This window comes from Ciconia boyciana, chromosome 2, assembly GCF_034638445.1.
Source record: "Ciconia boyciana chromosome 2, ASM3463844v1, whole genome shotgun sequence".
Taxonomy (NCBI): Eukaryota; Metazoa; Chordata; class Aves; order Ciconiiformes; family Ciconiidae; genus Ciconia; species Ciconia boyciana.
Window position 1 is genome coordinate 16,129,675 of NC_132935.1, and position 144,179 is coordinate 16,273,853.

Consider the following 144,179-nt stretch of genomic DNA (forward strand, 5'->3'; position numbering starts at 1 on the left):
GAGAAAAGTTAAAAATCTGGTAAGAGATGACTGGGAACAGTTACAGCTCCCCTATGCCACAGCATGTGCTCTACTGCATACCCCTCTCAGTCACTTCTGCCTCCTAACGCCACCAAACATGCAAGGTACAGGAAACAGCTACTAAACAAAATCAGGTACTTGAAACCATTTTGGCAGCTCTCTCCTCCAACCCAGTTCCATTCTGTTCATAACCTTTCAGAACAGTGAAACAAGTGCAGCAGGGTCCGAGTCCATCACCATCAGCTGGCTGTATTTCAGGACTCCTCCACAGCTGTGCTATACTGTGATGGCATTAGGTGTTAGCCAGTGCTTTGATTCCGCATTTTCAAGTTGCATTCTTCCTATTTAAAAAGGAAGAACAAACTAAAGATAAACTAGACGCACTAGAGATGCCATTATAATGTCAGGAATATCAACACAATCACACGCCCTCCAGGACCCTCTTAATAAATAAAGATCATGAACAACAGACACACCAGTTCACATGGAGTTTACAGACTAATTTAGGCTGGAAGGGACTTCTTGAGGGCATCTGGTCACTTGGCAAAAGAGTTAACTTTTGTATTCAAACAATACAGAGAAATAAGTTACTATGCTCTTTTAGGTCAGTTCCACATTCTGTAACAGAACAACTGTCAAAACTAGTTTTAGTAAGAATAGCAACCCAGATTTAGAAAGAAGTCTACTATCCCACCAAAACCCATATGAAACCCAGGAAGCATTTCTAAAAAATTGCTACCGATCCTGTGAACTCTGACGGGAATCAAGATGCTGGAGAGAATAATGAAACATGAGGGTTCCTAAATATTTTGTCACAAACCCAATTACTGAACAGCAGAATAAATTATTAGGATGGTAACCTGCAAATGTTGAGATGCAGTAATAAGCAGTACCACCTCATAAAAATAAGTTTTAATATTAACAACTTGATTTCACATGACTGCATATTAATCTTTCTTTTTGCAAAGTTCAAACAATGTTCAAGTCCTGCACTGTTTACAAAGATGGGTTTATTCTTCTTCATTCTTCTGCACTGACTGCATGGCTTCTGCTTTAACTCTGTTTCGCTTTCTTTTTCTTCTTTTTTTCTTTTCAGCAGAAGGCTCCTGACCCTCCTGTGTTTTCTTCTTTTTCTTCTTCAGACAGCTGAGAGGATTGGGGCCGCCTGCCCTTTTACGTTTTCTTCTCTTTTCACCTTCTTGCTTTGCTAGTCCTTCTTTTTCTTTAAGCTGCACAATACTTTGTTTTTGGTGCTCTGGAACAAGCTGATTTGTCTGCAACTGTTGAACAAATGCCAAAGATTTAGGAGAAGGTTTGTCTAGCACCATAGTGTTCTGAATAATAAAGAGGAGAGGAACGCCAGCCTTCTTTTTCACTTTGTTTGCTAAATCCTGGTCCTGTAAAATTAAACACTTTAGTCAATATTTTGGGATTAAACGGTATTTGCAATTCAAATGCACCTACTTCTAATACAAAACTATGAAGATAAATTACACTATGAAAAAGATAAGAAACTTAATCTGGCAGATATACCTGGCAGTCCCTTTCAGAGCAATTTAAATTTTAATTTCTCTCCTTCTAATTAGCTGTACTTCTGATGGAAAATTTATTAACGTTTCCTTTTTTCATGCATGTATAAGCATACATGCATTTTTTGAGGAAAAAGTCCCAGTTCATTGGTATGTAGTACACCACAAGAAGTAAGATAATTTCTTCTATAACAAGTCATTTTAAACTCCTTGTATCTTACATAAGTATACAGAATGTTACTGTAAACCATTTTATATACAGTATATATAATTTACACATACAGTCCCAATAACACACCTAAGAAAAAAACCTGCCTTTCTTATTTGTACACAAGTTCTACCTTTATTCTTTAGTTAAAACCTCCAAAATTTCTTAAAATTGAAGTTATATGGTCATTTAACACTTAATTTAACTTTCCAGACTACTGTGCAACAGTTCAGGGCAGGGGATGCACACGCAAGCAATATGCAAATCAACATTCATCAGTTGTTTTCTTACATGTCAACAGGTAGTCGGTATGTTTTCTACATTTTCTGCTAAACTAAGCAATATCCCTCTAGGGTAAAAATACCTAGCTGTTCAAGTAAGACAAAAGATTCCCTACTTCATAATTGGCAAATACATTTAAGAGCAAGTAAGGTTTTACAAGATTAATTCCCACAAGCTATTTAAAAATCTCATAATCAAGGTTTCTGTAGGTTTCCTTATCCTTAGGTATCAAAGGATCGCTTCAAATGAGATGGAGTTACGTTTCCCATGACCGTTTACCTGTGTGGCGATAAAGAAGTGATGAGGGTTGCCTTCTTCAATCATGGAAAGTAAACAGGCCGAACCACTCACAGGATCCTTGTGGTGAGAACAGTTTCGAAGTTGAAATCTTTGGGCAATTAATTTTGCTCCATACAGTGCTTTCCCCAGTGATTCCAGTTCTTTTAGAACACATCTGAAAACCAAAACCAACAGTGATTTATAAAGGAGAAAATAACTACACACTTTTTACAACAACGAAAGGTTGACGTGAGTTAATTAGGAATGAGCAATGCCCAGTTGTTCAGGCTCTATGACTTGTAAATGGCACCCAGTAATCCGAAAGCAGTAGCCCCTCTGAAGACATCAGCAAGATTTCCTTGGTTCCAGTTACATTAAGTTATATTAAATACATATACATTAAGTTATATTAAATGATTTAAAAATATTTCGTATCAGTGACAATGCTAGAGCCCTTACATTTATGTTCGGATATCACCTAGCACATGAACTACTACTTAACAAATAAAATTACTTGAATTAGCACAAGCCAATTAATCACTGCATGCAAGTTAAACTCTGTATTGGCGTCCATCACCTTGCTTCAAACTTGCTATCAGAATCCAACCAACTCAAGCAAAAGAAGAAAAAAGATTGTCCATATGATTAAAAATCTGGAAGCTTATGGCTCCACAACGTTCCAGCGAGACAATAAAACACAAACCTAAAATCCTCCTCTTAGCAGCACTTAGAGCAGCTGTTCACACAGGACAGCGTAGCTGTCTATGAGGACGCTAGCTTGTATACTCAGAAACGAACAGGAGACGAAACTTAACTTACTTCGGCCACTGAGTCTTACTATTAAATGCGGAGAGCGGTAGGAACGTATGGGCTTGAAAATACAGGTTCAAGGATACGGTAGCATGGTGATTAATCAGAAGTGAGCATGCCAAAAACATCTTTGGAACTTTTATTTAGTTTACATTTCTTTCCAAAATAACTGCAAGATCTTAAATAAAACTATTTTTCTTTCCAGACACAAAAGTTCAGCCTTTGAGGGCAGTCTTTGTGGAGACTTGAGCCTGTTCTTTTTGTAAAGACTCTCACGGCAAGCCAGCTCATTTCCTCAGGGAAGCTCTGGTCATGCCATTGAGGTGCTGCCTCACCAACCAAGCATTCTGACAGCAGAGAAAGTGAGTCCATTCAGCTGTCCTAAGTGAAAACAGGTCAAAAAGACCCACAGATGTCGCTGACACAAGGAAGCAAGAAGTGCAATTTAGACATGACTGGAACTCAGTTTGGATCAAAGTGATTCCTGAACCTTTCACAGCTAAGGTCATGACTCGATACTTTCTACTGCTTAGAAGTACAGGCCAGTTCTGTATGCTTTGCAGGATGGCTCAGTGTTTAATTTTTGTAGCCTAGGGTATACATCTTCCTGCTATTTTCAGTACCTGCCTCCATGATGAGCAATTGGCTATTCTGTCATTGCAGAAATCCAAGTCAGGGAGATTTTACATTAAGCGATATACAAAGTCAAGTAAAAACAAAGGCAACTTCAAGGCAACTTAGTGTGCATGCTTTACTTCCACGCCTTTGTCTAGCACATCCTTGTTCTCCCTTGAGAAGAGCTACTTGGGGAAACAATCCCTTACTGGCAGGCTGAAACTCCAGACAAGCAGTAACTCCCTCCCTGCCCAAAGAGATCTGAGCTTGCCTCTGTTATTCTCACTTCGCTGAGAAGACGCAGGCAGTGGGAAGAGGCCCACGCAGACGGCCCTCACACACCGGGGCTACCCCCCACCCCACCTCATCCCTCAACAGTTTCTGCCATTTTCGGAAAGGCAGCTGGTACTGAAAGAAGCTCCTGTCCTTCTGCAAGTTAACTACAGCCCACAGCGCTACCTCCTCACCACAGCTGCCGCCCTCGGCCCCACAACCACGCCAGCCCAGAGCTCCACGGCTCCCACCCCACCGCCGGCGCTGGCCGAGGCCAGGCCGAGGGGCGGCGGGCACCCACCCCCAACTCGCGCGCGCATGCGCACTGCGGCCCGCGCCCTCCCCACTCCGGGCGCCCCAGGCATGCGCATGCGGCTCGCTCCCCCGTGGTCCCAGTCCGCCCACCCCTCCGCCGGGCACGCGCACTGGGGCTGCCCGGCGGCCGCTGCAGCGCCGGCGCCGCCCGCGCCCTACCGGGTGGTGCAGAGCTGCGCGGCGCCGTCCAGGTAACCGGGCAGCTGCTCGCGGATCTGGATCTTGTTGCGGAGCGCGGCCTGGCAGAAGGTGCCGTCCAGCAGCACCTGGAAGGGCTCGCGGAAGTGGAAGTTGTGCTTGTAGAAGCCCATGTTCTTCTTGGCGTGCTTCTGCCGCGTCAGCTTCATGGCGCCGCCGGTTCCCCCGGAAGCTGCGCCGGGCCCGGCCGCCGCGGCGGAGCGGGGCGGGGGCGGGGCCTGCCCCGGCCCCCCGCCCCCCGGAGGCTGAGGGAGCCGGGGCCTGGGGGAGCGCGCTGGCGGCCATGGCCGCCTTCCCCGTCTGGCCAGGCCCGCGGTTACGCTCTGCCCCCGGGCGCTGCCGGCCCGTGTCTGGCTCCCTTTGCCTCGCCGGCCAGGCTGGCGTGCGCCGCGGCTGGGCTTGCGGTGTGGCCGCGGCCCGGTGGCTGTGGTGCCTGCCCGGTGGCTGTGGTGCCTGCCCCGTGGCTGTGGTGTCTGCCCGCCGTGCGTGAGGCCTGCAAGGCGTCCCACTCACTCGCCTAGTAGTTCACACCGATTACCTGAAAACTAGTTTGTTACCCTGTGTTTGGAGGTGCTATGCTAGCCAAGATCAGAAATACACAAGATACTTTTTTTCCTAGCTGGGTACAATGATTAAATTACAATTCCTGTCCCAGAGACTTCATCGTCAGTGCCGTTCAATCAGTCATCAGCATACTTTCCTTAGGCTTAATTCAATGCCTGCTTTTCTTGTTTGCCTGTATTAGGTACTAATCAACTTCAGCTCTATATGCACAAAGTTCAAAATTAACTAAAGTTGGAAAGCATATATTCTACATTTTCATACTTTTTTTTTCCATGACAAATAGAAAATTTAATTTCACTGTAGTCTGGGGAAATAGCTGTCATTCAGAAAGGTAGATTGCACAAGCTCCTCCCTGTTCACCAGAAAACCTGAGCACACCAGACATCTGGCAGTTAAGAAACTCAACTTAGTGCCTGCATTTTAGGCAGGCAAAGGGATGTGATCTCTTAACACCACCAAAATTATAATTAGAGACATCTGCCTTGCTGTGCAGGTACAACACAGACATCTTTCTGCCAGGGACAACTGTATTGCAAGAAAAATTTGCAGCTACCTGCCAGTTAGCTCACTGTAATCAGTCAGACTGCTCTAAGGTCATTTAAGCAAATGCCCACCTGTCACATTGGTCTTTTTGCTACCAAATAGACATGGGAAACATCTGCTTCCAAGCAGGTTAGTTAGTGTTAAAAGAAACTGAATAATAATGCATTTAATTACTATTCTAGAAATGTAAATGTTTAAATGGGAAGATATTTTAAAGTGGCTACAGGATGAAAAGTGGGAAGAGCAGGTGACTGACGGTATTTTCCATGGGATATGACTCTGCTGTTGACAGTATTTTTCTGTCAGCAAATTGTTGCCATGAAAAGCCTAAATCAGGACTCAATAGTCAGGATGACTATTAAGCAGGTATTCTTTATTGCAGCACTGGGCAGTACTGGGGATCGCTCTGCCACAAGTGCTCCACCAGGTTAGCACAACATATCAGTTCATATACAGAAAAATCATACATATTCATCAGATTTCCTGAAAAGGGCAGTTTTATGGTGATGAGTTCCCGGAATTTATTTACATAGTCCAAGCATGCGCAGTAAAATTAGGGTTAGGGTCCTTTCACCCTGCCGGTGGTCTTCCATAGTCTTCCTCACGTTGTCCGTTAGTTGAACTTTGGGCTTCCTTTGTCCATATATAGTCATTGAATTAGCTCATCAATCTTTTGGCCTTGGAATGTTACAAGGGGGTCGATTTAAAGTAGTTCTTTGGTGCTTATCTTGGGCACAAACCTCCTGAGTTCCTGTTATCAGTGATATAATTAGGAAGCCTAACGAGCTTGCTCAAGGCCTGTTTAGTCTTATCAGGTAAGAAGTTACAGGAAATGTCCTATCATCAACTCTGCTCAGCAGGTAACCAAAACTATCTTTGCAGGGGAAGAGAACAAAAGAGAACAAGGATGCAAGTGAAACTAAAAAAATGCAAGTCAATGTATCACAGTAAGGTCTTAGTCAGGGATTGTCAGGGATTTAACCCTTTCAAAATCCTTCTTTCCAGCTGTCTTCAGGGCATAGTTGTGCATGCTCATGATTATCATGGACATACAAGGATACATGCCTTATTCTATGAGCTAAGTGGTAAGTTGAATTCACTGGTCTTTATTAAACTTCAGTCCTGTGGCCGATGTATTCCCATACTGGTGTGGTGTCTCAGTTCATCTATCTAACTTCATAGTTTCATTATTTAAAAAAATAGACAAAAACACTCAGCAAGACTCCAAAATAAAACCTTATTAGATTTTTTTTTTCTTTTTTAAATTAACTGCCCAAAGACAGGCAGTTATTCCTTATTAAGAACACCTTGCCAGCACATCTCAAAGTGGAACTCTCAGCTAGAATGTGGAATCTGCAATGGTAACAGCTGCTATTACAGAATGGAGAGAAAAAGGAGAAACAAGTAAATGAGAGCTTGAACTAGTCATCTTTTTGAACTAAATGCAAAGTAAGATATTATCCAGAGTAGGGTGTTAAATACCATTGTGGTGAGATACTCCTTCACTGTTCATTTGGTAAATGGTATCATCACAGACAAGTTGTAATGCGATTGGTATGGTGAAATATGTTCAGAAGGCTGGCTAGCAGGCAAAACAACAGCACAGATTTCTCCTTCTTCATTGTGCAGAAGATAGCATTAATTGTATGATAAACTACGTGCAGTACCATTCTGTAAATAGTATCACTTCTATGACATTCTTTTAAGGTTTATTTTTAATAAATTTTAAATGTTAAAAGTAATGTCTGTAAGAGTACTATAGCAGTGCAGAGAAGTATAATTTTTTCAGCATTTTCGTTGATGTTTTGACAGTATTTTACATATAATAAAATTGACCATTTTCCTTTTAAGTTCAATTATTTTACTATTCCCATGAGCAATTCGTAGAGCGGATTGTTTAAAAATAAGCCTAAGGATCTTATGGTCTAGGGTACAGTTCTGATCTAACAAAACAGTTCCTGTGACTTTATCAATAGTGTTAATACCTTGTGGGTAAATATACAGTATTCATGAAAACAAGGTGTCACGCTGAAGGAGACCTTCTATATATCCAAAGTAAGTTCACACTGAACTTACCAGATCTGAGCAATGATAGGCGTCATAGGAAACTCAGCTTTGCCTGTTGCACTGCACACAAAACTTGCTCCAGCAGAGTATTAGCTCTTTGCAGAGAAGACCATCTCTTGGCATATACGAGTTCAGCTTTGGTTTTGAGATGCTAGGTAATGCAGTAGTAGAATTAAAGAACATAAAATTGCTGTGACATGTGGATTACTTGAAGTGAAAGCTGTTCTCTATCAAAAGAGCTTTGATGTAGGCCTAGTATCAAAGATTTCCCTTAATAGCTGGCACTTGGCAAATGCTTGTAGCTCAGCAAGAAAAAGATTTCAGCTCCTGATTCTCCCAAATTTGTCCTGTGTCAGACCGTTTTAATCTGAACGTGTTGCTTTTGGGCAAATGTTGCGCTCTGCGGTTATCTCCAATAAGTCGTAGCACCAGACATGCTTAAATACAAAAAATTAACTGGTTTACAAAGAAGAAAAGGGTAGGGTTTCCAATTAGAACATTTGGAAAGAAAACTAAAATAAATACAGGACAGTAAAACATTGTTGCAGTGTGTCTGAAAATATTTTCCTAGGTGTATTTTTGAATTTTTCTGAGGTATGTATAGGCCACAGAATAAGATTCAGCAGCATTTAATATGCTAAATTATATTTGTCAGAACGTTTATTATTCATGGCTGGCTCCTCCTTTCATCACCTTGGGGCTGGTTTTGAGCTTTTGAATTTTAGCCTTCATCACGTACATTAATCTTTTACAGTACCCATTTTTCTATTATCTCATGGGAATGCAGCATCTGGATTTATAATAAACATGGCTGTGACAAGCCCTGGTTTTTCTTTATGGATTGGTACGAACTCAGCAGATGAGAATTTTGTATATGGTAAAGCTTTCTGCACCTTTCTGGCTCTACTGATACCATAATCCTTAGTTAGAATAATTACTTCTGGCTTAAATACCATAACTGCCCATCACAGTATGTCCCACATTAACTATCTTGTAAATTGTGCATCAATCATAAGAAATACACATTTAACGTAGTGGTTAGGATATTTAGTTTCACTCCATACTGGTGACTTCCATGGGTAAGAAAAAGAATATCTATACAGCAGATATCTATACAGGCTTTTAGGTGACTGCTTATAGTAGCAAATACTTTGAGAATGTTCTGGAGGACAAAGGTTTTGCAGGCAACTTTAGCTTTCTTACTAGAGCTGCAAGAAATTATAGGGCTGAAAATAATCAGTGGGATTCTTGACAGCTTCTCAAATATTATACCAGCTTTTTTCTCTTTTTTTGACCTTGAACCAAATTCACATGAATGATGAACAAAATCAGATCTTATCTAATTTAACTAAATCTTTTCTCTCTCTGGATAGATACACATCACTGATACACACCATATAGTTTATGCAGCATTTTTGGTTGATGCAGTTCTCTAAGATGTACACGTTAAACAACTGGTTTCATGCTGCTGTAAGGACACACAAGGGCGTCCTTTCGGAGCAGTCTTTCTTCCCTGCACTGTTCATTGAGATCTGCACTAGTTAGTTGCCATTCTGCTCCCTCTATACTTGCAGAGCTTGTAGAAGCACTTAAGAGTGATGTAAAAGTGTCATAATCTAGAAAAATAGGAAGTCTTCGTGGAGTACCCAGGACTTCCGTTGTAAGTTCAATTTGGGGAGTGGGAAGAATGCAGAAGAGAGGAAGATATCTTGGCAAACACTGATTATGTGATAGCTGATGTGCTAGGTAGATAGAGCGGAAGAATGGAGTGATGCTTCACATCTTGTCTCCTATTGTGCCTATGAAAGTATCCATTGCCTCATTTTCAGCAGAATATCCCTCTCGCCCTTTTAGTATTTCTGATAGAAAGTAAATATATCAGGTCCATTTTAGTTCTTTTAAACAGTTACATGGTTTTACTTTGGAGATTACAGGAAGGTGGAAGACATAAAACATTTTGGATTTTTTGTATGCTTACTTCCATTTGTTTCCTCATTTCTTGTTCTCCTTAGAGAAGGTTGTTATCTTCGGCATGTGATAGCTTGCGTGTCAAGCTATCAAGAATCATCAAGAATCAGAAGGCGCATTAGTTGATTATGAAGATAAGGCAGAACAAATTGGTATCAAAAGAGAAATTACGTGGGAAGCCTATCTCAGACAAGAAATTAAGTTTATGGCCAAAATTCTGATTTGTGCAAGAGAGTTCAGTTCAGTTGCCTGAGATACTATATGTGTCTTTTCACCCTTTCATTGATTTCAGGGAGAAATCAGTTAACTGGGAACAGAGAAGTGGAATCTTTACATTGTGGTGATAAATGATGGATAATCTGTATGCTTACATAATTTTCTAACTTGATACTATAGCAAGAGTCTGGCTCTGCTTAGAAACATATAATAACTTTGTGCAAATAACTTTTCTTTGTTTTACAGGCCAAAATTAGCACTTAAAATGTCTCAGTCTTTTTTCATCAACTACATTTTCAATTAGTTAATTTCATTGTTAATTCCTATGTCATTTTTTTTTCTTCCTGTTGTATGCTAAAAGTTTTGAGATGCTATACTAAATGATCCATTAATAATAAAAAATAGCTATAAACACCTGGAATGTAGAAAGAGTGGATAAGAATAGAAGGTAACCAAAAACATTTATTGGAATACAGTTATTGAAAAGAGCAGAGAAAAAGTTGAGCAGTGAAAAAAAAACTTCCCCAAGAGAAGACCTTATATTTTTAAACATTTCCTTCATGTGCAGAAATACCTTATTATGCTACTGTCCACAATAGCTGCTCCATTTGTTTTAATATAATGCTTTTACATTTAGTCAAGCAAATGCTAAAAGGTTGCCTGTCTAAGATCATGGCTGAACCCATGCATGGCCTCTGAAACCTCCATTCTTACAGAAAAGAAATTGAGTTTTCAAAGCTCAGATTCTGGTCCTGTAGTTCCTTTATTGCATTTGATGTTTGTCCCTGGGGGTTTCTATGCCGTTGCAGCTCCCACCTTTACCATTTTTCTATCACTCCTGCACCTTATTACTTTCCATTTCCTATTTCTAATAAAAAAATCCAATAAAACCAATTTCTTCACTTTGATTCTCTTGAAGAAAATTAGAAAAACTTGTGGAATGGACTTCAGTATTGGCACCAATAACTTCTAAAATCACAATTAGCCTCATGACAAATACTGGTATGTAAAAATTCTTGGGCACAAAATGCACATGCAGTTATGTAGCCTGATCTTAAATTTTCACATTGAGCTCATCTGTGTAAAGTAGTAAGCATTGGAATATCTGACACTAAAGATTATTATTTATCAGTGAAACAGAATCCTGTAGATGCTGTAGACATAAGTATACAAAGGGCCTGACTTCAGTGACTTGCATCTGGTGACCAGTGATGAGTGATATCTGAAAAAAGTGGGTGTAGAGTGCTACCTTGTTTATCAGGGAGAACCTTTTTAACATGGAGTTGATACACCAGGGGATATTTTGTTTCCTTTAGACTTAAAATGCTGCAGTCAGCAGGATGCAAATGGCTGAAAACCCTGAATTACACAGGATTTATACACAATGCTGCTTCCTGAAGCTGTAGTCAGTATTTAGAATTGCCTACACATGGCACGCAGTGCTACTGAATATAACTAGCTATACTGCTACTGAATATAGCTAGCTATACAGTTATATATAGTTATACAAGCATGCACTTGGCAAAACTGCGTCTACTGGAGAGACCTGAGGGTCCCTGTTACATCTTCTTCCAGCCCCCCCCCTCCCTTTTTTTTTTTGGAAACAAAGGAAAGAAAAGAATGAGCATTTAAGAGGTCTTGTCTGTCCCATGGCTTCTGAAACTTGATTCACAAGTCTTCTTGCCTTTCTTCTGTTTTCTCCCCATCCTGTGGGAGAGGGGATCGAGCGAGAGGCTGGGTGGGTGTTTGGCTGTTGGCCCGGTTCAACCCACCACAAATAGTACTGACACAGAGGAACCTTCTCATCATAAGGATTTTCACTGTCCCTATGGGATATGAAAGCGGTATGTAAGTGAGAGGCTACTATCAAAAGGCATGCTGTGAATAAGAACAGGATTTCAAAAGGAGCAAAGAGACCATGTGTTTTTGGTTTACCAGAATTTTAGTTTTTACCAGAATTTGGTTTTCCAGAATTACATGGAATAAGCTTTGTGCTTGAACGTAGGGATTAAGTACAGCCTTATATTCACTACTGTTCTCCCAATACAAGCCTTACTTTACAAAGAAAAGATGTTAGATACTTATTTCATTTTTAAGCAATGCACCTGCCTGCTAAGGCAGAGTAGGTGTGTTACATATAATGGCACACTGAAAAAGGTCAGCGATATCTTCGTATGGAGATGTGCCAAGTGCCTGTGTTTCCTGACGTTTGAAAGTTTAAGCCTGAATACCTCATCTCCTTGAGAACACCACGCTTTTCTGAACTTGAAACTTCTGTAAGGGTGCAAGATATTACAAGGTAATTTTAAGTCTGTGTTAGGTGAATCTACCAAGTTTTGGAGATTATTTTACTGGAAACAATTTCTTTTTGTAGGTAATTAATGCTGTTTTAGGCAATTGTAGTTATTAGTGCAACTTTGTATTTGGGGTGCTGTTGTGTCTCAGTACAAGTACAGACTGCTATATGTATATCCTAAGTGATCCTTCCCTATTCCTCTATACTTTGTGATAATGAAATTAAGGTGTTCATTATGCTTAGAAATATTTGGAATTGCTGAGAGGGTAGGGAGGAAAAACAGAATTCAGACACGGCCCATTTACCAAGTGGTAACAAGTCATTGCAGGTTAGCCGATCTCTGGTAACTACTCACGTGCATGGTCTTAGCCTGCAGCATACACAAACATAATTCAAGTTGGTTTAGCCCTTAAGGTAAAGTCAGTCTGACAATTTGGAAGGGATTACATCTTTGAACCCTTAATCAGATAATTTCCTTTTAGCAACACTAGTTCTGTTCATAGCATTGGTACGGTGCAGCCGTGCTGTAGAGATAAATGACACATCTGAATTCTACCAAGGCTTTTACTTAAGCAAGACTGGGGAATACAAGGGTTTTGCTTGGCTCCAGCTGTCTTTTGCTTTAGAGTATCATTTAAAAATGATTAACGGAGTTTTTGCACTGCTTGAATTTTCTAAAATACTTTGTGATGGAAGTCTTCTGTTTTGTGGTTTTCCTGAGTAGCTTGGGCAATATTACTAAAATTTTTCAGTCTGACATGCTTTTTATGGCCTCCTTTTCAAGAATTCAGTATTTTCAATGGTGAAATTTTTTATGGCCTCTTACCTCCAGTGATCTGCTGAGTTCTGCAAAGTAGAAAGTTGATATTTGTGCTTCATTTTTCATGTTAATCATAATTAACCAAATTGACTGAATTATTCTGGCAGTGCATTAGGTAATGTGAGCCCTATGCCAGTCCCTCGAATAGGGCTATTTTGGGTGCCCACAGCAACCTCTTTGAACATGCTGATGTTCTGTGCTGTAGCTACTTGTTGGTTTGGGGTTTGGGTTTTTTTTTTTCCTTTCCTTTTTAAATTACATTGAGTTTATGTTCAAAAACTGATAGGCAGGAATAATGTAGCGCATTCGTCTTATCCCAGGAGTTTTAATTCCTTTTCAGATCCCTAAGAATTTGCCAGTGGTAAAGCACTGCGCATTTACTAAGAGAAGGCATGTTTTTTCTATTTAAATACCTTTCAGCAGCATCTTTGAAGTAGCCCACAGATCTCCAGCAGTCCATGGACTGAAGTTGAAAACCACTATATTACCATAACACTGTTTCCTAATCTTAGTTTTCTTTAATTAAAGCTATTTGATCATATTTGTAAATTAAAACTGGGTATGCATGTGTATATAACAGCAAAGTGAAATATTAATATTGAATCAACCAACTTTGTTCTCTAGGAAAACTTCAAAAGGCAATGCCAGTGGGAGTGCAACATTCAGTCATGGAAACCTGTGAAGGGTAGGACTCAAATTTGCAACACCTACGTGATGGTTGAGCTCCTTGGCCACAGCACGCTGCCTTGAAACTCTGGGTCGCTATTGCATCAGCCTCCCTACAGACCTATTTTTTAGAACAACGCCCTAATCTCGCTGCACACGCACACTTCAGTCTCTTCGGGGCACAAGGCACATTTGACCTCAGTGATGCTGCGATTCTAAACTTCACCCTTAATCTCCATTTAACAGATTTTTCCCAGCAGGAAATCTACAGTGGGATTCATCACACCGAACTTCAGACATCTGTCGCGAGGTGTTCTTAGCTAAGCTGGGTATCTAGGTTTCCTGGTAGACTCAATGCAGATCTGGTCAGTGATATCAGTGGCATTTAGGTTTGCCTGGTGGGGATGATTGTTATACCAGATTCTTTGCTTGAATTTGTTCCAGCCCCGATGCAGGCAGCTGGTAGGGAATATTCTTGTGATGTAAGGCCATTTCATAGGAACAGGCAAATGCTGGGTCTGTGTCTGCTGGAAAATGCAGATGCATCTTTGTATTGGTGATGGTAAACACGTTCCCCTCCCCCAGTTAGAAATTAGCGTCAACTACATTGTTGAAAAGGTTCACGTGAACTTTTATGAGGTCACATATTTGGCATAGTGTCTGGATAGCTTTGGGGTGTTTGCTATGTCTACCTTTCACAGCCCATTTCATTTTTCAGAATAATGTGTAGGATTTGAAATACTTAAAAAAAACCCAAAACAAACAAAAAAAGAGCAGCAAACCAGAATCAAGTTAACGTTTCCTACAACACTTAAACCCTTTCCTGAGAACGAGTAGTTGACAGTTCAGGGTTTTGTTTGTATCTAATGTTAAGATTTTGCATCCCCTCTCAGTGCACGGATGACTTGCTATTCATGCTCAACACACATATTCACATAACTCCATAGCAGTCTGCTTTTTAAAAGCTAAAATCCAGAGCTTTCAAATCTATTGTCTCTTGGACATGCTTCTCCCTCAATGTCAAGCGGTTTATTAGGTGCAAACCCCCCGCACGAGCAGAGCCTCCCTCAGTCCTGCTGGGGAACCCTCACTGCAGCCCACTGGCTGCGGCAAGCCCGGCCCGGCGGCATAGCTGTCACTTTACGTGACCGTTAGCATCAGAATCGCCCAAGGAAGCCATGGAAATGCACGGCCTGAGGTTCCCAGGTTGTCAGAAACGGTTTGCCAGGCGCCATCCGGCACGTGGAGAGGAAGGTGGAGAGGAAGGCCCCCTCGGCCTCTCCCATCCCAGGTCAGGCGCGTTGGGATGGCCACAGGCGCCTTGCACAAGGCACAGGGTTTCTCCTGCTCCAGATGCGCTTGGGACCGCCGTGTCGGCTGGCGAGGCCGAGCGACGGCCGCTCCACCCCGCCCGGAGCGCGCCCGGGGCCGTGAGGGGGCTCCGCCACCGCCCCGCCACCACGGCACCCCGCGGCGGCACCGCGCATGCGCCTCCCTTCCGCGTAGTTTCCGCCCGGAGCCGTTTCCCTGCGCGCCGCCGCGGCCTCGCCATCGCTTCCGGTGTTTCGTTTTTCTCTTTCCGGCCGGTGCGAGGGGCAAGATGGCGTCGCGCAAGGAAGGCTCCGGGGCTGCCGGCAGCGGCTTCGGCGCCTCGAAAGGCAAAGGCAAGGCCGCCGCCACGGGCGACTCGGCCGTCAAGCAAGTGCAGATCGACGGGCTGGTGAGCGGAGGGGCCGGGGCCGCTCTGGCGGAGGGGCGGGTGGGGCGGCTGCGGCCGCGTGGAGCCGCCGGCGGGGCTGGTCCCGTCTGTGGGGCGGTGCCGCGGCCGGGGGACAGCGTCCGACCCGGGGCCGGGGTCGCCGTGGCGCCCCGAGGGGCAGGAGCGGTTTCATTCTCCTCCCAAGCTTCCTAACCTGCGGCCAGACTCCCCCTGTGCTCGTCCCCGGGGAGAGGAACGTCTCCCTCCCTTGTGTAAGCGAAGGCCGGGCTAGGGCAGGAATTAATTGCTTTTAAATATTGCCTTTCTTCCTTCAGCTCCGCTGCCCTGGTGCTTGGGTTTTCTGTGTCCACCTTTCATAGCTCAGACTGTTGAAACCTACACAGGTGTAAGAGATGGTAGGCACGGTGGGTTTTTCCCTCATCTGTTGTGCTTTTTGCCTTCTCTGTTAGGACTGCTAACACCTACTGTGTTTTATTAAAAAGAAATAAAAGAAAACGACGGACTGAAGGGGTTTAGTGGAGAATGAAGCCATCCTAATAGAGGTGATCCTAGCAGACCTTAAGCAGAAGAGTGTCTTCTGAAGTTGGTTCTTGGCTTTGCTGTTGGATGTTTTTGTGTCAGTTCATGTCTCGTACAATTGACATTACTCACAATGACATAAAATGGGGAAAAAATAGTTGTTTAAACTTCTTAAGAGTAGAGGCATTGCTTGTTACTTCTTCATTATCTTTTCCAAGTGTCAGCAGAACACTGCACAGCTGAAGTGTGAAGGAGAATCAGTATACCAGTAATGAGAATGAAGATCATAATTTTGGGGCAAGCTTTGAAGCCTACTTGGCATTTATTAGTCATAGTCTCCAGTCATTATCCTGGAGTTACACAGTATAGTAAATGTTTGGGAAGAGGAAGGATAACTTATTTGTGTATAGTGGCTATTATGAAAGAGAAAATTTGAATTAATGAGAGTATTTCTGCAGTATTCTGTTCAACCGTCTGCATATCTGTGGCTCTGGTGCACATAGCATTTTCAAGGAGTGGTGAAAACTGACCAGTTGTGAAACATAGCCCTAAAAATATAGCAGCTGACAGCAGACTGCTGCTGTTGCAAGCAGGCTAGAGCCAGATGGACGGTGGTGCGTGTGTGGCTTTTTATTAGCAAGTTTGAGGGAATAATGAAAAAGGGAATAGTTAAGAGCAGGACACAGGTTGACACCTTTAACTCCATTTCTGTGGCTGTAAAAGCTGTTTTATCAGTTTGGGACTTAATAACAACTGTTGAATTTGATTTCTTTTGTTCCTGCTTTAATGAAATAAAGAGAAAAGCTGTTTTAAAGCTGTTTTCGATCAGGTGTGTAACCTGCTTTGTGAACTATTGTTCATTCAAATTGACTGTGAGTGGCCCTGATGGTCTGCTTCTGACAGTCCAACAAATACCGATGAATACTTTTTCCTTTATGCTTTTTTTTTCCCCCTTGTCCTTGTGTATTCTTCTGGTACAGCACAGTGGTATCTCTTGCATGGAGTCTATACAGAGGAAGGTAACTTACTGTAAACAGTGGAAAGCTTTCACCTTTCCACCTGCTGAAGATGTCCCCCAATGGATCTTACACAGAGTGTTCTCAGGACACTAACATTGTGGTTCACAAACTTCTGAAGAAGTGGTGAAGAGAAGTGTTGGCATAAATTTGCTTGCTTTGTAAACAAAGTGGCTCCCATTGCAAGTCCTCAGAATGTCTTACTGAAATTCTGCTAAAACACTTCTAATATCTTACAGTTTAAATGTCTCATCTGTGCTGTCACAAAGTAACAAGACTTCATCAGTCAACTTGATGATGACCAGGGTGATTATGTGCCAAAACTGGAGATGAATTTTGGTGGGTGTCAGGGAAGTGAGCGATCTCTTTCTCTCCACTGGTTCCTCATCTCTTGGCAGTGGCAGAAGTAATCCTTTCAAATGGGACTGCTTTGAAAGCAAAGACATGCTATGTAGGTTGCTTTTGGGTTTGTGTATGCAAAATAGAAGATGCATCAGTCTTCTGTATATGTTTAGAAAGCTTGTTATTTTGGAGGAAGAGTAAAGTAAAAGAAAATAATATTAGTAATTAAGAGAAGAAGTTCTAAATGTCAGTACGTTACCGTAAAACATAATATATAATGATGCAGCAATACCTACTTTTCTGGCCTCCTTTTAAATTTGGTACGAGTAGAGCATCCTATAGTTAACTTCTTTCTTATTTTAATCTGATTAATTCCTTATTTTATTATGTAATGGTGTAATTTGGATTTAGATCAAGTGCAATTTTGTTTCAGGTAACACAATAATAAATTAAGAAGCACTGCCATGGCAGGTGTAAAAGCTAACAATGAAACCCTAACTAATAAGATAGGCTAAATTTGCATAAACTTTTAAAAATGTTAGTACTATTAGAGTATTCTGCAAAAATAATAGCACCAAAATTTAGGAACATTGAGGGAGAACTGTGTCACATTGTAGACACTTGATAACTTGATTGAAGTACCTGAATGCTTGTTTATAAAAGGCTTCTGAAATTAAATGTGTACATAGATTTCCAATCTTCAGTTTGACAGAAAGGAGGGGAAGAATACAAGTCTGTACCTTTTTCTGTTGGCTTTTCTGCTAGATAGTTAAGGTCTCAGTCATCAAATGATACATATGACTAGCTACTGTATCAGCATGATAATGAGATTCCAAGTATTTTATTCTGGTTTTGATATTTTGAAAGTGGTTTTGTTTTCTGATTAATTTTTGAGAAAGCTGTAGCAGACAGAAATTATCTGCGTATACAGTTATATTGGCACTTTTGAAATAGGAACATCTTTTAAAGGCGCGATAAGCAAAAGTGGGTGGTGTCCTTCATCCAGCTCGGGAATAGAAGGGACACCCGCAATATTGAAGAAAATTGACTCCAGTTGCTTTTACAACACAGAAAAAGACTGACTGCATGTGGATTCAGAGCCATTGATGTTGAGGTTTGTTAAATAAGGGACCTTTGCGGTGCTCTCTTCTTGGAACTGGTCATCTTCTGAATTATTGAATAGAATAGGTGTTTTAGTTTAGACTATGTGAGTAATAGAAGTACGAGATTTCTGTTATTCGTTTTAAGACAATATTGTGATCTGCTTTGGGTTTATTTAGTAGTAAAGATTAGTAGTGGCAGCCTATGCATGTTCTACAGATCACGGTGTGTAACTCATCCATAGTGAGCAGGGATGTGTAGTCTATGTAAGAGTTTGTACGACTGTAAGGGATATAACATGGTTTTAGTTGCATATTATGGGAAGTCCTAATATGTCACTGGTTTATGCCATCGTAAATTGCTTGTGCTGATTCAGCTTGTATTGGTTCAGCAAACAAAGTATCCCATGCATGTAAGTTTTTACACTGAGCTTTTGTTGATACAGCAGTGTGCCAGAAAAATTATATGCTTAATGAATAAACCTATAGGAAAAGCGGTTTCCGATGTAGGTGGTCTAGTCTTTCTAAGAAATTAGAAATCACAGGGTAAAAAATAACCCTCCAGAAACTCACATTTATAGTGTGCTTTATCTTTCAGATGAGATGTAGGATTTCCTGTATTTGTTTTTGACCATCCTGAGGAAAAGATCAGAAGATGAGTGCGATACATCACATTTTGTTGTCTTTGCTTCCTGTTGTAGAAATTTGAATGGAGATTCCATTGTGTTCTCCATTCAAGTAGCCCAAAGAAAACTTGTGTTCACAGTAGCGGTGATCACATGCATAGGATATTTGTCTTTTTTTTTTTTTTTTCTTTCTTTCTGGCTGTGGATAAGCAGCCTTTTCATGTTTCTGCTTTTTTTGAGAGATTAGCATTTACCTGATCACTCAAATTTGTGATGATTATGACTACAAGGAGCTTTATGAAGACTCTTAAATGCCTTCTGGAGCTCTTAGAAACAGTAATTGTAAATTTTATAGTGAGTGTCCATCTGCAATAATCACAGAAGAACAAATGATGCTTTTAATATAAGAACTGAAAAATAAAAAAGCATGACTGGGTTTTGCAGCTTGGTTTGCAGTAGGCTTTTAGACATAATTAGAGCTCACACCTTCTTGAAGTTATTTGTCCGTTTGGAGTACTGTAAGCTTTTTTTACCTTGTGCGGATTGCTTTCTAATGGCATCTTTAGAAGGTGAACGAGCTATTCTTCAAATAATCCCTTTACTCTTCTAAGCTATCTACTTGCATGGAGTCCATAGGAAAGAACTCTCTTGAAGAAATAAGTTTAGTTTCTTAAGTTTAGTAAAATCACCAGCAACTTTGGAAGTATAGGAAGAATAACATGTATGAGCAAGGAAATCGTGTAAGTTTTCTATAGGGAACTAGACTATTAATTCTACTGACACGGTGTCTTACATTATTGGAACATGTGTATCTGATTTGGTCACCTCAAACTGCTTCATAGTTGTGTTTTAGAAGAAGTACAGGGTTAAGATCACCTTATGATAATCTTTTGCCATTTGAGAATGTGAGCAGTGTTCAGACATATGAAGACTAAAAATTACTTTGGTTTTTATTAGTTCTTGGGCTTCTGCATGCTCTCACCTGCCTGGTGGCAGATCAGGGCAGCTAGTTCCAGATGTAACAGGTGCATTAAAAGTTGATTGCAACCCTTATTTAATTGCAGGCATGCCACTCAGAGATTGGAAAAGTTGTGGTTGTGACCAGACATCTAGGAGTCCCTTGTAGATAATCAAATTTTGTCTCTGCTCACTTTTTCATTGAAAGAAAGGATATATAACATACGCTTTTTCTAAGCTTTGCACGAGGAGGAGAAAGGGTAGCACAGCTCTGGTGTGTATGTACAAGGAATGCATGGAAGGAAAGAACATAGGCTTTCTTCCCAGTTGCTCATGTGCAGCAGATTGTCTGATCCCTTTTTCCTGCTGAATGGGGAAATAGCAACAAATACAACAAATGTTGTAATGTGTAGCTTTTACTACACTTGCTGGAGGCCCTTCTGATTTTCTGTGTAGCTAGTGGGGTCCAGGTGTATAAGAGAACCATATTATAGCTTGAACGCTTATATATTTCTGGCAAAATTCATGGGTGTAGTTTAGATTAGGTTGTGCATGACTTTGAGAGCCGTTTCTTCAGTGCTTATAAGCTTGCTAGATTTTTGGTTTCACAGTTGTATGACCCTTCATAGCAAGGAACTCAAAAGCCACTCTCAGGATCTTCCCCAAAGGGGTAATAATTATCACATGCTGTCTGAAATAAATGTAAAGCAGTGCCATAATTTCCTTACCTTTTTATTTTTTTTGCAAGAGGTGTTGATGGACTCTTGTTTGCTTTACTTCTAGAAATTCTTAGTGGGGGCTGAATTTTTTTGGAATTCAGCTTCTGAAATTAATCAGATCTGGTTCACTGATGTTGTATTCTTTTCCTTCAGTAAGGTGCAATAAATTTCAAACTGTAAGCTGATGGATTTTAGAACATAAGCAGTAGTTATTCCTTTGAATGGAAAGAAATTTTCAGGTTAGCTGAATAGATGTGGCAGTTTTCTTTTATGGGTACCTACTTGTGCAGTCAAGTAACCTTCTGTGTTAATCTACAAAAAGGAAAGATACTTGTGTGTTCTTGTTTCTTGCAAGAAAGCAAGGGAGAAGGTTAGGTTACTAAATGATTGCATTTAGTGATGTCAAAATGGAGAATAAAGTCCATAAATTTGCTGGAACTTCACAAGGCTCTTGTACCTACCCTTATTAGTCTGAGTGGTTTCAATTTGTAAAGTTGGGTATAAATATTAATTTTCCTTATTTCTACAAAACTGATCTTAAGTATGAGATTCAAACTTCAACTGCATACCTAAAACTTTTGTATCTGTCTCTAAAAATCACATATTTTCTGTGAGTGTGGTTAGTGGGGCTGTATTGTTGATTTATACAGATAGCTGTATTGAAAATAATCTTTTCATGGAATCACAGGAACAACTGCTTCAGGTTTTTTCATATCTTGGTGTTTTTTTCCTTAAAGCTAACGAACATCTTTCCTTTTTTTCATTCTTTGTCCTATACTTATTTGGGACCTGCACTACACTATGGAGATAATGTAACAAAAAATAATTCTGTTTCTGTTTGCTGTTATGTCTGTGTCATGAAACACTACTCTGTTGTACAGGGTTTCAGATATAAACCCACTTGTGGAATATTGCTGTTTTCTTCAGAACGCTGTTATTTTCTTGTTTTCCAGTGGAAAATTTGAAATGAGAGAGGGTGAAAAGGAAATACTGTGTGAATTTTGTGCTTATTGAATTAATGATAAAGGTACTTGGATTTCTTGCATCTGCAATTTTAAATAAGAACCATTATAACAGTAGAAGAGAGTGTAATGAACAATTCTGATCAGCTGCATTTCCTGATATTTATTATCTCTTAAATGGTAAGGTTTTCTATTTTTACTATTTACTATTTTTCTATTTACTATTTACCCAAAATTACTATTCTGCTGTTGCAGTTTTTATTTGACCTCTTTTACATATGCACTGGATTATAGCCTTGAACTGTATGAATGCCATTTGCTCTGTAGTACCTTTGCATCCTTTCTCTCACACAGCGAAGTGAGTAAATAAGGCAAAGAGGACAGAAACTCTGGTACTAAAGTAGCTGCACTTTGACCATGAGAGCAAATAAAACAAGTTAGGTTGTCATTAAAAAGTCTTGCCTTCCAGTTTGCTAGATTATTACAATGGAAGTTTGCAGGGTAATTTTGTTTCATGTTTGTAGTAACTCTTCAGCATTTGCTTTTGCAATATTAATGTTCTTGTCAACAAAATAATCATATGTATGAATATTATTTAGGTTCAGTGTAACAATGCTTTACTGGAAGTAGCAGGTTGATGGCTGTAGGGTGTTGTGAGACTTCGGTTATTTTTCATTTACAGGCTGGTTTCCCATTGCTGCATAGCCTAATCTTGCAATGTACTCTTGGGTAAGCTTATTCCTGGGATACCTGAAAGTTTAGTTTTGTATAAGGAAGCAGCATGCAGATTGCCCAGTTTTTAAATTTTCTACTGTTGAAAGTACCAGGAAAGGGTGTAGTCCTAATAAGAGATTGTGAATTTCCATGAGAGTTTGGAGACTTTTCTAGAATACTTTTTTAGTTAAACTTCTAACCCTACTCAGCTGTCTAAAATTGCACTTACTAAGGGCTTCCTCTGCATATTTCTGCAGTTCTTGCAGTTTTAGTAGTGATACCGGGCAAAATATAAAACTGTAAAAGCAGAGACAAACTGGTATATCACTCAGAGACATAAGAGCAGGTAGGATGAGTAACATTTTTACTAGATGAGCACAAAAGCTTATGTAATACAGAAATTGAACTAATATTCGAAAATGAGTTACTCCATGTGGTGGATTGTGGGTCATGTCTGACCACTAGTATGTAGATAATGGGTATATGGAAACTTTCTTCTGGGAAAATAATATAGCTGTGGGCTGGGAGATGGGGATCTTCTAGCAAGGCAGTTGTGCTGGCTGCCAGGCCAAATAAGTGTTTTTTATTATCAAGTTTGCCTTCAGAGTAGTCACAAGGAAGTATGTTGTTACTGGGAAGCTGTTTCATTCTTTGCAAATCCTCTGCATGAGGATATTCTAGGAAGGAGAGTAAAAGTAAAGGACAATCATTCCTCATCCAACTAAATCCTTAAGCACCAATATATGACTTTTTTTCTTTTTAAAATCCTAACCTGTTGAATTTAGGTGTACATTAAAATATTTAGTAATGCTTTTGGAGAACAGTGTTGACTGACTGGATAAAGTTTGCTTATACATCACTTTTGCATAAAAACATAATTGGAGCTTTAACAACATGCAAAAGCATTAATACGTGCATTGCTTTTCTTATTTCATTAATAGAATGATGTTTCCTTTTTTATTAAACCAGTGAGTATTAATTCTTTTTACACTTATGCCCATTGCACACATTTTACATATTGTAGAAAGTAACAAAAGCTACATAGGTTTCTCAGAATGATTATAGGTTTCTATTCCTTATCTTCATAGCTGCTAGTGTGGAAAGCCTTAATACTGGTAACAAATTGCCATTCTATAGTTAAAGGCTCTAGCAATATTCATTAACAGAAGCCTTTATGTATAGCAAATGGGTGAGGCATACCTGAATCGTTAGGCCATCAAACTCTGAGATGAGGGTTAGAGGCCATGCTAATACTCAAGATGATCTTCTAATGCCAGGTAATATTTGTTCGAGCTACTTAATTCTGTGAGTCTTTGTATATATATTTAGGTGTACTTCTTAAAGTTTGTATAGAACTTAAGCTAAACCTTAAGATATCCTTGTCAGTTTATTTATATTAAATACAAACATACATTGGCTAAAACATAAATATGTCAAGAAGATGGTTAGAAGTTGTAGGCCTTGTCTGCATTTGGATTTGCACCAGTGTGGCTATAGCGTAGATATTTCTCTTGTGTCAGATATGACTGATTTAATCAAAGATTGTTACTTTAAGCTTCATTACATCATCCTTGATTTGGTGATGTTGTAGTGTGCCTAATGGTTTGTATTCTCATCTATGGTATGTAGAGGGTTTATTTGTTTTTTTTTTAACATAGATAAAAATGTGTGAATCTACCTTTTTAAAAACACCCTAACATTATTGAACTATTGAATTTCGATAGTTACTCTGCTCATAGGTGTGTTATTTAAGTTGCTTATGCCTTGTTTTCTTATTACCAGCCTTTTTTGTCCTAAAGGCATATGAGAGATAGGATTGTATCCCCAGCTGTTAATAGGGAAAGCCTAGTTGGCTTCTTGGGTGAGGAGCTCTTTAGGATGATATGTTTGATCATAGTAAATTAAATAAGGTACCATGTTTACTGAAAATCAGTTTTTGAGACTCATCTTGCAAATGTTTGTTTAAGCACTTTTTCAAATTACAACTTTTGACATGCTTAGAAAGCAAGCAATCAATTTATGTAGTATTTGAGTAATTGGTAATAACAGTGAAGCCTGTATTGAACTGGGTAAAAATCTTTGACGTTTGTTAAGTTGTGAAGACTGTGCTTTTCCTAGCTTTTCTTGTGGTTTCTTACCTTCTCCTTTACCCTTTTTGAAGACTTTGCAAGAATGTCGAGCCTATGTGTTCTGCCTGCTGTTCTCTGTGCAGTTTCTTGATATTGCAGAGCTGTAGAACGAGATTTTAGGATATAACATCCTTCAGGCTGTATTGTGTTTTGTGTGTCCTCCAAATGAGTTCAAATGGAATTTTAAGTTGAAGTTTAATCTCTTTGACTTTTCCTTGACCTGTTTCCCTAAAAATTTAGATCAGATTATGCTGGCACTGAGAGTTAGTGTATGAATTGAATACTAGCTTGATGTGTTCATGGATACCTTGAACCATGGAGATGACAGAAGCATTTTGTATTAGTTGCGTGATAAGTATATATTTTCTATTAATCTTCAGGTACAATGAGTTGCATGAATCTAACCCAGAGGGGAACTTCTGACATATAATCCGTGCTTACATTCAGAAGAGAAATCATTGATATGTACTATCAAGTTGAAAGGGGAAGAACCTTCTTGGAGTATAAGACTTCCCATTTTTCAGGCTTAGTGAAGTGCCAGTGAAGTCCTGAGGCATCACACTGCGTTGGCTTTCTCACCCCTTCTTCCCCCAGCCGGCTACCTTGTTCATAACACTTCAGCAGGACAGTTAGTAGCACTCTATGGAGAATGTCCCACAGTGTCTGCTGCATTTTATGAGTGCTGCATTTTATGAGTTAGCTTCGTCTGTTCCCAGAGTAAGAGTGGCACAAATCAAAGTGGTAAAGAGTTGAATGAAGTGTGCCAAGAATATTATCTGTTTTCTATGTTCTTTATGCCTCTTTTTACATTGGTGCCTTTCTATTTAAAGCAGAATAAAAAAGATCCATTCATTGGTTTTTCTTTTTTGTTGTTTTGCTAACTTTGCTAACTTTCCTTCGGTTCTGGATCTGTGAGTGGTTTCTTCCAGCAAGGAAGAGACATTTGTGGTTTTTTTTTAAATTGTAAACTCTTATTCTTGCTATTGATTTCATTCTTAAATATAGACACTATCCCCTTTGAGATTTCTTAACCTGAAACAGGTAAAGTACCCACATCATGGTGGTCTGAGGATTAAAACTGCAGTGTGTCTTGTCAATGGATAGCAGGTATACTTGCTAACAGAGCACAAACTTTAAATTATTTGTAAGAGTGCATTGGTGCACTCAGCGTCTACTAAGTGTCATGGTAAGTATACTCTAGCGAGGCATTTAAAACTAGAACATCTGGTATCACTTCATACTGTGAAACTAGTGTGCTGACAAAAGGAGTTAATCTAAATGGAGGTGGTTTTAATGTGTTGAGCAGTGTTAGACTTCAAGACTTGAAGGGGAAAATATTATTTCAAAACACCCTTTTTTTTTTTGCTGTGTGCAAGGAGAAACAATGTGTTGCCCTCTATACTACTGTCATTAACAGTTAAAATTCTCATTTTTTGTTCCTGTTATGTGCATATCAAACTGGTCTCTTGCCTTGTAATTATGTATGCACAGCTATTGAAAACAGTAAATCGTGCTCTTGTGATACCTATTTCGCTGTGTTAATACCAAGGAAAAGAATATTTCCACCAAGTTTTTCAAATAATTTACCACATTTTAGTGTTTAAAATGTTACATCAGAAACAAATGAGACAATAAGCATTATCTTGTGTCTTATTTAAGTGTTAAATTTGACCCGGGTATCTACAAGTGGGGAGGTGACAATTGCTGGCTTTGTTGCTGAGACAATGCATTATGTCCTCTTGCACACTGAAACATTGTTAAATATTCTCCTTTAGTTTTCAGTTTATTGTAACAAAATTAGACCTTTGCAGCTGGCATGCAGTATGGTATAGTTGAGGGAAGTGTACAAGATACAGAATCTTGGCTGCGGGCAGAAAACTAGCAGGTTCAGATACTGAAAGGCGCTTTGTGGTGTGTATAAAATGAACATCTTTTATGCTCTATTATGTCTTAAGACTTTTTCTTCTACCTTTCAAATAAATCTTATAGACCTTATGAGAGGCCTTGTAAGAATAGGAACAAGTCTTTTGTTTTTTCTAGTCTTTGAAAGAAGATAACGTATTTTCAGCTTATTATTGCTATAGTATTTTTTATTAATCTTTCTTTGCCAGAAACATTTTTTGGATATGATTACTTTGTGTTTTATTTTTCCATATTTACACACATGCTCAAAATACATTCTCAATGATGGTACAGTTTTGAGCGTGCTGTTCTTTCATGTTTTTTTAATCTTCAGGCAGTGTTGAGATTGCAGAGATGTGATACCTGCTTTAACAACAATGCTTACCAGTTACACTATGTTACCGTGTGTTAAATGGTATCATCTTAATGGAAAGTAAGTACATTGTTAATGTAATAAATTGGAAAATTTCATGCCTGTATAGTAAGAATTCCTGTTAGTATTTTGTAAGATTATCCAATAGTCTAAAATCAAGAATGCAAAACAAAGACAAGGTAACTGATTTAACTTTGCTAATGTCTTTTATGACATGCATACACAAAGTTATTTTAGGAATAAGTGTGGAAATATTCTTGAATGACTTGTATGTGGGTGCTTATTTAAGATAAGCACTTTAACTTTTTTTTCCTTAATCTAATTTTAAAGTTAATAGAGAGGCTTATTTACTCACTGGAGTCTGAAGATGCACCTGAACTTTGCTGTGTGCATGCAATAACAGGCTAATGCTCTTCTATAAATATTTGGTCCTTTACTGGAAAAGGAGGGTTTGGATGTTGCTGTGAGCATATAAGGCTTGTCAGTCTCTGCCTTTGTTCTGCTTAAACATTGTATCCTGCTTTGCAGTCCATTTGCTGTGCATCCTTCCCCTTCCATGGAGCCCCGTATCTGTGCAATAGGCAATATACATACCTATTCGTGTTATGCAAGTGTTGTGCCCTTTTGGTGTTTAGGATCTTAGTTGGAGGTTTAAGTCACTTCTTGTCAATATTTGTGGTTTTTATGCATATTTGAGGAAAATAAGCAATCTCATTGAGAAAATTCTTCATTAACATAGGGCTGAGTTTTGAGCACTTAAGACTCAGTTATTTTTTACTATTACGTTATTATCAATATGAAAAAATAACTGTTTTAAAGCTTTTTAAACTTCAGATTATATATAGGGTATTTACTGCAGCTATCATATCACTTTTTGGGAACAATCTGAAAGCTATACTGCCTTATCCATTGGCGCTCTCAGTGATAAGATTAGAATGGTTGTTTTTAATTTCGCTGTCACAGTAGCTGTTATTAGAAATGGAGCTCTTCTGGAAGTGGTTTTCACAGGGCCATGTTCAGCTAGATGGTGATACAAAGGCAAGTCTTATCTTTATTTGAAAGATGGGGAAGCTGAAGCTTACCAGCAATAACTGACTGTCATGGGTTTTTTTCCTTAATTTTTATACTTTAAGTCAGCAGGAAAGCTGGGACTCAGTCCAGGCTCTGTGCTCTGGATTGCGCTACCTGTTACAAGGAGGATCTGTCTCTGTTGCAGTCCCTTAGCACGTAGCCAAGCATTTGCCAGAAAGGATATGTGCTTGAATGTGGAAAAAAATTGTTACACAAAAGGTTATAAATTATTAAAATGACATGGAAGTCATGTCCAGTAGGGATTTTACTGGTTACTTGGAAGCATCTGTTGAATGCATATGGAAGTCATGATCGTAAGACACGCCCTTAAATAGTATATGTATTGCAGTTCTGCTGTGCGGGGTGTGGTCTTTGAAAAAGATCAGTAGTCTCAGATCAGCCCGTACTCCCTCTTCCCCATCTAGCTCTGCCCTATTTTACTAATTTTTGAAGGTCAAATAAATAAAGGTAACTGTCTTGCAGTTTTTCTTCAGCTTCAAAATAATAAGTTTGGCACAATCTGATTAAAAAATAGGCTGGTAGACAAAATTTGCTGCTGCTGCTTTTGGCTGTCATCTTTAAATCTTTTTATAGGAAGCTGCTAGAAGTTGATGCTGAAGAGAAAACCTTTACTTGCAAATATTCGCAGTGCTTATTGAGCTAGTGTATTTGAACGACGGTGATTCACTAATACACAGAACATACGTATTGACTGTATGTTGAAGTATAAGTGTAAGGCTCTGGTGTATTGAGCGGAAAATGTTGAAACTGTGCCTGCCTTTACTGCTTCTATATAATTTCCATATGTTGTGCTCTAAAGGAGTATATTCATCAGCTTTCATTCTTGAAATGATGGTTAGGTATTGAATTCATTAAAAATAATAAATATAAATTGTATTGGCAATTTACAAAAAGTGCCTAAAGTACTGAATGTTTTCAAAAGATTTGAGTTCGGTGAGATTTGTGAAATAGGAGAAATAATACACTAAGTAGTCCTGGGGAAATGTTCCGTCCCACTTGTAACTAGCAGAATTTTGGACGTTCATCTTATTACAGCCCTATCGCTGCCTCCTAAGAGTGCACTAATAACATCTAATGCACTGCTGCTCGTACGATTGAAGTCCTGGGGCTGCCTTATAGAAATGTTTCTACAAGGAAGTGATACTGCAGTGCCTGTGGCCCTGATGGTTTCCATGGGAATGAGCATGAATCCATGTACTGTGAAATGTGTTATGAAACTTTGTATTGCAAGAAATACATTATACCAGTGTGTGAACAGGGCAATGGAGAATTTAAATACACAAATGTAATGGTGCATTTTTACTTATATTGAGGCAGTATTTAAAGTGTACTAATGGCTTGCGAACAACCATGGAGATGATTGTTAACCTGAACTGTTGTGCAGTCTAAAAAAAAAAAAAAAAACCCAAATGAAAATGTAGCGGGACAAAAATCAGGAAGAGATTGGTCTGTTTGGTAAAACACACCTTGATTAATATTTGATATGTTTCTATGTTTTAATAAACTTTGCTTTTTTCCACTGTTTAATGACTTTTTCCTTTGGTGGACTGCAGTTTGTGTTTAACATCTTCCCTTTGCAAGAACAAGCAGCTCGCTTGGACATGAGTAAATAAATGACTTAAACAGATGTTTCATGGTACCTACAAGACATTAGCTGATTATCCTAAGTTCCGAGCCACAGCCGTGGAAAACCACAGCCTATGAAAAAACAACAGGCCTCTAACCAAAACCCAGTAATCTCCCCTTCTAATGTTGTATTTGTACAGAAACAGGCTTAGTGTCTGTACTATTTCAGTTCTTCACACTGAATTCCACCTCTTTCTGTCAGTGGCAAAATATTTTTCATTTTGTATTTTAGATAAGATATTTACCGGTTTTAGTTCTAGCCATTAACTAATGGTTTGTTTCATGTTCTATGTCTGGTTTTATATAAAACCAGTGATTTTTATAATATGGAGTAGCTTTTTTTAATAGGCTTTTTTTGGGGGGTGGTGGTGGTTTTTTTTTTTAAATCCCTACAGCTTTTGAAGTGTCCCAGTAATAGAATGAGTGAGAAGCTAACCCATGTGTACAGCAGCTGGGTTTACTTCCAGTAAATACAGTGTATGTTTCAATCACTTGGCAGCATCCGTAGTGAGCCTGGACTTGCACCATGTGAACGACCACCTTCGCTGGAAGACTGGGACTGTTGGAAGGTGCAGGCAGGCTGTATCGCTGTAGAGGAAGGTCCTGTTCTTGTTAGACTGGGTTTCCCTCTTGCTTGAAGGGAAATTCTAGAGCTCTTGAATCGCAGCAGTTTGGTAGTAGTTCCTTGTAAAAAGCGAAATGACAAAACAACTGAAAGAGCGGATACTTATTAAGAATAAGGGACGTTACCTGGCGGTGGTTTAAGCTTTGCATTCAGTTTGCATTGAACGTATTGCTGATACACACATAATCTCTGTAACAGTTACAGAAAGTGACAAATGAACTGAATGTCTAATTTTTCTAGACTGAGCTTCAGGGTAAGCAAGGTACAGCTTTTCCAGCCGTGCCCAAAGAGTGCACATAACCAGTTAATGTTCAAGAAGGAGTGATAAAATGCTTCTTGGCCTGTCACTGACTTTGAGTTGTGCTTTGAGTCAGCCGCTTGCTGAGATAAAGTGGCAAGGTATAATCCGTCTAGCTTAATGCTATGTATGGATATTATCACCTTCTTTGTCCTGTTGGAAAAAAAAAAGAACCCACAACCACAGGAAAGTGAGTTAGATGGCTATAAGCACTTTATGAGGCAGGAGGTAATATGGAAAACCATCGAGATTCCTATAATTACAGGGTGATATGGTTCCTAAACCAAGTAGAAGTGACAGAAAAATATGGATGTTACATCAATAATCTGTTATGATTTGGGTAGTTTTCTTCAGCCTAACATACATACTGTGGAGTTGCACTCCTTTTTGAAGGTTACTGATGTTCCCTTTTGTAGTTAAATCATCTGAAATCTTGAGGTTTACGAACTAAGCAGGTGATATGGTACTAACTGATGTAGTAAGTCACCCAGGGAACAAAAAGCTTTGGATGCTTTTCATGCGCTTCCTAATACTCAAAAGTATTCAAATAGTACAGGAGCATGTTACATTCCTGCCCCCAAGATGGAATATTTTCCATTAAATTTAACACGGATTTCCAAAATTATTTGGTACTGAGGGCCTACATGAGACAAAACCCAACAGAATCCTATGACTTATAATTTCTGTGTGAAAAAAATATGTGGTAATCCCCTGCTTGAGGACCACCTCAGATCAATATGCGTTCATTGTTCGTAATAGTTGAATTCCGGCTCAGCTCCAGGAAACTTCAACTCTCATGTCAAAAAGAGATTTTGATATTTGCACCTGATTGAGATGGTATGAAATGGCATGCATCATTCTGTTATGCCTCCTATATAATTATTGTTTTTAAGCCCCAAATTTCTGTCAAGTTCAGAAATAAGGTTTTAATATCTGGTGTTTGTTAGCTGTTGAGTGACATAAAATGTAAGCTTACTATTCCAAGAACGGTATTTTCAAAGGCTGTGTAAATGTTGGTGTTAGGGCTCTAGCCAGTCAAGATAAAGGTAAAACATTGTGGGGCTTTTGAGGCCTTCTGTCCAGAGGATGACTGTTATATTTGCTAGACAGAAGAGTGAGGGCTAAGACTTGTTATTTCTGAACTTACTGTTCAGAAACAACATTTTTTAAAGTTACCTTGGTTTTCAGGTCTACTCAGTTTTGTCCTTTTGGCCTCAGATTTTGTACAGTATGTTCAGATTAAGTATCTTTCTGATTACTTGTCAGGGAATTAAAATACCTTTTTTTGGCCACCAATCATAGTTAGGATTGAAGATATCTGTCAAATCAATTACTGTAAGATGTTGAAGGTCTTAATGGAAACCAATTTTTTTTTTTTTTACTTCTCCTGAGGTAAAATTGGTCTAACAGTTGTAAGAGCTTTTATTCCGAAGTTAAGGGTGAGGAAGAAAAGAATAAATGTGTAGACATCGATCATGTCAGGAATGGTCAAAAAATCAGTACTGTTGAATAAGAGAATCTAGAAAAATTCAAAACTCTGCAGATGATCTAGAATATGCATTTAAGTGAATTCAGGGTTTGATTTTCAGTAGAGATTGTCATATTTCTCAAGATTAGTATAATGTGGAAAATTCAGTTTCACCTCTAATCTTCAGTTCACCTCATGGCACAACTTTGATGTAGTGGCAGTCTTATGCCATGAAGCTTCATATCCAACACCTAAAAGATTAAGGGTATCAACCTGTTGATTTTACACTTTTGACACGGTATCTGTCAGACAGTGCTTTCTAGAACATGTTTCTATGGACTGCACTGATTAAGTCAGAATTTTTTATGTGTGTATGTAAACATCTGTCTCCTCAGTCATCCGGAGGAGAGCGTTATATGTATTAGACATATGTTTTCTTACTCTTAACTGTTGCAGTGGTATCTTTAATTTACTTCGGAGTTCCTTTTCTCCTGGCAGGAAAGTTGAGAGACTTTGTTACCATCTTATCAAGTGGTGCTGTAGCCAGGAGACAAATCAGCTCAAGGCAAGTTTTTGCTTGGTCAGCTTCCAGAACTTGTCTTTTTTAAGTGTAGGATAAGCACTTATCTGTAGTGTGTGTGGGGGGAAAAAAAAAAAACAAACCACAAAAAAACCCAAAAACCAACAAAACCCACTCATCTGGAACTATTAAAAAATGTTAACATTGCCCATGTTTCACTATATCTTGCTCTAGTTTTCTCTTATTTTTTTTTTTTCAAGTCTTTGTTTAAAAACAAAGCCATTCCGTGCTTACCTGAGGATTTCAGAACTGTTTACTTAAATTCAATTTCTGTGTAGCTAATTAGTTAAGTTTCAGTACAACACAGGCTGTAGATTTGTTCTTTGGTGTAGTGTATGCTGGGGAATCAGGCAGGGCCACTAAATTAGTGTAAAATTTGGTATGTCTTCATTTAGATATTATTAAACAGGTGAAGTAACTGTCTTTTTCCAGAGGTGCCATATATGCAGTTTGTGTGTGTCAGGTAGATGTCTTAATTTTAGGCATCTCTGATTTTAGCACAATTCAAACTCGATTACATGAGTTGTTGTTAGTCATGATAGTTGAGATCTATCCATTTACAAAAATACATTAATGATTCTCTCTTGAACTTTGTCTGTGCTAGGATTTTAAGTAAAATTGCTTGTACCATAATGCTGAAATGTAAAAGTTCATGCTTTTAAGAATTCATATGGAGAAGGCTCCATATGTGATACGGATGTATTCAAAATATATCAGATGCTATTAGTGGTGATAGCTTTCAAGATGCTTTTGCCAAGCTGAATGTTGATCACAGTTTCACAAGCATTAAATATTGAGGGCATGTGGGCATTGTGGCATCTTCCACGTTTGATGCCCATGTTGGTTATGGCTGGTTTGAAAACAGCTACATAACACAGTGTTATTTACACTCTCTCCCCATCCTCTCCCCAGATGCGGGCAATTGGTGCTAGTGGTTGTGCTGACAAAGTTTTCTTGGGTGGTAAAAAATGTAAAGCATTCAAGAAGATTTAAATACTTGATTTAAGACCGTAAATCAGCTTGTTATATCATGTATCCAGTGGGATAACAGAAGCGCTCTCTTGTTTGATATTGCATCTGTAAGACACAGCACAGGTACTGGAAATTTGGTTTCAATGTGGTGACTTTCAGCTCTCTGGAACACAATCGTAAATGAACCTTCAGTGCTTTGACTTTCTGTTGTCTCTCTTTAGAGAAATACAGAAATGTGCATCTTGGCATATTCATGTCCTTACAGCGGAATCTTCCCAGGAACCCCACAAAGGCTTATGATACTTCCGCTCATGGTTCATGTTACAGGTATTTCTGCAACAAGGTACAAACTTTTGAAATTAACAACTGTGATGTCAGGATATAGCCAAAGTTAAAATTTGGCATTGTACTCCTACAGCTAAAATATGTACCTTTTGAAGTTTTTAATAGTTTCAGGATGGTTCTTTTTTTGTAGTATGACTTAATTCTTAATGTTTGAGCAGTGCTTTGAAGATCTGAAGATTAGAAGCACTGCTGAACTGCAAGGGTTTTTTTTGTTGTTGTTAATTGAGGATTAACGGCCATTAAAATCTGACAAGTGGCTACTCCAAGTGATTAAATTGCTTTGGTATTTTGAGCACTAAATTTACAAGGCTGGGGGACTCTTGAGTTTTATTTAGGAGTTATTTGTATGTCCTTTTCTGAAGAGTCTTTGTGCACCTGAATATTTTTTACATACTAATTGTATTTACTAAATCAGGCTGTATACGATTATTGACTTTTGTGTTCAGAGGTATCAGAATTTAGAAATCTGACTCTTTTTTTTTTTTTAAACAGTAAGTCAAATTAGTTGATATATTTTTCTCCTTGAGTACATAGCCTTTCCTGGTTGACCAGCTGCATTACTGAAATAACTAACAGTTGAAATGTGGTTTGGTTACTGTTAATTTCATGTAGCAATGGTGTAGCAGTGAAGGGTCTAAGGGTATTTAAAACCAGTTATAGTTTGTACAAAGAGGCAATATCTCAGTAGATGAATAGGTAGATGGGAATTGTAAATAGTGTTTGGGAAGTGAATCAGCATTGGATGAAAGATGGGTTATACTGGTGTTCATTTAGATTTCTTTGGGATATTATTTTCTGTGTTATTTGGAAAAATGGATTTGTCTTTCTCAGTGTGTTGTGTTACTTACATTATTTGTATTAACACTTCTTACATTAATTTTCAGACCAATAAAACTATTCTGATTCTGTTCTGATGCTTCATAAACATAATATCTTTTTTGGGAAATGTCTAGATACAAGTTAAGTGTTCATTTTTGTGTGTGTGTGTGGTTTCCTCAATACAAAGTATTGGTTTGTGCAGTCAAATCAGGCAATGTCATGGCATTGTCATTTCTATCGTGATCAGCTATTGCTGCTGTATCTAGACTAGCAAACAAATGGAAACGGCATTTTAAATGTTTGAAACTGGTCTTGTTATCACTAGAGAAATAGTTTTACTTTACACTTGAAGGTCTGTTTTTAGTACTGAAACATAAGTTCCAGTGCCTGCTTCCCTCTTGGTCATATGGTAGTATTTTGATGGCAGGTTTTTCAATCCAAGCTTAAGAGCCTGCTATACTAAAGACTTGTCTTATGCGCTAAATAAAACTCTCCAGAACAAAGAACAAAATGAAAACAAGAATCATGTCATTGGATGTATTTCTCAGGCATGTTCATTTATCTTTTTATAAATGATTTCAGTAGCTAATGTATTTTCCAGTGCAGTCATAAACCTGAACTTCTGCAGCTTGCTAACGGGTGTGAAATTTAGAGTAGTGAGTTCATGACCTTCTCTGCTACCTTTCTCAGACTCCGTTAGAAAACAAGCTTGCAGGTAGGCCTAAATTGAGGTCTGTATCTTCCTGGATAATATCTGCTGTGGTCTTCAGGCTGGAGATTGAAAACTGCAGACTTGTGTATGTTATTACTTTGCTGTGTATTGGAGTATTTGGTCAGCATTTAAGAGTTTTGAAATCCTAGTTTTATCTCCCTGAAAAATCATTGATATTCGATGACAGCCCATGCTCTTTTCATTTGCGGCTGCTTTCTGTGAACAATTATCAGAAATGCTGCAATAAAATTGGCATCATATCACAAATGCTCCTGGAACAGAATCAACAGGCAAACAGGATTCACAGTAACAGGGCCAGTCAGTGTGCATAGAAAACTCAAGAGCAAATGAGGAGAAACGTACTGGAAAAGGTGAAGCTTACAAGACTGTAAAGGTGTTGAGAATAGTTATGCAGTAGTCAGAGAGCATGCTGTGCTGTAATCTGTCCAGTTAGTTATGGATTCCTTGACTGTAGAAAACAGAGCTTATGGCAAATATATGATAAACCTTAACTTCACACTAAATGCAAGTTGCATATTATTTATGTGCTGGCGTTGTGGTAGAAGGCATCTAGCTTCTGCATCTAGGTGATCTTGAACTGGTGTTGGCTGTACTGCTTTCAGCATTGTTGAATTCTGCTTCACTGCCCACTGATCTTAATTTCCTTACTGTTTTCCGATGAGATGAGATTTATGTAGCCAAAGTATCTCTTTGTCTCTCTGCTCTGTAGACCTCTTTTAACAAATTGGGTAAAAGGGTATGGCTTCAAAGGACCTGAGGGACAGATGTGAATGTGTATTGCAGTGAAACAGTGTTATCTACCTGTGATTGCGGGGCTTCAGCGCAAGTGTATCTGGACGCAGGAGAAAGCAGAAGTGAGTGGTATTGTGAATAAACAAAGGATCAGTGGGTGTTAGTCCTGTTCAATACTTAATCCAACTTAGTTGGAAAAAGGTATTTATTTTCTGTTCTCCTTCCACCTCACAAGCAGTCTGTATATGAAGCTCTTTTCCCATTTTACCCCAAGAAGGCAATGTGTTTGTAAAGAATTTCTTTTCTAGTCACCTTTTTCTTCCATTTAACCTACATTGTGGTACTTTAATTCATTAATGGTGTTTTTAAAATTGTGACATGAAGTTCTGCTAAACAGCCAAGGAGAAAGCTAGGACAAATATATGTTCCTGATGTGTAAATATGGGCTTAACTTTTTGGTTTTTTCCGCTGTAGAATGTTCAGTAAATACCAGGATTTGTACAAAATCTGTTCTCAGGGTGGTTGAGCTGAAATCCATTACACTAGTCTGTTTGCCAACAAACATTAAAGTAGTATTGCTTTAACGACAACAGAGTCATCAGACATTTTCTGGTGCATTTTGCTTGGATGGATTAGGATTTAGTGAAATAAAACCCACTTGTGCTGGACAAAGTATAAGTTCTTTCAAGTCTGTGATTGTGGTTAGTTTCTTATCTTGTTCTGGTTCTTGTTAAGCATAAAATTTTACTTAAGTGTAAAGTGTTTCTGGCAAATGATTGACTATTTTTGAGTGTTTTTGTTCATACTGTTCCAATTTACAGTATCATCTCATGAGAATTATTCATTGTGGAGTTCAGATTTAGGGAAGGAAGTGAGAATTGTATTAAAAATATGATGAGTAATTTGTGCTCCTTTGTTTTATCATTCATTATTCTTAAATATTCTTTGACACAGTTTACAAAATATAAATTACATTATCATCTGAAGTAAAACTGCAATGGGATGTAACTTTGAAGGTTAATACAACTGAAATTTGATGCATTTTGTGCCTTTCAGAAATTTCCTACTAGTTTCTGCATAGTTACTTTCAAGGTGTTTTGGTAGTTTCTTGTGCAGTGTTTCCCTCAGGAGGGAGCTTATTGCCCCTACAAGATAGCTTTTAACAGTTACAGCAACAAGGTAAAGTAAAAAAGGTCAATTATTTCTTTTTAGAAGGGTGTTTCAGAGAATTGGTTTAGAACTGCATTTTGACCATTCATTTAATGATCTTTCTTATTCTCCTGTAATATTAGATGGTCTCCAGTTCTTCAACCTGTATTAAAATTGCTGGTGTTTAAGCCAGTAGCTGACTCAGTTTGCAGCTCTAATTTATGCAACACTTCAACAACTTAAAAATTCCAAATATATAGTTTGAGGACAAAAGCCCCATTGCATAATATGATTTTCTTGTCTTTGTGTTCTAGGTTGTGTTGAAGATCATTAAACATTACCAAGAAGAAGGACAGGGGAATGAAGTGGTCCAGGGAGTGCTGCTGGGTCTTGTGGTGGATGACAGACTTGAAATCACAAATTGCTTCCCTTTCCCTCAGCATACAGAAGATGATGCAGACTTTGATGAAGGTAATGGTTACAGTTTTGTAAAATAATAATAATAATAATAAAAATATCCATATGTGCAAAAAAAAGATTTTATTTTTTTTTCCACAGTGACCAGAAGCTTGTATGTGATCAGAGAGTGTTTTTATTTGTGTTGTGGTATCAGTGGGTTACTCACAATACCATCCTGCATATCCAACTGAAATCCTGTCTATGTAAGGAAAGTTATAGGGATAAATGCTGTATTATATGGACACAGTTATGTTAGAGTAAAGCTGTCCACACAGGAAGTTACCTAAGTTTCCAGTCTGTGATTCATATAGACTTTAAAGCTTTTTATGAAAAAGTCTGTGTGTGTATTATATGCATGTATATATACATGTACATATGTATGTAGTCAGGCATATAGGTTGCCTCTCTGTAGATTTATTTGTATATGTTATGTACTCATTGAAAGCCTGGAGAGCAGAGCTTTATAAGTTTAAGAGGCAGTGGTTAACTTGAAATCTGGGTGATATTTTTGCTTCTCCAAGTGAGCTAGAAGTAGCATCAGTGGTTTCTATCTGCCTTGGTGTTTCCTTGCTGGTCCTAGTAATGTTTTGTTATTGCCACTGTAAGTCAGTATAATTGGCTTGACACAGAATGGTATAAAATTTATAACATAAACTTGAAAGGTTTAGAATTCTAATCTTGGTTATATATGTGTGTGTGTGTTTAATGATACTAGTAGAAACGTTTCTTTGTTAGGGCTTAAAGAGAGACCGTTTAACGTCATGAGTATACTAAAGAGGCAATATAGTCAAAGTAGTTGTGGTTGGAAGCTTGATTCTATCTAATTTTGATAATTCAGTATGAGCGAGATTATTTAAAGTATAGATGGCTTTTTCTTGCTTATAATGAGGTGAGCTATTGTTAAATTAATATTTTTATCCTATTATAAAAGAATCTTAGACTCTGCCTTTAAAACAAAGATCATTTTAAGAATTCTGTGCAACTTGGTAAGGTTTCTTAGATGTTTATTGCTTCTGTTGTGGGATTATACAATTTGTGATATGAAAAAAAAGGCAAAACACAAAGGAATCTTAATTGTCCTACATTAATATGGTGCTTGAGTCAGAACTATATTTCATTAAAGCCTAAAAGATGTCTTAAAGATTCCTTCTCTTCTGGAGCTCTTCAAAGGATTGGAGTAATTTAAATTTTTAATTGGATCCCATGCTTCAGTTTTTCCTGTAGAAAATGGCTGAATTGTTTCCATGTAGCTGATAGGCAAGCAAGGAGTGAAATAAATGTCTTAGTTTCCGAGATGGGTTCATCTCACCATATGGTGGCTACCATGCTGAAGCTGTAAGCCTGTGATCTTGTATGCAAGGTTCAACTGTTTCTGCTTGGGAGAAACCTCATTCCAAGAAAGTGACTCTTGTTACCAGTCTTTCTTTTCCCCTTTTTAGCAAGTAGGCAATAATCCTGGCATTAAGTAAGGTGCAAAAAGCGGTGCTTGTGGAGCTTCCGTCACCTGGATGTCTGACCTTGTCAACCTTCTGTTCCCATGCTGCAGGCACAGAAAGAAGAGCAAACTCTAGCCAGAGTGGAAGTGAACCTATCACAGTGACGCTGATGCATGCCTCTAGCAGTGATAGGGAATTTGCAGCCAGGTCAAGGGAGCTTGCCTTTGCTGAATCATGGAGTCATTTAGGTTGGAAAAGACCCTTAAGACCATCGAGTCCAATGGTTAACCTAACACTGCCAAGTCCACCACTAAACCATGTCCCTAAGCACCACATCTACATGTCTTTTAAATACCTCCAGGGATGGTGACTCCACCACTCCACCTGCGTAGCCTTTTCCAATGATTGACAACCCTTTCAGTGAAGAAATTTTTCCTAATACCCAGTCGAAACCTCCTCTGGTGCAACTTGAGGCCATTTCCTCTTGTCCTATTGCTTGTTACCTGGGAGAAGACACTGACCCCCACCTCTCTACAACCTCCTTTCAGGTAGTTAAACCCTATAAGCCAACCTCAAGAGCCATTTTGTATTGGTTTTCATCTTCCCTAGCCTCTACCGTATGGGTCTCAGAGAGGTTCTCTCTATATTCTTTTCAGTGAAATACAGTTAAATAGACTGAACCATTCAGGAAGCACACAGCGCTCATGTTCATTCTGCATGCCCTTTACTTAGGGCCTGTTCAGTCCTTTGACCTATGTGGTAGAAGCTAGGGAAGATGAAAACCCAAACAAAATGGCTCTTGAGCTTGCCAGCTGAGTGTTAGGTACCTGTTTAGGCTCTATATAGAGTTGTCTTCTGTCTTGCCAATGTGAAAAACAATAATGTTTTATAAATACTCCTTGTTTGTTTTCCCTGGAGCTATGTTTCCTTATGCAAGCATCCTGCCAGATTTTCAAAAGATTCTTCTTTCTTCTATATACAGATACTCCAGCAGAGAAATCTCTTGTTAAATGCCAGAACCTTAAAATTCAGGATTCTAAAAACCAAACCAAACAAGGCACCTCCCTTCCCCTAAGACTTGTATGTTACATCAGTATCACAACTGGCTTTTATATATTTGCACAAATTCAGGCCCAGAGATACAGAAGAAAAGAATAAGGGTCTTGGCACTTCAGTGCCTCTATCACCCAGAATGATACTTAACGTTGTTCTCTTTGGTCAGAACAACGTTGTATTGTCTTTGCTTCTTGCTTAGTGTGTGTGTATGTAGCTTTTTTTTTTTAAATTTATTTCCCCACTTGTCTAAGATTCTGGAATAGGAACAATCCCATTGAGATTCCAAGTTTCTGGGCCTGCAGGAAGTATTTCTTAGCAGACTTTGGTCATGCTTGATCTTGTGTTAATGCAGGGACTGTTGCACTGGCTGAAGGGCCACACTACTCCAGCTGCCCTTCTCCTGAGGGGAGGAAACAGGGAGCAACCATGGTGCGGTTATCTGTTGGCAAACTCCTTATCTGCTATGCTGAGAGTGGGATGAATACACCCAAAAAATAATTTCTTCTGTATCATTTTGCAGGAGCTCAAGGAACAGGTCACCTGAAAAATACTCATTTGCCTTGTGGTCTCGAGGTGATCGTTGTTAAGAGAATTGAGCTTACATACAGGAGGGTGATATTTGAGCAAACAAACTGTTGGATAATTGGCAAGAGACATTTAAACTAATGTTTTCCTTTTTTAAACTGAGCAAATCTAATATAAAACACATTTTTGAGGGTGCTGAGAAAATATCCTTAATTTGAACTTGAAAGAGGTATGCATGACATTTAAGAATCAGTTTGATAAAGATGTATTTCTAACTTGATAGCAACAACCATTTCTTCAAATATGCTTAGATATGCTTTTGTTATGGTGCCATTTTGTCTCTTGCTGCTAATGCCGGAGATAATACTAAGTTTTGACTATTTGCTGCAACAGAATTCCTTCAAAGATGAATTTTTTGATTTAAAAAACCCCCCATACCTAAACTTGTTTTTTTAGTGCAAGAACATTTTTTAGTGCAGTTTGGAGTATTTCTAGAAACTACAGAAAACATGAGAGGTTTTTTTAGCTTTGAATAATAACTCTGGGAGGATTGTCTACCATTTATGAATCCACAGGTGTTTTTCATCTTAGCAAGTTTCTCCTGCAGTGTCATCTTCCTACGATTCTTTTAACAAAGTGTAATTTTTTTTGTAAGATTTTCCTGTCAGGGAAGTCTTAAACACTTTGGTTGGCCTGCTGCAGCATGAGATTTTTGGAGAGGGTGGGAGGGTTTGACCCAACTCTCTGTTAGAAATCTGTAGGTGAAGTTTAGTTGATGATGTGTGAGCTAATGGAGAAAGATTGCAGAACAGGGATATGTTGTTGAGTCTTCAGCAAAAGATGCTTCAACACAAATGTTTGATATTTTGGGGCTGCACTCTGGACTTTTGGTCAGGCGTTTACTTTTCAGATAACTGTGTTTTTCCTTATTACTAGTGCACTTAAATCCTCATAGGTATTGAATTTATTTCTCAAAACATAGATCTTTAATTTTAAGAAGATACATTCAGTTACACATACAACCCCTATTCCTGTGCACACACACCCCCCTACACCCCCCCCCCCCCCCAATGGATTCAACTCTTGTTTAGGGAAAACCAGAGTTCTGCTGTAAGGGTTTTTGGCTTAGGCACTTCTGTGAAATGATGCAGTACCCAGCTTGCCTTTGTGAGGGTAGTTTTCTGAGAATTACATTCACTTCAGGGAACTTCCAAGCTTTTGTCTGAGCATAGTTTTGTTTTCTTTCAGTTAAGGTTTACAAAAAAGGTGTAATGCATGAGGTGTATTTTCTTCCTAAGAAATAAATGTATTATCCTTGACTATAAGTGATGTCTCTAAGCGACATCTTAAGTTCAGTCCTTTGCACTTCATTGTTTTTATGTTCAGTGCTGTTCATTGAGTTGCTCTTCTCCCTGTTTAAAGGAAATTTATATTCCTTTCATGGAAAGCAACAGTTAAAAATGTAGTATACATCATGTAATTCATTATAGATCTTGTGAGACCTTATTTTGATAAGGTATTTTGAAAGAGATTTTAATTCAACCTGATATGTTTTAGGACCTTACTTACAAAGCTGAGATAATAAATTAAGTGCTGTGGTAATTGTGCCAATAGAAACTTCAAGACAGTTATGTAATTATACATAAAAATAAGTTCTAGAAGGTTGTAACTTTCCCTTCTTTTATAACTATGCAGGGTTTTCATTAGATTCGCTCTGAAATGCTACAGATGAAAAGGTGATGCCACCTTCTCCTCACAGCACACCTCCCCCCCCCCATGGTTTTTACTTTCTTACCTGAGAAGGTTAATTTTGTTTTTCAGTTTTCAGGTTAGAAGTATCTAGATGATTAAAGATTCTAATACCTGTATTTTTCTGTGCTGTAGGTTGTATTTAGTTGTATCATCATTGAGTAACAACTAGAAACAACATAGTGCAACATTTCCACAAAAACACTCACTACTTTCTTTCTTTGTGGCTTCTATTTAGCCTCAAATGAATGCAGTTGCATATGGAGAAACATGTCGTAGCTCCTATATAGTACTTTTTCAGGGTTTTAATTGGTCAGGGGTAACAGCAGGTCATATTGCTGAGCCTTACCTCCGGTGTTGCCAGTACAGTGACCTGCGATATGTGATCCTTGCAGAAGCAGGGGGCTTCAGGTAGCTAAAAGGAACATGCTTAGAAAAGTTAATTTGAGGTAAAGCAATGAACTGAATGTGTGCTTTTGAACTGTTGCCTACTGCAGTGGGCATGAAGTGAGTGTTGGCTGCGTTAAGGCCCTTCCTGTTCTATTGGAGCACTTGTTTTTGAGGTTGCATTTCTTGAAGCGCAGCCTGTGGTCTGCGACACCAGTCTGACATTATAGGGGCTTCAAGACCAGGGTCACATGAGTTCTTACGCTTTCCAGCATACTGTGTCTCAGTGCATAGGTGTGGTGGTGTTTGGTGGACTCTTTTGCCTTTTAAAAAAGCATCTTAATAAAAAAGGCTACTGTCTTCTAGAGTTATATATTTTTTAAAATTTTATTAAGTTAATAGTGTAGCTTCACAAACAGCCTTGTGAATACAACTGGAAAGGTAGTGTGAACCCCTAAGGTGCTTGAAACCCCTGTATGGTCAAACCGGAATCTCCCAGACAGTGTGTATATACCTGTAGGGACCAAACGGACTATATGAAGGTTGATTTCTTTTGCTAAGTCCCGATGTCGTTAAATCACAGCCCCCTAGCTGTGTTGGTTCATCTCCTTTCTGTAAAGACTTCTGTCAAGGCTAGATTTTGTCAGTTTTTCTTGTGAAAACAACTTCCAGTTATTCCCATTTTAAATCTGCTAGCGTTATAACTCAGAGGTTTATCATTGTAGGCATATCTTTTATTTATTTTGTATTGTTATAGGACAGATCTTGAGCATGCTGTAACTGTGTTCTGAATGGACAAATGCAATTTTAGCTGACAATTTTTTTTCTTTAATTGTTGTTGTTTAGGTTTATTCTCTTTAGGTATAACAGTTGGCAAAAATAGAGAAGGTCATGTGTATTGTCTTTTATTGTAAGAAAATGGAATGTTTATGAAATGCAGAAATCTAGTTGTATGAAATTTAAGTTTTATTTCACTAAGGACAAGAACAGATGACCTAAAAGCTCCTAAATCACAGCCTTGGTTCTGACTCCAGTTGTAGTCCATTTATCTGAATTCCTCAACTGTGTTTTTCATAAGTTCCTATAGTAATTTAGGAAGAAAGCTATACTATGTAAATGTTGACTTTTCAATTACTAAGTGCGGGCAAAAGCCCATCAGGTTTGTGTGTGCATTTATGAAGTTTCACTTCATGCTCTATGTAAAAAGAATATTGAATTGTAAGTTGGATTTTTTTTCCTTTATCATTTGGATTTAAAGAATTCATGAAATAGTCCATAGACTTGGTAGGGATTAATTTATATAAGGAATTCAGGTGATTATGATAGAGGGTGGATGGTCACTTGTTAAACATGCAAGATAGTCTTGTCTAGTCTTCCCTGTTTTGTTTTTTTTTTGTGGGTTGCCAGAACTGATACTGGAATATACTGATTGACAGAGAGGTTGGTTATTAGGTGTGCTTAATTGTCATGTAATAAGATGTGTCACTTAATCAAGGTTCTTTAATAAAGCTGCTAATCACACCTGAGTTATTTTGTACTTTACCTGTCCCTGGTGCAAGTTCTTGATTTGTTTCCTAAAAGGAAACTAATATTGACGCTGTTCGCAAAATGGTGATGGTTCAGTGAAGTAGCAGGCCTGCAACAAGTTAAATGTTTTGCATAAGTTTTCATACTCTGCAGAGTTATCTCTACTGGCGGTTTTTGTCTTGATTGGGCAAAGAAGAAGAAATTCAGATAAAAGGCTACTTTTCATGGCACGGTCTAAAGTGCCCTGTATCTGCCGATACGTGGACTTGTCTGTATTGGATACAGCAACGTACCCCAAAGTATGTTTTTGTAATACGAAGTCCTAAGAAAAAGTGCTTTTAATTATCTTAAATACAACAGAGGGATGTGAAGAGTACGTGTATGTATCCTCGTCTCAATTTTAAAGCTCCTTTAAAACCAGGCTTACGGACTGGAAGCAGCGTGAGAGCAGGCGGCCTCGGCGGAGCCCCCGTTAGAGGGCACTCCTGCCCAGCACACAAGCCTGCAGGCTGGGCTGCTTTCTGAGCCAGGAAACCTGGGGCTTGCAGACAGAAGAGGGATGAAAATTATTTTCATCTGATAAGGTTCATATAATCTTTTATACAAATGAATTCCGAAAAGATGTTACAAAGTGCATTGAATTAAATACAGCTCTACTGACTCAATGTTTTTTCATTTCTTAAATCAGCCTAAATGTGCTGCGTCTTCTAAGGAGCTATATGGGTTGGTAGAATTTGATTCGGAGACTTTTGTGTGTGTATATGTACCCTAAAAGCAGAACAGGAGCTTTCTTGTTTTGCAGGTTCTCTTCACTTCCCAATTCTACCATGTGTAACTAAGAAAGAGGAGATAGCACTTGCGGTGGATCTTCTTAGACAGCTTATTTAAGTAGATTTATACTGCTAGACTTAAAAACTGCATATAAACTATTCCTTTTCTGATAGTATTGCATGAAATGCCTGAAATGCCTTTTTTTAATTGCATTTCTGGATTTTCAAGTTGATTTTAAAGCATTGCCTCTACAGTAAAAGTGGTAGGTAAATCTTTTTGTTCAACATCTAATTTTAAACCAAAAAAGAGAAATCATTTTGCTCTTTAAAGCACCAGACATATTAAAGTTTTATTTAAATCCAGTTCCATTCAGATTTTGCTGCAAAAGAAGTTAGTGTAATTTGCTTTTAAACACAGAAATGCTGTACTATCTTTTATCTTTTTTTTTTAAGAAAACATATTTCATGGCATTTTTCCTTGAGTAATTTTAAACATAAAAACCTTGTGGTTGCCTACATTCTGAAAAATTCAGTCATAGTTTGTTTGATTTTTTTTTTCTGTAATCCCTGATTGCAATGGATAATAACATCTCTAATAAACTTTCATGCTGAACTTTACTGAAAATCATGCTTAAGAATAATCATTTAGTAATCCTAAAAATGAAGTTAGAGAAGCATCTATTTAATTGATAGGGAATTTGCTGTATGTAGCTGTCTTTTTAGCAGCATTAGAACGAGCTGGAGGACTGTATCCAGCTCAGTTTTGCATTCAACCATTTCACTATATGCAAGTTTTGAACTTGAAGCCAGGAGATTTTTACTTCATAGTTTGTGTTCTATCTTGAATGTATTCTTTACTTATAATCATGATATACGATCATTTAGTTTGCTATGTGTATATTTCATATAGTTTTGTAACACTTGCAGAAACTATTAATTTCCAATTTCTTTTTTTATTTTCTGCAATTTAGGTAAAATATTACAAATTAGCTATTCTGAATTTGATTTTTCTTGCTAATATAATCAGCTCAACTCTGACTAAAGACATTGAAGTGCACAGAAGAGGGTAACTAATTAAATAATAAAAGTATATTCAGATGTTTAATATCTGTTCTTTGATTTCAGGTATCAGTCTCTGAATTTTATGCCTATATTATAGTTTGTGATAGTGATTTGAAAACATTAAGCCTTATGCTTACTGTTTATTCAGGGAGAGAAAATGTACAGATTATTTACCCTGAGTACTCAAAAGTTTTTAAAATAATTTTTGATGAGTTACAAAGAACCTAAAGGTTGTTTGATTTTTACAAATTCATTTAATGTATTATTTGTTCAGTTTTGGGAATATGCAAGAACTCAGAAATATGAAAATACTTTATATTCCTCCACACTTTAAATCACACAGATGCAAACAACCTCATGTTTATATTTTATCATTAACTTGGGGAAATATTATGGTAAACAATACCTAATGTGTTAGTTCCTATTAAAAGCAGAGACTCCCAAGTAATTCTTTTAGCTGTTCTACTGTGGATTAGTTTATGAAACGATATTGCTGTGAACATATGGCAAAGGTGAAACTTGCTGGCTTTTTTTTTTTCCCCTGATGTACTCTATCATTTACTGAGCATTTGAATTTTGCTGTACTGCAATTCATGAAAAAAGTCTAGATGTAACCATTTACATTTTAAGGAAACAGAGTTTTTTCAGGCAATTGCTAGAACACATAGTAGACATCCTGGTAGATCCTGTATTCATCTTACCCTACTGAGGTAGGTACCTTCTTGGGTGCCTAAAAGTTAGGAAAGTAGTAGCTTTAGGCTACCTCTGTGTTTGGAAGAAGTAAAGCTTCATCCAGAAGGAAACCCAGACCATGTAAAGATGGTGTTGTCAATTCTGGTAAAAACTTTCTACTTCTTCATCCTTGGTTATGACGACTCAGTCTTAGACAACGTGCTACAGGAGTGGACGTTTCCATTGGACTGCCTGGATCACACTCTCTGTGCTTTTTGCGTGTTTTGTTGTGGTCTGTAGCATGTTCGTCCTTAAGAGACCGATTGCTTGTGGTCCCTGTGCTCCCCCATAGCTTTGGCCAGATATTTTGACTCTACACTCGTTTGTTCTTTTGGTAACACTTCTCCCAGTATGACTGGACCAAGAGGAAGAGAGTGTTCTTTTAACACCTTCTTATTACCTCTTTCCATTCCCCCTCCTTTCCTTTTTTCCTAATGCAAGTATTTAGCCATTTCCTTCCCTGAAGAATGCTGCAATAAACTTGAGGGAGCTAAAGAAAAGCATGGCAAAATGAATAAATCCCACGTGCTATTATTTTATTCTGAGAGCCAAAATGAAGGAAATGCCTATAGTTCTGTTGAACAATTCAAATCAATACATCTGGGTAAAAATAATAGAAACTGATTGAAATAAGTAGTAGTAGTAAATCAAGAAAAATCTTTTTGGTTCTTGTTTCTTGCTCCATAATGTTTTATGGATTTCTCAACTGCATAATCTGGAAAAATTACGTAGCATTATTCTCTTCTAGAAGAAAATTATACATACTTAAGGTATAGAACACATTAAACCCAAGTTGCACCTTTTTTGTTTATAGCGTTTATTTTATTGATAGAAAGACAGAGATGTGTTACTGGCCCAAGGTTCAGTACTGAATATTGAATTGAATACTTGAAGAACAGACTTGAAATCCATTTTGCTAACAGGAAACCTACTGCAGCAGTGGAGTTGAAGGGATAAGAAATTGATTCACAAAGATTACTAAACTTAAAAGATTTTCTAGAGAAATACAAGTCTTAGAAAAGAGAAAAATCCTTAGTAGAGTTTAAGTTTAGTTCTATCTTTTAGCATTATTTATTTATAATTAATATGTTGTTAAATCCATTGATGCAGTCAAAAATATATGGAGAAACTGAAAAAGCTAAAACTGAGCAAATCTTGCATTTTGCTATAGTGTGGTGAGCCAGTGTATAGAATCTTAATAACAGCAAAATTTAAGGAAATAAAAACTTCTTTAAAGCTCTACTGAAAATAAGCTGGGTGTGCATAGCTGCACATGTAACAGTGTATAGTAGCTTAAATTTATATAATTCCTTATTGACTGTATCTACAAAATGTATTTATTGCAGATAAGGTTGTTCTCACCCATCTAATTTCAAGACATTTACTATATTTTGGTTTGTGGTGTGTTGGTCGAGAAGTTGTATTATGCAGTTTGTCTTTTGTTTCGCTGTTTGCTGAATGCACAGTTTGATTTCTTTTATTGGATTACATGCTTCAGTTCAGTGTAAATTCATGCAGTAGAAAAATACACATTAAAATAGATTGTTTACTCTTCAGTAAAATACTTATACGTTTTTGTAGGTTTAGTGTGATAAGTCCTCGATGTACATGTTTGTAGCCAGCATGCAGCATTGTGGAATTTTAGTCAATAATAGAAATGGAAAGATTTCTTAAAACTTTTTTAGAAAACAAGACAGGCATGTTCTTTGTGCTATATATTTAGGTCATAAGGGACATCTGCTAAGGATAATTTTTTAACACTTGCTAACAATTCTAATATAATATGGCCTATTCATCAGTCATATTGTTCCTGACTTGGCTAGTTTGGATTTTAGTGATTCCCGATGTGCATTCAGACTCTCTTAATTGCTAGTTTCTTGCTGTTCTATCTTATTGTTTTGTAGGACAATGCATAAGCGGGCACAGAATAATCAAAATGGTTTCCCTGGCCATATTAGGCACCTAACAGAGATATATTTGCTGCGCAATGTGTGCATGTTTTTGCAAGTGGAAGTCTTGTTGAAACAAAATAAATCTTAACGGGGAAATAATTCAACAAGATTTGAACATGCTATTCAATATGTGTGTGTGAATATATGTATTAAAAATACATATTTATATTTATACATGTGTACATATATATTTTTATATCTATAAAACCCTAATCCGTGCGATACATCTCGGAGCATTTATAGCGTGCGTTTATGCTGCAGAGAAATTAGAGGGGTACGTTAGGGAGGCACTACAGACACTGAGCGTCAGGATTTTAGAGTTCTCGATAAACTGTTATATAGTGCCAGTTTTGTGCCTTTGGTTTAGAAGGAAAAGCTGGTTCAGAGGTATTTGCAGTATAACTGCGATCTAATCTTTTATGTTCTCATGAACTCAGAATTTCACTTAGCTGTAAGGCGTTTGACTCCTGAAGCGGTGCATGTAATGTTCCTCGAACTAGCACATGCGAGGCAGGTAGTAAGATGGGCAGCTCTAGGCTTCATTGTTTGAGGGGAGAGAGGTTATGGTGGGTTTTAGGTTTTGATATTGGTGAAACAGGAGAACTGACCAGCTGAAGTCTGGCAAAATTACTGAAAGGGGTATTTGCAATTTGACTTCCACATGTAAATGGAAATAGATTCTTTTTTTTTTCCTCCTTTTCCCCCTAGCATTTTTGGGTTTTTTGGTGGGTGTTTTTTGTTGTTGTTGTTTTGTTTTTTTGTTGTTTGTTTTTTTTTAGCAGTTTGTATTGCTCCATACTGTGTTTTTACCTACTGATAGAGTAATAGCTGTTTAATGTTTTCAGATAATTGTTCTAATTATTAAATGTTTTATCTTAATCCAGTTTGTGCAACTCTGAACTGTTTGTGATAGTGAAAGAAAAAAAAGTAGAAACTGTAGCTTTTGCAGCAGGTTGGGGGAAGTTTCTTTATAGCTTACTCCAGGTGTTGAATCTTGTTTAAACTGAAGTCTTATCCCTCTGGTCAATTTTGGGAGGAAGCAAGAGGACTTTATTTGCTAGATTTGTTACTCTCAATTTTTACTCAGTTGTCTTAGCCAAGCACAATAGATGATCTTTAAAATGCTGCGTAGCTGCAAAACATGAAAATAGGGTGATTTTTTTTTTTCTAATTATTTAAGTGATTTTTAGTTTCGCTCTAACAAAGTGCGTTTAGGGAAAATTGGTTTGGGCTATTAAAGCAATACCAGTGATCGGGAATAAATCAGCTTGTGGCTGTTAAGTCAGTTGTTGAGTACAGTTGAAAGACCATAGTCTGCGCAAATGTTGATTTCATTCAGAGTTTAAATCTGTAGCTGTATGGCTTAATTGAAGAATTTTATTGGACTTCATAGTTGTTCTCCACATTAAATAGTTGAAAATCTGATTCATCTATGCGCTGTTGATTAAAACAGTGGCAAAAGCTTTACGTAAACTGCTTTACGTAAAGTATACTTTATGAAATGTACAGTTTAAGCATAGAGCTGCTGATTTTCTGTGGCTGCAGCCTGGGAGAAAGGAATGAGGGAAGACCGTTTGAGAAGGGAACTGAAGACGCTGTTGTAAGGATGCAGTTTGGACACTGGGTGCCACTCCTGGTACACACTGAGGCTCGAAAGCCTTTCTCACGTAGTGGAACAACAAGCACTCTTAAAAATGGAGGTCTTTGTTACTCAGGAAATTCTGAAGGTCTTCGTCTCCTTAGCCAAGTGGTTCTTCTAGTTGAAAAACATATTCCTGAGTCCTACAAGGAGTAACTAAAGCTACAAGGGCAGGGTTTTTTTTTTTTATTTTTTTAATTCTACTGATGATGATTTTCTAGACTTGATGTGTTGCTGTCTAGTTGTGTAGCTGTCATCATGCACAACAAAGACAAGCTCGCAGCACCAAGTATTCAGGAACTAGACTAAACATGGCAATTCTCCTCAGGAATAGGAAGAATAATTTCAAAACAAAACAAAAAAAAGGAATTAAATGTCTCCTTGGAAGTTTTGTTGGGTTTTTTGTTGTTGTTGGTTTTTTTTGTCTTTTGGTCATGTGCTTGTTAGAATAGTACAGCGTCAAAAAATATTGAGTGGTGTGTTACTGATAGAAGACTAGATGAAAAGATAGTTGAGGATTGGTTTGGGATTTATCAACTTACAGAAACTAGAGCTGGAGGCATATAGCGATGGTTTCCAATAGGCACCGAGCGCTGAAGATAAGAGAAGTGCCGAGGAGACAGAGTGAGGAGTGGCAGTAAGAAGTATTTAGATGTAAATTGGAACAAGGTTAGTGCTCCCATCCTGAGAGCTGCCTAGCTCTCAAACTAGGAAGCGCAACGTGATTTATGCTTTACTGTGCTCATGCCCGGAGGCGTCAGCTGGCTCTGGGTGTCCTAAACATTGTACAAACACATACTTGCTCAAACATTTTAGAAACGGCACAGGAGCTTAGGTGTCCAGGTCTTAATGGCTTTCAGTGGAATATTGGCATCTCTACCTGGCTAATTTGGAAACTGAAATTTCAGTTATAACTGAAAGGTAAATGGGGGTTTGGAAGGCTTAATGCCATAGCATTTTAAAAATGTTAGACTTCTAAACCTGATTTCCATGCAAAAATTTTACCCACTCTTTTGTTTGAAAAAGAATTGAAATAGTGGGTCAGAAATTAAACTGTGCTTGGAGTGGGTGTGGGGGAAGCAAGACACTACTTGAAATAATGAATGGCAGGGTGAGGGATGACAGAGTTCCTTGTGAAATTCTACTTTGATGCAGTGGTGTAGAATTAAAAACAAAAAGTCTCTCCGTCCTCAAATGTAGAAATTTGAGCTCTTGATTTTACTTTTAAAAATGACATTTGAAAAGGGGTTCCTGTTATTCACAGTGCTCCATTTTGTGACGTTTGAATGAATCTTCCAAGCCACTTTTCTTATAATGATGTTTCAAGTGAAAAATTAATTGATGTATTTGGATGCATAAAGCACAAAGTTAAAATGAAGAATAAATGTCAAATCATCTTTTTTTTTTGTCTGCTTGCTGTCAGAGCTTAGACTCCTTTTAAAGGTAAAGACTTTCAAAAGTAGTTAAAAATATTGACTGTGTTTTTAATTGAAACTTGCCGCTTAAGTCTCTTAAAGTTGCCATTAAATGTTTTGGGCTTTCCAGGACAAACACATTGGGCCATAGAAAACTGTGGCAAACATGAGTCATTTGGTATCTCCTTTGTAATTAGCTAAGCTTTGTGTAGATAGTGAATAATACAAAGCCACATTGGTTTCTGTGGTTTTGCCAACTGTGGCAAAAAGCCTGGCTCTTAAAATAAGTATTTTTTAACTTTTTTTTTTTTAAATTAGACCTTCTTATCAAAAGGCACCAGATACATAAGCAGAGCCAGAAATGAAAGAACTGTCAACAAACCTTCTTTTGTTGTCACCTGGAAATCTATTAAATGGGCCACTTGAAATAATGAGTATGGCATATGATAAGCTAAAGCCACCTGAGTTTTATTAGGCTACTTGATGCTTTGATCATAACTTTATTTAAAGAGTTGCCTGATTATAGTGTCTATGTTCCTTGTCATTGCTGTGATTTAGATTTTAATCTGACACAATACAAAGAGGGATTGCAAAAACCAAGACAGTACTCAAATCAGAAATTGTTATGGGAGAGATGCTAGTTCAGCTTGTCAACCTTGGAACAAAAGCACCTGTTAGACAAGACCTGTAATCTGAAAGTAGAGCAGTAGGTGATTTTCATCGGATGTGGGACACATCTGCATCATGCCATGGAGAGCAGTGGTAATAACTCACGCTTGCTGGGAGCAGATGGAGGAGTTCACATGGAGCGATGCACTGCTGTCTCGGGTGGAGGGATCAGGGTGGGCATCGATAAGGACGTGTGTATGTTGGCATGTTGCAGCTGTGTCCTTTAGGAGCTAGTGTCACGAGTAAGCACGGCTGCAGTGCTATGTGCACAGCTCTGCATTGCACTGCAATGAAACAGATGGGTTCTGGTCCAGCTTCAGGTTCCCAGCACTGCCCTCTGTACAGTACAGACATGCTCCTTATGATTTTCCTTTGTTTTCCCTTCACGCATTTAAGTGGCACTTTAACATGAAAGAAGGAACGCTTAGGTCCGTCCTCTGATACTGCTCATTCTTGCTAATAAACTAATAAAATCTGATCCATCTTAATAACTTGAATATGGGAAGTATCTGTCTTTATTCTTTCTCTGAATAAAATTTCAATGTGTCCAAATAAGAGCAACGAAGCTGGTGAAGGGTCTAGAGCACAAGTCTGATGAGGAGCGGCTGAGGCAACTGGGGTTGTTTAGCCTGGAGAAAAGGAGGCTGAGGGGAGACCTTATCGCTCTCTACAACTACCTGAAAGGAGGTTGTAGAGAGATGGGCATTGGTCTCTTCTCCCAGGTAACAAGTGATAGGACAAGAGGAAACGGCCTCAAGTTGCGCCAGGGGAGGTTTAGATTTGGTATTAGGAAAAATTTCTTCACTGAAAAGGTTGCCAAGCCTTGGAACAGGCTGCCCAGGGAAGTGGTTGAGTCACCATCCCTGGAGGTATTTAAAAGACGTGTAGATGTGGCACTTAGGGCCATGGTTTAGTGGTGGACTTGGCAGTGCTAGGTTAACAGTTGGACTTGATGATCTTAAAGGTCTTTTCCAACCTAAATGATTCTGTGATTCTATGATGCAGTTTTGCAGAGATGAAATAAACTCATAACTATATACAAAATGCCTAGGTTGTAACTTTTTGAGGCTTTGCTGATTGGCAGAGCTAGGAGACCTGCTTGTTTGATAGTGTCTGTGTATTTATTTGGTTTGGTCGCGGATACTTAAGTGTATTATTTAGCCTCTAAATTGTTAGAGGCTAACTTCTCTTGCTGAGTTTATCAGGTACTCAGCACTGCTGCTGAAAATAACTTTTTTCTTTTTTCTTTTTTTTTTTTTGGTATATAACAGGATAACAGCTAATGTTTAATAATAAGGATGACAATAGTTCTCAATTGGTATTTTCTTCATTTCCTGTGTGTGTTTTGGAGTTCTTCAGAGTAGTCAGGGTCAAGGGACATTTGATAAAGTCTCCTTTAAGAAAAGGGTTTCTACAAAAGAACACCACCAGTTTTTTTTTTTACATTTATTTTTCTGTGTCCAAGGTGGCTGCAAGAAGCAGGAGTGGGTTTAATTTTTATCAAGGGAGGGTTAGGTGAGTCACGAGGAGAAACACTGTAAGGGTAGTGGTACGCTATGGCAGGTTGAGGGGAAGTCTGGGGAGGTCTCAAAGGAGGCGTTAGCCAAGTGCTCGCTACAAACAATATGTAATGGGAGGAAACAGCTATCAAATGACTTTTAGCTCTGTCCCTATGATTTTGATATCCTATTTATCCTGAATTCGAAAGAGACTTTTAAATTACCAAAATCTATGCATTTCAACACTGTAATGTGATCAACTTATGTGGTAATATTTTCCATACACGCACACCCCACCCCCTGTATGTGGAAGTTTTCATTTGTGAAGGGTTTGATGTGAAGGCAGTCTGATTTCACTGAAAATATTTAGAGTTATGAAGTGGAAAACTGGACTTTGTATGAAAATATCTCAAATGTTGTAGTTCAAGTATCTCAATAGTATAAAGCAGAAATCATGTTCTACTTTTCATTATTTGGCGTTTTACTCAATTGCATGTGTTGCGGTTTTTCCGCTTTTGACACAGAGGAAGGTAGTTGATGTGACCATGGTAAGCACAGTGTAACGTTCAAATGTCTTTGAGATCCAGTACATGATAAAATGAGAACACGTCATTTGGAAGGATGGGGGGGATGGGTGGGAAATAGGGAAAATCCTCCCCACTTTTGATTTTTTTTTTCTTGTTTCCAGATTACGTTCAAAAGTTAAAGCCTTCTTACATATATATTTTTTGTTTTCCTGTAAAATGTAACTTTTCCTTGATATTTTTTAGGAATTTGAGTGTAAAATTTAAAGTTCATTAAATAAGTGCAAGCAACTGTTTGATTAATCCATGTTTTCTCTTTCAGAACAAATAAAGTTTAATTAAGCTAAATATTTAATTAGTTTTAATGCTGACATTTTTTGCATTCAAAGAGATGCTGTGATCTTAGTTAAAACAGCAGCAGGTCTGTATTTTCAGGTCATATGCATGCAGTGTAGATATACCCTTCTTGCTTATTTCACATCTCCTTTCTTCAGAAGTTCTCATTGTCGTGTCACTGTCCTTCAACTTGCTTCAGAGCTTAAGCAAACTTCTTCAAAGGTGTCCACAGGAGATGCTGGACTGGCTTGAGGGGACCTAAGTCCTGTAACTCCTGCCAGCTGTGCTTCTGCGATGAGCAAGGGCTCTGGCGGTTTGTGGTTAGTGCTGCTGCGTGGTCCTGAGCGGGCAGGGGTCCTGCTCGCGCAGTTTGCCTGAGCAGCTGTTCCAGCGAGATCTGTAGCCGAGCCCTCGCTTGTACATGTGTGAACTGGAAAGTGCCATATAAATGGGGATAGATCTGTGACTGCCTGTGGTTGTCTGGACCTAGCCCATGTATTTAAGAGACTTCCAAATACCTTACACAAGGAGTCTATTTCTGTCTGGATCAGTTCTGAAATGTGGTACTACGCTTAATGTCAAAAAGGTATTGGCCAAATAAAGCAAACGGTAGCGGTCAGTTTTTATATTCAAGTGTCAAAGCATAATATTAATGTACACTCCCAATCCTCTTTAACTCTTTTTTAAGTTAGCTAAATAGTGACACAACTTCCGTGATACTCTAAGTCTTTCTGCCAAATGTGCGTGTTTAAGTATGGAAACTAGTTGATTAAATGATTTGTTTATTGTAAATTTGGATAAAAATTGTGGTAGTTACTTTTAACAGCACACTTTTGCATAAGGCGTTGTTAGGAAATGTGCTGCTGAATTCTGGGCCCTCAGCTCAGGTAGACTTTTTTGTTTCCATTTTCTAGTAAGTTCTTGCAGATATTTGGCTCAGATAAAGGCCCATCCCCATTTTTTTGAAAATTACAGGAAACTGTTATGGGAATAAAGTAATTCAACTTCCACTCTCATGAAAGATCACTGTCATATCTTGATAAAAACGAGATCACCGTTCTGGTTTTATCAAGAAACGGCTAAAAGTGTTAAGAGAATTGTAGACGTGGATGAATAGTAAATAACTTTAGTGAAAGTTTTTGTTAATACTAATTGTATTTTATCTATAAATCCATTCAAACTCTTACCAGTTAACAAAACCCCCCATTTCTGTTATGTAGGAATAGAATTAATATATTGTGACATGAGCAACATAATTGATCAGGTGTTTTTAAACACCTCAGCAGTCTTTTAACTTAAAAAGTATTAACTACTTAGACATGCCATTGGCATTTTTCTTCCCAGAATACTTTTCTTCTCCAGTCAGGACTTCTGTAAATGTATATGCGTGCTTCTTTTTGTCTCTGTATAGCAGAAAGGTGTATAGCACACTGAACATCTATAAAACGCTATTGCTGTTGGCTCTGTGAAAAGGGAAAAATATTCAAGAGAGACTTGGAAGAAAAGAATGGAAAGGGACCTTGGTTTCAGGCCTGGGGAGCTGCAAAGCACTTCTGAGCTGCTGGAAGAAAAAAAAGGCTTTGTTTATACTAGTAAATCATAACTAGAAGCTATAGCGAATGCAGAACTAAAGTGGATTTAGCCAGTGTTGTGTAACTTTGATCATCATTATGGTTTGTTTTGCATTTCCTTCGTAGTGTCCCACCAGGCTGTCTTTGAATCGGCTTTGTTGTCATCATGTCATCCACACGTGCAGACTCTGAAACTGCTGTTCTTCCGTCCTATCTGGAACTTTGCAAATGCTGTATTTTCTTTAACTTTCTAAAGTGTTTTGCTTTTTCTTCCATCTTTTGTATGGAATATCACTTTATGGTAAATTAATTTTTACTGTCACCTCTTTTCTAAAGTCTCTCCCATCCAGATTCTGGCATTAGGGTAACACTTGATTTACAACTATTTTAGTCTCTCTCCTTGATCTTTCTCTTTCCTTCCCCCGGCTTGTCCTGTTAACACAGAGCAGATCTGCCCTCGCTTGCACCGCTGCTCTTTTTTCCCCTGCGCTTCCTGCTTTGAAATCCTTTCTCCACTTGATCCTCTGACCTGCAGACCAGGCTGATAAAAGCGCGATCTCTTTGCCACACCATCCTTTTTGGTACGTCTGCCGGATCCGTATCGGCAGTGAATCATGACTGTGAATTTTCCAGTGTTTATGTTACTGCATGCTCCAAAGTTAAGATTGTTTTATTAATTTAGAGGGAAATCTTCATCTAATACATTATTTAAATAACATAATGATGACTGAAATGTAAGCATTAAAACTGCTTATAGACCCGATGCACGTTTTGAAAAGTATGCAATTAGAAGTTGAGCTTACAAAGATGGCCAGTGATCCTTTTGCTCCTCCTACGCTACAGCTTTTATGCAAGTTAGATGGTATCTGGCAACATATCTGTTACATGCAGCTAACAGAAGTTTCATGGATCTTATAGTACTGCAGCCAAAAACTCGATGTCTGTATGCAGCTCGCAGGCTGTGTATTTGGGCAGTCTACCTGAAGCTGCAGATGTCTTGAACCAAATGCCCTGTTTTATGCAGGAAAGTGTAGGTAGCTGAACCACAAAAGTGCACTGTGTCTAAGATGTCTGCTGCGGGGAACCTAGCCAACGTATGTAGTAGAGAGTTTAAATGGTTGTAAAGCTGCCAACACTAGGTAGAAGGTGGGATAAGAGAATGATTTGTACCTAGAGTGTGAGATTAATACCCTGCACTTGCATAGCACCTTTCATTTGAGGATCTTGGCACACTTTATGATCAGTTAATTGCCTCATAACCTCTCTGTGAGGTAAACTATCACTAGTTTACAGTTAAAGAAACTGATGCATAGAAGAATTTAAGTAACTTCTTTGGGATGCCTGGGTAGTTGCGGGAGAAACCTGTGAAGTTTGTCTCGTGCTAATTTTGGAATGTCTAACAGCACAACACTTAATTTCCCTAAACAAAAGGCAATAACTGATTCTCACTCTTTCTTGCTCCTCCAGCTCTTCAGTTGTGTGGGTTCCTTTCCTGTGTTTTTTTCCCTGTGGTCCTTTGAACTGTGGTCTTACAGGTGGCAGCTGTAGGGAACTGTTGGAAAGGCAAAAGAAGTGCTCTTTTAACTGTGAGTTATAAGCACTGCAACTTGTCCGCCTTTTTTAGGTGCTGAAGAGCAGAGTTTTACCATGAAAAGAATTGAAGTCTTTTGACTTTCTTCCCATTCTCCTCAACATACAGCTGTCTTAAAGCTTCTCCCTATGTTCCCTAGTGTTCTTGTCACTTAGAGAAATCATAAACCAGGAATCCTGGAGTGCCCAAGTTTATTCCTAATTGGCCTTTTTTCACATCAGGAATAAAATAATCAGAGCTATCTTTTTAATTGTTTTAACCATGTCTGTATAAAATTCCTGCGTGTCTATACTGGCTATAAAGACAGGAGTAAGTAGAATTTAGTATGTGCCGGGAAAGGATACATCGGGTGTTTGGTTGAAGAGGTGTTGGAATATGAAAATTAAATTTATCTTTTAGGGAAGCAAGGCTATAGGCTGCATCCTTCGTAGTAGTATATATAAAAAGCTATCTTTAGAAAGGCGACTGAGAGTAGTAATTCTTAAGATAGAAAAGTACTTCCAGTATTTTTGGAACTATGACAATTTATATTCTGGTTTGAAGTATAAATGGATAAAAATGGACACTGCCTACACACACACCACTCCCCCCCCACCCCATCCCTCCAGCTTCATGAAACATGATTTCCTTATTACATGTACCAGGTCTTGTTAGTAGTGACTTTCCTCTGGTTTTAAGACACTGGACAGTGAGAGGTGGTGAAAGAAAGCTGGTATTAGCCATGTGCTCAATAAGCAAAACACATTTTTTGACCTCTGCTTTGGAGAAGAAAAAGAAAAAAAAGTAAACAGGACTTTCACTTAAGATACTACAGACTTGACAAGACTGATAATTGGTTTTAATCTTTCATTTCAGCTGCTGTTGCCTCACAAGATAAAGTATTTTTTTCTTCTACTTCTTAATAGGCAATAACGCGTCTCATGCTGCAAGGCAGAATCATGAGGTCAAGTATTCAAGATAGACAAATTTTTTGTTATTTACATGTTTTTTTACCCCAAACTGTTTAATTGTTCTGTTTTTCTGATCTGCATCTCATTTAGCAAAGCTATATAGTACTTCTTCCTTAAAATAAGAGCAACTAGAGCTGAACATAATTTAACTAGTTTCTTGAAGAGAGATCTTTTGAAACAAATGTAAAAAGCTTGTCTCTGTTACAAGAGACAATTTTAGAAACTTTTTAGGTGGCGCGAGGATGACTGTTGTGATGGGAAAAGTAATGGATTGTTTCTAGGGAGAAAACTTACCAGCTTTAAGTTCAAAAAACCAACAAGTTGAGTAGTTTTGAGCTAGATGCATCTGCTGATGCTGTTTTTAAAAATGATGCTTTTACTCCTGTAATGTATTGCGTACATGTAATATTAACCAGGTCATTCTAGCTTATCATCCTAACTCCAAGAAAGTTAATTAGGGTCACATTAGGTATGTTACAAATTTCAGAGGTTCGTACTGGTAAGCATTCAAACTTGCATGAGAGATAGCTGAGCAGAATTAATCCCTTGTCTTGTAAATATACCTGCAAACCTTCTGACCATAGCTGTTTTCTTCTCATGTTTAATGGTACTCGTTCTGCATTTGGGATGTAATTAAAGAGCAGGTGTTATTGGAGTACCTGTTGCTGTAGCCTCAGTAAAGTTATGGTTGTCTTGAAGAAAAATAAATGCCTTTGGTTGATTTTCTCTTCTGTGTAGTACAAAATGTACGGTGTTATGGGGGTTTTATTCATTTACGTGCTCCTTCTGCGTGGCGTTTCTCTCCCAACTGACTTGCCTGCGTTTTTCATTGTTGAAATGGTGCTGATGCATCGCCCATTTTCAGTGCTCAGTTAATTTGTCACGCAGAAGATAACCGGCTCTGCTGGCCATAAAATTTGTTTTATTGCCAATACATTTAAACACTTCTGATTAACTTTTATTGGGGTCATTTTATTAAATTTGATGCCTCTGAGTATCATGCTGAGGTAAAGATTGCTACTTCAGATGCCACAAATTTTATTAAATTGTTATCTGAGAGCATGGTGGTTCTTTGTTCCTGGCCTGGACATGGAGTTGTTTTGGAATCTGGCAAAAGAACGTGTTGTTTCCTTCTTTTAAATTGGTATCATGCTAAGTAGTAGGGCCTCCCAAATGGGCCTCCTCCACACAATTATTTTTAAAAGATGCAGAAAACCCCAGAAATATGAAGAGACTTCTTTTAAAAGCTTGGATGGCTCATTTGAAAGACAGATTTATTTGCTTTGCCTCTTGTACAAAAGAGTTCACAAAATAGTAATGCCCAAGAAAATGTACTTCTTTGCAGGTATTTTTACTGTCTTTACATAAAATAATCCAGCTGACCTATTTGAAACACGTATTTTCTGTTTCCCTTCACAGTGGGCTGGAAATGAAGTTTTTCGTATTTAATGATTCAGCCCTGGAGGAGTTGTTTGGTGGGTGGTTTTTGTTGGGGTTTTTTTTTTTTTTTAACTGAAATGGCTACTTTTAGTGCAAGTTAATTAGATTTTACTCCCAAGAAGAGTAAGACAGTAGTAGTCTCACGGCAGCTCAATATTGATTTGAAGATTACATTTCATTAATTTATACTTTAAAAATAAATACATTTTCATTATTTAAGAAACATTGCTGTTAGAAGTAGATGTTCTTATTTTTATTGATAATAAATAATTTTTATATAATGTAATGGAAGTTATATGATTCTATATCATGGAGACTTTATGTGGTAATTAATTGATATCATAGCAGTCAAATAGCATTACAAGTCCATTCTGCTGAGGAATAGAGACATGCCAAACAGTTGCATACTGGGACTTGAACAGGCCAAGTAGGTTATTAATTTTAAGTAGTAAATGGGCTACTAGGTAATATTTACCTACAAATTACACTGGGAAAAAGAATGTTTTTAATAGGCTTTTGGAGAAAATTTTAGATGGATTAGCCCTGGTCCCCCGTGGTAAATAGAAAGGCAAAGAAGGATTGGTAAAACATATCAAAGCGTAATGCTTAAGAGAAATGCAGAAGATGATAGCTTACTACATTTATGTTTACAAGATGATAATTTACTACGTTTGTATTTACTCAGTGAGAGTTGCATAAGTAAACAGGCAAAGCTTAAGCAGCAGGGACAATGGAAAGAAATATAGGCATTAAATTGGCTGAGAGAGAGATCACAGCAGTAAGAAGTAGAGAGAGAGAGAAGAGAATTTATACATGAAGAAATAATGTATTTACTGCAGTGTGAGTTGTAATTTGGTGTTACTGGGAGTGAAATGGTGATGGGAAGCAGAAGTTATAAAGCAAAGTATTGGTCTTTCTTTTTGAGCATAGTCTCTCTTTTCATAAAGATAAGGCTAAAATGGGTAAGTTTATTTCCTACATTTTAAAAATCGAAGGATTTGATTCAATGCCTAAAACCAGCATTTGAGAAATTTGATGAACTGTGTGCTAAGTGATTATTTTACCTCCATGAGAGACCCTGAGGGCCTGCAAGTTTTTGACACTGAGAGAAATGTGTAATTCTTTAAAATAACTCCTGCTGCTAACCTAAGTAAAGAGAGAACTTTCGTATGAAAACCTAATATATGTGTTCCCTCAGTCATGCCAGAAATGCAGAGATGGTGTTTCATGTAGGCTTTTCTGTGGCTCCCAGTAACACAATTGCTGAACATCTGACAGCAATGAATGTATTTCACCATAAATTGGTAATAATCTGTGCTTTGGATGAGAAGAGAATAGTAATCTTTTGCCTTGTGTCACCTAATCTGATTTTCAGTTCTTCAGTTACATAAACACTACAAAATCAAAATGTGGGCATCTGCTCTAGAACATTTGGTGATTTATTTTTTTAATAGTAATTTCTATTTTCAGTTTGTCTTCTGTTAAAAAAGATTTTTAATTTTTTTTTTTCTCAGGCTTTCATGGACTAATCTTCTCCCTTCATATTAAACCATGGCTTTCCTTTTCTAAAAATGAAGGAAGTAGCTGTGAAATGTCTAATTTATTGAGCATTAAGTAGTTCTTTATGTGAAGAGCTAAAGCCTACCAGCCCCCTCCCTTTTTTTCAGAGGAACACGCTTTGTATGCTTTTTAAAAATTACTAAAAATACTTTATCATTGTGTGCTCCATCGTGGTAGACTGTATTTCATGATAAACACATATAAGGTACAGATTACAAAAACTTAGTGTACTGTATAGATGTTTCGGAAAGTGATCTGTGTACATGCTAGGAAAGATGTTTGCTTCTACTCAACAAAACCAGATTATTTTCTTAAGCAAGAGAGCTGTTTATACAAAATATTGTCACTCCAGGATACATATGAAGTTAATGACTAGATGAATCTGTTTCAGGTGCCATCAGATGGTGGTATGCATTTTTGGCACACCATGCTTATTCTGATGTTTCAGGCCAGATTTTATTTTAAACATAATTTATCTGAAAACTGGGCATGTAAATAGTGCTCTCCCCCCCCCGCCCCGAAACATGCTTTTTAAAAAATTTGTCCGAGATGTTGAACTATGTCATTGTAAAACCAACTGGAGAACAGGACCTGAACAGATATGAGAATCACAGTATTTGAAGTTTGCTCTGTCTGCTGTTTTTTGTAGGAATATTTTTTTTTCTTTACAAGTACGAAGAAAATAAATTGCAGTAAATTAATATAGCTGGATGGCCTTCATGGAAGTTGAAAAAGAAAGAAAAACAGCTGACCTGCTAATAGATTGTATAATTTGTTACTGGAAAAAAAGGATACTTCACAGCTATTAGAAGACGGTGGACAATATTATAACCAGGTAGAGGAAAATGGGTTGTAAGTCATTCCAAAATGAAGAAAGATTGTGGTTCTTACTGTGATACTGAAGAGGGGGAAAAGTAAAATCTTTAGAAATATTTTAACATGTTGTTTTTTTAAGTGTAATTAATTAATGACTCTGAAGTTTTTTTCCATGTAATTTGGGTAAGTCAATTATGACTAATGGGAGGAAAGAAAAAAAAACCCAGATTTTCAGTTATTTTGTGTAAAATTCCACAAAAGATGATGAACGAAGTCTGGTAACTGCACTGTTCCTTGCAGTGGACAGATTGAAGCAAGATTTTTGAGCATTTCTTTAGAATAAGACAGCTACCTACCCAGTTCTGAAAATTTTACTAGTCTCAGATAATTGAGGGAAAGGACACTGACAAATTGAGTTGACCCTAATGTAGTCACATTCAACACTTAACGCTGCAGACAGAAGGAATCCTATTGTTTGTCAGACTCCTTTTTTGACTTTTAAAAATTACATTAAATTAACATGTAGGTTTTTCTGGTACTTCTAGTCTTTCGGGTGTCTTGGTAGCTATAGCTACTGTGGAAGTGGTAGACATTTGCAGACAAAGGGAGCGGTTTACAAAGGTGGAGGGAGGGATGGGGTGTAGTAGCTTGTGAATGTCCCTTGACAGTATCTTAGAGGTCAAATTTATTCTGTCGAGGCAGATCTCGCTAGAGTCACTTTTCATTTGTGAGAGGCAGAAGCTCAAAGAGAGTAGCTAATCTGGTGGCAGGGAAGATCTCAACTGACATTTCACCCCAGAATGAGAAGGAGAGCATCTGTGATCTGGCCATACTAAAGGCACACCACTGAGCGGAATTAAGCAACAAACGGTAAAAATAAATACTTGAAGCTGTGCATAACTAACTGTTAAATGTTGAAAGTATTTACTGAAGGAGATGATAATTTTTCATTCCAAGTTTATAAGGCAGTACTATGTTACACCCTCGCAGAAACATGTAAGTGAAGAGAGGATAAGGTGAGATATCTTGTGTTTTACTAGAGACAGGAATTATTTTTCAAGGTATAACAAACTTCCAGTGTAACACCATTTGTTTTAAAATAAGGTACTAGCTTTTAGTCAAGTTTTTCCTGCACTTTAGCTGATACATTTTAATTTTTTGCAAAACCCCTCATGAGTTCTTTGTTTAAGCACGTTTTAAGCTGTAATTGCACTTAATGTTCTGGTGAAATGGAGGGGACTGTATCTGTGAGTGGGGTTTTTTTTTAATGATATACTGAAATGATTTTAAAAAAATTCTGCGATTTGTGTCCTTATGGTACCTCAGCCTTCCTGGTATCCTGTTTAATGAACTGTCTCCGTCCAAACAGAAGGACGTTTTCTCTGCTGTTTCTTACATGCCTAAAAGCTGGGTGTCTCAGAGGATTTTTAGAGTAATTCATAAACTGCTCACTAATTACTCATGGAATTCAGTCTTTTTCCCATAAATTACATTGAAGTGACTCAGAAGTTGTAAATGGGTCCTTCAGTTTTTAAGTGTATAGGAAAGTGTCCTCCTCCCTGCAACATCCCAGCACATAAAACCTGTATTAGAAAGGCGGGCCCAAAAGGGTTGCTATCATTTGTTTGTGTTAAGATATTTGTCAAACCAAAATGTGGTCACATTGCATTTGTGCGATGCCCCAACTGCCATGTTTCCCTGCTTGGAAGTGTTAGCAGCTTGAGCATGGGTATAAAAATAGACCTGATAAATTAATAGACTTGTATCAAGCTTTCTTAAGCATCCTGACAGAGGAATGGTTTCTCAAACAATAACGAGAAGGATTTGCAGCTGGTTTTGGACAACTCTTCATAAGCAAAAAGGGCAGTGTTTGTGCTTTTCTTCCTAAGTTTAGTTGAAATACCACGAAAAAGTAAAGGGGATGGGTATAGGGGGTGTGGGAATAGCAAAAAGGAAACGAGCCTTTCTGTCAGTAATGAATGAGAAATTACATGCAGAAAATGGAAAGGCAAACAAAGGTCTTAAAAGTGGAGAGATCAGCTTACATTTTTGTAATTATAACACCTCTTCCCTTCCACCCATCGTCTTAAAACTCTATTAGAGCATATTAAAGCAGTTGTGTAGGAGAACCATCTGTATCAGCTTTGTGAATTGATATGAAGAAATTATTAGTATACTGGTCAAAGAAAGCAAATGTTGGATTTATAATCAAGAAAATATCATCAAGAGACTGGATCATTTAATTGTCCATTTGTTGTTCCTGTACATAGGAATGGCAAGTTGTAAATGACTTCTCTAAAGGATGGTTCTAGGATAGAACTTGAGAGGATCCCCATGTACTGACTGTAAGCAGTAGATTTAGTGATCTTTACGTATCAATGAAAGCAGATGTATTCAAAGGTGGGATTTTTCATGTAAAGTAAAGCTTGCTTGGATTGACAAGAAAATGAGCCGTAGGGAATGTCAAACTGGAAGAAGGAGGAAGGCCAACTGGGAAGAAGAAAATATACTGGCTAGTTTTTATCAGCTGCCCTATTTAGAGAGGAAATTGAGAGGTTTTGAGAAATGGGGAAAAGGTGATTCAGACTGTTGGTATAAAGCCTGTGCTGGTGAAGTAGCATTCATTTAATAGGAAGATGCTCGAAGATGTCATTTCTTTAGAAAGGGTATGGAGGTGTTAGCTGTTGCTGTGGGGAAACTCATTCTGTTGTCATCTAATATGAAGGATCAAACTCAGTTTGGGGACTTGATCCTGCATTTGCTGCAAAATTAAACATATGCTTCAATCCTTTTAATTGTTCTGCTATTTTACCAGTCTCCCAAGAATAGAAAACTCTATACTCTCTTTCTCACAAGAAATGCAATTCACAGTTGGAGTTTGAACAATATTCTTTGTGATTCATCTTGTCTGTATAGAGTTCTGCAGAAGGGAAGACATTTTCTTTGATGGTTCCTGTCTTGACTTATTTCATGTAGATGTTAATTGGTCATAGAGTGAAATACAATGTGTACTATTATTTCCTCTGCATAATTTGATCCTACTTGACCTGCCGACAGCATCACAAAGCTGTGTGTATGGGGGGAGTGGTTTGCCTGCACTGTGGGATGGGGAGAAGAATGCAGAATGATTTAAAGCAAGATACGTCAACATTTCCAAGCCCTGTAACTCTACTTGGCTATATAACTTTTCAGAGGAACTATTTCCTAATAATTTAATTTTATATAAAAATACTCAAATCAGTACTTCTAACTCCAAGCAGCCAAGAGACTTTGAGTATTAACACAGTCTTCTATTGCATGTATTTCTATTTCAGATTGTTTTGGAACTTTCTTTTATCATTAGACTACTTTCTGTATTGATACGCGCTACCCCCAGCATATCTGTTTCAGTTGACAAAGCAAATGCCTAACCTTTACACAGCTTTTTACACAGAAGACTTTTTTTTTTTTAAGAAAAGATTTATTCTTTTGGAATTCTGACACTCCTTTTTAGTCATTCTCTGCATAAATCCCTTATCCATACGTAGGGCACTCTGAGTACATTTTTGTCCTCCTTCACATTCTAAACTTCAGTGAATTAAAGTTTCCAGTTAATGTCACAGGGCTCTTGCTTTGCGTTTTACAGTCTTTTTTCAGTTTCTTATATGTGAAAAACAAAGTAAGGCTGTACATATGTATTACTTGATAAATTCTGTAAGTTCTGGATGACTTTAAATCATTTTAATGCTATTTAAGTTTCTTTCTTGTGATTCTCTAATTAGTTATAGCTCTTGTTAGGGCATGTGTTACTTGGAGCAGACCATTTCATTGCACTGCCATTTCTGAAGCAAACGATTGTTGTTACAGGGAGACCTTTGTAGATAGTGTTTAATTTAAATATGTTCTTACAGCAGTCTCTTGGCTGTTAAATTTTGTAATTCAAACATCTATCATTCAGAGCTCACTCCCTGGCAAAGCAAATCTTAGGTAACAGTAACAGAGGCGTATATATTGTGGCCTGGAAGCAGCACTGTATTGATTAAGTTGGATGGTTTCAAGAATGGTAAATTAACTGTAACATGTAATTTACCCCTTCTTTGCTATTTTAGTAGGACAAGTTTTCTGAATGATGTATAACAACAACAAAAAAATTGATTGGGTGTTTCTAGTTATGATACTGTTCATTCTAGAAGGAATGATTTGTTGTCTGCAGGTGAACTTTCGTAATACATGTAATCTAATCTAACAGCCAAGGGATGGGAGGGGTCCCGACTGTTCTTCTGTGAGCTTGGCTGCATGTTCCTGCCTCCTCCCTTGCGTAGGATCTAGCGATTGCATGACCACAAAGTGAGTCAGATTAGTTTGTTGATCCGCTGGAGAGTGAATCCAACAAGTTGATGCAGCTCACGTAGCTGGAGGAAGAGGAGGAATGAGTAGGGACCACCCATTTCAGCAGCAATTCGGGGTAAAGGATTGAGTGTTACATGAAACAATGTCATTTTAATTCCCAACTTATTTACTTTGTTGTCTGTTAACACAGCAGAGAGTTTATTTTACCATAAAATGATCAAGAGCTGTAAACATTATTGGGGTGACTTGTTTTACTCTTGGCTAACTATCTAGATAGTGTCAGCTACAGTAATTTTGAAATAAGCCTGAGCAAAATATTCTCTGTATTGCAGCTGTAGACTTATTTGTCAAATCACGTAGAAAAACCGAGTAAATGTTGTGTTTCTCATTAAGGGAACAACTAAATCCGAGCTCACAAAGGCAGGTTAGCTGAGTATTTATCTTTAAATGATACTTTGCTTGAGATTCCTCCAAACTGCTGTACACGGACAAGGTAGTATAAACAGATAGTGATTTATAGATCCTAGCATACAATTTCATAGGGCTATCCATGAAAGAATAATGTTTTGGTCATTTGTACTGCTTTGGTGGGGTTTTCTTGATGTGTGGTTCCCCCACCCCCTAGCTGATTTGAGTTATGAAAAACTTTTGCATCACACTTGTCTTCAAAGTATTTTGAAGTTACATTGCAAGGTAGACTGTTTGCAACAGTTATTTGGAACAGAAAATTGAAGCTTGCTTGCTCTTTCTTAAAACCAAAAAAACGCAAGTGCCCCCTCCGCCTCTCAGTTTTCATTGTGTCAGAGGTGGTCTCTTTATCCATTCTTCTCCTGGAACCTTTCATCACTTTTCTGCAGGTGTCAAGGAGCAAGACACAAGCCTAATATCAACACCTAATAATTTGGTATGCTTGGTATGACAATTGTATTTCTGCATGATAGATTCTTGGTATCGTGCATGATTTATATCATGACACTACTCGCTTAACCACGTTTTCCGTGGCCAGTTCTTAATCTCTGTTTTCCCTAGTTGACCAGCTTACATTCGTCTGTTCCCTGTTTTTGTCTCATGTCTTGCATTAAGTACATGTAAAACTTTTTTGATTATTATAATAAAGGCTATTATGGAAAGGTAAGTGGGAGAAAAGGGCCCCGTACTGAGAGAGTTCTCTGCAACACAGTTTGTGTTAACGTGTGGTCTATTCAGTGGAAAAGTTTCAGTGTTCCTATGATGGCATTAAACGTTTTAATCACTTTCAGTTCTACTATGAAACTTTTATCCAGGAAAAATAAGTTTGGGTCTGGATATCACTTCTTCATCTTCTAAGTTTGACTAACCAAATGCTCACTAGGGTATTTATTCTTCTGATTTTTGTCCCAGGTTTGATGTTAGAATTGTTTAGCGACCAAGCGCTGTTTCCACTGTCAGTAATGTTCCTACCATTTATAACACTGTGTAAAATCCAGTCTCTCTTTCATCAGTACTAATGGAAGTGAATGATAGTATGAGGTGATGGAAACATTTTATTTCCTAAACACTTCTCAGTTTGCTGTTGATTTCGGTTACTCTGGAAGACTGATCTTTCACAGCTGTTGCAAAATGTAAGTGGGTTTTTTCCCTGCTGTGCAGATATCTGCCTTTTTCTAAACTCTGTGGCACAAAAGGGTCTTTTTTAAATGTCACAAATACAAAGCAATTTATGTTGGCATTAAATGTAAACATTTTGCTGTCGTTGTTTATGGAAGAAATTGAAAGTTTAGGAGTAAATGGGTAAAAAAAAAGATAAATATTGAGCAACCTTCTTATAGAAACAGGAATGTGAGTTACACATAGTTTATTCCTTAGGGAATATCTTACGTTCAGTTTTATCAGTTACTGCTTGAAAATACTTGGGGCTTCACTTTTATATAAGTACAGTAACTATGCCTTTTACTGTCTACTCTTGTTTTTTACAAATAAGTTTTGTCAAATGTAATGACATATGGATGAATTCATTGTTGTAAGTTTGGTTGTGGTCTAAGACTAGTGAAAAATATATGTGTGTATATCTAGTTTTATTTAGATATACATACATATATATGTGTGTATAAATATGCCTAGATAAATGGTTGCATATGCATAAAACTGCCTAAAAGCCCCTGTGATACAAAATAATAGGATAGGTTTTAAATGAGAACTTTACTTTTAGAAATTATTTTCCACCGAGAGTTAGCACTGGACATTAATGCATACATATGGAAGCACAATGTTGATTCAGATGGAAGAGGAAATATCAATTTAGATTGAGGAATGTGTTCCCTATAATCCTCCCTGTTCTCAGTTATTCTTATAGAGCTTTGCATAGAGCTTGTAGCTATGGTGCGGGAATATGAACTTCAGTAGCAGATGTGAGCCTGAAGCTTATTACATGTTTCACCAGATGTTTCATTTATCTTTAGGGCAACCTTCTGGTTTGTTTTTTATATCAAACACTGTGAGAAATCAAAATTCAGAATGTATTTTAAACATGTTATGGGTATTTGGAGATAAAGGAACCCTTTTATAACCTGAAGAAGCATTGTAATGTCTCATATTAAATATTTTTTTCTTTTAAACTATATTTCAACAAGATACTTTATAATTTCATGTATTGATCCAATTTGATTTACACTAAGCTTGCTTGCAAAGATAATGTAACCCTAAACTGAGCAGGTGTTGTTTGTTTATGTAAGCTCATTGTCTACTTTCATATTTCTTTATTAATAGTTCATGCAATTTAATATCGTACATATTTGCTGTCAAAATTCATTTACAGCTTAAAATAATCTTTTGGTTGAAGAAGCCTCAGCATTTTCAATAATAATTGTGAATCTCAAGAAGAGATCCCTCAGAGAGAGTGATTCAGTTGGTAGTTGTGCAAGGAAATTGATCTTTGGGACGCTTCTATGGCTCAATGTCTTTGTCTCTTCCCAGCAGCCATTGCCTCTGTGCAGGATAGGAGCTCAGAAATTCAGCTTCTGTGTTCCTGCACCTGCTCACGTGCTTAAAACCATGCGCTATCCTTGCCACGTTTGAGTTACAAGGTTGTCCTAAAGCTGGTGTGTGTTTGGTATCTGTTAACAAAAATTTTAGTACTTGTGACTCACAGTTCAGAAGTATAACAAAACCACATTTTGTTAAGTTTTACCAGTGAAAATTGTAGGGGATGGTGAGTGAAATGTCTATAAAGTCTGTTTAGTGATTTTATTCATCAAGCACATTTAATGGTGTTGCTCATCAGGCACCGTCTCTGCCTTCTGTCTTTTCTTTCTTCACCGTATCAGTTCCATGGAAAAGAAATACTCCATTCACAAACTTACCAAAAAACCAGAGTGAATTGTTAGTCAACTTTAACTGGAAGGTAAGTAGGAACCAAGTAAACACTTAAATCTGACTCTGTTCTGTAGATCAGAATATTACACTTGAGTTCTGGAGAAAAATTGTCAGACTTCGCAAAATCGAGAAAAGATCAAGTACAATTCTTGCGCTTGAAATGCAGCATTGGAAAACAAGTTCTTTATTGCTCTTGTCCTTGAAAGGAGAAGTAAAAGAGAGAGTCATTTTAAAAACACTTCGGATCAAGAGTTTGTGAACTCTTGTGTAACATGGAGCAGGTCTTAACAAAGACTATTCTGTGTACATACTCTTCTGTCTGTGGATCTCTCCTTTGTGGCTGTGCTAACGTCTTTCCCCTTTAGGACTTAATTACATAGCCTCCTTGTAACAGCTACAATTGCTTACATAGAAAAGTAATATCGGGAGAGTATTTCATGTATTTATAGCTATCTTTTAAAACAACAGCTGGCTACCAGAGCCAGTGTGATGTGATCAGCAGTTGCTCTCCAAGACAGAATTTGGAAGTCTCTTTTAAAAGCGAATTGGCATATCTTTAAGCCTAGGGTAGTATTTCTGTTCCTCCTTATGCTTCCAAAGTAATGCCTAAGAAAGGAGGCCTTGAGGGTAGACTTTCATTGCCACATGGCCTTGTGGGGATAGAGGAATAGAGAAGAGAGAACAGCCTGGGCTCCACTTCTCCTTTAAAAGATGACAGTGGAATGGGCAAAGTTTCAGTTGTGTTGGAGTGATCATAGAGCTAATTTAGCTGGTTGCCTAAACATCTCACTGAAGGGTTGTCCATTGCAGAAATGGTATAGTTTACCATGGACTGGGTTATGCTGAGTCCCTAGTGGAAGTCTGGATTTGTGAAATCATTGTGGATTCAGCTCTCCCACGCTGAGGTTTTGGTAGTGCAATTGTCAGTTTGTCAAGTGTTTTTAACTTACAGGGCTCTGGCGAGGCCATTTTTCATGTGGAATCTTCTCTTCCACCCGCCGAAGGAGTGGGACACAGTTTCCAAGACCCCTTAACTCTAAATGTAAAAACTCAAGAAAGATTATTTGTAGAAAAAGTGTCTTAGACTCTTAAGCTAAACAGTAACTGAAATTATTTACTATGCAGAAAAAAAATCTTCTTTTATTATGCTACCAACCAACATAATCTTATTGGTGTTTTATGGCTTAGGACTCTGCACACACACCAGAAGCTCTGTGGCTATGTGGATACATTAATGCTCTCTACTAAGCAGTGCTGTGGCTCACAGTCTTCCTACAGAAAGAAAGATTTTAAAATTTTTTTTTCAGTCCCCTTGCGTATATTCTTACAGTAAAATATGGAGGAGGTGTTGGAAACACAAATTGCAGTTTTTAAGTAGTTATTTGGAGACTCTAGAATGGTATAAACATCTTCTGAGGCAGAGGAAACTTTTGACAAAGTTCGCAGTATTTCCTGTTGGCACCTGATACTATGATTGTCATACATAAAAATAAAATAAATCGGGAAGTTTAAAATAATTATTTTAAGTAAACAGTAAGTATTTTAAGTAAACATTGAGCTTATTATTACTGAATTATTGCTTTTCCAGATACCTCAAAGTTGCCACTGTTCAGCTCATTAAACTTTTATTATTCTGAACTGTTTTCTGATATGAATGTATGTCTGTGGCACATGTAAATTTTTTTCAGTGAAATACTTCAGAAAATAGCATTCTTTGTAATGCCTTGCAGAGAAAGAATCTTCAACAGTTCATGTAGATTTTATTCTGGTTATATTTTTATTCAAGAGAATTTACTGACTGCTGTTGGTGGCTGCAACAGTATTTCTCAATTTTCTTGATGTAAATGCAGTTTTAAACAGAGCAGATCACGGTCAGTGTACTAAGATGCTTTTTAATTTGTATTTCTTTCTGCCATGTTTCCCCATCTGTTGAACAAAATTAATTCTCTAGGCCTCTCTTTTCAAGTCCTCTTGACATTGCAGTTCAGTGTTATTCAGTCCTTGGCTTTGTTTCCTTTCTGTCCTTTGACAGTTCTGTATTTTCATGTTTGCTTGCCATATTGAACTGCAGTCGCAAATCTAAGCACAGTTTGTGAAACAAAATATTTTCGGACTGGCTTACCCATGTTAATTTTTTGAAACCATTTCTGTTGCATTTTTGACATTCAGTGAGAGTGGCTAAAATAAATATAGTCCATGGCTGTTAACCAAAGATTTTGTACCTATTGTGACTAGTGTCTTGTTTGCATTTGAAAAAGTATTTAGGCTGAATCCTTTGAGAATTATATAGTGTTCTGCATAATTGCTTTTAAAGTTTTCAATAACTAACAAAAAGATGAATGCAGAATGAAAATAACTGCTTTTGAAACACAAAAAGCCTCCTTTGATGAAATTTCACACTATGGTTGTTTGTTTCTAAAAGCCTGTATTTTACTCAAACCAAACTTGGATTACTTAGATCGCCATAATTTTCCTTTAGTATGTAGCAGAACTTTTGGGATCTTGGCCCCTTTAAAAAAAAATAAAAATCGAACAATAATATTTTGTGTGACTTGAATTAAGGTTTGGTGGTTTTTTTGGTTATTTGTTTCTTTACTGTGTTCTAACTTATTAAGCCATCTTTTCCAGTTATAGAATCAGTGAACAGCTGAAGTTGGAAGGGATGTCTAGAGGTCCCTGGTCCAATCTCCCTGCTCAAAGCAGGGTCAACTAGAACAGGTTGCTTAGGGCTTTGTGCATTTGGGATTTGATAATCTGCAAGGATGGAGGCTCCACAGTTTCTCTGGACAGCCTGATCCAGAGTTTGTCCATACTCACAGCTTTTTAAAACAACAACAACAAACAAAAACCCAAACAAACAAAACACCAAACAAACAAGAAAAAAACAAACAAAAAAACCCCCGAAGCCCGGTATTTTGTCTTATGTTTAAGTAGAATTTCCTGTGCCCATTGCCTCCAATCCTGTCATTGGGCACCACTGAGAAGAGTCTAGTTCTTCCTTCTTGATATCCCGGCCCCTCCCTACTTAAGTATTTATGCACATAGATAAAATCCCCCTGAGCCTTCTCTTCTCCAGGCTGAACAGCCCCAGCTCTCTCAGCCTCTCCTTGTACAACAGGTGCCCCCAGTCATCTTCATGGCCTGTCTCTGAACTCTCTCCAGTACGTCCACGTCTCTCTTGTACTGGGCAGCCCAGCCTGGACACAACACCTCAGATGTGTCCCGCCACTGCCCCTCGACCTACGGGCAACGCTCTGCCTCATGCAGCCCAGGAGGCTGTTGGCCTTCTTTGCTGCAGGGGTGCATTGCCGGCTCATGGTCAACTTGGTGTCCACCAGGACCCCCAGGGTCTTTTCTGCAGAGTTTCTTTCTAGCCAGTCAGCCCCAGCATGTGCTGGTGCCTGGGGTTATTCCTCCCCAGGGGCAGTACTTTGCATTTCCCTTTGCTGATCTTTGAGATTCCTGTCAGCCCATTTCTCCAGCCTGTTGAAGTCCCTCTGGTTGTCAGCACAAACCTCTGGTGTGTCAACCACTCCTCCCAGTTTTGTATTATTGCAAACTTGCTGAGGGTGTACTCTGTCCCATCATTCAGGTCATTAATGAAGATGACAGAAGAGTATTGGTCCCAGTATTGACCCCTGGGGCACAGCACAAGTGACTGGCCTCCAGATGGACTTTGTGCTGCTGATCCTGCATGTCTCATCATCACTGTGTCTGTTATCTGAAGTCTGTTTGGGTAGTATTAATCTTGATGAACTTTTTTTTTCTCCAGCTATAATTTAGGTTTGTAAATATAATTTAGTTATGAAGGCATTTTGGCAGTTGGTGAAATATAGGTACCACGAAGTGATTCAGTGTTTCATCTTTTCCTCAAATGGGGCTGTTTTGCTTTGCAGCTGTGTTCAGAGTAAATGGTGAATGCTGTCCGAAGGGTTTATAGTCTTCAGAGAAGAAGCAGGAATGGAAAGAATTGACTTGTCCAGCCCCCATCAGGGAGTCCTTCAGCTGAGTGAGCAGTGGAACCGCAGCCTCCTGCCTCCAGCTCCTATGTACTGCACGTTACGCTGTGCTTTTTCTCTTACTTGTTAGAGAATTGATTGCAGTGGATCTGTCCCCCTGCTTCCCAACTTGTTTCCCGTGTACAAAACCTACTTTAAGTTTATAACTTCCTCCTTGGCACAGAGCACTTTTTCTGCCTGTTTAAACAGGGTGTGAGTTTAGTTCTTGGCTACTTTAAAAGAGCAAGCCACACTTAGATTTAAAAGTTGCAAGTACTATGTTGCTGAAATATATTAGCTTTGGCTTGCAGAATCCTGCCATACAATGTTACAAGCCCTAGAAAGGGGAGAAATTCACCCTAACTCTGTCTTGAGTAGCTTGATCTAAAAGCCACGAGCTTTGTTTTCTAAATTTAATATTCTTAAACTGTTGAGGTTTTTAGTTTTGTTTAAATTATTTGATATCTTTTGCATTTGAACATAGTGCATGATCTCAAGTTGTTAGATGCCAGAGGCTGCTTGTGAGAAGGCATGACTGGCTTTCACCTCAAATATCTAACCACTCCTGGTTTTATTGTTCCTCTTGCTGTGCTATGGAAAAGACTTTTTGAAGCTGGCCTGAATTCATTGTTTCTTTGAGGACACATTGAAAAAGTTAAACTAACAACAGGCGTTGCTAGTGTTAGCCTGAACTTTAGAAACTCTACTGAGTCATACCAATGATAATGCCATTCAGTAGATACCTTGCAGTGTTATAGCTCCTAACTGCAGCTCTAACACACAATGAAATGGGGATTTCTCTTTTGAGTTACCTTGGTCTGAATTCCCTGACTGTCAGGTTATTATCTGGGCAGTGGTGTGAAATCGTAGGTTGGATTTTTTTTGGGGGGGGGGGAGGGGGGGGGTAGAGATGAACCTTGTAATTCTGCGGACAAACACATGCTGTCAGGCTTCTGTGTCTTGTTTGTTGCTGAGAAGTTGCCTTTCCGTTACTTGTTGTTGAACTTGCTTTACAACACCCTTTTTCCCTGTATTGGCCATGTGTGTTAACACTTACCATGATATCCACCTTGATTCTTGGTTAAATGCATATTTAAATATAAGGGGGGTGTGTGTATATTCTCTCTCTCTCCCTCCCCACCATATGTGTGTTTGTATATACATATACATACACACATAGGTGAAAACAAGGAAGCAGTAAGTGACGATGAGAAATCTGATTTCCTTGGGAAAAAAATGGGACCTGTAATAGCTAACTATTCAGGTTGTCCAAGACAAGGTTGGAAGTCTGATATAGAAATAGTTTTGGGATTCGAAGAATGTTAATGCATCAGCACAGTTGGTCTGGATCTGTCTTGGCCAGTTGACATGTCCTTTAGTTGTACCAGGTTTTACTTTCTTCACACCCGTGTGGAAAGCCTCTGAAGACTCAACAGTGCTTGTTTAAGTACTTCAGTAGATTCTTGTGTGTTAAAACAGGGACTGGCATCCCCCTGCCCCCGCAGGTGTGGTGTGCTAAAATGTACTTTTCCCTAGATTAAGGAGTGAGCATTCTGGTAGAAAGATGGTGGGAACTGGAAAAAAATTACTGTCATGGATCTTGTGTCAAAATGGTGTAGTTGCTGCCAGTGACCATTTCAAAACTCTACCTGCTGGCTTTCCATGGCACCTGTGTTGTAAGTTGCTAACCCTGTGTTAAAGCATCCTATTGGAGTTACTTAGAAATCTGTACTGTTATGCCTGAAACCATGCACTTTTAAAATGTTAAGTACCTTAATACTCTTTTGCTAATTAAATGTTGCACATGCTACTTAATCGATAGCTGTTGTGTCAGCAGTCATGTAAGGAAACAGTACAATGAGGTAGTAGTGATGTTCTTGAACATCTCTGTGTTGGAATTGGCATAGAAACAAGGCTTCACCTAATGAAGCATAACATACTTCCTCATTTGATTAGCTCCAAAATTCTTAACACATTGTTTTTCTTCTAACATTGGTGCTTAGCTGTATGGGATGAGATGTGTTGAAAATTTGGATGCCATCAGTTCTGGATGACAATTTTCTGGTCAGAATGTCATGTCTGTCATCACTGTAAACTCTTGCTGCCTGCTAGCATCAATGGCCGCTAAATAACTCTTTGCAACTCCAATACCCTGCTCATGCTATTGCCTGTCATGTTGACATTTACATAATATTATTTGGCTTCAGGAATCGAAGGAGGCTGGTTTTCACGTGCAGGAAGGGACTGCCTCCATCAGAATTTAATTTAACCTGCTGTTTCTTGGTGCAGCCAGCAGCTTCCAAAACGATTGTGCCATGGCCATTGGCAGGGAGGACTTAATAAAAAGGCATAGGTTTTAATGAGATGTGAAAATGTCTTGTCATCTAATTGCAATAATTTAGGAGTCTTTCGGGCAAATTCTTTCACAGGGTTTGAACCACTGGTCCTACTCTTCCTCCAAAACTGAATATTTTTCTTCAAGCTCCCTAGAAAATGTTAATTAGAATCTTCTACTCTTGAGCCCACCTACAATCAGTTTCCTTCATACTGTTTCACAAACTCTATCCTAAGAGAGAATTGAAAACAGCTCTTGGTAACCAACAGGCTACAATAAAATACTAGTGTAACATGTATCCCTTATGAATATTTTAATATATTAAAAAAAAAAGACAGTTATTTCAGATACTCAGTTCTGGCTCTCATTAGGCATCAGCTAAGTACGGATCCACAGCCTCCACATGTGCAACACAAGCCTTTCACTTCATCTGTAGAAATGTTTAGGTGGAGGGGTTGTTTAGTTACCCTTTCAGAAACCTGCACATTAAGAATTTTTTGTGTTAGCACTAGGATAGTAAAAGACGATTCCCCCCCCCCCCTTTTAAGAGTTGCCCAGTGATAATAAGTGATGTTGAATATGTCTGCCTCCTGTGTAGTGGTTGGATTGGTAGCTCGAGAACTAAACCAGCAGGGAACCTGTCACACTCAGATCTTTCTGTCTGCAAGCTAAAGAAAGGTAAAGATTTTTTTTTTTGTGGCAGGGATTGCAAGCGAGAGGACTTGATTCGTTTCATCTGAAAGTCAATGCTTGTCAAAGTGAATGGCTGACCCCAGATCTTGTAGTGGAGAGATGTTTTCTCATCTATCTACTGGGTAGGACTTTGCCTGGATTCTGACTTACTTGTACCTTGTGTGAATAAAGTTATGTTGCTCATGGCTTGAGGACTTGGCTGATAGCGATCAGGAGTGCATGTAGATGGTAGTACAGCAGAGATCTAAATGAAGCTACTCTTGGTTGGAGCTTTCATATGGTTTAATCATTGCTCTCTAAGCTAGTTGGATGGAATGTCTCAGTCTTTCTTTGTGTCATGGACAGTTAAATGGCTACCTGCTCAATGGGATGTGTTATGGAGAGGTGTCAGGTGGTGTTTTAAGAGTGTTGTAAGAGGTATACTGAAATGTCCTTATGACATAGTGTTCATTTAGGTATTACACAAAGCTCCTAGTTATTGCTTTAAATGAGGGGTGAGAGTTAAGTGTTGTTCTTACTGAGAAGAAGGAAGTTAATATGGCATTTTACTGCTGTTTGATCAGTGAGTAACAGCACCCGGGCTAGATAAAACTGGTAGACTTTGTAAAACTAACGTGAATTTTGGGGATTGTGTGGGGTCCTCCTTTCTTCCTTAAAGGAGCAGTAGATGTTAACTTGAAGCAGATGATGCTTCAAGCCTTCCTGGCGCATGGGGAGATCTTGCTCTGCCCAAATAGGCCCCTGATGGAAGAAGCTGTAAGCCTGAGGCTGAAGATACATTTGTCTTTTTTTTTTCTCCAAGTCCACTTAACACATTTGAAAGGTAGATACTTGTGTAATTTTGATTCAAAAGATGTGTTTATGGGGGTAGCTACCATGTTGTTCTTCTGCTTTGCCAAAAATTAGAACTTTTCCTGACTGATTCTCCCTGCCAAATGTTTAACAGTGTTATCCCTACCTGATGGGCTGATGGAGGTCACAGAAAACAAATAGCTTGTGTAACTTTCAACTGAAGAAACAGTCTGTAGCAATGATTTTTCTTTTAATGAATCCTGATTTACTATAAGGACAATTCAGGAAAATTGTTGTATGAGGGCTGTGTCTGCTTCAGTGTTCGGACCACATTTTGTGAGCTTGAAACTTAAGAACAGCGCGAGAGATCTGTCAAAACAGACTTGGATATTTAATACCAAGGCATCAGGAAACCACTTGCTTCATTGTATCTGGTAAGACAGGATGGGTAGTTTGGCTTTAAGTTAGCTTTTGAAGACGTCCCTCCTCTTCCCCCTGCCCTTTGAATTTTTGCAATGCAAATACTAAGAGTGGTACAAGATACCCAAACGTTGAAGCTTTACAAAAAAGAAAAATCTTCTTCTGCTTTTCAAGGGGAAGTGGGGGATTTAAAAGCCCCCAAACCCACTATGTGAAGTCATTATTGTTTTTCTTCACTTACTGAAAAGTTATTAACAAAATGAGACTGACTTTCTTGTGATGCGTGCTGTATGACATTACTGATTTTCAAAGTGCAGTGAATGCTAAGTTGTTTCCATTTCAGTGTCTGTCCCCATTCTGCTTGCAAATTGTTGAGTATGAAAATCTGTGTTAAATTAAAAAAGTAAAAATGACTGTGTAATTCATTAATCTTTAAACATTTCCAAATTTTTTCCAGATAATTTTATAACCTCTTTGAGCATTTATGTAATATAACATTTCATAAAAATACATTAATCTGATTGACATTTATGTAGAAAAGGAATTAGATTTTCACCACACATTTTTGTGTGCTTACTTGCTCTGTAACTTGTAGCACTAAGGTAGATACATTGATAATATTTTGTAAAGAAAGAGATTTTAACTGTTAATGTAGCCTCACTAGAGTAAACAAGCAAAAATCAGTGGCCAGTGAAGAAACTTTAAGGAAATCTTACTAAACTTTTAAAAATTTATTGTTTTTTTAAAGGAGGTGCTTAGTCAGATATGAGGTTACTCTAAGCTACAGTTCGTTTTTGACCATGCTGATTCCTTTTCATGCCTTTAATCCTACTTTGCATTTTAGCGACTACAATGATAGTCATTTGACAAAAATTGTGTAAGTAAAGGCTTCAAGGTGCTGAAGGTCATGGGAATCCATTCCTAATAGGAAACATTTCATGCTTTCATTAGGCATTTGATGTTTATTAGGAAATGAGATAGCATCTCCTTGCTATCTCACAAGGAAGAGCAAGAATTATCTTAGAAGGAAAGCAAGAATTAAGTTGCCCAGATGGCATTTTTAGTAGTGTAATTTACTGCTGTCATTGCAATGTAGGCTGACTGAAACTTTCTTTTCTTGATAAAGATTTTAATCTTGTATCAAATCCATCTTCAGTCAACACAAAAATAATAGTGTAGTGAGCCAAATAGATGCTTAGATATGGATAATGTTTACCTGCTGTATAGGAGGAGGTTGAGGATTAAGTGTTGAGTGGTTATAAGATACTGTGAAGATGGAGCTTTCTATATAAATGCCAACAAAACTGCTCCAAATGTATGTCAGAAAACCTTCAAAATGTGTTGCATTTTCTTCTGGAAGTTGCTTCTTTAAAGGTCATCGTCAATGAAATAGTGAAATTACATTGCTTGATTTCAAATTTAATTTCAAGATGCTAGTTTAAGATGAATTTCTGAATTAAAAAATGCTTTTAGAAGACTCAGGTGTTTTAATATTTCTGGAAGATAGTATTATAATGCTTTTATCCTTTGGAATAATGTTGCATACCTTTAGAATATAATTTTGCAAGTTATCTTGACAGTCCTGCCCATCTTCTTCAGACTATTCTTGAGGCTCGGGTGTGTTTATTTAAAAACAGTACAAGTTTCCATTATCTTGAGTTGTGTAGAGAATTGTGTGGTCAGTGAGATTTATCTAGTTTGTCCAAAGGCTTATCTGACTGTTTGTTCATGTGTTAATAAAATGATATGATAGCTTGATTGGTTTGATTGCCTCCTAATTCAGTGGTTATGTGCTTAGACCAGAGCCCCAAGCTTGCTGTCAGAAAACACTGGGTGAGTGCCAGCACATGTGCAGGAAGTGGTGTGCTTCCATTTGCTGCTTTCCTGTTGTCCCGTCACGCACATGCCCGTGCTCCCTATTCCCTTGTTTCACTCCTTTTCTCTGAAAACTTGTCCTCATCCTCCTTTATTCCCACCAGTGACAGAGCTACCCTTTCCTACCTTGCCCTGCTTTGGTAGGAGGTATGTCCTTGTGCTGGCCCATGTCTTGGAAAGCCACCTCTGTAAAGCAACAAGGTAGTGATGGGCAGTTACTGCCCGCGTTGCTGTGGTGTCCCACGCTCCAGGACAGTTGCCTCTGCCCGTACTGCCAAGCCTCAAGGCATCAACTCTGGTGGAGACTATGCATGGGCAACTGCTGTCTAAACTGGTAGTACATAACAGTCTAGAGATACATGCTTACATCTTGGGTAAGCATCTCCAGACAGAAACACTCCAAACATGTTGTTTTATTTTTATTATGTTCCTGTTTCACCATCTACCTGGTTGTGATACCTCCTCTGGGTGTCCCATACTTTTTCTGTAGAGCACAATTAATATCACACAGTGCTGTAGTAAAACTAACATTGAATTGTGATCAAGGTTGAAAATGAATGAGTTCACTGAGTATAAACAATGAATAGTTACTTCAGAGTTTTCCCTCTTTTCCCCTTCTTTCTCATAAAATGACGGACTTTTTGCTTTAGAAAGCATTAAGACACTAGCAAAGCCTCAGCTGCTGTAATGAACATCTAATCACAGAAGATGGTTGGGCTTGCTCTTACTAGAGCAGTGGCATTGGTGGCATAGATGCAGGTGATTGCTACAGATTTGCTTTCAGTTTATCCCATAGTCTATAAAGAAAATGCAGATTTGTAAACCGTGCTTTTCAGATGGTGTGCAGTTTTTCCACCACAGTTGCTACTTATTAAAATATAACAATTCCTTAAGAAAAATTTAATCCACTTTGGACAAATATGTTCTGCCCTTTTTTTCATCCTTGAATTTAGCAATTAAAAAGGAGTTGAATTAAGTCTTTTGACTCACTTTTGTTTTTGTGGTCTTATGATTGACTACGACTCTTGGACTTTTGCCTATTTTCAGGTGATTTTTTCCCATCCAGCTACTCGCAGGCCCTGGTCTGCTTAGCTTCCAAGTCTAGAGGAGATCAGGTGCTTTCAGCCCAGTATAGCAAAAGTGCATAAAATAGAGTACTGTTTTGTAACCCTGACTTGATATTTCAGAGGAGGAAATGAATATTATTGAGGAAGGCAATATTTACTTTTAATTTTTTTCTCCCTGAATAGGAGAATTGTTGAGTTACTGAGCTTGTGCATTTGTCTTGGGAGAAGTGTGTGGGGGTTGGATATAGATAAAAATCTGCAAATATGTGCATGTGTATGTGTTGCACACTTAAGCTTAAGAAATATATTTCAGCAGTGTTTAAAGGCTTTTTCAGATAAAACATTGCCTTTGCTGGAATTAACTGTGAATTCTTGTTTCTCTTTGCCCATCCTTTTTATTTGTATTTTTAAACCAGAATAAGTTGGTTGTGGTACTAATTATATTTGTATCTTCACAACTGGAATTGTTATCAATAGATGCAGTCATTGTGATTCATAGTTTTTTAGACAATTAATTGAGATTGTGTGTGTGGAGGGAAATGAATTAATCTGTTGTCTCCATAATTCTCTGTGCTTAATTAAATTAAATAAATCAGTTCTCCTTCTTTTCAAATGCATACGTCGGTTCCTTGAACTAGCATCTGCTAACTTGTTTTAGTCATTGAAGATACTGTCTGAAGCATACATGTGGTTTGGCAAAGCTTAATATGTATAGAAAAAACAGAATTTCTTGTACTGCTAAAAAGTACCATGTAGTGTATAGCACTTGTTCAGTACGCATACTACCACATGGTAGCACTTCAAAAGAGACGAATTATTGCCTTAAAAATACTATTCACATTAGTAGTGGTGCTATAAAAGGAATATTTTAGCTGTTTTTCAATATAGTTTGACCAGAATAACTGAAATTTGTCATGTTCACGTTGCCAGTTAAATTCAGAGAAGTGTTAGCGCAGAGGCTGGATGCTGTTTCTTCTGATGGACTTTTGTGTCCCTTGGAAAGTATGCCCAGTCTTGAGTAAATTTTAATTAGTGACAACCCTAAGTTTTAGTTCATCTGTCTTCTGGATGCCCAAAATTCTACGAGGAAACAATATTCATCCTCAGATACTCCAGAGTGTCTTTTTGAGGAGGCTGTTGTGGATGAGGGAGCAGTAAAGGTCTACCTTGTTCTTGAATCAGTGACCTGCCCTCATGAAGACGTGTAACTTCTGCTGTTTGAGTTCATAGTTTAAGGACAAATTTGTGAAATGTGAGTCAAGACAAACACTTAATTGTGAAATCCAGCCTGAAGGCTATGTAGATGTTAGTGGTTCGTAGCACACAGTTGGTTGTTACCTCCTTTGGTCGTGCTGCCTGTGTCCAGTGTACACTGCAGCGAGCTGGGTGAGCAGCAATGTAAAACCAGTCTATGGCACGTGATACTGGGTACGAAGTTCTTCCACTCTGGTGGGGCTTGGCTTTTTAGGGGACATGTTGATTGCTGCTCTTAAAACCAGATTTCTTAAGGTGTATCAACTGAAAGTATGTTTTGGAAATTAAGGCCTTGAGCATCTGAGGTGCCATCAAATGTATTGCCTCCAGGCCATCTTTGATCAGGGTTTCACATGTCATAATATTTACCAGCAGTCTGAATGTGGCCAGGCTGAAATGCATCTCGTCTGATGGTAATGATAACTATTTAAGGACTAAATTTTGGCAACACGTACACTGATATGTGACCTCCTGAGAGCTGGATTTTAATGAATTGTTTATAAAGAAATAAAAATAATATAGTTTTAGTGATAAATAAACTTGCATCATTTATCAGGTTGCTTCAAGGACACTTGTTTTGGAAGCGTTTTAGAAATAAGCTGTTATTTCAAGAAGGATGTGAATTTGCCAGTTTGTAAACTCTGGTGTCTTAGATTTGTTTGCATTTTAAAATAATCACATGGACCTTTTTTCCCCTTTTTTTTTTAGTGCCTCAGTTGATTTGACCTATTCTTTAATTAGGTTTTCAAATAGTGGATTTATTCACCAAGGACATTTTAAGGTATTTAGAGAACGTGGCTGAGTTGTCCCAGTGTTGAATGGGTCATCACATTAGTGTTCAGTTCTTGGCCTTGTCTCTGATTTATTATATAATTTTGGGTATGTTATTTTCTTATTGGTAAGGTATATACCTCCTGTATGTTAAAGCCCAGATAAAGTTTCTAATGTTGCCAGTACTTTTTAGAAAAGGAAAAAGTGTTTACGTTATTTTAGTATTTTCCTTAATCTTTTACAACAAGTTTGTTAAAATGTAGTTGAATTCAGAGGAAAAAAATATCCACCAAACCACTGTAATAGGGTTTACTCTTTTCAGTCAAGGGATTTTGTTAGTACGAATTCACATAAGTCGGTCATATTCAAGCAAAACACCCATACTGTATAGTTTTGCACTTTTTCTGCTTTAGACAAATTATAGTAACACTTTCTAGCTGCATTGATCCCTCCCCACGTTTTTTTTGCAAACTAACAAAACCCCTGCCACTTTAGAGGAAGGAGGGGGTTTTTAATAACAGCAAAACAGAGAATCTTCTGTTTAAAAAAAAAAAAAATCCACCCCAGAGAGGTTCTCAGGAGATGCATGATGGTTCAGGAGGCGGAGGCTGTGCGTTCTCAGTGGAAGAAGCACACTGAGAAGTGCAAGCATGACTGTTGGCTTTCCTCATCATAAGGACACTCCTGAACAAATAATTTGCTTAAAAATATAGGTACACTGTTTAAATGTGGGGAAGAGGGGCGAAACATCCTGCTCTGGCTGTTCCCCTGCCCTTTTCATTGCTCACCTCAGTTCTGGGCACTCTCAGACTTAGTGGCACTTTTTAGTGGCAGCTTTGCGGTGTGGCTTGGGAAGGACTATGACTTGAAACAGTGAACTCCTTGTTGGAAGAAGTGCATGAGTGTCCCAAGTCCTAGCAGATTGAAGACTGGGTAGATTGAGAGAGCTCTTGCCTAGTCTGTGCTGAACTTCTAGGTAAAAAGATGATGTTCTGTAGATTGGGCAAAAGATGGAAAGAAACAGTGGTAACGATATCAACAAAAGCAACTTGGCGGCTGTTATCCATTTGTGCAAGCTGGCAGCTTGTTGGAACTATCTAGCTACTAATACATGTTATAAAAAATATATGTTTGGTTAAAAGAGTTTCCATTTCTCCCTGGTGGGGACTGCATCATGTTTTAATTTCTGCAGTTGTTTTCCCAAGGCAGAGATGTTAGCTATTGATGCTTTATTGGTTCTTTGAGATTTTTCCGCTATTGCCTTCATTATTATCTAACTGCTAACAGTCATGAGAGGAGGAATTGCTGACTTGAAATCTGGACAGTTTTCAGTGAGTCCTTTTTCTTCTAGATGATATCGCTTACACTTATGTTCAGTTACATATTGCTGGTTATACGATGTTTCAGAAAAGAAGTTGTCCTGGAACTAGGTTACCAGTTACCTCTCAAATAAACACTTTTAAGAGCATGATATGCCTTTATTCAAGTTTGTAAAAGATCTGGATGTTTTCTTAGGGTATCCCCTCTCCTTATCATTACACCTCTTAAGGGAGAAATTCTCTGAATGGGTCAACCACATGATTTCCTAGGAATCTATATATAAATATCTTTTACATTCTCAAAAAATGTTTTATCTCTTTCAGCTGCTTTTGAAAATCCCTTTCTAGTTTTTCCTTTTCATGACTTCATTTGGCTAGAAAGGATCTAACCATAATGTCATGTTTTAGCATGTTGTAGTGTGTCATGTCAAAAGCAAGTCTTGCTTGCTTTCCACACAGATATATCTTTGAAAAGCTTCTTTTAACCAAAATAGTTTATTCTAGCTACATTTAATAAATGGATCATATGCTTTTTCAATTCAAAACCGTGGTCACAGCAGGAGTCTTTTAGTTTGTTCCGGGGGAGGTCTGTGGTGTTTGTTTTAATTATAAAATTTAGAAACTTAACATCTTCCCCTCAAAAAATCCCAACAAAACCTTTAAGTTTAAGGACTGAGCTTCTTTGGCAATCTAGATCTTAGCTTAGCTTTTGTGAGAAACGTTGAGATATGCTACCTGCTAAAGCGTTGGGGCTGCTGTGTAAGGAGTATGCTTGAAACCAGCCACTGTTTCTGGAAGTTGTGCAATGAAAGTGAGATTAAAATTTATTTTGATCTGGCAAGGGAGAAGGTTTTCATACTGACTTTAAAATAGCTGTTTGATCAGTTCTACCGAAGAGTGTAGTGGCATCTTTAGATTTGCTTTGGTTTAGAGACAGCCTAATGGTGCAGGCCTTTTCTTTGCTTGCAGTGTATTATGGGATTTCAGACTGTAGCCTGGATGGTTTTACCATATTAGTTTTGGGGTGCTGTATTATCATGGTGTCCTGGATGAAACACAAGTTGCAAGTCATTTCTATTAAGATGTTATGAAATAGAATGCAAGCACCAGCATACGCTGATGGAAAAAGTCTGCAAGGGTTTATATAAGTGTACATAGATTACTTTAAAAATACAGTCAGTAAGATATGGCCATTTAATGAAAAGGGCCAGCAGACTGCAGAATGTAGTTTGTGCTGTAAGGGTGATAAGTTGGAAAAATATTTGTCCAGTCTTGAAAAATGTCTCCTCGTATCTTTAAAGAATATGGCTGGATTTTTTTTTTTCTCTTGAAAGGATATGAAGTGGGGTCTGAAAACGTAGCACATTCTGTCCTCTAATTAATTTATGTTGCTTTCTTTTATAATGAATGTCTGTCGTGGTTTAGCCCCAGCTGGCAACTAAGCACCACGCAGCCACTCGCTCACTCCCCCCTGGTGGGATGGGGGAGAGAATCGGAAGAGCAAAAGTGAGAAAACTCGAGGGTTGAGATAAAGACAGTTTAATAGGTAAACCAAAAGCTGCGCACGCAAGCAAAGCAAAGCAAGGAATTCATTTACTCCTTCCCATGGGCAGGCAGGTGTTCAGCCATCTCCAGGAAAGCAGGGCTCCATCACGCGTAATGGTTACTTGGGAAGACAAACGCCATCACTCCTAATGTCCCCCCCTTCCTTCTTCTTCCCCAGCTTTATATACTGAGCATGACGTCATATGGTATGGAATAGCCCTTTGGTCAGTTTGGATCAACTATCCTGGCTGTGCCCCCTCCCAGCTTCTTGTGCACCTGGCAGAGCATGGGAAGCTGAAAAGTCCTTGACCAGTGCAGCAACAACTAAAACATCTCTGTATCATCAACACTGTTTTCAGCACAAATCCAAAACATAGCCCCATACCAGCCACTATAAAGAAAATTAACTCTATCTCAGCTGAAACCAGGACAATGTCATACTTTCATCTGTGCAAGGAGAAGCCTTGAAAAAAATTAACAAAAATGAATGCATAGGAGGGGGTTGGTTTTTATCTTCATAAATTTTGCAGCTGCAGACAAAACTTAAGGATTGTGTAGTGTTGTTGCATTTGATTTCCTATCAGTTGGCTGTGAGTGTTGGTTCATCTGATAATCACACTGAAATCTGTTTCCTTAAATTTAACCAGCAGGCACAGTGTTTGTCTGTTTAAAAGGTCTGATAAGTGATAAGGTGTGTTGATCTGCTCGATGGGATTATGTTAAACATTCCTGAATAGGATTCCGTTCCATCAAAGCAATCTGTCTGAATGAAGCAGTTAGCAGAAACAGAATTCATGCATTGGTGCAGTGAAACATTACAGCTGTTGGTGTAAAAAGCCTGACAAAAAATGTTCTCTACTGTCTGAGGTAACTGACTGTATATAAATATGTGTATGTATTATGTATAATATATACATACATGCATACTTACACATTTATATACATCTAAAAAGAAGAAACAGTGTTGAAAAATTGAAGATAAATGCAATTAAAACTATCTGACAGCTATAGCTGGTCCCCCAAACCCTAATACTGAAAAAGTAGTTTTACACTGTGAAAAGGACGTAAATAGTTTTTCTTCTATTTCACATACTCATTAAATAATTCTCCTTTTGAATTCCAAAACTTATCTAATTCCGGACAGTATTACAACTTAAATCACAATATTTCTTTGTTACTAAATGGTAAAATGTTACTGCCTAATGAAACCCAGTATCAGAATTTTTTTTTTATGAATGAGCAAGGTAATACACACTGTAAATGACGTGTAACAGTTTTTTGATCACTTTAGCAATTAACTGCAGCTGAAACAAGTCTGCTTACTCAGGCTAGTCTTACTCTCATTCTCTGAGGAACCTCTGGATTTTAATGAAGACAGTCCAGCAGTGAATAAACAAACTTCTACGCAGTTGCAAACATGAAAATAAAATAAAATACAATTTACTCGTTTAATAGCAAGCTCTCTCTCAAAGTAGTACAGATTGTGTAAATTAACTGTTTAAACATACTTTTTACTTAATCTAGTTCAATACCAGATGGAAATGATGCGAAGCCTTCGCCACGTAAACATTGATCATCTTCACGTTGGCTGGTACCAGTCCACATACTATGGCTCTTTTGTCACTCGTGCCCTCCTGGACTCCCAGTTCAGTTACCAGCACGCAATTGAGGAGTCTGTAGTTCTCATTTACGGTTAGTATGAGGTTTCTTTTATTATTCTTTTCCCCTCTTAATATTATTACTACTATTTTTGTATTCTGTCTTTTGCCTGTAAGAGTAGCCTGGCAGGCCTTTTCGAGTAAATACCAACCCTGTGTCTACGGCAGCCTCAGCAGCAGCTAAGTCTAGACAGGGTTTCCTTCTTTCTGTTTATTTTTCTTGCTATCAGAGCCCTGATGTGTACGTTTTGGAATGCTGGAGTAGCTGCTTCATTTTTATTCCTTCATCTCCCCTCCCTCGTCGAAGGGGCTGGTGGAACCCGACCAGATGTCTAACAAACCCCGCTTGCTAGCGTGTCTGGCTCTGTACGTGACTGACCAATCATCGCACGAATTGCCAAGTTTTTTTTATGCCTCTGACAGAAGCATACAAAACCTGGACTGTTTCTTAGCACAAAGATTTTTTTCTTTTCTGCCTATTTAATGGTGTTTCCTCAAGCTCTCCAGACCAGATGTTCTGTGCTGTATCAGAACCGTAGGCAATTTAACAGCTTTATAGCCTCCCCCTCCCCAAACACTCACAGTTTGCCATATCTGGCAGACTTGCATATAGTTTCCAGCTGAGAAGTAAATGTAACGTCCTGAGTATCTGTCAGAAAAAATACTAATGAATACGATCAATCTTATGAGCTGCCCCAAAATTGTTTCAGTATGTTAACAATTGGATTACAGTAAAGAACAAGTTGTTAAAGTATACTTATATTGGCTGGAAACATTGCATCATCAGACCTTGATGAATTTTCCACTTGTTTCAGTCTATTTTGGTTTTCATTTTATCACCGATTTCTAAAAGTTTTACTGTGTTAAGTTTCAGACAACATGAAGGTTAACACAGCTTTTATTCTCATGTTGGCATGCTTCAGCCGTTATCATGCTGCAAGTGTAAAGCTTCTTTGTCCTAGGAATGTAACAGTGTGTTTAGAAAATTTCCCCCTAAATTCAGTAGAGTATGTCAAGGCAAAACTAATCTTTTTATATACCAGTTACATTGTTATGCATGAAGCAGCAGGGCAACTTGATCTGAATTAGCTTATTGCTACTCTAAAATTACAATTTTTTTGTATAAAGTGTAGTTTAATGAATATTTTAATTTACTGCATAATGACTGGAGGGAAAAATCTTTATTTAAATGAGGTAGCTCTTACATAAGTTCTGTGGATAGTTCATATGAAAGAAAAGAAAATGTGAATTAGACCTTTAATGGGGAAATAATATTGTGAGTAGAATGGGTCTAGATTCCCCCCATGTTCTCCAAGTTAAGTTTATTAGCTTCACTGTATATAGTTGGATGTATTTTACATTTCAGTACAATAGGTTTACTTCCGCTATAGTGTCTTTTCTGTGTTGGTTGTCTTAATTCTTTTTATTAGGACTACTTAGTTATTTTCTTCCTGTTTATGTCATTCATATATTAAAAAAAAAAAAAGGCAATTTGCAGTTAGTAATAATACGCTTCCTCCATTTTTAATTATAGATCCCATTAAGACTGCCCAAGGGTCTTTGTCGCTAAAGGCATATAGGCTGACTCCCAAACTGATGGAAGTTTGCAAAGAAAAAGACTTCTCTCCAGAAGCGTAAGTAACTTAACAGACTGTTTTCTCATAGGTTTTGCTGGATTATTTTGCGAGGCGGAAGGATACACGGGATGATGAAATACTGTATTTTAAAATCTCATGTAATAGTGTGTGCTGGGGAAACTGGATATATATGGGTAGTGATAGATGTGCACTGATACAGTGGGCTGAGAAGTCTGTCTTTGGGCATCTAAATAAGGGCTGAAGTGGTGGAAGTTGAACTGATTTTGGAGCTGGTCAGCGGGCTGGCTGTAAGGTCCATGGTGAAGATAGCTGTATCTGGGAACAGAGTCAAAAATATTTAAAAAGAAAAAAAGGAGAAGGGGAAATAGCTGGTCTGTCTTTAAGGTCTTTTTTCCAGAAGGAAAATTGAACAGGTATTCTGGAATAGCTGTTCTCCTGTATTTATTCCAAATTAACTCCCCCGCGTGGACACAGTCTTCTGGAGTAAAGTAGGATAATTACTCTGCTTCAAAAGATTAGCCGCTTGTAGTAGATGTAGGCCTTAGCTGTCATCTTTTTCCTCAAACAGCTTGGTGTTCAACGGCAAAAGCACAAGCACTTGTTAAACTTTCTTCATTGAGGAAAAACGGAATCATTTAATTGCTTGGTGTCTAAACATAACATTTCAGTGATGAACAAACAAATCTGTGCTTAGTAAAAAAAAAAGGGGGGGGGGGGCGGTGGGAAGGCAAAAAGTTTTTATTCCAAAATCCAATATGCATACAAAGAAGTTAAGGATATATTTTCTTAGAAACTTACAGATCATGCCTTTATTTCTAGATTTTATGAAAGGTATTACTGTCTACTTTATTATAAAGCAGTAACAATAGTTTTTATATGTATGTTGTAAAAAAATACACTGGAAATTTGTATTTTAATATCCACCATTAAATTTAATTATTCCAAAACACATGCTATTTTGTCAATCTAATTTTTGGTCAGTAAAAATTTTAATTATTCAGCTATTGGGGAAATTGTTTTTTGTTGTAGTAGTTATGATTTTAAAGGCATTTGAGTGTCATGTGGTAACTAACTGTTCAATTCTATTTAAGAAACCCTGATGGCAGGGAAATCAGTAAGGTATTTTGGAAGGGGCAGAGTTAATCCTGTCAGTACAGTCTTTTGCTGGAGGCTTTTTCATGTAAGTAATGTATTAGCAAGCAAAGCGGCTGCTTGACTTCTGAGTGTTTTTCCTAGAGCAGCTTTTCCTAGTCTTTGTAAATGTGAGGTTTTGCCATGCAAATGCTCTCTTACCAAAACTTGACTCTTGTTTGATTGTGGAACTATGAAAATCAAGAGTTTTTACAAAATTGCCAATTGTTGTTGGAGCAACAATTCAACAAAAAGAACAAGAGAGTTACTGTTTATATCAATAAATACTTTTTTTAAAACTTTTTTCACAGCTTGAAAAAAGCAAACATTGCTTATGAAAACATGTTTGAAGAAGTGCCTATTGTAATTAAGAATTCATACCTGATCAATGTGATGTTGTGGGAACTGGAAAAGAAATCCGCAGTAGCCGATAGACATGAATTGCTCAGTCTGGCTAGCAGGTAAGTACTTGTTACAATAATGGATGTATTTTTATTCGCTTTCCCAAACCACAGTTTAACACCTTGGGTGAAATCCCAGTCTCATTACAGTCCATGGAAGCTTTGCCTTGACTTTTAATGGGGTTAAGACTTTACTCTTCACGTTCTTTTGCAGAGGGAAAAACTGCATGGTAAAACGATAGCATTAGATTCAAGGACTAAATTCAGTCTGTAATCCGCATATACCTGTACTGCTTGAAATGTATAATCTTTTCAGTAGTGTATATTTCTTCAAGAAAATACTGGCATTCAGAAAATTCAGGCAAATAGATCTGGAAATAAAAATTGGTGGTGTTAAATATTCCTTAAGTAATTCTAAAATTATTTTAATAAAAAATAAATCACATTTGTTCTTCTTTGGTAGCAGGATGCATTTGAAAATGAAATAAAATAATAAAGCCTCTATCTGAGAAACTGGCAAAAATGCTCAGACTGATTGTCATGACAGCCAGCATTCACGGTGTCAGAAATTGTTTAAGAGTTTCTAGAATGATCTCACAACTTTATCTAAGAATAACTTTTTGTTCTTGTAGCACTTTGCCCTGAAAATACATTTATGATAACAAAGTAGGCATGACCTCTTGCAGTATGATCAGAAATTTGGTGGTGCTTAAATCTTACACAACATAGTACAGTTAACTGGGTTATTATTGGGCTGACCAAATAACCAGATACCCCAAATGATGCAGTATCTTCTTGCATGTAGAAACTTGGATGTATTCACTAATAGGTTTTTGGGGTGTAATACTTTCTTTTTATGTCTAGGTATTGTCTGCCAAGGTTCTGATCCCCACTGACTCTGACAACCAAGTTAGCTGAATACTAGTGGCCTCTCTTCTTTTTCCTTTTTTCCACTGCTTGCCCTTCCCCCACCCCATCATGTAAGGCTGTTGTTAATGGATCCGTATTGCTAGTGGCCCATATGTTGCCTGAGTTAGCACAAATTTTCCACTCTATTTTCTTTACTTGAGCTTATGTGGATGTATTGAGGGATCTGATAGCTTTTAGAGAAATTGGTCAAGAGAGAACAGGTACAGGGTTGAACTCTGCCAGGGAATGTACAAATCTCACAAGACATATTTAGTAAATAATTTTGTCCAGTAAAGTTGTGTCTTTGCACCTTGGAATTAACCAAGTGAAGAATTTTTGCCGAGATGTTCAGTCTGCTTGACTTCACAGGCTTTCTGTCAGGCTCTTTCCTTGGTCAAAGATCACTTTCCTTGGTCGAAGATCACAAAGCTTTTACCATCTGAGGAGAGGGTGGGCACTGAATGTGGGAGACGACAGTGATTCCTCAGGAGCTCTACCACTTTACTGTGAAAAGGAGGACCGTGCTGAGGATACAGCAGGTTTCCAGGAGACCTGACAGCGTTGCCCTTGATTGTTTCTATGGGTTCGCTCCTGTAAAAAGCATTGGGATTACCCAGCACCCTGGATCCTAGCACAGGCTGCTGCTAGTCACGTGATACAATTCTGGAAATGGAAATTAATTTGAACAGATCACAAACCACAGTTGAAGTTTTTCATCAGCTTTACATCTTATGTAGTAACTGTTCCATACCATTGCCCTGACTCGAGATAAAAGATAAGAACTGTACAAATTAATTTCCTTTCTGGAATGATGGTGTTAATAGCCTGGTGCAAGACAGGCTTTTGTGTTGGTCCTCACATCAGTAAATGAGATGAGAAGTAAAAAAGAAAAACATGAGCCCAGAAGAAAAAGGAAACTCCATCATTTGTGTTCAGGAATCCTTTCCAACAGGCAAAAAGGAGAACTTCTGTCTTAGTGAATCAAAGTTTCTTTTGAATGGGTGTTTTCTTGGAGCAGTGCAGCGCTGTTCTTGATGGTGACACAGGTGGAACTGGATTCTTGATAAACCTGGTTAAAAGTGCCTTTTCAATTAAGTGTGTTTCTTTGAACTTACACAGTTACTATCCCATATCCTGGCAGCAATTTTTTGAGCTTATTGAAGTCTAGAATTTCCCACTAATGGGGAATTAATTCAACAGATTCAACAGTTTTCAGAGGTATTTCTGAATTATGTCTCCTGAACTGACTTTCCTGGCAGCATTCTTCTGTCTCACCTGGTCTATTTGAGGAACTTAAGGTGCTTAGTTTTCTTTGAAGCAGAGTAAAGCTTTGGGAATTACCCCAGTAGATTTATTGGCAGGTTTTTGTATGTGTCTTTTTTTTTTTTTTTTTAATATTTGATAGCTGCTTTTAGTTACGAGGCAGGTTATGCTCAGTGATGTCTTACATCGGTATAACTCAGCTGGCAAAATAAAACATTTTAATGCTCATTTCTTCAAGGTAGGGTGACTTATACTGCCTGCTGAAATATTTAACTAGTTTTTACTTGAATTCAACAACTAAGATTTCTCTGTCAAAGAATATGTTGCCTGAAGTAAGGGAGTTCAAACCCCTACTATTCTGGAGTTTTATTTTCATTTTGCATTTCCTTATTTTTGTCTTTGAATAGTTGTGGCTAAAACATCTCAGGTATCAACTCTTAATTTTGGTGCATGTCCTCCTCACTTAACTTTGCTATTGTAGAATTAGTTGGCAGTAACTTTGTCTACTTTTTGGTGGGGTGGGGAGTGTTTTTGGGGGTATTTTTTGGTCCTTTGGGAGCATCCCTGAACCTTTTTTAATCTTCTGAAGCAATGGTTTTGGCAATGAAATTATTTAGCCATAGATCCTCTCCTTTGGAGAGTTTGTTTCAAGATTCTCACATGTTCAGCCACCCACCTTGTCTGAGTTTGAAGCTGTATGTATTTGAGGTACTTTGTCTGCACCTTAATATCTTTCTCCTTTTGAAGTACATTTGTGATAATTGTATAGAGTAGTTTACTTTTTTGGGCATAAATTTGTGTTTCTCTTGTGAAATCTGAATTGACTGGAATATTCTAGGGAAAGAAGTTGAAGGCAGAATAGCACAAGGCTAGCAAGTAATAGCAAGTAAAGGCCTTTTGCTCAAACTGTTATCCTCCTGCTGCCCTTAAGGACCAAAATGTCTTGAAGACCTTGGAGTACTGCCAGTCTTTTGATAGAGACTCAAGAATTAAAATGCTGTCAGATAATGTTCCAGATCTTCAGAGAAATAATTACAACCAACTTTCCCATTCTCATCCATCTCTTCCCTATTCTATTGATGATCTCGTTTAAATTAAAAAAAGCTTTTTTGTGGTCTAGCTTCATAATAGGGTTGTTCTATAATATCTCAATTTGTCTCAAGCAATTTTTCTAATAGTGTGCGTCAGTAGAAGCAAACATGTGCTGAACATTTACTGCAGTAACATCTACTTGGCAGATACATTTTTCAAACATCAGATGCAGTATTTTTGCAAAAGTGACATAAGGAGGGTTACTTTGGCTTTTGAAAACAATATTAACCTTTATACATTGTACTGCTTATTCAGAAATCTCAATGTGCTTAACGGATTATTAAGATAATTATGAAAATCTCTAATTTGCAGATGGGGGAAGCTGACACAGAGAGGGTAAATGTGTTGCCCAAAGGCACACATCAAAGTCAGAGTAGAAAAGGGAATGGAGCTCAAGACTCCTGAGTTACATATCTCATTCAAACAAAATCCTCTTAAAAAGAGCACAGGTTGAACTTGGGCTGAAATGCTGAGATGTAAACAAGTTCTGCTCAGCGGTGGGAACGTTCCTTAGAAATATTTAATCAAAAAGATGTGCTTTGCCCAGCCGTACCTCTGTAATCCACCCAAAGCTGTTCCTACCAGGAGGAGAAATGCTGCACAGGGTGGCACCTTTCCCAAAAAACAGTGACTCTGAGAGGGGCCTCAGTAGAGCTGATGGCAAGTGGAAAAACAGGGCAGCAGATCCAGCATTTTCTTACACTTGCTTTTGCTGCTCCCTTTTCTCATCTTCCCTAGCCAGGGTGCAAGCAAAATGAAATGAAGTAAGCGAGGGGATCCATTTATGGTGATGGTAGGCAAGTTTAGGGGACCTTTTTTTTTTTTTTTTGGACATGTCCAGCTTCAGGATTGTTATACCCAAAAATTAGGTGCCTGGGTACAGCACAGTGATTCAGATCTCAGAGGCTGGGCACCTGTGCTCCCTCCTGGGCCAGCGCAGGTAGGTGGGCTTCTCCAAAAGTGCAAGCTGAGGCCCATGAGCTGTATGTAGAGACAGTTAAAACTAATGAGCAGGACACAGGAAGCTGAGAACAATGTGAATTGCTGTCTCTCTTTGAAGGTTCGGTGTCTGACTCCAGGCTGCATTTTGGGTGTTTCAGACCTTTAGTGAGTGTGTGTCTGGAGTCCTGTCCTGATTAAAGATGCTGAAGTAAATGTGGGCTTCATGTGTAGTTCTCCATTACGAATCCTACAGAAGTGGAGCCAGTTTGAGGTTCCAGCCCCAGCTGCTTGCATCATTCCTCCCCACTACCCCCATTTCATCTCTACACCCCTCCCACCCTCAAAGATTTTTATTCCCTCATCTGTTTCAGAATATGGCTGTACAAATAGCTTTGTGGAATAGTCTGGTGGAAAAAGTCAGGCTGCCACTCTTCCCTTCCAGCCTTTCCCTCTGCTTCCCTTAAAAAAAAAAAAAAAGAAACCCCAACAGAGGGTGGTTTTGCATTTACAGTAGACTATTTCACTGAAAGAGTTTGAAGTGTGCCCACGCAAACAGCTGAATCCATACAGCTGAGTGTGCTGTAATCCTTGGGCAAAGGGGTAGGGAGAGGCAGGAAGATGCTGATGCTGGAACCTCTTAAACTGGCTTTGCTGGCAACAGCAAACAGCACCTTTGCTCTCCTTAAAATATATCCGCAAAGGGAGGCTCTGGTGGTACGAGCATTCCCTCAGGAAGAGGGAAGCTTGCATTTGGGTCTCTTAGCCAGATCTGTATCCTAACAGGATGCCCTCATGTAGTGAGTGATCTGTGAGTTTAGTTAATGTATAGTTGTTGCTTTCTCCTTCTGTGGATGCTAGACCATAACACCACCAAATGCAAGGCTCACCAGCGGGAAGAACAAGACAGAAAGGACCATGACTTATCTGCAGATTAGGCTACTCTGTTCACAGGTTTCTACTTCTCACCCTCAGAATTATTTGACCTTTGTATTTGATAATTGTTAAACAAGGAATCAGAAGTAATCCATGTGTCAAGGACTTGATTTCATATCTGCCCTTCTGGGTGAAGGATTATACCCCACCAAGTATAAGGCTGTTACAGCAAAAATGCACAGTATGAGAATTTGCTTTGCAGGCTATACTTTCTAGTCTGTTTTTTTTCTAAACAGACCCTGATAGTTGTATGTGTTTGTCCTTTTTTGGCATCTTTGATTATGTCATCCAAGCTACACAGATAAGTCTCAAATGATAAATTTCTGGAAGTTTTACAGGTCACTCACTACAGGGGAGTGATCCTAATAACAATTCTGGTGAAGGAGTGCTCTCACATGAGGTTATTTCTTCATTAGATGTGTAAGAATCCACGACAGATATTTTTTGACTGTCTTAACTGTAGGAGAAGCTCCATTCTGTTTTTTCCCCTTTTATTATCTATATTTCTCCCCAAAAAAGAACACGGTCCCCATGTGTGGAGTTTTTGATGCTTAGTATGATAGCAATTCTGCAGCTGATATTTTTCTCCCACAAAGATTCACTGATACCTGAGGAGTGGTGGTCTCCTAGGGCTATATTAAGGTGGAGCTATGTCTTTTAGTTTAATTCAACAGTGTGTTCAGATCATCACCACTGAGTGATCTTAGACTTGACTTGTTTCAGATGAAACTAAACTGAAAAAATAGGCTTTAGGAGGATACCTACTGTGCTTCAGCCACAAATGGGCTTTCAGATCACTGGACCACGTCAGAACTAGTGGTAAGAAACCCCCCGTGAAACACATGTAGCATGGACATTGGTTTCTCAGCACCAGCTGTTTTGCTTTATAGATCTGTTCCTGTTGGTCTACACTACTTGCTAATCTAAATGTAAACTCGATTTAATTGACTCTTTCACTGCATCAGATGACTAAAATTCATCCATTGAAAATGCAGTTTCTTTATTACTTGTGCCCTCAGAACAACAACAAATGCAAGTGCTGAGCTCCACATTGTCTACATTTGCCTATCATAGAGCCTTGTAGGAAAGTGAGTCTTTTAAAAATTTTTTATTATTATTTTTAATTTTTTTTAGTTGCGTTGATGCATAGGGGGCATTTAGGTACCTAGCAGTGTGATGTTTGAGATCTGCTGTAGGGGAGTGCACATTGGTAAGAAGGTGCCTAAAAGAACCTTTGGGCTAAGTAAGTGTATGATGAGTCTTATGGACTGGAGCAATGCGATTTAACTTCCTAAATCTCACCAGAATAAACTTCAGCTGAATAAAACTTGCTTAAACATTATATATATACATTTTTACAGATTACTTCCTATTGGTCTTTCTATTTTTCTAAGAGATGGAGCAAAAAAGGGTATCAACTACATGAGAACTGAGAAAAAGCTGGTCCTGTATTTGCAGCATACTTATCACTTCATGTCTCAGTTCACATCTGTTTAAGTTATCTGTTTTTAGCTTTTTGTTTCCCTGGCAATGAGAGCAAACACTGTATTACTGCAAATTCTAACAATAACTCTCTGTTTCTGTATTCTGCTGTACTAAGCTGGTCCCAAAGAGATTCACATAAAATCATTCTTTGTAACCAGCTATATTTCATATGGACATTATCTGTAAAACAATTATGTATTCCTGATGTCCACGCACCCTACAAGGCTATTAGTGTGTACCTACATAGGCATTTCTGATAATAACCAGTTCTTCCACTAACTCTGTGTAATATAAACTCTATAAAAAACTGCAAATATGCACACCCCTTGCTATGGCAATATTCCACAGTTCTAAATATCATGTGCTTGAAATGTTCAACCAAAAAAACCCCAAGAAGTTTAAAAATAATTATTATAGTGGCGCCTTTCTTGCTGCTGTGTAGCTGAAGTCCTCCTTACCATCTGCCCCTGTGTGCAACTGAGATTTAAAACTCTGGCTTGTAAATAAATTGTGGTCTGAAGTTACTGATACAGCCTTTTGTTCAGTGAGACCACTTAGGCAGCTCAGCTAGTGAAATAGCTGTCCTAGTACTCAGAGGTAAGGGTGTCTTTAGCTACATTCTCAGGAGATATTTTCTAGTGCCTCAGTACGTTACCAGCTTCTGTCTCCAGCTATGAGTTCTATGGATTTGGGGAATAATTTACACTTAAAAAGGGATGTGCATAGTATTACATATGTGGTTCCCTTTTCACTTTATGCCTGTCTTTTCCAGTTAGAGTTTCCCCAGTCCATAGGTTGTAGGATGGTGGGAATGCATTGTAAAAGACAGAAAGAATCTCACATAACATGGAGAAGCAGTGACTGAAGGATATGATTCTGACATAGAAGTGCACCAAACTTTTTATTGGAGAGAAACTCTCATGAACAGTAGTGGATTTCAGTTGAGGAGGAGAAAGGATGGAGTTTAGCTTTTTGAGTCATTGGTCTTCAGCCAAGTAGGACTGGGTAGGGCTTAGATCAGAGCCAACAAACTAGCTTCTGATCAAAGAGATCAATAGAGAGCAGTAAATATCCTTCTTTTACTGCACTACCCTGTAAACAATTTAATATGGATGAATACGGTCTCCATGGGCACCAACCTAAAAACTTCCAAAACTTTAACTTGGAAGCTATACCTTAAGTTGAACATTCCTGCAAAATACTGAATCCATTGCTAAAAACGGTTACAATAAAAGTTGTTTAACAGACTGCATTTGTCTGGCCAAGGCAGTAGATCGCATAGCTGGAACTGGACGCACCCAGCCTAGCTGCTTCCATGTTGCCTATGGTATGGAATGTGGAGCTGGCTGGACTGGATGCAACACTCCCTCTCAACAGCTAAGATCAAGCGATGTCTGCTGAACTTCCAGGTGTGGTTTGATAGACTAGTTAATAAGATGGAGTTCTGAAGAATATTTAACTATCCCTACAGAGGGATAGTTAAATATTTGTGAAAAAGCTAGCAGTAACTTGAAACCAAACTCTTTGAACGCATCTCCTGGAACATTGTTCGGGGTTGCATGTCACAAAAGCATCAGACTTTTTCTTTTAATCGTTTGAACTGCATCTGTAATATCAGTAAATTCATGCAAGGCATTGTTTTTTCATAACTATGAGGTTTCCTGCAAAGACCAAAACACTTAAATATGGTATTTGCAATGTGGCAAAGATGCTAGAGAAGGAGATGCCATATAAAGTATCATCAAATAAATATATGAACAAAGATAACCAGGAACTTAAAAATTTGCAAACTGTGCCATTACTGCAGAAATGCTGGTCAAGTGAGTGAAATTAATTTTAAATTTAATTTTTATTTTTTTTTTTAAGAAATTCAATCTTTCATGAATGTTTCTTGTATTTCAGTAATCACCTAGGGAAGAGTCTGCAGCTCCTGATGGACAGAGTGGATGAGATGAGCCAAGACATTGTTAAATACAATACCTACCTGAGGAATGTAAGCAAGCAGCAGCAGCAGAAACACCAGGTTGGTAACATGGAGAACTTGAATGAGAGGATTTTTTCCCACAAAATATGGTTTGGGTGATGTTATCTAAGACAGATGAGTTTGGATCTAAGCAAGATAAAATTCTTACAGAAACATATCCATTAAATAGATTTATAAAATGTGCTAGTCTGTGGGGAATTACCAAATGGATTCGCTTCTGCTGACATGTAGTGTGGATTGGTCTTTCTTTTCTATTTTACATGTTTGTTAGTGATTTATGATAAACCAAAATCATTGATAAATATGCTGTGGACACAGGGATTAGAGGTTTAGTAAATGAAATGAAAGAGCTGGAACTACAAGTGAATTGTTCCAAAACAAACTGTGTTTTAATACCATCACATGTAGTCATGCATCTAGAAAGAAAGAAACATAGTCCATATTTAAAAGACAGCGGACTGTTCTCTGATAGGAAATGACATTTTAGTCATGTTTTGTACCAGTAGATAGTGATACTGATCAGGTGATGCTGACTTTTAATTCCTGATGCCAAAGGGACTCTTTAAAATCCAAAATAGTCTGATTAGAGAATAGTGAGTATGGAGACCAGCTCTAGGTGGCCCTGCTTCAGCAGAGGGGTTGGACAAGGTGACCTCCAGAGGTCCATTCCAACCTCAACCGTTTTGTGATTTGGAGATGGTATTACTTTATTTGCTGTTGCTGCATTTGATAAAGCAATACTGTGTCTAATTATAGAAGAATGCTGGTAAATTGGAAAAAAGCATTATGAGAATGATTTAAAAGCCTGGAAAGCAGATCTTGGTGAACGCAATTCACTTCACGTGATAAATTAAGTTAACGAGTGACTTGCTTACTCAAGAAGTACCAGCATGAAAAATAAATTTGAACTCTTTAATCTAGCAGACAGAGATATGACAAGATTCAATATTGGCCAACTGAAAATGGGCCAGGCCACTTTAAAGATAAAATATTGTAAGTATTGCTACACAAAGTAGCTAATTATTAAAAAGAGCACCTGTGGTTCATGTGAAATGCTTCATCACTGACTATTTTAAAATCAGAATTGGCTCTTTTCACTTAAGTGAAGTGTAGCTTGAACAGGGACTACTTTAGGGACGTGGCACATGATCAGTGGTCTCTCCTGGCTTTGTAATTCCTGAGGACGTAGAAGCTTCATGCATGTTATCTTCAGAAAATTTATTTTCCTTTGCTGCCTAATTTGAATAGAAAGATGGCATCCACTTCAAAGGTTTTTGCTAATAACAGGGGGATCTATTTATTTTGAAAAGCAGAGCAAAGTAGGTTCCATGGTGTCTCACTTCATTTCTTTACTAACTATAGCTGCTTTAGTAGTGGCTCATTGCAGCATAGTTAGTGGTCTTAACTTCATTTTTAAAATGAAGCAATTGTGATTAAGAGCAAGCCATTTCAATAGAGAATAATAGGCAGACTGCTGAGAAGTGAATGGGGTAATGCAAAGAAGGAAGAAACTACATGCAATTCACATACAAATATGGGCATTTAAGATTTTATTTTTAACATTGTCCAAAAACATGTATTTGTCACTACTACTGGAAAAAAAAATTACTTCATTTGAGTATGCCACCAAGTATGAACTGTTTTCAGACTTATGCACAGATACATTTAAGTGAGAAAAAACACCCGGGACTCTTTGGCCTGTTTATTTTAAAGATTTTTTTGTGTTGAATATGAGGGCTTTGATAGACAAACCTTACAACTAATTCCTGGCTGTGACATACAGTACAAAATCTCACATACGTGTTTTTGAATGTATGTACTTCTGCAAGAACAGATGTTTATCCAATAGCTGAAGAAATGGTCTGCCTTATTTTTTATAAAGTTTGAGTAATCTACATGGCAAAGGGAAGCACTGAAAACAAATCTGATATATATTTTTTTTTTTTAATAGCAGAATAATTTCTACAAACTGCTACTCTAGTATATCCTCTGGTAACCCACAAAGAAATAGCATCAAAGTGGCAGAATGTGTAAATAACTGGAATGGAGAAATGAACCATTATGCTTTGTTTCAGCCACCACTTTGTTCTCAGTTTAGAGTTAGTATTTTTTGGCTTAAAATACCTTGTTTAATCAAGTTCTCTTCCCCTTTCACATTAATATTGTTTTGACCTTTAACTTGCATAAAATTGAATATTTCTGGTTTGTATAACTATTTGAGGTAATGGCTTCTCATAACTGTATATTCCAACCTTGTTTTTCTTTTTTGCATGGGGAAATGGAGGCCATTATCTACCATGCTGTATTCCTTCCATTAGATATAGTATTTATCTCTCTGAAAAAAATTTGAAAATTAACCCCACCACCTCAGTACCACATAATGCTCCAGTGCCTCACTTATTTAAGGTGCCAACTGCGGGGGGGGGGGATGATGCTTGTTACCAGTGAATTGAAATAAACTGTGAATTGCATTTGCATTATTTGAAATAATCTGAATTGTATTGAATATGTATAAGTTTTAAAACATACTTGCTGGTTAGGTAAAGAGCATCTGAAAAGAAAAACTTTTTGCTGCTTTGGAAATCCTGTTGCATTCTGTTTCTGTTGCTTTATTTTCAGTACCAGCAGAGACGTCAGCAAGAAAATATACAGCGTCAAAGCCGAGGAGAAGCCCCTCTTCCTGAGGAGGACATCAATAAACTCTTTAAACCACCACAGCCACCTCCAAGAATGGAGTCACTCCTTATTGCAGGTAACGTTCTAGCAGCCTCTTCAACTCATCTTTTCATATATGAATGCTACCTTGGAAAAAAGTGCAGTTGTTACCTTAGAAAGCATTTTAATTTTTCATTACGTTTGCCATTATGGTGTGATATTTTGGCATTGGTAGTATTCCAAATACTGTCCTTCATTTGGTCAAAGGCAGTGGTTTCAACCTGTGATCCACAGCCCTAGTGTCTGAAGTATTAAAAAAAAAAAAAGTAGCTAAGAAAAACAACCTCATTGCTAGTAGGCCATCTGTGCCTCTTAGAAAGTAAGCTTCCACACACAGAAGAATTTTAAACCATCTAGGTAAGTAACAGAGGCATGTTACCCATGCAGATATGAACATATGTAATTTTTTGAAAGCAAGCCACTGTGTTTAACCAGAATGGCTGCATAAAGCTTTAAACTTGATGTATGGAGACTTTCTCCCTTTATTTCTTATTTTGTCATGGTATCTAGCTCCTGCTTGACCATCTCTGCCTCCTGGGTTGATGGGAAGGGGCAGGAGCAGCAGCCAGAGCCTCTTCCTGGCTCCATTCTGAGAGGGTGAAGTGGGAGTTTAAAGGAGAGCTGCAGAAATGCCCCATGGAGCAGGCTTTCTGCATGAATGGGTGTAGCAGCTACTGCAGTCAATAAGCTGCTCCCTGCACTCCTACCCCAGCTCCTCCCACAGCCCCAGAAATTAGGGGGCTGTACAGACAAGAGGCAGGAATAAGCTGTTTGGGCTGGAACTGCTGATTCAGAGCAGAGCAGTTGCCTACAGCCCTAAGTTACTGATAACATCCCTAGGTGTTGAACTGGCTGATGCAGCAGCTGAGATTTTACTTTTAATTTCACACAGAATTGGGATAATTTCTTTGATTTCTATGGCCAGCGTTTTAGGAAAACTGTCCCCATTTCCTGCACCCCAAGGTGAATGAAAATGTAAACGGGAACAAAGCATAGGTATAGGTCCCAGCCCCCAAATTTCTTCAGTTTACTGGTATGCTGCAGTATGAAGCCAGAGTTTCGTACAAAAGTCAGTGCCTGTCCTGTGCCTCCTGGAAGGGTAAAAATATCTGGGACCTCACAATGGCAACAGAGAGCAGAAAATCTAGATGCCCTGCTAAGTAATCTAAATTTGGAAAATGTCATGAGAAAGCAAATTGTTTAACTATAGCAGGCTTTTTGGATCAGTTATGACCTTGTTTTGTGCTAAGAGAAAATTAAACCAAAGTCCTGGTAATTTACTGTACAGAAAAGTGTTTTGACATTAAAAAAAAAGTGAATTTGAACTACCACTCTTAAATTTTGGAGTGACCAAGAAATTATTATTTTAATATTAATACTGTTTCACACTGCTAATAAGTGCTGCTTTTAGAAGAAGTAATGTTCTTGATTTATTATTCCTTCCAGAGTCTTTCAAAAACTGTTGTTTTGATAGTTTTTACCAGTTAATGAATCCTAGCAGCATTAAAGTATTTAAGCATTCAACTTCAGCATAGCTTAAAAATGCAACAGAAGTGTGTATGTGTGTACACGTGTGTTTTATGAAAGTGATAGCTTCGGATGAATCATTTCTTATAAGAGGAGGAATTGAAAACTATTATACTGAAAGGAAAAAACAGTTTTCAGCCAAAGCACTCTCTTCGTTTGTTCTTTTACCATAGTCAGGGGAAGAATTGAAAGCATCCACTTCAACTTAGATGAAGTAAAGTTTGTGGATAAAGAATAAAACTTAGCTCTTTTGTCTCTGAGGCATTTAAAAACTTTTCAAATAGAGCATTAACTTGAAAGTTTATTGGCCTTCTAAACAGTCTTAATTTTGATTAAACTGGCTTCATGTTTTGCTATTCCTAGCTAACAAGGGAAATAACTTGTAGCAGTACGTGTGTAAGGTTTTGGTGGGCACGTTTGATTTGTAAAGCACTGACAAGTCTTCATACCCTGATGATTTTTGAAATAGCCAATGAAGTGAAATATTAGGTGGAAAAAAAGGCTAGCAAAATGTCAAACAGGAGTACCACAATTTTCAATCTGCTACTGAAAAATATGTTACAAATATTTTAATAGGGACAGCAGATGCATAAGAATAGAACTGAAATTCAGTCTTGTAGTATTTTTAAAACAACTAAATTGAACAATTAATGTGATTAAGCTTCCAATACTGCAGCAAAAATTGTTTATTCTTTTTATTGTCATGTCTTTTCAGAAATTGTACATAATAGAATTGTAGGAAAATTAAGGGGGTTTTGAGCATACCAGTTTCCCTATTCTGCTTACTTAGTTTCTTCTTCTTCCCAAACCTATTTGGGAATACTGAAAATGTAAAATTCCGAAGTGTAGAGTAGTTGAGCTGTTTTGGTTGCTTTTCTGTATAAATCCTGAATTGATTAATGCACATTTGGCTTTTTAAAAATGATGTTCTAGGGTGTCTTTCTGAATTTCAAAACTGACAAGGGTTTACTATTCTTTCCTATTGACAGGTCAAATTAATACCTACTGCCAGAATATTAAGGAGTTCAATGCACAGAACCTGGGCAAGCTTTTCATGGCTCAGGCTCTCCAAGATTACAACAACTGAAGAAACTTTGCTGTAACCTTCAACAGGAAAAGTTATTTGCAGTTTTATACTGTTCATGATCCTCTTGAAAATTTAGTATATTGGGAAAAGAGTCTTGTAAAACAGAGTCACCTTGGTTTGTGTAGAATTCTCCTGTAAGAAAAATAAAGACAAATTTTAATGATATTTTAGTATTTCCTTATTTGTTGGCCCTATTGGACTGGAATTTTCTGTGGTCACTCAGGTTTTCTAAATGTTTGGCAGTTATTCATGTTTAGTCATAGCAAATAATACAGGTTTTATTTAACTTGGAATCTGAAATAAAAACAAATTATTACAAATGTTCAGTATGGCTGACTTCACTGAAGAAATTTAAGATTTCCCAGTTTTGGTTGAGAACTTACAACCGTAATGTGCTAGTCCCTTGGAGCAGTTGCCCATTTTTATTTTAATCTATTTGGACAATCTGGTGCGATGGACCTTCCATATCACTAATATTTCATAGGCTTCACATTTGGAGCATACAAAATAGTGTTATGTGGAGGCTGATCCCCACCATATCATGCTAAGCTATGTTCCCATTTTCTGTTGCTGCCACCAACTGGATTGAACTCCACTGATGCTACTGAAGTCTTCATGACAGAAACTGTAGAAGTAGTTAACCTGGAGCAGCTGGTGTAGTGTAAATGGACACCATACCTAGTCTGCATTAACTTTGCCATCTGAACATGCCTTTATTCCTGAACTCGGGCTACTTATCTTTTTAACAAGAGTGTTAATTTAAAGTTTTAATACGTGGCAACTCACACATGTTACTGTCATTGATTTTTTTTTTCCTTGAGTTCTTTCTTGCATGTCATTGTGTGATGAGTTCTGAGCGCCTAAAATGGCTGAAGGAGTGTGGTTTAGTCTTTTAAAATAAATAACATCCTCTAAATATGGACCTAGGATGGAATATTTCAGCCTCTAAGGTGAATGTTTTGGAAAGTCAGAAGTGTGTGAAAACTGGGGGTTAGACTAAGAACTTACTCTTTTCCAGTCTAAACTATAGTGATTGCAGTATTTATGTAAATATGGATGCAAATTTTGTTCAGCCCTCACATATCTGGCAAATTGCCAGTCTGATCTTTTGCCTTGGAAACTTTCAGCACCTTTGTGTTAGCTTTCATACAGCGAACTTAACTAATCTTTGATTTCAGAGAAGTATTCTGCTACAGAGCCACATGATTGAGTTTCATTTCCTATACAAATAATATTGAAACAGTGTTAATTTTCAAGTTTTCTGAAGGACCAAAATAACCACCAGGGAACAGAAGAAGGAGCAGGTAATTAGGCTAAGATGAGACATTTGAGATAGAAAAAACGATCTTCTGGATAACTGGGCATAGAAGACTGACTCTGTAGTGACTGTGTATAGAAGGAAGCAGCAGTAACACTATACATACTAGAAGGTCTGCAAAGGAGGTGTTGGCAAAATAAGTACTTGGAATAGGTTAAAAACAAGCTGTGTGTTTTGAATTAGTTCTTTAAGATTGAGGATGTAAATGTGAGAAGGAGGGCAGTAATATTCTACTGTGCTGGAGTTTAACAAGATCAATGAATTTTAGATAGCTAGATTGAATGTGCTAAATGTCCATTAAAGTCCATGAAGAATTATGGAAGACTTCAGTAGAGATTTGTGGCTTTTAAAGGTATGGATCTGAGTCAGGGGAATGAGATACAAAAGTAGGTGAGGTGTAAGTAGACTTTGGAGATGATTCGACTATTCTGTTCTGAATCACAGTTTGGTCTTCTGTCATGGTGGAAATAATTAGAGGAAGCCTCTCTGAGCAAGGGAGGTGGAGTCAGTTGAAGCTGTTGGTCTACAAATGAGAATCAACAGCTGTGGAGATTAGGAATTAAAAGGGATTGGGCTGTGTCTCCATGCTGGGTTCAGCGTGAGCTTTCCTCGTTGTCTTTATATTGCTGGAACTTCGCTTTTACATGTTCTCTTCCTAATGTGAGTGAGCTGGCAGCTCATTCATCATAAGACATGTCCTTTCCATTTCTAATTGTCATAGCTCTACCTATCTTTTCTTGGCTGTGAAAGGCTTTTCTGTATACTAATAAAATGTAGTGACATTAGAGTCTTTAGAAATCACCTCTCAGGAAGTTAGAACTTTTCGGTCAGTGAGCCTATTGTCATTGCAGAGGCAAGCAAGGCCCGTGGTTCCATCTCCACAGGTGATGGAGTGTCCACAGGTAACGTATATGCACACAGGAGACACGTAAGGGAAAACCCTCTCTGCAGTCATTAGTTATACACATAGTCCACATCTACCATCGTCTCTCCTGTCACACTCCTAACCATGCAGGTCTGTGTTGAGATAACTGTTTTGTAATTGTTTTTTATTTGTGCGGAACTATAATCTTTGTAAGAGAAAATGTTACTTTGGAATCCAGCTCTAATTGGCATGAGTCTTACAGGCAGGTCTTCTAAGCTAGATGTTGTGCAAGTCTTTCAAAAGTGAGGCTTGAAAGGAGAAAAATGGGGATGATAACTTTAGTTTTGATGCTGAAGAAAAACAGTGTTTCTCCTAGTTGGTCAAAACTTGGGATCTTCACCAGTATAGCTCAGATTTTGCTGTGACATTTACTGCCACTGTTCCACTGCTACTTGTGAAATGCTCTAATTGTACTGATAATTTGAGCCTGTGTGGGATGAGAGGTGCATCTCCCTTAATCGTAGCACTAGCTTGGTCAGAGTGCCGTGACCGCCTGCTTGCGGGAGGGTGTGGTCCTCTGTCCCAACTCCCTTTTCACGTGTAGACAAAACATAAGGGCCTTGCTGCTGGAAGGTGGGGTGGATGCAACTTGGCGTTGCATAAATAGTTGGAAAGTTAGTGCTCCTATAGTTTGAGGTAACGCTCTGAGTCACAGTAATGGATGGTGCGTGCTTCTACTTGGTCGCAACGCAAAGTGGAATGGCATCGTCTCTGAGCCTTTCTAACAGTCTGAAATGTGTCTGGTTATACTGACAGCCCTGAGGTTATCTTCAGGACAGGCAATAGGAAAGGATGCTAAACTTTGGACCGTCTACTTGCTTAACTAAAAAAATAAGTGTAATTCCTCAGATATGGTTAACTGCCACAGTTATTGTCAGAGACTAATCCTTAACATTAATATTTAAGGAAAATTAAACTGAACGGGAGAGCTTTTCTGTAATCCAAACATACTTGGTGTGCCCTGATCTCAACATCGAGATATGATGCGCTATTTCCATTCTCCTTTTGGTGTTCTCGAAGTTGGACCAAACTCCATCTAAACTGTAAGCATTCTGCCGCTGACTGCCCACATGGAGGAAACCTGGGGTGCTTTCCCCCCTTCTAAACAGGTTATCAAGTCCTTTTTCTTCTCAACTCCACACAATGTTCCCCCAAATACTTAAAACATTTTAGAAGCTGAATTTGTATTCCTCTGCATCCTGTCAAAGTTCGGACGTCTGTGCAGAGCTGAACAGCGCGAGTATAAGGTACCACCAGGTAGGAATGGGTAGCGTCTGTGCAGATGTGAACTGCACAGAGTACAGAGTAGAGGAGGTCTGGGTTGCAGAAGGTTGCAGATGTCCTGTTTGGTGCTAACAAAGGCGTTGGATGGGATTGGCAGTGGCAACCAATAACCCTTGTAAAGAACATCTGATGTCCTTGTGTTTATGCTCTTTATGCTTTGCAAATTTCTGAGCACAGAGTCATTCGCTAATCTTGTTGGTCAGTATTGCCTGATTTTTTGCCTTCTGATGAATCTCTGATATGACGAATCACTGGGGACAATCTGAGACATCTTTAAGAAGCAAGCACTATTCGATGGTTCTCACTTGATAGTGAAAGGACTCCTGGTGCTCTGTTAAGATGTTGTTAGGAGCTGGTGATGCAAATAATATCACCAGCCGAAATATGTGCAATGTGTGCAGTAAGAGGAATTGAATTGCTCTCTGTAGAACTGCTTCTCATCCAGTTTGCCAGCCCTGGGGTGAAAGATATGTCCCTCATGATTTTCCATGCCTGTGCATTTTCTTCCCCTGGATTTTATACTTCCTTTTAATTTTCTTCAGGTTTTGCCCACAGCTTGTTGATTTTTAAGCAAAAAGAGCGTGCTGCTCTAAATCCAAGGCCTTCTGTCATTATGTGCTTTACTTTTCCATGAATTCCTCTGGAAAGCTTTGTCTGCAACTGGAAAGATGTTTTACATTTTGTGAGCTGAGCATCAAATTCGTGGTGGAAGTTTTGGTTGCTTAGGTGTCAGGTGTGGCCCTGAGTTCAACTTTGTCATGCCCCTAGTCTTCACGCAACGCATGGGCACTGCTCAGGATGGTGCTGCTCCTTGGGACTAGTCCAGAGGGAGTGATTCAAAAGCTTTGCATACTGACTTTACAACTGGGAAGAGGTTTACACAGAGTTGGGCCTGTGTTTTATTTTTTGATCTTTTAATTGACAGACCAGATTGCTGTTGACACAACTCATCATATGCTGAGCAGTAGCAAATTGCACAGAGCTGTAGAGGATGTCTTTAAAAACAACAGCTTTGGCAAAAGGCTCCTTAGTGAGAGAAAAGTTAGTGTTATTTCAATTAAAGCAAACATTTATATGTAAGGAAAAATGGCCAGATCCATTTTGCAATGATATTAAAAGTCATTAGGGTGTCAGTAAAATAAACAAGGAAGGCTAGCAATGTATTTATCCAGCAGAAACACAGCTAAAGACTTAAAAAGCTTTATAAGTTGAAAAGTATGTGTGCAACGAGGATTTCCATTCTGGTTTAAATGATCAATTTATTAATCTGTCACTACTGAGGGTAGTGTTCCTTAAATATCATACGATACATTGAACTTTTGATCGTTATTTTTCTTCTTGTGGATTTGAGCAGTACAAATTTAGTCTTATATGCAAAAATGTGTCCTGTTTTCATCATTCAGTGTGTGATTTCGTCTTTTATATCTCAGTAAAACTGATGGAGAGTCATATCCAACAGGTTAGAAAGTCGAAAGCTGATTGAAAGATTCAGGGGTCTCATCCCACGTTCAGTGTTTGTTTGCTTGCCTGTCCCGACATTTGAAAACAAATCACTGAAAGATTTAAAGTAGGTTTTGTCTGTCACAGAATTGGTTAATTTTTTTGTTCCCAAATCTTTCGCTTGGCTTCTTTAACATTAGTAATTTAATTATTAACGTGCAGATTGCATCTAAGGCAGGAAAACATACTATGTAACCAGAATGCACCAGTGGCAACAGGCTTGCCTGTCTCAAGCTGTGGTAATAAATATGCCTGAAAGTGAAGCCTAATAATGACAAATTTGTATATTTTAGGAGAAGAAGAAAACAATATGATGATCAAGGCTGGTCTGTCTTACAACGGATTGTAACACTTGAGCAGTTTCTGCTTTGGACCAAATGAGTGACTTTTGCACTGATTTTTTTTTTTTAATCTTACCTTAAGCAAAAAGTGTGGTCATATTAATTGCTATAACATTTAACATAACACAGTAGTCAAGCAAATCTGTTGTTACTAGCTATGGAAAAAACTAGTTCCAAAAGGATTAGCAATTATGAGCTTCAACGACGTTAACAACATGTTTACATGGACTACAAGGTCATGTTCAATTTAATAATTTTTAACGTGACTCCTGAAGTCATGTTCTAGGACTATCTAGGTTTCCAGAAAGTACAATTAGGCTTTCAATCAGGGATAAAAACCAACAACTTTCAGTTTATGGAAGAGCACTTTCTACAGTTATATATGTGAGCACAAGCAGTCAGGGACTTGGTTTCTTGCGGCTTTTTGGTCTTTTTAGTTCAACCAGAAATAGCTGTTTGCAATGACTCCTCCACACAACTGCTATTTCTTAGGTCCCTCCAGGAGTTTTTGACTCTCCCTCTTTTGAGCCTGTGCTGCTCCAGCGTTCTGCCTCGGCTGCCCGGCTCCTGGCAGGCCATGCGAATGCCTCTCCGGCGTGCCTGCTCCCGGCCCCTCTCGGGCTGCGTGTCTTGCAGGTCTGCTCTGGGATCTCAGCGGCTCAGGCCACCGATCTATCATCTCCTTGAACTTGGCCAATGAGTTTGGAAGTTATCAGAGTGGAATTTAAGCAACAGCATAACTGCATAAGCCCTGTTTCCTTTGAAAAGCTCAACGTAACCCTTATGTACGCTGATACCAACAGCTGTGCGTAGCACGGTGTGCGTGCGAGGAGGAAGCTGTGCACATCTTGGTTCGCATGGACAACCAGCATCCATCCTGGGGTGGATAACGCAGATTGCAGTTGAACAAGCTACTTGGAAATGAAAAACTTTCCCGTTTGCTAATTGATTTTCATAAAACTTCAATGAATCTTTCATGAACCCCCGCTCTGAAAGGAAAATTTTCTACTTGGGAAGGATACCCAGACATTTTAATTTTATATATCTGTAGAAGGGAAATAAGGTGATCTATGAGAAGAAAAGAGGCTTCTGAACTGAGCACTAAACCAGTTACATGGCCAGGAAATGGCTGATTGTGGCTGTCTGCAGATTGCACATGCTGGCATAAAAGTAAAATCCTATAGCATTTGTTGGTGTGAATATTTCTTAAGTCATAAGAATTTTCATTAGATCACAACATTATTAGAAGAAACTTCTTTTAGATATTTATGGTATTTTTCAGCTCTCTTAAAATAAATGACTAAAGTGGTACAAACCAGACATCTACCTGAAATTTCTCATCCCCTTCGTAGGCGGCTGCTGCTTCCTCTCTTGGGACAACCGAAGCTTTGCTTTTCTCCTACGTAACGCAGGAGGGCTTTCCTCATTGAAGGAGGCGAAAGGGGACTTGGGCTATGGGCTGAGCAGTCCCAAAGGAGGAAACCACCATGCCTGGAGAGAAGCAGCTTGTCCCTGTCTTGTGTCCCACTAGCCACAAGCTCTCCTTGCCACCAGCTCTGCCTGCCACCCAGGCAATAGCTGTGAACTTGCCATTCTTGTTACTAGAGTATTAGTAGTGATGTCGGTAGACACAGGTGAATAATTTCCTTTTCTAAACGGCGGCTCTTCTTGACAAGAGACATATGAGCTGTTTTGTCATTCACAACAGCCTGGCAACATAGACATGAGCCAAGCAGGGAATCCTGTGTCTAAACCTGGGTTCAGTCGATCTGGATAAATGCCCTGAGCAGGTCCTTGAGCCCCTGCGCTTCACTCCTCCAGTGCAATAAGCAGCGATTCTCTCTCATGTTTCAGAGTGTAAGCTCCTTAAGACAGATGCCGTGTCTGTCATATGCATTTAAAGTGCTTCATGTGCTCAATCCAGCCCATGCTCAGCAGGTCCTTGATATCATTTGGAGACTCTAAGTATAATTGCCTGATTGTTACATCTTATGGAGAAAATAGTACATGATTAGGCCATTAAAAGGTTGTATGCTGAGCAACTGGATGAAGATTGCACTGACAATTCAAGTTTTTCCTGTCTCTTGAGGGCTCAAATTTCCAAAGTTTAGTAAAGCTGATTTTATCATATGAATCTGCGTAGACTGCCGTGCCGGCTGTATTTTGAGGCTGTTTAGGAAAAGCAGTTATCCCCTCTCGGAGCTAAGAGCGTGGAAAGCAGCAGCACAATGCAATTACCTGCTATATGTACCTGACACAGAGAGGTGTTAATGGGTTTCTTTGCTACTTGCCAAACAGCAAAGCAGTGTTGAAGCCAAAATGCGTAGATGTGATGAACACTCCTGGCCTTGTAACCCCACCAGCCAGACAAGGTTGTTCTGCCTAGCCTCTTCTTAGCACCTGCTTTTAATTTCTTATGTCTCTTAATTCTGTAATGAGCTCATCATGTTATTTATTTTCAGCCATATTCCGTGCTCTTTTTCAGCCTTACTCCTTAATCATTCTTCAAATTTTGAGCAGGGTGATGATCAAAACTCTTGTTTTACTTTATGGAAGCACCAGAGCTTTTCATGTGAAAGTGTAGTTTTTCTCCTTTTTTTTTTTTTTTTTTTCCTTTTCTGTAACCTCAGTCTTGGAAATGGCTGAATCCCTTGAGCAAAAGCTTCCCAAAAAAGATCCTATTAGTCAGACAGCTAACATCAGGAATGTTTAGCCTGAATTGTTCAAAGTTATCCTGAAGCGGAGTATTACAATGGAAAATGTTAAGTAGCCTCCACATAAATGCAGCTACTTGTGCTGCCATTAATAACCTTGGCCTTGTAGAGAATGTTCTTGTACTAGCTAAATTAGATTAACCAGTAAATTTTCTCCATCTTTAATGTCTGTCACTTTTAAGACTTCTGGGCTTAAGCTTGCTGTCACTAAAGCTGATGGTAAAACTGTTGGATGTTGTGTGAACGTGGAATTTTCAGGAATGAGGTCAGAATTTTGTACTGTTGAAATCTGTGAGTATTAAGAAGACAAGAATATAGACGTTATAATGCAAAACTAAAGTAAATAGCTTTCAGACCAGACTTAAGTGTGAACAAGAATGTGTATGGCATTTCAGTCAGTTTTAATGTTAGCTTGTAAAAATCTTGACGTATATTAAGAACATAGGAGTCCCCATGGCTTCTGGTAAAATTACATTTTTGATGTTATAGGAAAAAAAAATGTGTGATGAAGGGTTCAATTCCATTTTTCTGAATGCTTCATATATCTGAAGAATTACAGCTCTCGGGAGAGCATAATATAATATCTAAAGTCATAGTGGTATTTAATGTTTTATCATTGTAGTTCTGCTTGCAGCCTCTGCACCTTATTCCATCAACCTCAGATATGTTGTGGCATTATGCAGATTTAAATAGCTTTTACCGCTCACTGGCAAGAAAGCTGTTCCAAGAATATTGTCTGCATTGCTTGCTAAAAAACCTGATAATATAAGCTGCTGCCCTTTTCAACTGGTGTTCGTTGCCTGGTGCCACTGTTAAATAGCAGGTAAACAAGCAGCATCCCAGGGTCTCAGCTGGCATATTGCCACTTGGGCATAGTAATTACGTGCTGTACTCTAAAATACACGTGAGACATTTACAGATTTAAAATACTGAGCTATTTTGTGCTGTATTTTGTATGTGCTAGGCAATTTTTTTGTCCCCATGAAAGTCTAGGGTATCTTCAATGCTGTTTCATGTCAGTTTTGAGTTCCCAGAGGTGTTTTTCAGAGCTAAATCCTGCTGTGCCAGGGCACGGGCCAGACCCGAGCTGGCTTTGGGAGCAAGTAGTTCAATGGGATGAATCTTTGCCTGAGATAACTCACCTCGCTGGAATGCTGTGATATCCCAACTGGCTGGAGTATTTTTGTGCTGCTCTGCCATGCATAGTATAGACAGCCTTCAGTCTGAGATCCCCGCAGGCAAAATAGGCTGTACCTGAGCTGAGCCACTCTGCTCAGCCTCTGCCTTGGTCCCCACAGCGTGCTAGGGAGTGGAGAGGGAGGCGAGAGGTTTCGGTACGTCTGCGGTGGGAAGTCTGTGCCTCCTCCTCCCCAATTTGAAAGCGAGAGGTGGTGGTGGCTGAAGTAAAGAGTTTTACTGACCATGCCTGGAGAGCAGGAGCCTGTTCCCAGCAGGAGAGAAGCTGACATCCCAGGAAATGTGCAGGGACAGGAGTAATGTCTAACCCAAAAAAGACAGACTATCCACACACTCATAGCCTTCGTACAGAGAACTCCCAGCAAGTGCTCATACTTTACCACGCTGCAAAGTGATCAGATCAGCTACAAATGAGCATCTCTCTTTTGGAGCGCTCTGCTGAGATAAATAGGAGAACCTCTCTGAAGCTTGTTCGTGGCTGATTTTAATAGCAGCAGTCTCATCTTGGTGTGCGGGGCTTTAATTGTGCACGTCCCATTAGTGTAATGGAGTTACGCACCTGAAGTCCTGTGCATGGAGATGAGACTATAAATCTAGGGTTACAACCTCATTAAAGTTGTTTATTTCATGTGTAATAGCCCTTTTGCCACCAGGATACCCTAATTCATTACTTTATTTATCCCTTTGAATGAAGTCTCCTCATCTCAAGATCATAACTGCCTCTTCTGTGCTGTGCCCTGAGATGACTACTCATACTTTTCTCCATCTCTATTGCTCAGCATGGCAAAAAAAGCCAGGACTCATCTCCTGAGAGTTATTGGGAGCCTGATACAGAGATTTTGGGTTTTTTTTCACAATCCTTTAGGCCTCACCAATTTCTGTATTGTTTTTCATTGTGAGTGCTGGAAGATGCTGCTAGGCTATGCCTTTTCTCAGCACAATTTACTGTTGCTTTTGGAAATCCAGCTGTACTCAGCACTTCCCCATGGGCAGCGAGTGCGGGGGGAAGCGGCGTGCAGAAGCAGCGGGGCTCATTCTGGAGAAGGTGCATGTGTGCATGGAGGAATGAGCTGCTGTGGCACTTGGGGAAAAGGCTCTTAAATATGAGCAGGAGAAAGAATGAAGGTGGGAAAGCCAGGGAAGGACTGGGGCTGGCAGAGCTGAAGAGAGCTCACTTTCCTAAAGAACAAGTGCCAACAACTGATGGGATAAAAAGATGGGTTTTGCCAAGTGTCAAAAGCAGGCTCAGGTCAGGCAGTTTGTAAATTAAGAGGGTGGTTTGTGAAGGCATGGAGTGTGCTGATGGCAAGCAGCCTACGAGGGGCACCGGGCAGAGGAGATGTCTGCTCCCGTCCCACGGGAGAAGAAACCTCTGACAAGTAAGTACTGCATCTCTTGTATCCATCTTGTGAAGATGGATACCTTGGTCTTCTGCTGTCTTGTGGCCTTTTCAGCCCTGAATCCTGTTTGTCTCTGAAGGGCGATATATGGAGGAATAACAGGGCCTTTTCTAATCCATCACAAATAGCAGATGACAAAAAAAAAAAAGATGTTTTATTCCAATGGCCTTTGTTTTGAACTTCTCATTTTTTTCAGCAAGGGTGATTTTGTCCATACTGGTCTTGAAGAGCTTTGCCATCTCCAAGCCAAGACTTCCTACAGGGTTAATAAGCCGAGTGCCCATCACAGTTTGTCTTGAAAAGGCTGGTTTGCCAAAGACATGAAGTGAAGTCTGAACACTATAAAAAGGGTATAAGAAGGTTAACAATCATTTGAGAATATTGGTCTTTTCTGGCATGGAAGGGTTGAAAAACCTGCTTTAAGCCCTTGTTTCTAGATTTGTATTTTCACGAGTGTTGTGCTTTTGGCAGAGGGACATGGAGGCTACAGGGAGGACTGGGGGGAAGCGAGTGCCTGCATCGGAGGGCAGCGGAGCTGGGGGTCCAGGGGCAGCTCGGAAACAGGTTATGTTTCAAAAGCACAGATAGGAAGGTGATCATTTAGAGGATAAGCAAAGGGTGGATCATTTCGGAAAGTCTTTTGGTTGGGGAGAGGAAAGGGGAGGAATGAGGGAGGTGTAGAGCTATTTACGTGCCCTAGCAAATTAGCTAACATGAAGAAATGCCCATGTGTGAGGAAGACATTAAAGGCAGATGCAAATGTGGATTTTCACATTGAGTGGGAAGAGTGCTGCATGGAGGAAGCTGAAACTAGGTAGAAAAATCACGAATGTGAACAGACTGGAGCCAGTGATGAGCAGTCTGCTGCAAGCAGTTGGACATGTTGGTGAGCTGGGAAGAGAAAGTAGAGATTTGAGCAGAGGCGATGTTAAATGGAAATTAAATTGGTGGGATAGGAAACTTTTTCCCAGGTAGTTGTTATTTAGTTCACAGATGACACTTTCTTCTGGAGAATTGGAATGTGTCCTTGCCAGTTAGGTCTGCAAAAACCAGAGACCAACCCCTTCACCAAGGCCTCCATGTCCATCGCATCCCCTGGCACCATCCTGTGTTGTCCAGTGATTGCTGTTTCTGTTCATGTGTGTGAGTCTCTTTCTGAATAAGCTTTAATGGTATTGCAGAGCTTCCACTTCACTTTTGTACTCAATTTTCAATATGCAACTCATGAGTTAATTTGGAAGGGTAGTTATCATGGTTTGAAGCATCTCATTTGGAGATGGATCCAGAGGAGACAGCAGCAGGTATTGAATTCCGCGTTGTGCATTGGAATAATAACCAAAATGGAACTTTACCTTGTTCTTTCCATTTCCATTTTATTTCCTTATTCATTCAAGTGAGTAATTAAGATGCAGGTTTCCCCCAAGTACCTCATTCACCTGAGGGTGCATGGTACCCTGGGCAACTGGACCCACAGAAGCCACCTTAGAGGTGTTTTAAATCCCTTTAAAGACTGTTACTTGAGGCAGCTCTGAGATTTCAGGTGTACTGAATGTTTTTGTCTTCTCCACTGTGATAAAGGTATGCCTGCCACTGGCACACGTTCAAGCTGCGGCATCGCACACTCAGCTAGTGTCCAGGCACAGCTCCCCCTCTCCCCATCCATAACTGAGACCATCACTTCTCAGCCATCCCTCGGTGCCCCACTGGCAAAGCAAGCAGCTAAGCTGGCCTTGCAGTCATTCAATTTGTGCAAGCCTAGGGAGAGAGTGAGGACCCTTCAGTCAAGGACTCTTCAGTGAAACTGCTGGCTCTACCCTTTTTGTGTTAATCACAGACATTTATCTATTAAAAGAAACAAATTCAGATAGTGTCAGTTTGTACAAACTTTTTGTTCTTCCGTGCTGATCTGGTTTGTTGTTCTAGAGCTGTGCAGTTTTTTAAGGGGTTTTTATTTTTGACCAAATCAGCACAAAGTAGTGGTGGCAGTAAAAATCAGGCCATTTTATTTTAACATCTGGCTTTGAGTCGTGTTTGACATTGGCAGGGAATAAATAAAGCATTCTGTTGTTTCCCTGTGAAATGAGATTATTTTTTTTCTGGGCATTTAGGTGTGTACTGTGCTCTGCAGAAAGTGCATCCCATAGTTCCTCACAAAACTTTCCTAATTGTGGGCTGGGTAGGATAAATGTTTAGCAATCGACTTGGCAGGGGAAGTGTTGCCAGGAGCCACCACCCAGGGAGCACTCCACCACCTACTCCTCGACCAGATCCAGCAGTACCGATACCACCAAGGTCTTGGCTGCCACGCCACCCAGGTTGCTGGTTCCTGGCCTGGGCAAGCCCTTTGATGAGGCCACACAAGCTGGCTTTCATCTGGAGGCTATCACCTGCAAAGAGCTCTTGTGTATCACTTGCCCATGGCATGATTCATCTCCTCTGGCTTCTGCTGCCTGTGTTGGACCTGATCGTCTGGACACCTCTCAGTGAAGTGCGCGATGGTCAGGGGACCCGATGTCAGCACCTCCTTTCGAATGAGATGTTTGTGCCCTGAGCTCTGCTGACTACAGAGGACGCACAGTTACAGACCTTCAGTCCAATGAATATAGCCTCTGGCATCTTCAACAAGATCACGTTAGGGTTGAGGGTCCCACCTGGTTTGTCCTGGCTCACCTGTATCTTCTGTATGTCCTTTATGTGTAGATGAGATCCATCTCCTCATCCTGGGCATGTGCTACTCTGAATTTCCACCTGGAAATGGGAGCAGAGCAAGTCTGCATGTCAGGAGCGTCCGCACTGAGCTGTGCCACCCTCAGCCGCGTCTGCCAGCAGGTGCGCTCCTGCGTGCTCTCAAAATCAAGTCGCCACTGATAATCAAGCTTGGAAATATGGTACGTGCCCATCGTAGGGAGAGAATCCTGTTGGTTATATAAAGTGTATCATGTTGCCGGCTTTGTTGATATTTTTGTGTAGCTACAAATATTTTCTATCAAGTTTTATTAAGTGAGACCCACATACTTCTTCCAGCTGTGACCGCGTGGTCTGTTCCTACATAGCTGTTCACCCCGCCCTTGCTCAGCAACACTTCACAGTCATGCTGTGGTGCAGATGAAGAATTTGGGTTTGAAGCTGGCAATCTGATTCCCATTAAAGCTGCATGGAAATTTGCCACACACCTGCCTAGGAAGCTGGAATAAATAATTCAGTGCTGTGCAGTGATACCTAATGGCAAGCAGATAACTTGAATAACCTTGTACTGGGTTAAGCTCCTCAGTGCCCTGTCCTTTCATGACTAGAGAAGGAAGAAAAACCCCAAGACAGACGTGGGGAGGTTAAAAAGGGCTGTGGACTTTCTCTCTCTTGGAATGAGCTTTCAGCCCTTCTGAAAGGAAGGGACTGACATCTGGTACAGCTGAGGAATGCAGCGACGAGTGCAAACTGTGAGACCCAGTAACGCTCGCTGGGGATAGCAGGCAGCGACGAGAACACGGCCGAGTTACTTGCTACATGTTAATAGCCATACAAGGCAAAAAGAAGAGTGTGCAACCCTTTGTGTCTGACTTCCATTTTCGGAAATACCTTTGGACTTTAGGAGCAAGTGTCATAAGTAGAATTTAGACTCTTCATTGCATGGATCACTTTTGCAAGGAAGGCCACCTTCATTACATACATCTATTAACCATTAACTGTGGGAGCAACTCTTCTACAAGCATGACTGATTTGCCCTCACTTGGATGCAACTACAGAAAGATATTTTGAAAGCTAGGCGTGCAGGAGCTGTGGGCAGAAACTTCTAGGTTTAGGTCCTGTGCTGCTTAGGAAGTCAGTTGGTCGTATTCGTTTCCTAGTGCTTTCCCACTTTTTTTGCTATCTACATGCCTATGGACACCTGGTTATTAATATCTGGAGTTAGAGCAAGCGTCATCAGATCTAACTGCTGTTGTTTCATTTTATATTTTATAGCTCTCAAAGGCTAGGCGTCTCGCGTGAGAGGTGAAGCCATCATGTTTTTATTTTGGAGTTCACAAGCTAATCTATAAGAAAATAATCTTAACAAATACTGGTTTACATTAAAAAAACTTGATTTGCATAAAATCATAATAGCTTTTTGTCTGCAACACCTTTTAATATCATTGTTTCTTATTATTGAAAGCAAAATAATCCCTGCCGCCAGGCTTTTGGTGATCTGTAAGTTACATTTGGAGACAATATATCTAATTCAGCAAGAATGATGCACTAACTTCAATACACGGTGCAGCCTCTTAAAAAAGATAATCTAATCTTGCTAAATATATGAATAGGTTAAGAATGTAGTAACTTTAACAAGGGAAGTTTGTGGCTCTGGGCTCATGGGCTTCAATGACAGCTCTCTCCCTCCTGCCCTGTTGCCAAGCCTACAACTGCACCCAAGGCACAGCAGATTGCTTCTCTTCATTATCACCAGAAGCTAAAACTGTATCAGCTGCGTAGAGACACCTGTTAATCCTCTGCAGCCCTTTTACCTACAAATTTGCCATCACAGGCCTGGTCTTGAATGGAGGGGGGGGGGGGGGAATCTTGTATGGCATCAGGCATGCCAACCCAAGCTGAAGAGGTGCCTTGTTGCAGACCCGGTTGCCCTACCCCGGGGCGGTGGGCTCCCATCCCACTGCGCTGCCCCAGGCCCCTTGCGGGGAGCGACCCCCTGGGAGGAAGAATAAACTGTAGCTACAAACAGCCTTGCTATCAAAGCAAGAAGGAGAATAGCTGTAGATGCAGATAGGGAGAAGTTTTGCTGCACAGGAAGGTGTCGTTATCTTACGGTCGCTTTCCAGCACTGTAAACTCTCTGGGCCGATGTAAATAATATCAGTGAATTAAACAGAAGTGCTTTCTGCTATTACGTAGTTATAATTCTTTCCAAGCTCTATGGCAAAGAGATTTTTCTGGCATGTCTGTGCTCAGAGGGAAACTGTAGGTAGGTCTGTGTGCTCAATTTCAGCATTTAATCTTGGGACAAGTGGGTTAACAAGTAGTCTCTCAATGACATTACAGTATATTGTGTTTACGATGTCAAACTAAGGCCATTCTGATTTTTTGACTTCTATAAAACACCCCATATACTGTACTAGGAAATAGTCACTTTCTTACATATGATGTGCCAGGTTGGTATAGTGAGACAGTTTTGGTACATTTCCAAAGAAACTAGACTTCTGGGATTTTTTATTTCATTCCGCCCAATGCAATCTGATCTACTGTGGGTCCCATGTGAAGTCGGTTTATGTACCTTTGGCCACACAGCCCCACATGATTACTAGCTGACTGACTTGGCTCTTAGAAAAACTGTCAGGCAGTTTTTTTGATGTTTAGCCCTAAACAAGGAGAAACAAGGAGCTTGCTGGTCCTGTTTCTGCACACAAATGGTGGGGAAAAAAGCACATATTTTCTTTAAATAAAGGATCATTTAAAAAAAAACATCCTTGAACTTCATTTTTCTTCTATCTGGGCAATTATAAGATGCTGGTTTCTTTCTTGGGGACAACAACATTCTCATACTCCTAACTGCAGACCGGAACAGATCTTGAAACAGAAGAATCCGCTTTACTGATGAAATCTATCAATCAGCTAAACATGCATACCAAATAACTCCTAGCAGATCATGCTAACTGCTCACTGAAAAACTGTGGGGGCTGTAGTACTTTAAAATATTTTTTGTATGTTATTATTTCTCAATCTTTATTTTCATTTGGTGATATCAGGATGCCAAACTTATAAATATTTAACTACTGGATGAGCTGCATCCCTCTGGTTGCAGCCTCCCAGCTATAGTTTAACTCTATGGCACTGGAGACGCTGGGGTGTTTCTTGTCCCGCTCCCGGGTGGGTGGGTTGGTCCCGCAGAGGGTAGGTGAAGCAGCATCGCTGCCGAAGCAGTTACGTTGCCCATCAGGCAGCTCAGCACAGCGGGGTCCGGTCCTGCCTCCTGCTAATGTTGCCGACCAGGGGGTTTGGGACCAGGGTGGGGAAGAGTTTTGAGGAAATTTGACTTAAGATGCAGATTTTGCAGCTTGGACCTACTTCTGTTGCTGGCCAGGGAAAATCTTGCTGGTAGTTTCTGCATGATGGAGGGACAGCGGGGAGGACGTGGCATGTTCCTGACTGCAGCGGGAAAAGGTGCAGGCTCTGGGAGCCAAAGTCACAGCTCTGTCTCTTTTCACAGAAGCTAAATGAGCATTTCTCAATCCTTTAAAATCAAAGGACCAGCAAGCCTTTTTGATCTGAGCACCAGCAAGCCAGGGAGTGAATGGTGCCTGTGGGCAGGCACTGACATAAGCACCTGCCAACTGCGTGGGATCGTGTGTGTGTTTTGGTTTAGTTTCTTAATTATTTTTCTGCAATCAGTTCATGGACCACCTTCTGGTGCCTTATGGATTGTGGGTTGCCCATGGACCCCATGGAGCAATGCTGAGCTGGATGACTCTTACGACCTTAGGCTACACCGGAGGCATTATAGATGAAGGATTTATGTGCTGTTACATATGTTCCCTGAAATAATTGCCTCTGTCTCAAGTACTTTGATATTGATAAGTGACTGAGGTAGAATCTGTGTTCCTACCTAGTCCTACACGCCTTGTTTTGCAATTATCCACCTTCACTGAATAGTTTCCTTATATAAGCTTAAATTTAGCAATTATGTCTTTGCAATGATCTACATTAATTCGGACACTGCATCCAAGGGTTTAATCTAGTGTGTGCATTTCATGTGAAACATTAGAAACCTTCCAGCATCTATAATAATTTTTGTGTATTAAATGAAGGAATTTTCTAATTTAACATTAAAAAAATGCACTTAAATAATATGGGCCGGCTTCTAAGTGGCTGCAGACAGGAAATTGGAAGGTAGATGCTCTCTTTTTAGCCCACGTGAACATAAAAATAAAGTTTCACAGGAGCTGGACTTCAAGGCCGGCTCAGTGTGGTCTTGGTTTGCTGAGCTTGCTGCTTCACAGGGAATGCAAAGTCCTTCCTGGGGACAGATGAAACTCTGGGAGGAGCCTGCAAGCACATGTGCATGACTTTGCCCTGCAAAGAGCTGTGTGCTGCTGCTGCCCTGTACCCCCGTTACCTGGAGGACCTTTGTTTCTCTTGCGTCAAATCAGTGAGAGCCCATGGATGATGGAGTCAGTAGGTGTTAGTTGGTGGTCACCAGCTTAAACTGAAAATCCCATCTTCCCCTGAGGAGGAGTCAGCAGATGCACCGAGGGTCTGGTAGGAAGATGCATGGCCGGGGCAGAGAGCGGGAAGTGCCAGATTTACAGCACTGCATTAACTGCTGTTAATTCCTGTTACCGAGGCCTCGGGCAAATGCTAAGAAAAAGCTGCTCTTGCCTCCAAAAGGCACGGTGTACCCGTGTTTAATGCGCAGCTCGTGGCTTCGGGCTGAGACCTGGCAGTCCTGTAGCAGTGTTCCAGTGAACCAGAGTTCCCACTGTCTGCATCCACCTCCATGTGGGGCAGTCCCCAGAGAAACAGAAGGTGCACGTAGCCCAGGAAAGGTGGGTAATGATATGATAATGAAAATGTAAATCAATTATTATGTGTGAAAAGGGTAATTAGCGAGCAGGTTATCGCTTAGCAGCCGAGCTTTTAATCTGTTTGGTCAGGCCAATTTTTTCAGGAGTAGCTGATCGGCTGTAATACTTGATCTCTCGGGTACATACATCTCATTCTGTGGGTAACTGGCTGAAGTGATAAATCTGGCTATGCTGCAGTAGAGCTTAACCCTGCTTGTGAACAGCCACTGTAAAAACAATTGGGGCATCTGCTGCATTTTAAACATTGATGTCGTGGCCGTTTTTGTTGCTGTTTCAAAACACTGGAAGAGACAAGGCAACAGGATTATATAGTTCTCCAGCTCTCTTTTGCTTGTTCCTAATCTTAAAGTGATTTTTTTCAGTCATAAATAACATTATTTTCATTTTTTTTTTATTTCGTCTGCTGCTTTGGATGTCAGATCTGGTTTGTATACTCAGTGTACACACACATTCCTTAAAATAGAGGGATCCTGCTATTTTGCCTCAGGCACTTCGCAGCCCATTCCTGGTTATAGCAACAGCAAATCTACTTGAAGAGCAATACCCTTCTGCCCTGCCAAGTACATGACTCACAGCGGAGTTGGTGCAGGCAGCATTGGACCTCTGTGCTCTCCTCATACCCTGCCTGTCCTGTAGCTAAGGGAAACTAAATCTTCCCTCAAAGCTGAGCAATTACGATTTTTTTGCCAAAGGAGAGAGTGGGGAGGGGAAACTTCCTCACCTGCCTTGTAGGAACATGGACTCTCCTGTAGTCACCTGGAAAAGTGATGGTGCAGCACTTTTCTTATGTGGCTCTTGACGCTGATTATTTTCTTTAAGTGTCATTTCCTGTGAGTGCAGAAGAATCTCAGGTTTCATTTTGTATTAGAAAAAGGTAATTTTCTAAGCAATGCTTTAAGTTTGTTGAAGAAAAGCTTGAGAGAAAAGCTTCAAGGCTCAAAACCCAAAAGGTGAACAAGAAGAAACCCACAGGGTATTATTATTAAGACAAACAAACAAGCCAACTAACCAGCCCAACAAATAAAGACCGTCTGGCCTGGTTTCTGATTGGGGCTGGCAGTGCTGTGCATGTCTGTCTGTCATACTGACGTTTTCAGTACTCCCTCTGTTCCTCCTCCTCCCCCTTGTCTTCTAATTTTGTGAATGATATTTTTATAAATGCTTCTTCTTGGATGTGTTTGGTGTCAGTGAAGGGAGAGATCAGGAGAAACGCCATCATCCCATCAGCTCTGGGCTGGTTGTGTTTTTCCATGCATGTTTCTTGCTTGCTGGCCATGCCGCGTGCCTCCCTGATTGCCTCTGTTCTGGGTCAGCGGGTGTCAGCGGCTTGGGAGGGCGCCAGGTCCTCGTAAGGCTGATCTGCCTGGTCAGGACACTTACAAATATGCCTTACATTGAATTGTCCTCTGCCCCTTCAGACCTCCCAGGATGTCCCCTCTCCTGCTTTTTGGCTTTCCCTCCATCATTTTCTATACCACATCTATCTCTTTCACTGCTAGAAGAGCTCAAGACTGAGCTGGAAATAGAGATACTGTGGCTTTATTAAGAGGATCTGGTATGGTTATTTACTTTCCCCATGGTTCCTATACTAATGGCCATCACAGCTCATGTTTTATTTCAGTCTGATGTTTGACAATTCATTTAAGAATAATGGACTCTTAATTTCAAACTTTGCCTGACAATATCCACAAGGCTTATGTTAGGAGTTGCCAAAACCAGTAGCCCCATAGAGGGGAGGCTGCTGCAGCTCCACATCCCCTGGCCCAGCCAGCAGTGACACTGAGCACGTGTTTGCAGTGGGCATGAGTGCACACACATACCGATGTGCACAGTCTAAGAGTAACACAAAGTAAAGCAGATAAAAATATGCAAACACAGATAGCACAAATGACCTGATCCCATTCCCTTCTCTGGCTCAGCAGGACGGAGGTCCATTAGTAGGAATATATAGATGTATATATCTACAAAGTGGATCCCTCCAGTGGCTGGGCTCAGACTGGCTCCCAGTCTCCCCAGTTGCTGGCACCTGCACATGTGAGGTCCCAAGGCCACAGCCCCACTCCAGTCACTGCACTCAGACCCCCTTGTGCACACATGCACACAGAAGAGAGACCCCCGCACCCATAAAAGAGTTAGAAATTGAGTTTATTAAGAAGATAGGACAGCCTGTAGCATGGCCAGACAAACATAAGCATGACCAGACACTTTTTTATGTGCAGCTGGCCCCTTTAATGCCATTTTCCCCTCTATTTTCCCACATCTGTTCCTCCCCAAACCACATCAGTCCCTCCCTTTCCCAGCCTTTGGTTCCTCCCCTAAACATCCTATAATAAGTCTCGCACAATCCCAGCATGCTTTTCCCCTGCATCCCATAATGAGCCCTCTCCCCCAGGGCAGGGCACCCCCCAGTCTGGGCAGTGCCCCAGAGAGCTGCCCCCATGGACTGGCGGTGCTGGGTCTCACCCAGCCCATGGGGCTGCTGCTCTCCTGGGACAGCCCTGGGGGTGCTGGGACAGGGTTTCGTGTCTCTGACTGGGGCTTCCCCCGTGCCTCTGTGCTCTTCGGCGTGGGTGGGCGTGAGCCTTTCATCATATAACTTAACAGGTTATTTCTGGAACAAGAAATTGTCCAGAAACATTAGAGATTACTCCTAGGCCAGCCACGACTTAGGCATGTTCAGAAATGTCTGAGTGACTTAGCAGCCTCGTGTCCTTCCTTGATACTTAGGAACACAAAACTGATCAAGAAGTGGTCCCAAGTTGCTTCTGAACAGGGGGCTGAGGCTTTTCTCTGCAATATTTACTCCTGTTTTGACTAGTATTGCACAAGCCATAGATTTTGTACTATGAAAACTGCTCCCAACATAACAATTTATGGTGAAACTGCAGCACATATTTTAGAAAGATAGAGACTTTGAGTCAGGACTGGATAAATAATGGAAAATGCATCACACCATTTAGCAATTTGTACCAATAGCAACTTTGTTCTAACAGACAGAGATTTGTCAAAATCCACTGTCTAAAACCTAATTGAAATGGGTTGCACTGATTGACAGAGCTGTAGTCAACAACATTCAATGTAGAAGTAAGCAGGATATTTTCTTCCCCGTGTGCTTGTTAGATTAAAGAGCTCTCAAGGATCAGAAGACGTGTCTCTGTCTGAGGAACAGAGGCATCTGTGAAAGGTAGGGGTGTAATTTCCTACCCACCTCCAATTACACTCTCTTATGATCCATCTGTCTGGGAAGCTATCAGGTATTGTGTTTTATAATTACTGCTTGTTAAATATATCATCTTCATTGGAAGTTTAAAAAAGGAAATCTCAAAAGACCCTCAAAAAATGAAAACAAAGCTACTTTTAGAAAAAAAAAAACTTTTAATGAGAAAGAGATTAAAAATGGGAACACTTTACACAAGGATTTGAATTGAAAAAAACCCAAATAACCCATGTAAAGCATTTCAATGATAAATGTACGTACTTATGAAAATGTTTTCTGTCAAGAAAGTCCATTAAAATGTTTAGATGAAGATGTCTCAGTGTAATTGTAGGATTGCATCGAGAGGTGTCCTTTGCCTGTTCAGGTGCAAGACTGAACTCTGAGTTTGATCTTCAAGGTAGTGGCTGTGCTTAGCTCTCTTCATCTGGGAGCAAAGTGGTACATATAATTGACAGGAAAGATGGATGTGTTTGCTAATGGGATCTGGATCTCCTTAAATAAGTGTCTGATTTCCCCATAGAGCTGAATCTAGGCAGGAAGAGCAGGTGCCTCACAGCCCCAGTTTTCCCTTTGGCTAGGTGAGAGGGGACGCTGCTAGCCCCCTTCCAACCTGCACACCTGGATTTCCTTCCCACAGAAAGAAAAGGCTGTGGCTGAGTTACATGTCTGGACCTGAAGCTCTTCCTAGGCTGCCGTTATGCATATAGCCAGGGCTCACACTCTGGAGGTCTCTGAAAGCACTCCATTTCCATAGGAATTAGGAGAACCATAGCATTAAGCATTTAAGGAGCCTTAATTAAGCGGATTTGATCCCACCTGGACCAATCTTCACCTCAGTGCCACTGTGAACTGTTTAAGCAAGAAAGAGCATTATCAGGTAGCAGGGACTGAAAACTTGTGCATAATCCTGGTGATTGCAATGGCACAACTCAGTATATATGCTGATTTAACAACAGAATTTGGCCTGTATTTATTGATGAAATTATGGCATTTTGATACATATCCCTTTCTTTATCCTTGATCTGATATCACTATTTGTTTCCATGGGAAACTAGATGTCCCCACCCCAGCTGAACAATGTGTTTGAGAAAACTGATTCAGTTGATACTGTTTAGTCTTTCCAGCTTATTCCTAGTTGCTTCCTGCTTTCCTTTCTTGATTCCTGGTCACCCAGATTAGCAATCAATCAAAGTCATCTAGAGTCGCAGAATTACAGCATTTGCTTGCGTGCCCTCTGTTACAGGAGCTGACCCATCTATACCATGCTATAGCCTGAGAGGCCACCTAAATCCAGCTGGACTTGCTCCTTCCTGTGGTGGTACACGCCAAGGATGCTCGTTGGGGCAAGCAAGCTTGCTTCTCATGGGCAGGCATATACAGACAGACTGGAAGATGCTGAGCTGACCTACGCTGCAGCGTTACAGAGCCTTGCATTTATGCAACCAAAACTGGGAGACAAGAAAGGCAAATGACCAACTGTGGTTCATGAACATGGACTGTTATTTTGGAACTAAGGCCATACGCCCTGACGTTGCATATCTTCAGCACGGCACCTTCAATGAAGCTGTACCAGTTTCCGTGGGCTGACGATGTAGCTCAGTAACTGTGTGGCTATTCCTTTCTCTGCAGATGGTCAACATGGGAGGGAGAAAGTGGGGTGGATTCTCAGACTAGAGATCAAATTGACTAGCCAGCATTAGGGAGAATAACCCTAAGCCTGCATAGGCAGGGAAAGAGTTAAAAACCGGAATTCCACTTTGGACATTGAGGGGAATCATGACTTTTACTACATCCCTCTGCCCAGCAAGTATAGTAACAAACTGGGTGGATGAGGATCTCTCTCTGTTTGTAGAGACTGAAAATTATGGTATTTGCACAGCAATAAACTGCTGTGGGAATAAAAACAGCTCTCAGATGTTTACTGCTGGCAAACAGGGGGATCCTGAAAAAAAGGATCACGTAAGGATTTATGTTTTGTGGTGGAGACACTGACAGTAAACTATATTTTTAAAAAAGCCAGTATTCTTACCTGATACCACGGGCAGGCTCTGCTTCTTCATGGTTTCACCGCGCCGGACTGTATTTCACACTCTCTGCAGAGGCAGTACACTTTGCAGAATGAGAGCGTGACAACTTCTCTCTCATCCTCTGCCCTGGAGGCTTGTTAAAAGGAGGAAGAATAAGTGCATCTGGAAAGTGACTGGCTAAATTACCCAGGAGCCAAAGAACTGGGGATGTGGGGGGGTTAAAGTACAGTTTGTGGGTTACTCTAACTAATATCTCAAATCGCTCATCCCATGGAGTTCCGATGGGGTAACCAGAAGGATACGCTACTTTTAGTCACAGTTCAGGTGTTGCCCCTGGGGATCCCTGTGCACTGAATAGACTGTTTTTCCTAAGGAAAGTCTATAATTAAAATACTCTTTAAGCGCTCCTGTATGTACCTTGAGTCCCCAGAGAACCTCCAGAGACAAGTGCCTGGCCATAAAACTCCTGGGATTTCCTCCACTGGGCCACGCATACGTATTTCTTCCAGGGCCATATGTGGTTTTTCCAGTAAAAAGTGGTGTGAGCTAGGGCTGTCAGGGGGATGGGATAAGGGGGATGGGCACACTGCCCTGTGGGGATGCTGGGCACGGTGTGGCCCATAGCCGCCGAGTCTTTCTGGTGGAGAGGCCGAGGAGGGGCTGCAAGACCTCCCTGTGGCAGTGGCTGGAAGCGGAGGGGGAATTTCTGCGTCCAGAAGGGAGCCAGCTTTGCATAAGGAAATCATCTCGTACGACAGTGTGATGAATTTGTGTGCATGTATATCCCCGCTCGCTGCTGGAGGCAGCCCAAGTTACGTGTCTGTGTGCCATAGGCCCTCTGCGGCTCGGAGCAAACAGAGGATCACTTTCAGCCTACGTGGTGGGGAACCGTCCTCCTGGCACGAGGCATCCCTGGGTCATGGGTTGTTTGCCAAGCTGGGCATTTCGGCTTAACAATGCTCAGGAAAGAGACTTTAATTTTTTGCTGTTTTATACTAGCGAAAGCTCTGGAGAAGGAATGGTTGATTTTGCACTGGTATGCTTAATTCATTTAATTTCATAATGGCAGAGCTTTATTGGTGAAAGCCCTCTTTTTCTGGTGTAACCCAGAGAACCTGTCTGTGCTGCTCTCCTCCAGCAAGTCCTCTCCTACGCAGGTAAGACCTGATGTAAAGAGGTGCTCAGGATCCGGCGGGTGCCCTCCACTCTTGCATAGAGGGGTCCGGCAGAAAACATCCATCTACTTCAGCCCAGGAACAGGCTGCAACAAGAAGCAGGTCGTGGAGCATGTGTGCAACCATGCCGGCAGCCGTTTGCAGCAGGGGTGAAGCCGTCTGCCCCGAGCGGGCGCGGGAGGAGAGCGGCTCCCCACCAGCGGAGCCGGCGCGGGGCAGTGGGGCGGACTGAGCGATCTCTGTTCCCCCGCGCCGCGGCCACCCCGGCCTCCTCTTTCCCAGTAGTTACGTCAGAGCCTGTGCACTTCGCCAGTAGGTTTGATACGACTGACTAAAAGCACCATTTTCCTGGTAAAACAAACACAGACTCCTTTTTAAAAACACCTTTTGATACTTTATGAGCGGGGCTGGTATATGTAACCTATCAAGCCCAACATATGGCTTATTATGACATTTAGCTGATTAAAATAGTCTAGACATAAACTTGAGATTTCAGAAATGTTTAAGCTAAGTCCGAAATACATTTTAATGTACAGTAGATGTGTACTGCAATTTGGGCCACCTGTGTCCCTGTAGGAATTATGGAGCAGGAAGTACTTTTGACTCAAGAAGTGTGTCTGAAAATTGAGGCTGTAAATTAACAACAGCTTGTCTATTAGATTATTTCACCCATAAAGGAGTCTGTATATTTCTAAATGCCTCGTGATTTTCAATACCTTGCTGTTGTCACTTTTATTAAAGAAGGAGGTTGGCAGCAATCTGGGCTTCTAGGTCGAGGCACATTTTTAGAAAATCGTGGAATAAATAGCAGCAGCCAGCCAGACGGTGGTGAAGCATACCTGTGGCCGCAAGAGGAGGAAACCCCAGGTTGGCCTGTTAGTGGGCACGGTGGTGCCGGTGTCCCCTGGCATCCAGGAGACTCAGCTCGGCTCGCTGCAGACGACGGGTCTCCTGCTTGTTGGCCATTTCAAAGCTGAAGGCAGGGCGCTGTGTGCACACCGCCATTAGCCATCCCTGCAAAAGGCCACATAATTTACCTCTTTGTCAGCTTCCCGGTCACGCTGTATAACTTCACGTCATCATCTTACTTGCTTGCCTTTCTTCTTTATTTTTCCTCCCTTCCAAGAGTTTGGTCTATTTACGGTTGTTCAGCTGTCTCTGGAAAGGCCAGAATGGGAAACTAAGGGAAAAAAAAATAAGAGTCCTGCCACACAATCTGTCCCAAGCTTCCCTGGAGTAGCTCTCAAAGGGGGGGAGCAATGAATCCTGAAGGCTATGGAGGGGGGGCCGTCTCTGCAGACTCCTAGCAAGGGGCACGAGAGTAAGGCTGAACAGGGGTAAGAGCATCAGCAGCAGGGGGACAGGGCTGGAGCGGGGGGAGAAATACCTACAGGGAGATTTCCATGAGGAGGAAGTTATTGGACAGAATATGCATCCTAGCCCCATAAATTGCTATATAATTCCCATTTTGCTGAGCAGTTCTGCCACATAAGTTAGGCCTAATGACTTGCACAGAGCATGAGAGAGTGGCCTACATGGGGGTGATTATTTTGGCAAAGAGCTGTGTTATGTTCAGTCTGGTCATTATGGAGGGGGCTAGATACATTACCCCTCTGTGGCTCATCCTCAGGAGAGGTCTGTACCCCCTGCACGGACACCCCCTTCCCACTGAATGGAATAACGCGTTGGCTGAGGTACGGGATCCTGTTACACAGACAAATGTTTGGCCCACAAGAAAAATGAAACCACGGGTGACAACTCATAGAAGCTCTTGGTTCACTTGGAGAGCAGAGGGCTGTGGTTTGGTAGCTAGTACTCCCAAGGTCTTGCAACACCCCATCTGCAAGGTGGGTTGGTAGGCAACTGGCAGTGGAGGATGCTCTGGATGGATCCATCTGGAGGATGCTCTGGAGGATGCTCCAGAGCAAGTGTCCTTGCTCTGGATCTGGGCTAAGATACAAGTGTCATTTGTCCAGCCTTCCTACCTGATGGTGGAAGGGTCTTGTTCTGCCTGCAGAGAGGTCTCCTTGTTGCACTAGAGCTAGTGGCAAGTGTTCAGGCTGCCCTGTCTAGCAACTCTTCTGATATGTGCAAGAGCATACTGGGTGCAGAGCCCAGGTTATCTGAGGGGCTCCAGATGGAAACCTACTGCAAGCTGAGTCAAGGCAAACGCACATGCACAAAACCGGAAAGTTCTCTGAATCTCCCCTCCTCTTCCCTGGTTTCTCCCTATCGCAATCCCCTTGCCTTGCTGGCTTGGTGTTGCCCCCATCCCTGCTCTTCCAGGCTGGGTCCATCTGGCACGTTGGTTGCTAAATCACTGGTGGGCAGGCTTGCCAGGATATCTGGCTCCGGCTGACCGCCCGAAGGCCTCTCACTTGCCTTTTAATCCATGAATGAAAGCAAGCCAGATGGAGAGAAATATTCTGGCTTTGCTGCAGGGTGCTTGGTGTGACTGTGTCAAGCGCATAACGTAGTTTCTTCTTCACACGTGCAGAGTTGGGTCAAACGGGCCGGCATGGGCTGCAGCCAGAGCCTGCTTGCACCACAGCCCCGTTGGGGAGCGGGCAGCAAGCGGGAGTGGGTACAGGGTGGGTACAGGACCCCCATGCCAGTGGGTCAGGCTGGGGAGTGTGGCTGCAGCAGTGCAGGGGAGAGGGAGCAGTTGTCACTCTGGATCAGCTTCTCCTGTCCCAGAATGCAGCATATTAAAGCAATTAAGAAAAGCTCTGCTCAACGCGGGGATTTTGAGGGGAAATATGAATGTAAGGATACAGCATTCCTCGATCAGAGGAGAGAAATAGCAGAGGGTAAATTAAACACAGCTGGAGTGAGCATAAGAAATAGATTAATTCCACGAGATTTTTTTTTTCTTTCCGTTCTTTACAAATTATAGGAGCTAGGAAAACTAGCACTTCTTAATTCCACTTAGTATGCAACCCTTTAATCCTCTTGCCTGTCAGCCAGCATGCACTGAATTCAAGTGCAAGCCATTCATCGCACAAACCCTTAACAGGGGACACCTCTGCTCTCCCCCATGCCCCCAGCACATATGCTTCTCACCCCTCCTTGTGCTGCTGTGAGAACAAATACTGTGGACAGGGGAACACTGGAAAATATGTCGGGAAATTATATTTGCGGGTATGTTGTGATACTGGTTCAGAGCAATGAACAGTTCTTGTTTGCAACAGCAACGTCAGGTTTTCCTCCCAATATGCTTGTCGGGGTGGGATCATCCCTCAGTTCTGAGGCTGCACAGCACCTGACACAATGGTGTCTTGGTCCATGGCACAACGAGGTCTCAGTCCATGGCTCAGGTGTTTAGTTTAACGCAATATATATTGTAAATAATAGTGGGGTTTGTGAACTGGGGCTCACAAGCTGTTTCTGCTGTGGCAAGTGCTCAGCTCCTCCTGGTTTTCAGCACCTTATGGTGAGGTTGGGCAGGACCTGTGAAATCCTGAGCTTCGCCTGAGTGCTCCTGAGTTATGGGGGAAGAGAGAAACCAGAGCAAACAGGAAAAAAATAATTGTGTTGGTGCCAGTATTGCCATACATTGCTCTCACTCCTGCTGGATTCTAAGTGGCTGGGGAAGCCCATCTGACCAATTGCTCCAGGACAGGGATCAGCTTCATGTTAGTGCCTGTAGGGCCTGGATCGTATGCTGAGAGGGTAGCTGAGTCCAGGGATCCTAGTCCAGAGATGTTGAGGGGAGGGAGCCAGTGCCCAGAGCTGCCCAGGGCTGCCAAAGCTTCAGGAGTATGAAGCACGCTCCCCTGCCCTCTGCACGTGGGCACAGGCTGCTGCAGAGCCCCGCAGCCCGGGGTGCTCCCCGTGCCAGGGTGCGCTGGCCCCTGGCTCAGCCGGCTACTGGCACCCATCCTACCCCTCCATCCCTCCGTCGTCTGGGGGTTTGCCTCTCCCAGGAAAGTCTGTCCTTGGGTTCAGGGCTGGGCTGCCGGATACCGCTCCACCACTGAAGGGCTTGGGAGGGCTCAGCCCTACAACTCTGCCTGTGGCACCCTCCCAGGGACGGCTGGGCTGCAGCAGCTTTTGCTTAAAAAAGACGGAAGATAAAAGAGTCAGGAAGAGGATACTGCTGGGTGCTTATTGTGGGCACTGCAAAAGCAGGAAAGGGTTTGACAGAACAGAGGAAGCCTGTTTCCATAATGTACAAATTGGTACATTAACCAGCACTGGACAAGAAATGCAAGTTATGGCTGGCACTCGGCTCTTACCTCATATAGCTGCTGGGTAAAAGCATAAAGGATAGCCTTGACTTTGAATCTCTTGGCTTCTCTTAACTTGTATTGCAGCCATAATATTAAGTAAATACATGTTTTCTTCTGGGAAGTTATTTTCTTTTTTTCTTTGGCAATGACAGTTTTTGTTGTTTTTTATTTAATAAAATAACATAGTCATAAATTGCATATCATTTACCTCAACTACATGGATGACTTTGTTGGAACTTGTCCAGTCTTCAGTTAAAGATATATTTAAGCAGGTTTAAAATACAGTATGTATTTAAAATGAGGTGAATAATCCTCGAGGCATTTTGAAAATGGTGTTTAAGAAAAGTCTGTTCACAGTATATTTTGGTATCTTCCCCCCAACCCCACAGTTAAGTATAATGTCTTCAGTGATGCACTCAGGCTATCATAAATGTGAAACTCAGCAGGTATGTACGGAGTCCCATGCAAGAGCACAGTATGGATGAAGTACCCCCTGGGAGGTCTGGGAGCCATGGCTGCGTTTCCCAGTGTTCCCAGGCACCTCCTGGGCTCTGCTGGGTTTCCGGAGCAGCACCCTTTGAGCTGTGCTGGGGCAACCAGGCACCCTCATGCTCTCCACGCTGCCCTCTTCATGCGTGCCTCTCCCCCTCCCCATCCTCTGCCCTGGCCTTCCTGTTGATCTCCTCCCTTCCCTCCAGGGCCGCTGCCTTGAGAGGGCCAGAGTCATTACGCCATTCCCAAGCCAGCTGGCAAGCTGTTTTATACAACTGATATTTCCTAGCAGAAGGGCTCTGATGCCTTAAAGCTTTTTTTTTTTTTTTTTTTTTTTTTGTATCAGCTGAGCATTATAAAGAAGCATTAAAGGAGGAGAAGAATTGAGACTACACTTCTGGAGTGAATGGATATAAATGTAATGTAATGCAGTATGCATCCAATAGATGCAACTGCTAAATTTTGGCACATTAGCCTCTGTCTCTTATGCTTCCCTGAAGACACTGATTTTGTTGCTTCCTGCTGAGTACAGCGAGTGCCCCAGACCTTCCAGAGCAATCAGAGGAAGATTTTGCAAGACTGGCGGGAAGTTTAAGGGATGTTCAAAGCACACATTATAGACTTCAAACAAAGCTGTGCAGATAATTTAGGCTGCAGGACTGTAATTAGATAGAGGAAAATGTATGCTGTGATAAACCCAGCTGCTGTTCTCATAGCATGTGATTGATATAGTGGGCACAAGGCCAGGACCAGAAAAGGTCATAGCCGTGGTTAAAATGCCGCCTTCTAAAATGTATCAGATCTGATGTGCTTCTTCAGGACAATGAAACGCTGGTTCAGGTTCTCCTCCCACCTCATTTGAGGAGGCCAGGGAAGATATGTCCCAAACAGGTTGCTTGCTCCCCTTGCAAAACCTAGTCGGAGACTTTTCAAGCCCGTGGCTGACTACAAGCTGTGCAAAATAGGGGTAAGCAGAAGTAGTCCTGACAAGATGACCTCTTTGCACCAGCATAAATTCTGTATATTTTATCCAAAGGAACCTTCTGTGGTGGCTAATATCATTGCATGGATCTTGATCAATGGCACTTCTAAAGCCGCCTGGATCTTGCAACTCCTTCATGACCTTTGTGATATAACAAGGAAACCTCCAAAAAGATGGGTATGTCCAATAATTAAGACGTTGTATAATCTACATTCTTGTCAAGAACAGGTAAAAACTCCATCCCTGGCAGGATTTTGGTGTAAAATAAATGTAAGAGTCACAGTGAGATCACTGAGAGACATTCAGTTTGAAGATCTTATTTCTCCAGTCAGACTTACAAACGTTGCCAGGTTGCAGTAAAATAGGTTAAAAAGAAAAACTTGACATTTAGCATCAGAACTGAAAATGAAGCAGTCGTGCTCTCATCTTATCTCTGACATAGGCTTGCCTTGGCAAACTTGACGTGTCATCTAATGTGTTGATGTCTTAGTTCTGCCATGTGTAAAATGGTGATATCTATTCTGTTTCCTGAAGGAGCATGGGGGATGCATGTTTAGCAGCTGATAAATGTAAAATTTATATTTGGAAAAAATACACGTTTAATTGTATAAAAATTCAGTGATAAATCAGTGAATTAAAAAATCTGATTGCCAGGAAGGCAGGGGCTGAGACCTGCAGGCCTGTAGGTCAGCAGTGAAATGTGATGGTAGGACTTTATTTCTGGTTTTAAACTTTTTTTTTTCGTCTCTTCTCTCATGCTCTCATTTTTTTTAAAAAACTAAATTATATCTTAGGGTTTTGAAATAGCATCAAAGGCATAGCTGGAATGCTTATAAATAGCTGTATCTTTTCTTGAAGGTGTGGTGTCCAAGTTTATTTCAGGTTTTGAGGTAGGGAAGCGCTACAGGCCATGGGCTGTGGATGCTGCATGGGCCTGGTTCCCTGGCAAGGCCTGTATTTACCCTCCTCGCTCACTCACATACCCAGACACTGCTCCTCCATGGCCACCCCACTCGTCGTTTCGCCTGCTGGTAGCCTTGCTACCTGCCCTGGGGGATGCCGATGTATGTGCTGGCTCGCCCCAGTGCCTCCCACCTTTGCCATCCACCATTTGCCTCCCCAAACCCTCCCCTCCTTCCTCTCCTTGCTCGCCGCTCCTGTTGGGCCCTCCCGTTCCCCTGGCTTTAGACACACGGGCAGAGCACAATTCCTTCCCACATGCCTCTTTAGGAAAGGCCTAATAATGTGTCCACTCCCTCTGTGGGGGTCTGAAGGTTCCAGAACCACATGCCTGGGCACTGCCACCGGCAGGGCCGCCGCCTCCATGGCTGGCACACCATCTCTGTGCCACACGTGAGCTTGTGGTGAGCTGCGAGCAGAGGGGAGACGTTGTGTCAGGCAGCCGGGCAAAGCTTCTCCTTTGAAGAAAAGCACTGGAGAGCCATGGATGTTGATCTGCAGAAGGGCCTCGGACCCTCCCCGCAGCCTGAGGGAAGGCAGCTCCCTGGGGATGGATCAAGAAGAGCCGTGGGATGGTGTCTCACAGCGTGGCGGCACAGGGGACGGGCTGCTGGGAGTAAAACCCAACGTTTCTTGGCTCAGAGTTCACGGAATGAACTGTAACCACCAGCCTATAAATGAGAACATCCAAACAAACAAACAGAAATAAGACCAAACGAAAAAAAAAAAAAGATCCAGGATGGTGCTGCTTTGACTCTGGGCCCTGTCGTCTTCTAGGACTGATGAAGCGACTGGGTGGTTCTTCAGATTCCTGTGGTCTGAACACACACCCTAGTCATCACTGAGATGAGCTCGGAAAAAAACAGTAATGAAAGAGGGCTCTGATTTATTTCCTGATAAAATAACCTTTGCTCTCAAAGGCTAACATTTCAGCTCCAGCTTGCAGAGAATGATCTTTTATTTCCATCCATCAAAGCCTACATCGTGCTGGATATCCAGAGAGTATTCTTCACACACAGCCGTGTGTTGGCCAATGAAGGAAAATTACTACCTATAAATTTTTTTTTTCTCTGAGGGAGGAGAAGAAGGAAGGGGGCTGAAGTCTGTATTAAAGTCTGGAATAATTACTATCCATTGCAACCCTGTGACTAAAGCGTGAGGGAAATTACTTAAAAGTACTGTGCAAGCCAAAGTTTTTCTTTGCAGGGTAAATAATCTCTGTGTTTTTTGCTGCATTTGATCTGAATCATCATCCAAATAATTCTTGTTTATTTTTGCCCAGGTAGACATCTTGAATGAGTATTCAGGGGCTTTCTGCTCTGCCACTGTATTAGATCTATACCAGTACATCATGTTTTTGTCCATCACAGGTGTCATTTCGGTGTGAGGTAAGAGCCTGCAATCTTGACTGAGACTGACAAGAGTAAAAGTTAAGATTTCCAATTCACATGGACAATTTCACACCACATTGTGCTGCAAATGGCTACGGGGAACAGTCAGCATAAGTGAGTTAAAAGCAAGGCAGATATTTATTTGCAATCAAAACATTAGCTGAGCTTGATACATGAAGAGCCAGAGGCACCTGCTCTGTAGAGGAACTGGTTGAAATAATGTGTTGTTTTCCATAAAAGAGAGCCTGATTCAGCTCATTTTTCCAAAAGTATAACTTTTTTTATGTCAGTGGGCTGTACTTGGGTAGAACAGAGTGGAGGGTCTTGCAGTGTTCATCTGATCACCAGAACTAGCAGTGCTGAGCAGCGATCCCCAATGCACGATGGATCGGGGTTCATGCGGTCAAACACTTTGGTCCTCCCTACGTGTGAAAGAACTGGCTGGGAGTGCTGGCTCAGATGTTAGCCCAGAGTAATGCCAGAGTTTTCCCTCACTGTGATAATGGATTTGTGGAGGGTTTGGAGCCCTCTGACAAGGCACGTCTCACAGAGCTCTGTTTTGTGAACCCTGAGTCTTTGGTGGCTTGGCAGAGCCTCTCTGCCACGCGGGTTTGCTGGTGTTTACAAAACTCTGTGAAGAGGTAGTGTTGCAGGAAGAAGCTTGTGTGGGTGTAGAAAGCAGCAAGGGACTTCTTCTGTGAAGGTGGATAGAGCATGTCCATGGGTGCGTGCACTGTGTGCCATCCAGTGTGTGGGAACGAATGTTTTTACATACAGAGATCAGCACACAGAAGCAAAAGGCAGGAGGAGAGCAGAGGCCATGACTCAAAGTCTCTGGAAGTCAGCAGGGACCTCCTTATTCTGCTAGGAGCTGAGCTCTGCTTTTCCTGGGAGAGCTTGTGCTAACACAAGCTCACAGAAGAGGTTGAGAAACGATGGGATGAGAGGAAGAGAAAATACCTTTGTGCAGATGAGTGGAGCGATGCTGCTGTAGATCATCAGTAGGGACTAACCCCCAGCACTGCAGAAAGCACAAACTTATTTCCTTTGAGCTAAAAAGAGTAGTGTTTCATAGTGGGTGAGTATTACAGAGATGCTTCCCATGAGGACCAGCCACTACAAAGAGAGGTGAGCAGAATTACCTTGCAAATGGTGCAATAGGACTAAAGGCCAGCCTTCTGTGTGGGTGCCTCCAGCAACAGTCAGTGGGAGTTTTAAGGGCTGAATATCCTCATGGCAGTCGGTTAAGGTTTTGATAAGGCAAGTCAATGTTGGCTTTATTATGAGACAATATAATAACGGAATGGGCCATCCAGACGTTAGCGTATCTACCTTGGCTAAAGGGAAACATTCATGGCCCAAACCAGGAGCTGGAAAAAAATCACAGAATAGCAGTAAAGAGCCTTAATTCCCTCATTTTCAAGTTCTGGTGTTAAGGACCTACAGGATTATTCCCCAGTTCTCAGCTAACCAGTCCTCCCAGCTCTTGCTGTAAGCAGTTTTCACATAGCCTGACTTTTCCTCTAAGTGTACCCTTCATCCACAAGGACCCCATAAAAAGTATTAGGCAAAGATTAAACATTATAAGCATATAACCAGCTCATAAAATGAGTTTTAAATGCTAAGCATGAAAGGGTGAACTTGCCTAAGGGGGCTGCTCAGAGCTCCATTGGCTCAGGGAAACTTGTTCCTCGAGAGACAATCACTATAGTTTATTTGTATTACAAGAGGCACCACTGGAGACTGGGTACTTTACTGTGTGAAGTGCAGCTCAGACATCCAGTAGGAATCAATTCCCCCTGAATATTTTATATCAAAACTGGTAGGAGAGGCCTAGACTAATAATAAGGGAAGGTTTTCTATCCCCGTTTCATTGCTGGGAAACTGAGGATCTGCAGGATGAAGGGCTTTGCCCGATGCATGGTGGTGGTCATGTAAAAGCAAAGGAGCTCAGCCCAACCCTACAGCATGTCCCACTCAGATCCTTAGCAGGATCAGCCCCCGACCTGCCCTTGAGGGTGATCAGTACAAGACCTGAGCCCTCTGCACCATTCCCACCTCATGCCTTCCTATGACAGACCCCTTTTATGATCAAGATCAAATGGCGACAAGGTAGAGTAAAGCTCCTATAATATATTCTCCCTTCACAAGTGCAGCTGATGACCTCGCCATTAGCTGGAGAAGCAAAAACACTTTGTTGTTTATGTATGTGACTTACGCAGCCAGAAAAGAAAAGAGGCCACAAAGAGGCTACAGGAAGAAGATGCATTTTTGCATGGAAGATTGGAGAATAAAGACAGTGGGGAAAAAAAATCCAAAACGGAACTAGACCTATGTTTATAGTCCTTAATAACTGACTTGATTTTTCAGGCCTGCCAAACATGTGAGAACTTTCCCAGAATCATTTATTTTACACCCGACTCCTCAACAAATAGCCTTTATGTCTGTAGAGTTCGCAACCAAAGAAGCATTGAAAATTGCATGTGTCAAAAGAAGAGTTAAATTTTGCATTAAATTCCAAGCCTTTCCTTTCCTCTAGGCTAGCTAACATTTCCTATCGTCATCTAACCAGAGTTTGTTTTCATGTCTCATTTTCTTTTTCTATTTGATGTATTAGTCTGGTAGGCAGAGTTTTCTCAGAGGGTGGACTTTTGTGCAAGTTTCATTAAAAATATTTCACAATACCTCTCTAAAATGTGATCTGTGCTTTTGTGCTGATTGAAAATGGTACAGCAGCTTGTTAAAGCATATTCTTTTATATTTCATCAAAACAGATATGTTTTAAATGGAAATCTCAACTATTATGTTTCTCTGTGGAGATTAAAGTGAGGTTTTTCAAACTGTCAATACAATTGCTTTGAGCCTGATTCTCTTGTCAGATGTACCTCAGTAAATAATGAGAAATTCTTCTGAAATCAGTGGAATTATTCTGCTGAAAAACTTCAATGCATGATCTAGCGAGGGCCCTTGTTTTTACTATGTATCAGTCAGGCTGTCTGAGCTGTCCCAGAGCTGCCCGTTAGTAGCGTAGATTTAACTAGAGTATTAATGAAGGGAAAAGTCTAAGTATTTGTGGTTAATGTATTTCTTTAAAACTTCACAATAGGAAACAACATGTTTCACATTACCACTTACCTCCTCTAAGGCAAGAGTTGTTCCAACGGGTAGACTGTGTGAGAAATTATGTTACATACCACCACGGAGCCTCATGTATCTCTAAGCAATCTGAAATTCTTTAAATCTGCAAATCAAAATGCTGCTGTGTATTACAACAAGCTGTGCTGTGCCATACCATCTCCTCTCAAGTCACAGAAAGAGATGAATAATTCACTAGGGTGTTTTTTAATTTCTAAAATAAATACTTTAGTGCTGTTCATTTTAATAGATACTGCAGACTGTTGTTTCAGAATCCGAATGTTCTTATCGTTGCATCAGAGTAAGTACTTTGCACTTTTTGTCTCCCTGATTTGTGTTGTTTGGTTTTAGTTCTGAAGCTGTCCAGAATCTAGAGATTTGTTATGCTTGTCTGCTGCCATGTTGCCTCAAGCACTCATCTTTTTCTTTCCATTGGATAAGTGAACTTGGGCCTGCTAAATACATGTATGGGAAATCTCCAAAAACATGTGCAGTAGGAAATGGTGTCATATATTCAGGTCCTGACTCTCCTCTCCTTGATTTAGCCTGGAACCAGAGGCCTCTTGTAATGCTAGAGAAAATTTTCACTGCTGGACTTTTCTCAGGAGCTGGATTGCTTATTCCAGCTTCTTGATTAACTCATAATTATGGTGATTATGCTCTGCTCATCCAAAATTCTCCTGTATAGGAGCTTAATTTAAAAACAGTTGGCTTTCCTCTCTTTTACCAACATGCAGGTATTAGAACAACCCGCAGGTGCAAACTTTTGCTAAACCAAGTGTTGTGGTTTAACCCCAGCCGACAGCTAAGCCCCACCCAGCCACTCGCTCACCCACCCCCAGTGGGATGGGGGAGAGAATTGGAAGGGTAAAAGTGAGAAAACTCATGGGCTGAGATAAAGCCAGGTTAATAGGGAAAGCAAAAGCCACACACAGAAGCAAAGCAAAACAAGGAATTCATTCACTCCTTCCCATGGGCAGGCAGGTGTTCAGCCATCTCCAGGAAAGCAGGGCTCCATCTCGTGTAACGGTTACTTGGGAAGACAAACGCCATCACTCTGAACGTCCCCCGCTTCCTTCTTCTTTCCCAGTTTTATATACTGAGCATGACGTCACATGGTATGGAATAGCCCTTTGGTCAGTTGGGGTCAGCTGTCCCAGCTGTGTCCCCTCCCAGCTTCTTGTGCACCCCCAGCCCACTCGCTGGGGTGAGAAGCAGAAAAGGCCTTGACTCTGTGTAAGCACTGCTCAGCAGTAACGAAAACATCCCTGTGTTATCCAGTTTCCAGCACATATCCAAACCATAGCCCCAGACTAGCTACTGTGAAGAAAATTAACTCTACCCCAGCCAAAACCAGCATACCAAGCTTAAAGGAGGTGGGAAGTTCAAAGATGATGCAAAGTCTCCTCTGTCCATCTCTCCTGGGTTATGTAAACAGCAGAGAACAAAGGCTTCAGGCTCACTATCTTAGTCCTGATCTCTTTACTGAGTAGATCTGGTTGGAAAACAGAATTTCTTTTCACGGGAAATTTGACTCTTCCAGATTTGTTTTTGTTGTCAATGAGAAAGTTAGTTCTCCATTTTCTCACAGACCATTCATTAAGGGGAAAAAAATTTTAAAAAAAATAATTAGGAAATGTCATGTTATTTTATTTTCATTATGGAAAATGTATTTTGTTTTGGCAATATGGAAATGTTTTGTTCTGATATGCTGAAGATGTTTAGTTTTTCAGAAAAAAAACAAGAATAGAGACTGACTTCTTTCTTTCTGATTTCTTTGGAGATTGGCTTATTTGTCTGAATGAAATTTTTTGATTAAAACAAAGCCCAATTTTCCAAAGAAAACTGTTCTGTGGAAAAGTTTATTAATCCCAACTTGCTTTTGCTGTTGCTGAATGTTGCTCAAAATGTATCATGGCTCCAGTTTTCAGCCAATAAGTGAATCAATCTCTATACACCTACCTGAGTGTGTGTATATATGTTGCACGTGTACATACATGCATGCACAGGACAAACTTCTGCCCTCAGCTATGTATGTAAAGCCCAGTGGAGATTTCCATCAGCGTTGTGCATATATGAATGAAAGCAGAATTTGGCTCAGGATTTGTAATCAATATATAAGGCTTACTGAGTGATTTGAGATACTTGGAGAAAGCTGTTACATAAATGTTAGTCATTATTATTTGTAATAATTACCTACAGCTGTAACTATGGCAAACCTCCATATAAAAACAGCTAGCCCCTGACATATGGCTTCTGTGCTTCAGCTCCAGATTCCACCAAAATGCACAATAAACTCTTTCTTTAAAAGCATGTGTCTAAAGGGAACATGTAAACTCTGGCACACGATAGCAGCCATAACGACGAGGAGAGAATTATGCCATCCTTATTAGCAGCAGCAGTCTGACTCTCACAGAAAGGAATGGGTGTTGGATTGGACCCTATCATGTGAATAACATGCTCCTGAGATGCCTTACAGCCATGGGCAATGTAGGCAGCAAATTAAATTCAGGTTGTAACTGGGTCAGGGCTGAAGAACATTTTGTAACCATATTTTTCCAATGTGGCTGCAGATTAGCTGGATCCTTATTTTGGGGGTGCCTTCATTCTCTTCGGCTTTACTTTTAAACTAAATAAATAATAATTACAAAAAAGCAAGCCAAAACAACAAACCCCCCCTGCAAAGATCCTCCCAAGACAAATAAAACTTTCCGAGTGTCTGCTTACGTTTTCTAGCTTTTCCCATTTCTGACATGGCCACTACAGCCATTTAAAAGATGAAACACAGAAACTGTTGAGCAGCACACAATGCTGCTACTCAATAGTCTCAGGAGGAAGTGAGGAATATGGCATCTGACTGAAACTGCTTGGGAATTTAGGCAAACAGCCTGTAATTGCCAAATTGATTTTGGCCAGGAGACCGGGGCTAACACCCACAATAAGTATAAAGTGCCATGGGATCTTTAATGACCCCACTGCTTTGGACATAGTT

The 144,179-nt window shown here is 39.7% G+C and overlaps 2 protein-coding genes across 3 annotated transcripts; one reads left to right on the forward strand and one right to left on the reverse strand.

Moving 5' to 3' along the window:
- Window positions 1-975: 975 nt before the first annotated feature.
- Window positions 976-4,740, reverse strand: UTP23 (UTP23 small subunit processome component). 2 transcript variants are annotated; one of them, XM_072851995.1, is made up of 3 exons: window positions 4,492-4,740; window positions 2,320-2,494; window positions 976-1,418 (listed from the first exon to the last, which is right to left on the reverse strand). In XM_072851995.1, exons 1-3 carry the CDS (start codon window positions 4,677-4,679, stop codon window positions 1,032-1,034), a joined length of 750 nt encoding a protein of 249 aa, XP_072708096.1. In that variant the 5' UTR covers window positions 4,680-4,740; the 3' UTR covers window positions 976-1,031. The 2 variants fall into 2 exon arrangements, with proteins under 2 accessions (XP_072708096.1, XP_072708097.1); XM_072851996.1 differs by lacking the exon at window positions 4,492-4,740 and adding an exon at window positions 3,139-3,711.
- Window positions 4,741-15,232: 10,492 nt separating this feature from the next.
- EIF3H (eukaryotic translation initiation factor 3 subunit H) lies at window positions 15,233-105,492 on the forward strand. Its single transcript, XM_072851997.1, has 8 exons — window positions 15,233-15,390; window positions 37,503-37,659; window positions 88,127-88,294; window positions 89,795-89,894; window positions 91,301-91,450; window positions 99,917-100,037; window positions 102,618-102,750; window positions 105,230-105,492. Exons 1-8 carry the CDS (start codon window positions 15,271-15,273, stop codon window positions 105,325-105,327), a joined length of 1,047 nt encoding a protein of 348 aa, XP_072708098.1. The 5' UTR covers window positions 15,233-15,270; the 3' UTR covers window positions 105,328-105,492.
- Window positions 105,493-144,179: the final 38,687 nt, after the last annotated feature.

Bases quoted from the DNA above. Each gene is read 5' to 3' on its own strand.
- EIF3H (XM_072851997.1), top strand. From the start codon at position 15,271: ATGGCGTCGCGCAAGGAAGGCTCCGGGGCTGCCGGCAGCGGCTTCGGC. The intron at 37,660-88,126 runs GTAATGGTTACA...TACTTAATCTAG, and splicing joins TGATGCAGACTTTGATGAAG to TTCAATACCAGATGGAAATG. The intron at 88,295-89,794 runs GTTAGTATGAGG...TTTTAATTATAG, and splicing joins GTCTGTAGTTCTCATTTACG to ATCCCATTAAGACTGCCCAA.
- UTP23 (XM_072851995.1), bottom strand. From the start codon at position 4,679: ATGAAGCTGACGCGGCAGAAGCACGCCAAGAAGAACATGGGCTTCTAC. The intron at 2,495-4,491 runs GTAGGGCGCGGG...TTTGGTTTTCAG, and splicing joins GCGCAGCTCTGCACCACCCG to ATGTGTTCTAAAAGAACTGG. The intron at 1,419-2,319 runs GTAAACGGTCAT...TTAATTTTACAG, and splicing joins ACTTCTTTATCGCCACACAG to GACCAGGATTTAGCAAACAA.